We start from the raw sequence: 144,179 nt of genomic DNA, 5'->3' as shown, positions 1-144,179 counted from the left end.
TAAGAGGGGTGAGGAAGGAGTTAGCAAACAAAAGAGTGAAGGCTGAGATAGGAGGAGTAGAACAGCAGAGCGATAGGAAGTTGATGGGGAGGCCAAGGAGGAGGAGGTTGTGTCGAAGGGAGAGGTAAGTGTGGAAGTGAATGGAACCAGTTGAATATTGCAAAGCCTCTGTAATACACACTCCTATTTTTCCATTAGACCACTAATATCTGGTGAGAGTAAGGAAAGTTTGGAAATCCCTGAGGGAAATAAAGGGGCTGCTTTCATGGAAAATATCAATAGATTAAGACAGATATTAGAAAGCAGGTGTCAACAATCTCTCACACTAATGAAAGGCTACAGCGCCTGGGTTAGGGAACAGGTTTATGGGGAGGTAATATAAAGAGAAGTAGGTATAGACCAAAATACTATTTCAATACAAACTCTTGAACCGTCCCAAAGACTCAGTGTTTTCTGTGCACTCTGTGACACTTGTTAGTTAGGTACCTCAAGAGTAAACAGCTGTATCATAGCAGACCCTTTAATTAAGTGTGTTTGAGTCATGCATGAAGTAATGCACTGTTGTGATCATTGTCTTCTATACTAGCAAAGGAAGACACACAAACACTGCTCAGAGTATGTGTGTATAATCTCATCTGCCCATTATCCAATTTTATATAAGAGAGAGTCTTCAGTGGAGCATGATCCTCTTGAATAGATACATTGGCATAATTGTTAGCCTCTATTGTATAGCGTGTCATTCCTCTAGATGCCATATAGATTATTTGCCTCAAGTCATGCTCCAACTTGCGACATGCTACTCGTTCAGCTTCAGTTAAGAAATTACTTGAACAAAGAAGAGACTTTCCTCTCCACATGCAGAAGATGAGGCAGGCATATTGCCTACATTGATAGAAGTAGCTGGGTGCTATTACTGGTGAGCACATGGGGTTTGAATGATGATGGTTCGTACTCTGCAGTACTATTTTCACAGTGTGGTGAGTTGATGAAACTGAAGAATACAACAGTGTGATAGTAAAATGATTGTTCTCCTTCTCTGTCGCTCTTTTTTTCTGATAACAGGGGGCAGAATGGGAAGTGGGGCAGAATGAGAAGGGGTGCAAGGCTTTCTTATGATTGTTGGAAACATGTGTTTTAGTCTTATTTAAGTGGGCCCAGAATATTGTAAAACCTCCTCATACGTGTTGTAATAATGCATTTATAAAAAAGTCTGTTTTATGTATTCTGCAACATCATTTAAAAGTGGATTTCATTGTTTTATATTTAATTTCTCGCTGTGTGAACCACAGGAGACACACAGTCAGTTCTGGAAGAAGGACCCTTCAAAGGAATCCGTTGTTGCTCCATGTGTGGGTTGGTTCAGTGAGGGGGCGGAACCATCACTGCTGCCCAGTGATCTCCTACCGAAATACCTCGCCGCAGGACAGTAATGACGCCATCAAGTAATACTAATGAGCCCTTCAGATTTTTTACCCCTTACGATTTATATAGCCTCAAAGAGACTAATTTGCTGCTAGACTTAAGGCCTTAAGTCTACTTTCCTTTTCCATAGTATGTCTCTGCCCCCTGCCTAAGCGAAAGGCTACTTCACTACCTAACCCTGAGTGGGACAAAGTACGGAAAAAATAATATCCCTTTGGGCTCCGCCCTCAACCCTGTAAAATGCTCACTTGATGTTTTTCTTTAGGCCATTTCAGGGAAACTAGACGAAAACATTTGTGAAGCTCAAATGGCCTTACAAAGAGGCCATGCAATTCTATCAAATTCAATCAATTGCCTCATCTGATGATAAAGTCCCGAGTGGGACTTTTGCTACTACATTGTCCCAGCAGCCTGCCTCTTCTCATTTAGATTGCACTTTACGTACTATGAGACCCCCTTCCTCCTGGTATCCTGACTACAAATTAGAATCTTCCCTCTAATTATATCGGTAAAGGGACCCCGGCTTGAGTCCCAATCTGTTGCAAGAATCATCACAACCAAATGGGCAATTGATGGATCAGGGACGCAATATGGGCAACTGCATTCTCAATCATGATACCGGCATGCACGAGGTGTACCTATTAGAATTCTTGTTTGCAGGTTGGGCTGAAAATCAATGTGTGAGGACAGAGAAATGGTAGTCGGCTATAAAATGATGCAGGGTTTCCATGAAGGATCTGTTTGAGACTTTAATGAAATTTGTGAATGTTTTTAAGAAATCGGTGTAAAATTCACTTGTCATTATTGATGACATGGTATGAGCTCTACATATGAAAGTGAATCAGGATACAGTGAATAATTCACCCAAGACATCTTTACAACGGAATGGATGTTAGTGCACAAGGAATATCGAGACAGTGGTGGCTTAAACACACCAGGTCACTTTGTCATCCTCCCAAGTTTCACCCAATGTTAATTTGGTTACTTTAATCTCAACCCTGATAATAGCCAATGTCTCTACCTCAGGAAGCGATTCATCATGTCTGTGTTCTAGTGAATGTGTCATCTTTGCCTCTAAATACATTTGAATCCACTACATCGTTTTATAAGCGAAGTGTCTCACTGGACTAATATCACACTTGTGGGCCCAAAGTTTAATCCTAAAGAAATACTCATGGCGAGGAGAACAAGCTCGGTGGGCTACAGAACTAACATGTTTGTTGGGGATTGCATTGTTATTACTTTTTCCAATCCATGGACTCCTTCCTATGTTCTTTCCTTTTAATTTAGGACTGAATGTTTCTACAGGGCCCATGAAACTTGTATCTATGTCTTACCTTCATCTCATGTTCAATAAGAATCATGTCTCTAGTTTTTGGGACACGGGCCATGTGGGGATGGTAGCAAGGGAAAATATGATCCTCAAGCCTAAACTGAAGCTAGCTCCTAGTGGCCATAAAACTACAAAGACCTCCCCCAGATCCCTGCAAACATTTCTGACCCTGTGCCTAACCCATTGATCATAATGGACATATCTGCATCTGCTAACAGGATTCAGGTTTTATCATGTTGAGAGGGGATTGATTGACTACCTGTAGCATCAATTGAGAACCCTAATCGTGCTGGAAGGTCCTCCCAGGCATCAGACCAGTCCTATACCATTGATATTTTCTCATAGAATATCGCTGGGTGTAACTCTAAGTTCGGAAATCCTGAAATAGTGGTAGCCCTACTTCAGAATGTTATAACCTTGCTTCAAGAGACATGGGCCTGTAGTGAACACAGATTAGATGGTTTTGTAACCTTCCATGTTTCAGACACCAAAAAGATCTGGGTTCGATATTTTGGTGACCTTGCTATTCTGGTGAAGTCTACTCTAGTCTCATTTGCCGAAAATGTACCGGCTAAATCAGAGTGTGTCCAATTCATATCATTTGTGAGCAACAAGGGGCTGCTTCTGTTTATTTAGAAACATTTTATACTGCTTCATCTAAAATCAATCATAAACAACCGTTGAATCTCTTGAAAGAAATTATTGACATACTATCTGACCCGATTAATGAAAGCCCAGACTGGTTTATAATAGGGCAAAATTGGGCATGGCACAGAATCTTACCAGTTTGATGAGAATGAGGACCTACTCCTCAATATTCCACGTCCCGAGATGCTAGAGCACAGAATGTGTTCAATAGGCCAGAAAATGTATGCATGTTTACAGCATTGGTGTATGAGATCAGGAAATGGGTGACACGATAATGATAGACCCGGTACATTTACTTTCCAAAGCCATGTGGGAAAACCTGAAGCAACCACTTTGCCATCTTATTGAGAGTATATTGTTCCCTGTAGAGTCCTGACCGTATGATTCCACCTCATATCAACAATGTGTTGTTTGCAAACTCGAAGAGACGTTTTAGAATTCAGTAGGAAAAGGGGTTGGCTATACAAGAAGATATAATTAGATTGATTTTTTCAATTTTGATGGAGATTTCAGATCCTTCATCCATACCCAACTTGGTAATGGCCGTTTATTTGACTGTTATGTCCAAGCGTTCTGTTCTATTTTCTCAGTGTAAGAAAGGACACAGTGAGAAAAAAGTTCCTGGTTAGAAATTACTTGTCAAAAGGCAAACACTAAATTATTATCTTCATTAAAATCTCCCGGCAGCACCCTGGTTGTTATAGCAATGGCTTGTAAGGAATAAGAAAGAATTATAGTTGACAGGAAAGAATCCCTGTGTAGAATATGGGCTCCATTCCAAGTAAGGCACCAGTCTATTAATTATAATCGGTTGTTTAGAACATGAGTGGTTTCTAAGCACAGGATCAGGATTCGAACCTGTGCTGCTCTGCATTATTTTGCTTCCATGACAAATGCGTTGCCCCTGAGCTACCCTTCCTCCGCTCGGAGATGAACTGATAAGATAAGCCCTATTTGCAGATTTTCCCGTATTTATTTTTGTTCTATATTTAGTTTGTGTCAAACCTTTATACCTTAAAACAAAGCAAATCTTACATTTCATTACTACAATTTAACTCATACATTAAAACATACAGGACAATCTTACAAAACAATTTCATTCAGACTGAACAATGTCCAGCAATAATTCATTATTAATTTCCTAAAATACATTGTAAATACCAAATCGTTTTAAATGTTCTCTTAAAACAATCAAACGCGTTTTCATGATTAGTTTATCACTGATTTATCAAATTCATCATATTGCTAAAATTCGTATCAACATTAGTGATTCACAACTCGCATCACGTAGGAGTACACAAACAGTGGCCCAATTCATTGATCTGTCCCCAGCACCTCCAAGTCAGTGAACCTTTTCACCAAATAACTGCAATACACCCCAAATAAACTGCACTATTGCAATAGTGATATGATTTTTGTTCCCTATAAACAACATATCCGTAACGTTTCTGCCCAATCTACTGTTATGTGCGTTACCAAGTCCCTCAGCCACCTTTCTCTAAGTAGGGTCGCTTTTTCACCATACATGATAACGTGCCTCCAGGATCGGAATTGCACCCAAACAGTCGACACCCCCACTCATCTGGCGGAATCCCTCTCATTGGGCCCACTCATTGGGTCCACCAAAAACAACATTAGATATTGTAGATGTTTATTATATTCCAGTTTAGCCCGCCTAAAGTGCTCAAAGGCAATGCAGCCCAGTAAGCTGTCACACTGATTACATTAGTTCCATATTTGGATTTTCTTCATGAGCAGGTTAGGATTTTCTATCAAATCATCGGCGCACCCAACATTCCCCAAATCAGACAAACATTCTGGGTGGAACTCATTCAAAGAATGTGATGTACCCGCATGGCAGATTCTTCCAAGATATTCAGATAATGAGACTTTTAACTGGGCACAACATTTTGTAAAGTAACATAAGATTCTTGTAGATGATAATTGAGTCCCGTGATTAAAGGGCAAGCTCCACCCTTAAGAAAGCCATTGGGAATGATCCAGGAAGTGGTAACCTATGTTTCCATACAAAGCCTTCAATCTAGGGAATATGCCCTTAAAATATGAGGTACTTCCAATCCAAATAACATTGTTGGCACAATTTTACCCCTATAATACCCTAACAGTGGGCATAGGGTATCAGTGCAGTACTTAAAGTACATTTTACACATTTCCGCAGGCAGTTGAGTAAGCTTACCATGCAGCCTTTAAACATTTTTGCTTGGATTTTTGGTAACATACAATGGGAAACTCAAGTTCATAATGTCTGACAGTTTTTAATTGGAACCCCTGCAACCCAGATGTCAATTGTACTTAATGTTCTTTTTCCCTCTGCTGCAAACCGAGATAGTTGACTTCAGTGCATTGATGTTTAAACCGTTATTGGCTACATACGTGTCAAAGGCAGCGAGGGACCTTATTAATCCAGTTGGTGTCCTGTCGAACTGCATAATATCATTTTCCCCTATCAATCGCTTGTCTAATGTCTTTTAACCTATTGAGTAGCAAGGCTTTCATCTTCCCTTTGGAGTATTTATCTAATAACTCCGGTCTCTCATACCAGTGAAAGGCATCATTGACATAAAGGCATTTTTCACGTGGGATATCCACTGTATTTTACTGGTCCAAGATGTTGTAAAATATCAGGTATAATTTCTCTGGAAAGAGAGGCCTGAAGATTAACCCATGTTGATTCCCCAAATAATGGGACAGCCATTGTATAAAGATCCTCAATGTAGCCTACCCCAAGCTCGTTATGTACCACCAGCATTTGTGCACCTTGTGCTAAGGTCAGCAGCCTTCTAAAACAATTATTTTCAATTATTTGAAGTGTATAGGCTGACTCAAAAACCCATATTTCACAGCCATACCTGAATTGCTATAATCACATTTTAGCTTGTAAGTCATGTTCCCCGTTTTGGCTTTATCATTCAAATACAGGGCCCGTTTAATGTTTACTTTTATTTCCCTGACAACACTGCTGGGGTCTTTGGCAGTTGAAATATGCTTGCTGGCTTTTTTCGTTCTGCCAGCCAACTGTGTGCTTTCAATATTTCTGCATATTTGGGCCCAACATGGCCAGGGACAATTCATGTGGGTCTTGGGATGAATTTAAACCCCGCAAGTACTCTTTGCTCTTTTATCATACGCAGATCTCCATTGAAAGGGCAGGGGAGTGTGGGTGTACATTGGCTGGCTTCTGTGAAGGCATCATGAAGCAAGACACAGACAACAGATTAAAAATTCCTACAAACGATATTTATTAACTCAAATGTCAGGATGGTGTAAGGCCTAACTTGCCCTATACTAAGATGGGATTTCCCTACCTAAATAAACTAAGGATAGTCTGAGTCAGTAAGTTCCACCTTAAAGTCTGTCTGTTTAAGAAAACTATACTTGCACTTAGAACTAAAGCTAAATAATTTGTACGGATGTCAGCAACCAAAGAAACAGTGTTCAAACTAAAGTTCTGAGCTTCTTCCAGCTCCTAACAGGTGCTTGGCTAACTTCCCCAAGTTCAAGAAAGTCCCAACAAAAATGGTCTTGGGGTTCCCTTCCCAAAGTTCAACACCGTCCACAAAATGGTCTTGGGTTTCCCTTCCCCAAGTTCAACACAGTCCAACAAAATGGTCTTGGGGTTCCCTTCCCCAAGTATGCAACACTTCTGGTTTCAAAATCACAATCAAATCAACTTGCCTAGTTTGCCTTTTCTTCATGTCACTTGACAATCTTAGGCCTGTGGAAATGGCAGTTTCTATGTCCCGTTTAATTTGCAATGTAGTACATGCATTTAATTTCCCCACTGTATTCAATATATTGCACAACTTTATTTTCCAAAGTATTGGATGACTTTTATTTTTCCCAAATATATTTTCCTCTGTGTCCCCTGCACTGTGTGTGGGGGTTGTGGACCCAAGGCATGATCCCTCCAAGAACCAGTTCTACCTGTTGCTCAGCTGCAGTCTGGAACCCCTTTCAAGTCAATTTCTATATCCCCTTTATCTTGGCATGAAGCTTCTCTAAACCCTGCAAAACGAGTTACACTTGCTGTGTCCATCATAGGTGGGGGCTCTGGAATGCCACTTCTCCCACACCCTGTAATTATCCTGCCCTCTGCAAGTCACCAAACCAGCCCTTGACCCTTTGAATCCTTTCTAGGAACCTCCTCCATTCCCAAGTCCAGCAATTAATATCCCCTTGGGATCTGACTGCCCTGCACTCTATAATGAATTTCAACTCTCCTGACCTGGGAATCACACAGAATACCTGAGAATGTGTGAACAGCCCTGCACCCCATCTCTCCTAGCAACCAAACAAAAAGTGCCCTGGCAACAGGCAAACAAACAACTGCATGGGTGAGGCGAGCCTGGAGTGGGTGAGTACAACATCCTTATATAAGCCTGTGGAGAAAGGGGTCTGGGGCTCTCTCTCTCTTTCTTGGTTGCTGGCGGTGGTGTGCTGATGGGGGAGGGTGGCAGGAGAGCTCAGGAGACCCTTTCCACAGGAACCCATGTCTTAGTCTGAAAACGTCCTCTCCTTTCCTCCTCAATCTGCTCTATATTTTCACCAGTCGGGCTATTGGGCTGTCTGCCCCCCTGTCTGTCTCTCCCTCTTCATGTGTCTCTGTGTCTTTCTCCCTGTGCCTCTGTCTCTTCCTCTCACTGTGTCTCTGTCTGCCTGAGCCCCTGTCTCTCCCTCTCTCTGTGTGTCTCTGTGTCTGTCTTCCTGTGACCCCTGTCTCTCTCTTCCCCCTCGCCATCTCTACCAGCCCCCGCTCCAATTCCCTCTCCAACTCTTCCCTTTCTGCCTTGGTGTCCTTTCTCCCCCTTGCATCCAAGGGCACTTCCCAGGCCCCAGGTTCCATACCAGTGGATGTGCCTAGCTAGTCCAGTGAGTCTAATTTATCCTGCTGGCAATTAGTGTACTCCTCTTCCTGTAATAAAACTGTTCCTGGTTTCTACAAACACTTTGGTACCTTAATTGTGTTCCAACCTTTCAGTGCAGCCTGAATGTTATTACTAGAGGAGGAACCCAGTCTGTCTGCGTACGCAATGCACCTCCACCAGGTCTGTTCACTCCCTGGTACAAAACATTGGCTCTGACTGCGGTCTCCCACACAGGTTTCCTTTCTGCATCTATGTCATAATCCAAGAAGACTTCTGGTTCACTTTAATGGCTTCTTGCCATTACCAGTATGTGACTCTTGCACACTGTCCTTCATGGTATTTTCTTCTGATTACTACATTGCTTTCATACTAGCCAATAGTGTTTTGCTTTTCACTTGTGCACATGCCGTTACTTTAAATTCATATTGTTCTCAAAGGCATATCACTTTCTGCTTCATTTGTGCAATATTATTATATCGTTTCTTCAGCTCAGCATTCAAAACTCATTTCATGTTTAGAAACTGTCCCTTATTCAATAGTTCATATTTGGTCTCCAGACCCATTTGCAGCATTCAAAACTTGGTACCTGCTTGGCAACTTTGGTCTCCTGACAATTTCCATATATTCTTGCTTAACCGGCATCTGCTGTTACATACCATGCTCCTGGAGCACCCCGGTCTGAGTGATTCTTCCCCGTCACTCAACGGTGTGTGGTCGCTCCCCCGGGTTCTCTGGTTTCGCTCTCAGGTTCACGCCGGATCCTATCTTCTTCCAGGGGGGGCCTGATGAACAGAGCTTGCTTCCTCCTGATCTTCCTGTAGTGGTCGGCGGCATAGGGGAAGTCTCTGTGTTCCCCACTCCCACTGGGGAACACACAGCATTGGGCTCTGTGTGGCTTTAGACCCTCTCACGGCCCACTCTGGCCTCAACGTCTTCCTGGCTTCTCTGCAGTTGGAGTCCTTTTCACCAGCTAATACTCTACCTGTTCCACATTGGCTTGCTGCACTCTGCTGCCCAGCTTCTTCTTTTCTCTGCTGCTCCTTTCTCATTTTATACACCCGCAACCATTTAACAAGTTACAGGTGTGAGTATTTCCAAATGCCTGACCATAGTTATTGGGACATGCCTGACCCTCACAACAGTCCTCAAATCTCTTCCGTGTCAGTCTCGATCAGTGTCGATGTGAATGAAGCTTTCGAGCATTCACCCTGGCAGAGGGAAAAAGGGAGATTGCGCTCACAAGTACAAATTATACATTTGAGGATATGCTTCTAATGAAGACGCCACATGTTCTTCCAGGGGTGATGTGTTCCCTGTGCCCCTTGGTCCGTCCGTGTGAGATATTGCTCCCTAACACAGATGGGCTAAATGCAAGATTTGGCTTATTAACATAAATGAGTTAAGTGAAAGATTTGCTCACTAACACAGACGGCCAAGTGCAAGATATGGCTCACAAAGACAAATGGGTTAAAGGCGAGACATTCCTCACTAACACAGATGGGCCAAATGTGAGATACTGCTCACTAACACAGCTGGACCAAATGCGAAATACTGCTCACTAACACAGCTGGGCAAAATGCAAGCTATGGCTTACTAATACAGATGGGCTAAATGTGAGATGAGGCTTACTTACACAGATGGGCTAAGTACATGATATGACTCAATAATACAGATGGGCTATACCCATGGAGAAAACACCTAAATGTGTGATACCTGAGCAATGGGAGACAAATACCTACATTTGAGACACAGTAATATGCAGAAAATGCCTACATTTTGAGACACACCAGCACATGGAGAAACAGCTAACATTGACAGACAGGATTGAATGGAGAACCACCTAAAATTGGAACACAACAATAAATGGAGAGCTACCTAAAATTGGGGCACATCAGTAAATAGAAAACCACCTAATATTGGGATACAGCAGTAAATGGAGAAACACCTAAAATTCGGACACAGCAATGAATGGAGAACCACTTAAAATCGGGACAAAACAGTCAATGGAGAAACACCTAAATTTGAGACACATGAGCAGTGGGATGAGAAAGCCTAAATCTGAGACACAGCAGCTAATAGAAAACACCTACACTTGAGACTCAACAGTGATTGGAATATGACTTGCTAGCCGTGTAACATGGGTGTGTTGTGCTATGAAGCACAGAAAGGCTATTTGAAAAAATGTTTAGCCTATAAATGAGGCACAGTGGTCCGGCAGCATAACCGTAGCCCTTACCACGTCCAAAAACGAATAAAGATGGCAGAGGAACCAAGGCTGCAGGGCCTACACTCTCGCTGTAGTGAGGAGAAATTAGGTAGCCAATCAGGGCAGGGAGATGGATGGGAGGCTATTCAATGGGCTGATTCAGGAAGCGGGTCCAGTTTAGTGAAAACGAGTGCATGGAGCGCCAAAAAGCTAATGAAAACGTTTTTCGCCAACAAAATGAGCCACAGGGGTCGGGCCAGCAGAGCCCTAGTCCTTACCTTGTCCACATATGAATTAGAATGGCAAAGGCTGTGAGGTTGCAGGGCCTACACTTTCGCTGTAGCGAGGTGCAATAAGGCAGCCAATCAGGCCTGGGAGATGGATGGGAGGTGGGTCAATGGGCCGATTCAGGAAGCGGGTCCAATTCAGTGAAATCAAGCGCACGGAGTGCAGAAAAGCTATTTAAAAAATGTTTAGCCAACAAAATGAGGCATGGGCTTTGGGCAGCAGTACCCTAGTCCTTACCTTGTCCACATATGAATTAAGATGGCAAAGGCAGTGAGGTCGTATTGTCGAAATCGAAATAATATTATACCTCCTATCGCATTGTTTGAATGTATGTTGGCCTACGCCAAGTTGTCTAAAAACATTGTGTAAATAGATTCCGCGGCAAGGTCTTGACCTTAATGTATTGTGTAAATCGCCATCTTGGATTTAGCCGCCATTTTAGGTTCTCCTGTAGTGTGGAAGTCACCCTGAACAACAAAATGGAGGCCGAATGACATTTCGAGTGGGATTCTGGCCGTTGTGACCTCCGCACACATGAATAAGTAATATGCCTGCAGGCCACTTGTTGGGGTCGCGAACCGAGACCTTGTCCTATCCCTGACCTATGTGTAAATGAACAACTGTATCAGCGAAACTGATCGAAATGCATACATTATGGGATTGACCTGGCAACGAACTCTAGGCCTGGTCCTAAGAATGGTTAACCCACGAGGGGGTTGGCCAGAGCTGGATAAAAAGTATAAAAACCTGAGTATCCCAATGTACGGTCTCTCACACTAACACGGCGAACTACCGTTGATAGTTCGTTCTGTTACTCTGAGGGCCGAACAGCTATCCGTTTGTCAATTGACTTTTTGGTAATTGTTGTAGCTTTTGAATAAAGCACTTTGTATGTTCTTTGTAACCTGTGTTGGTGTGTTTCCTTTGGGCTTCCCGGCCTCATATCAATTTCTCTGTTTCCACAGTTGGCGCCCGAATAGGGACCCTCAAGATTGATGCCGGATCATTGAAGGTTGACGAAGACTATCGAACCGGGATCGGACGGTGTGATTCTGCGGGCCCGACCGTTACCTCGGCAGCGCTGCACGATCCGATCCTTGGACGATAGTCGTGTGGTCTGACACGGCATCTTGACGAGGATCCAATTTCGAGGCGGGCAGATTTGCCGAAACCACCAAACACAAGGTAAAATTTGATAGGTAAGTTCTTTCGTAAACCGTACGGTCCTCCTTAGGTTTGGTCAGGTGTAGTCGTGACCCGGCTCTTAATTTAACCCTGACAATTTGAATTTGGCGTATTGTATCTGCAGACACAATTATTGAACAAGGTAACACCAATTTTTTGTGAAATGCCTGGGAAATTGTCTAGCTGCTTTAGGGCTCTGTTCCGCAGTGATCGACAATCCTTGGAATTTAGCCGCCCGGCACCACAGGAGGGGTCGCCGGCGTGTACTATGTACTGTAAGTATGGCATTGGAAGTATAGTATTTAATGATATTTGGCACAGACAGACCAGACATGCCTCTGAATTTCAGTGGCCAATCAACGGTAGTTTTGAGATCCCCGTATTGAATACTTAGAATCGATCTTGTTAAAGAAAAAGGCCAGACCAGCAGCCTTTGATGTGTTACAGAATTGGAAGAAAGAAGCATTACAGCAGCTTAAAAGTAGGGATAAAAATGCACGTCGTCATAAAACAAACACCGAAAAAGCATTATTATATGATAAAGAAAAGCGGTCAGAATCAGTTAAAAATATGGATAGAGCCTTTTCACTCGGAATCCAAAAAATGTACCCCTCTAAAGATTTCCATGTTTCTGAGGAATTTATTGAGAAGTTATTAAATGAACGTAGGCCTGATGCCTCAGCGCCACCTCCGTATGCTCCTATTTTGGGCGCTCTGCCCATTCCTGTTGTCGCTCCTGTTGTTATTCCTGTTCCCCCTGTACAACCTATTGTTTCTAGTCCTTTGGTTGTTGTTCCTCCGCCTATCGCACCGCCCCTTCCCTCTGCACCGATAGTTGCACCTTTATTAAATTTACCTATACCTCCGCTCCCGAGTGGCCCCGTATTGACTGAAGTCGATCCAGGTGCAGGATCAAAGATTGTGACTCGTAGAACTGTTTCTGCAGATAAGAAACAGGAATTGTTTGCATGGGCTAAGCATTGCATGGAGAAAGGTGATCAAGTTAATGTTTTTTCCACATTATCTAATTTGAATAGTTTTCCCGAGAAAAATATTTTTATCGAAGGACTGGGGACTCATTTGTGTGTGATGTGGGGTAGATTACAAAATTCGGATCTTCCACAAGGGGTGAGAGATCTGAATGCTTTGGCACTTTCGAGGGACACGGAGCAGAAGGTTTATGGACATGTTGAAAAATTGTTTGAGTTTAGGAAAGATTTTGAAAAATCGCGAGATGAGGACGACGAAGATGATAGAATATATGTACAGACACGGTTCCTTCCGTGCCGTAGAGCGGCACCTGAGGAAGTACGAATTTGTACTAAAGATGCGGTTCGATGGATCTCGGATTCATCGATACCGCCAGACGAAGTGTATGACACGTATAGTCAGTATACAGTAAAAATGCAAAGAAAGGTAATTCAGGTGATGGTACAGCACCTGCAAGAGGAATGTGTAAGGAAGAGGGTTAGTTGCCTCATAGAATTATTGGGGATTTGTAAGAGGGCTTTTTCGCCCGACACTTCTACAGCTGCCTTAGCGCTCGACCTGGCTCTATTGCTTAGTAAGCGGCCGGAGGTACCTATATCTCAGTTGCCTATGAGAGAGGTTCCCCCGACCTTTGTCCCAAAAGTTGAGATCCCCGCCAACGCTGGGACTGGTGCCCCCGCTGTGGATATCCCTGCACATTATGTATCGCAATTTGTTCACGTCCCGTTTTCACGACAGGAAGTGAACACAATTAGACAATCAGTTCCCGATATTAGGAAAAACCCGACGGGGTTTTACAAAGAAATAGAGTCCGTTTTACAGTCCTCTGTGTTCACCATGAGTGACATTGACTTGTTATTCCCTGTACTCCTACCCGTAGATGTATGGAAACAGGTTCGGACAATAGACGATGTGCCGGGGTTGGGAGATACGTGGGCAAATATGATTAGAATTGATGGAGAAAGACCAGCTGGTGAGAAACCACCACAGGTAATACTTACTTTACCTGATAGGATTGTCGCTAAACTAAAAACTATAATTCCAGAGAAAAGGATTATTTGGGACAAGCTTACGGCCTGTGTCCAAGGGAAAACTGAAGGCGCCACTGAATTTTTTAATAGATTCGAACAGGTATTTTCTGACTTCAGTGGACAGGATTTAGGTACAGAGTCGGGGAAAAGGTTGTTCGTGGACAAATTTGTACGTGGATTGTTACCTGACATCCAGTCACAGATTATGTCCTCTGAGAGCGCTTGGCAGGCAAAATCTCAATCTGAGGTTTTGCACATGACTCAGTATTATGAGAACCGTGTTAATAATGAGAAGGAAAAAATTGAAAAAAGAAAAGGAGATTTGAAAACCAAAGTATTATTACAACAAATTGTTAGAAACCCCAGAGGAGGTACGACACAGACTAGAGGTCAGTACGTCCCAAAAGGAAATACTCCTTTGAGTCCTGTGAATATTAATCAATGTGCTTATTGCGCCAGGAAGGTCATTGGCGAGCACAGTGCCCTGTCCTTCTCCAGAGGTCAAACAGTGCGTTTGGGGGTATGGGTAGATGACCGAGGGGCTGCCCTGGAGCAGGGGGCCCTGACAGAGGTCAGCTTTTACAAGATTCTCAGCAACCTTTTTCACGGGAAAATCAGACCTCGAGTATGGACTCGAGAAACATATTTGATCACCCTTCTGCTGCCTACCTTTCTGAAGAGCTTCCTTCTGACGAGGCTCTGTTTTATTAGGATTGCCCGAAGCAGGGTTTGGAACCTTCGCCTATTCCCGTTAATCAGAAAGGCCCCTACGTTGAATTATTAGTAGGGAATAGGAAACACCAGTTTTTGATTGACACTGGAGCACAGAAGTGCTCCATTGATCATTCTCGGGTTCCAAACATCCCACTGTCAGGGCAAACAAATGTTTCCGTAGGGTTTTCTGGTATACCAACTGTCTGTCCGGTTTCTGCGCCGGTATCCGTTTCTTTGGGTCCCTTTACGGACCATTGTCCTTTTCTTCTCACTTCGAACTGTGGAGAGAATTTGCTGGGGTTGAATTTGTTAAAGAAATTGAACGCAGTAATTCATTGTTCTTCGGATGGAGTACGGCTAACGGTTTCACCACAGCAACTTCCTAATTCCCAGTTTTTGATTCGACCTTTACCACCCGAGTTTAGCATTGTCCCGGAATGTTTGTGGGTGGTGGACGACAATGATGTCGGAATGTTACAGATTGAGCCTGTTAAAATAGTCCTGAAACATGGGGTGAAACTGCCACGCATTCCACAGTATAAAATATCAGTCGAAGGCGAATGTGCTCTGAAATGCATTGTCTCCGATTTTGTACATCGTGGGGTGATCGAGGAGATTACAGGTAGTTTGTGTAACAGTCCGATCTTGCCCGTATATAAGAAAGGCGACAATGCAATTCCATACCGGTTTACAATTGATCTTCGTGCTATTAACCGAGTGGTCGCCCCTCAATTTCCTATTGTGCCTGATGTGTCGACGATATTGACAATGATCCCTGCTACAGCTACGCACTTCAGTGTTGTGGATTTAAAAAACGCTTTCTTTAGTATTCCTATACATAAAGAAAGCAGATATCTGTTTGCGTTCACCTTGGGGGGACGCTCATTTACATTTACAAGGGCACCTCAAGGGTATACTGAAAGTCCCAGTATTTATAGTAGAGCTTTGAAAGAGCAGCTCGACACCCTTGAATTGCCACCTACTTGCACGCTGCTTCAATATTTTGACGATTTGCTTTTGGCTGCAGATTCTGAGAATGCCTGTAAAGAAGGCACTATACTGTTGCTTGTTCATCTAGCTAAAAATGGTCACAAAGCTTCGCTTAAAAAATGTCAATATTGTTGTCAGGAGGTTGCCTATTTAGGCTACCTCCTGTCAAAGGAGGGGAGAAGATTGACACCTGAAAGAATAAAACACATTTCTGGCATGTCTGTTCCAAATACACAGAAGGAAGTCAGAGCCCTGATAGGTATGGCTTCTTACTGTAGGTTGTGGATCCCGAATTTCGCACTAGTGATAAAACCGATGTTGGCTTTGACGAAGAAGGGCCTTTCTCTGCCACTGCCATGGGAATCGGAACATCAACGATCATTTGAGCTTCTCAAAACCGCGCTATGTTCGGCACCGGTTCTGGGTACTCCAAATTATGACAAGGCCTTTGTGTTGTTTGTGCATGAATGTGATGGATGTGCTTTGGCTGTGTTAACACAGGAACACGGAGGGAAGAATAGGCCGTGCGGCTACTACTCCTCCGCCCTTGATCCTGTCGCATGCGCTTTGCCAAGATGTTTGCGCGCTGTCGCTGCTGCTGCCGCGTCTGTAAAACAGAGTGAGGGAATGGTCCTAGGCCATGATTTGATTTTGATGGTACCTCACTCTGTTGATATTCTATTGAACAAAACCCAAACACAACACCTCACCTCTGCGCGGTTAACAAGGTATGAACTAATTCTGTTTGCCCCTCATATTCAAATTAAGAGGTGTTGTGTTCTTAATCCGGCTGAACTCTTACCTTTCCCGCAAAACACTGTTTGCGGTGACGAAGAATTACATGACTGCCTGTATACCACTGAACAAGAAATGAAGGGCAGGATAGATCTCATAGATACTCCTTTGGATAATGCGGAAGGGGAGCTGTTTTGCGATGGCTCCTGCTTCAAACTTTCAAATGGTACATCTACAGCTGCTTATGCAGTTACTACATTGAGCAAAGTTGTCGAAACTAAGAGAATTTCGCATAACTCCGCGCAGGCCGCAGAGATTATAGCGTTGACCCGAGCTTGTGAACTTTCCCAAGGGCATAGAGTCAATATATATACTGATAGTCAGTACGCATTTGGGGTGGCTCACAACTTTGGAAAGCTTTGGTCGGAAAGAGGGTTCCTGACCTCACAACATGGGACCAAGATCCAGCATGGCCCCTTGATAGTGCAATTACTTTCGGCACTCTCACTCCCTAAACAGTTAGCGATCATGAAATGTGCAGCACATCGCAAGGTCATAGATGATGTGGGCAAAGGGAACGCTTTTGCGGACTTGATAGCCAGACAAACGGCCACAGACCTTAGCATGGACATGTATGCCTCGAGGGAAATGAGAGATGCTTGCATAATGGATGAAGGTATTGGGTCTGTGCGAGATATTCAAACTGATGCCACAATAGAAGAATCTAAAAGGTGGGCTGAAGGAATGGGGAAACTGGATGACGAAGGGTGTTGGGTGGATACATCCGAAGGGAAATAGTTGCTTCCTGATTCTTATGTTTTGGCAATGGTTACGATGGCACACGGTCCTACGCATGTGTGTGCCCAGCAGATTACGAAAATGTTAGGACAAGTTTGGGTGAATGACAAGATTCTGGACACTGCAAAGAGGCACGTCCAGAATTGTATGATCTGCTTGCAGCACAATGTGGGTAAGGGGACAGTGACTCCAAGGGGACGTTTTGGGCCCCCTTCTGTCCCCTTTGAAGTTATACACTTTGATTTTATTGAGATGGAGCGATGTAATAATCTAAAATATGTTCTTGTAATTATTTGTGCCTTCAGTAAATGGGTTGAGGCTTTCCCTGTCAAAGATGCTACCGCCATGACCACTGCAAAGATTATGGTAAAAGAATTCTTTCCTCGATTTGGGCTCCCGAGGATAATCTGGTCGGATAATGGTCCTCACTTTATCGCAGCAGTAATTTTGCAAATATGCACAGCCCTATGTATTGAGAAATGATTTCATTCAGCTAGACATCCTCAAAGCGCTGGGTTGGTGGAAAGACACAATGGTATTCTAAAGAATAAACTTGCAAAAACATGTGCTGATACCAAACTAAAATGGCCAGATGCCTTACCTATTGTGTTATTAGCTATGCGTACCACACCTCAGACTAGAACTGGGCTTTCTCCATTTGAAGTAGTGATGGGGAGACCTGCTAACATTTGGGGTCACCCGAAACCTAAAGCCCTGAGAGAGGTGGAAAATGTATTGCTTGTAGACTACTGTAACCAGTTAACTAAAAACCTGTATTTCATTTATCACCAGATTTACTCAGCTTTACCTGTACGGTTCACGGGCCCAGGACACGATATACAGCCCAGAAGTTGGGTCTTAGTAAAGGCCTACGAGAGGTCTTCCTGCCTCGCGCCTCGCTGGCGGGGACCACATCAGGTGTTATTGGTCACCAGGACAGCAGTGCGGGTGGCTGGAAAGAAGAACTGGATTCACACAACGCACGTCAAGAAACTTCCTCACCCGACGCCACACGCTACAGAAGAAGCAGAACCCCTCACTGATGCTACAGTCTCTGATCTTGGAGTAGCAAACAGCGCTGTGAGTGCGTCGGAGAAGTTCTCTGAGCCTGAGGAGCTTGGGGAACAGTTCATTTTGTCTCCGCACTCCCTTGAAAAATCACTTCCGGAAAACACTGTTTCGAGCTCTGCGACTTCCGTCGCCACCGACACGTCGCTTCCCTCAGGAAGTGACGATACTTTGCTTCCGGACCAGACAATTTTGGGTACCATCAGGTACAACCTTCGACCAAGGAAATAGAACTACGGCACGAGTTTCGTGCATCTGGAAAAAGGAAGTGATTGGAAATTGTCTTGTTATGAGAAAGTTTTGTTGAACAAAAGGGGATTCTGCTGGCTAGGGTTGGGAAGGACTAAGAAATCACGCGACCGTAGTGTCGCCAGCAACGAACATTGGGGCCGTCGATTGAGAAACTACGATGCCTGCCACCTTCACCGCTGCTCCCCGCACTGGACTTGTAAATAAGGGGGTGACCAAATCGAACAATGAACAATGTGCCTGGGCCCCGAAAATGTACTGTTGTGTTTTGATAATGATTATTGTTATTTTTGCAACTGCTGCTGTAGGACTTTGGTATTTTGAAGAAATCTATCCTTTGAAACCTTTATTACCGACCGAGATCGTACCAACTGTTTTGACTCCCTCTGTACACCTTCACACTCTGTCCCCAAGAGACTCCCAAAATAGACAAAAGTATCATAATAACACTCTGATGATAGTAATGAATGCTACTCATGCCATTTTTAATAAGAGTAATTGTTGGATTGGTACTCATTTACCGCAACATGGGAACAAGGGACTGGGATGGTATATACATCCTCTACCTTTAACGACTGCTTGCTATGCCTCTCTTAGAGCACTATTCTTTGGCCGATGGAATGATAGCATCTCAGGGAACTTTGATGGAACTAAGTTAAATGATTTCGAGAAACGTGAATTGACTCCCCTGGGATGCTCGCTTTTTGCAAATAGAAGTAAACCTAACGTCGCTTCTATTAGGCCGTCTGACAAACTATCCCTTCCTTTTCAAACTCTGATTTCCCTTACAATGGCTCCGATAGGCAATAAGGATGCTGTACCTCCTTCTTATTCTATAAATCATAGTGCTGACTCGGTTCCCTTCTGTGTACAGAGAAATGGCACTAGGCCAGTGGGAGATTTTGAAGCTTGTAAAAACATTGTAAATTTGACTGGGGAAAACAGGCCTCTGTATGTAGGGGGGCCTGTTTATTTTGTTTGTGGTAGTTTAGCATTTCCCTGGTTGCCTAAGGATTGGCAGGGAACCTGTTATTTAGGAATATTGTTACCCGGGGTATTTGTAGCAAGTACATTAGAGTTTTTTAAGGCTCGCCCGCGGCAAGACGACAACGGAGATACCCCTGGGCAAGTATTGGGGGACATAGCGAAATCAGTTGTGCCCTTTTGGGGACAAATAACAAACTCAGAGAACATTAGGGGATTAGCAAGGGTACTGGAGAGAACGATCAACCGGACCACAGACATACTCTACAATATGAACTTAGAGCAAAAAGCAATAAGATTGGTAGCACTTCAAAATCGGATGGCATTAGACGTCATTTTGGCAGAACGAGGTGGAGTATGCAAATTAGTGGGGTCCGCTTGTTGTGTTTTCGCACCAGACTCCTCACCAACAATTTTTAAAGCGATTCAGAACTTACATACTCTTAGTTCTGAAGTCCATATCCCTGTAGGAGACTGGAATCTTAGCACTTGGTTCTGGGATTCTTTACGATCTTGGGGTTGGAAGGTGCTTTCCGTTATTCTGGTTATTTTAGGGATCTTGCTATTCCTTTGTTGCTGTTTTCAATGCCTCCCAAGTATATGTGGAATGTTAGGGGGATGTTGTGCTCAAGCAGTGAGCACAATAGGGCATAAAATATATGCCCCAGATACAGCATTTAAAGAATTCATGTTACAAGAGGTTTTTATGAACGACCTTATGGCTATAGACATTACAGACAATGATGCGGAATCTATGGATGATAACACATGGAGTTATTTTCAAAAGTATTAGGAATGATGTTTAGCACTTGCCATAGGCCAAAAGGAGGGTCTGTCGAAATCGAAATAATATTATACCTCCTATCGCATTGTTTGAATGTATGTTGGCCTACGCCAAGTTGTCTAAAAACATTGTGTAAATAGATTCCGCGGCAAGGTCTTGACCTTAATGTATTGTGTAAATCGCCATCTTGGATTTAGCCGCCATTTTAGGTTCTCCTGTAGTGTGGAAGTCACCCTGAACAACAAAATGGAGGCCGAATGACATTTCGAGTGGGATTCTGGCCGTTGTGACCTCCGCACACATGAATAAGGAATATGCCTGCAGGCCACTTGTTGGGGTCGCGAACCGAGACCTTGTCCTATCCCTGACCTATGTGTAAATGAACAACTGTATCAGCGAAACTGATCGAAATGCATACATTATGGGATTGACCTGGCAACGAACTCTAGGCCTGGTCCTAAGAATGGTTAACCCGCGAGGGTGTTGGCCAGAGCTGGATAAAAAGTATAAAAACCTGAGTATCCCAATGTACGGTCTCTCACACTAACACGGCGAACTACCGTTGATAGTTCGCTCTGTTACTCTGAGGGCCGATTAGCTATCCGTTTGTCAATTGACTTTTTGGTAATTGTTGTAGCTTTTGAATAAAGCACTTTGTATGTTCTTTGTAATCTGTGTTGGTGTGTTTCCATTGGGCTTCCCGGCCTCATATCAATTTCTCTGTTTCCACAGCATGGACTACACTCTCGTTGTACCGTGGTGAAATTAGGCAGCCAATCAGGGCATGGAGATGGATGGGAGGTGGGTCAATGGGCCAATTCAGGAAGTGGGTCAAATTTAGTGAAATTGAGCACACAGAGCACATCAATTCTAATTATAAAAATGTTTTGCCAACAAAATGAGGCACAGGGATCGGGGCAGCAGAACCATAGTCCTTACCTTGTCCACATATGAATTAAGATAAGTATTAGACATTTGCTAGGTACTGTTATTGGATGCTCAGTTATTTGCACCATTTTGCAGTTTTCACCATCAACATCCAGTTAATGCCACTACGGCGGTGCCTGGCAAGTGCCTTTTTTCATGCCTACTCAAAAGCCCAAACTGTTGGCATTGTCAATACTTGTTACACTTCGACAGGAGCCTGGATCTGTCATTCTCCGTTTCTTACCTGTGCCCTAAGGGCTGCTGCATCAAAGGAGATGCATCATGTGCTGATCCTGGCATCGTAATGATTGCATGTGTCATGATGACGTCTGTGCTGCCTATGACGTGTGCCTTGATTGAGTGGTGGGCTATCTGATTGATGATAAAACTAAAGAGGTGATGTGTTGGAAGGTTTTAACCTCTGGCAATTGCTCTGGGCAACCCTCCAAGCCATTGTTTTTCAGCCTGCCAACCCATTCCAGAAAGGGCAAATGCCATATGCAAATCAGCCAAAAGGCCCAGTCCAGCCTGAAGTGCTCTGTTGCATCTTTTCTGCGGAGGCCATTAGCATCCACAGCAATGTTTCGGTCTCAGAATTTTATATTGACAATTTTATAAATGAAAAATACATGTTATAGTGATTCGAGCAAACAACCTTCTGAACACAGGAATGCAAACCGTGCTCTCTGCTCATTTAATGAGTTACAATAGTGACCCTAACAGAACATTGTCTGCAAATCACAAAACATAAATACTCATTTGGAGATGCTGTTCTATAGATGTGAGGCTTGAGCAGTTTCTGTGCAGAGTTCATAAAGCATTCCCTCTGTCCCTTCCACTTATTGCAAGTCTCCTGACGTGCTGTTTCTAGGTGACACAGGAGGTCCCAAGCTCTGAGGCAGACACTGGAGAATGCTGGGCTAGCTATCCCAGAGCGATTATGCTCCTGGAACAATGCGCAGGCAATAGAACTTTTGCCAGAACTCCGTCCTCTATGCCACCTGGTGTATTTTAATGGTTCCGTGCCTCTTCAGGTTGGGCACATCTGGGTGCTAGATTCATTACAGTATAATGAAATGAAATTATATTTTATTTATATCGCGCTCGTGCACAAGTGTTTCAGAGCGCGAAAGGCTCAGAGTTCAAATGCTAGTCGAGTTTTAATAATAATAATAATTTGGCATTTACATAGTGCTACAAACCCTCAGGTATCTGAGCGCTGCTTATTATTACCCACGGTGTGTGGTGCACATTTATCGACCTCGGAAGGATGAAAGGGTGAGTTTGGCCCCGCCGGGATTCGAACCTGCTCAAAGCGAGCGCTCTACTCGCTGTGCCACTTGACAGGTAGTTTATTTTTGATCATTTTTCAAATCTGCTTTGAGGAATATTATCTTTCTTTTTAGATTCCATGGATTTTTGATGGTAGTATTTGTGTAATGGTAATGCTAATGTTATTTGAAATTTGACAGTCATTTATCACCAGTTGTTTTTTCCATTGGTGGGTTTGTTACCACCAGCAATATCTCCTTATTGCCTTCTGATTTTGGTGGTAGTTCAGCAGAGAGTTATTTTTGGTTTAATTCTCAGAGGGAGTCATTTGAAAATAAATGTAAATTGAATGCAGGGGGCCATCAATATAAGCACTCAATTTTCAAAGTTAGCAAGGTGGAGTAGAAAACCGAAGAGTAAAACAAGGTGAAATTGTCTTTACTCTTAATTTTACTCTCCATCCTGTACAAATGTAAAAGCTGCCTGCAGATTACACTTTGAGACAGTGTTTACCAAAGGATTCCTATGAAATCTGCCTTTCCTATTGCAGGTGCTAAAATGGGGGCAAATTCCATAGCAATCCATTAGTTTTACACCTGCATGAAAATCTCATGTAGTCATAAAATGAAGGGCATTTCCGCCGGGATGTCATTTCACCAGATTGCCAGGGATACCAGAAGTGACACCAGATGACCCTTGATCTCTGTTGACAACACAGGAAGTGATGTAGTTTGACCCCACCCAGAAGTAAAATCACGGGAAGCAATGCAACACAACACTTCAACTCTTGACAAAACAGGAAGTGGCATCACATAGCATTGTTCCTAAGTACACTTTGAAAGAAATGGTTATATCACTGTACTGTGATATACATTGTATACAAGAATGGATCACCATATGTATCATTAATATTAGTGTGTGTATAGGCCCATATTACAAAATTACTGTGAATGCAAGCAAACATCCAAGGCCAAATGATAAGTTATTATGATTAAGCACTTTATATAGAACAAATATACATACAATATCAACAAGCCTGTGTTAGTACTCATTTATCGACCTCAGAAGGATGAAAGGCTGAGATGACTTTGCTGGGATTCGAACCTGCAACCTGCAGATCACTAACACATATCATAGCAGTGATCACTCAACCCACTGAGCTATGTTACCGCTATCTCTATCTCACCTGCTATAGTAAAATGAGCAATTGCATGTCTGAAGGTTCTCAAAATCAGAAAGCAAATTACACTCTGTAGTGGATAACATTAAACCGGTAACTGGGATTTAACAGCAGGCTCGTTCATCCGCGCAAAGGTGTCAAGCCTGCGTGGATCTACTTTTCAGGCTTCAAAGGTGTATTTATTTATTTGTTTATTTATATTGTGCACAGGCATCAGGGCGCATACATTTAGACCAAGACATACATATTGTGAACGAGACAACTATTGTTGTCAAAATACATACCATTGGGAGGGTTCATATCTGTGTATTAAAGAATTTAGAGTAGTGCAGCGAAAAACACTGCAACAGAAAATAGAGGTGCAAAAGCATTATGCTTGCATTTTGCACACCACACATGAGAACATGACTCTGATAGTGTTTTTGCCATTTGGAATAGCTATTATTCACCACCGGCAGTATTGGCATTAGCATCCTTACCGAGTGATGCTGTGCTGTAATTAATTTCACACAGCCTGCTAAATAGTGCGGATATAGAGCTTACATCCCACACTTCCATTGTCTGTGGACATTTTTGGACACTGGGACGCAGCACTCATTTTATTTCATTAAAATGTTCATTATTTTCCTTGCAAATTTAGATGGATTGCAAACAACGCCGACCAAGGAACATCGACAGAAAGGCAACTAAGCATTCACAGTTTACAGGTTTGTTGCCCCCTTAGTTTCTCCGACCATCAACATTTGAGGCCATCAATTCTACACATTTTACTGAAATGAGCACCCGCTGGCTGCACCCTACCTAGCCTGTCTGGTACGCACACGCACAGGCACACGAGAAGCAGCATACTCAGCCTGGAATTAGCACGTTCATTCCGTGCGCTTTACTTAAAGGAAGAAAACAATTAAGTGAAACTTCGGAGTAATCTCCTTTTTGCCGTTTTAGCCTCTTCATCCCTCAATATGTGGTTAGTAAGTGTTGCAATCAGGGCTAAGGCCTGCTATCATCCGCCCTTAATTAAAAAAGACACAAGCAGCGGAGCTGCGAATTAGAAACGTAACGGCGCACTACCCTGATTAATTCGAAACTCATGTTGGATTAATAACTCCCAACAAAGAACAAAAGGAAATTGTTATGCGAATTGCTGCGCTCCCAGGCCAGACAAAGGTCAAATCACATTATTTCAGTTTCATCCGGAGTCGCTTAATCAACTCCCGCGGATGGAAGGCCATATGCACCCGTGAAAGCTGCTCATTGTGGGGCCGTGGCTGGACCCGCGAGGCGCCGCAGCGCTAATCCCAGCAGTTCGCAATCTCTTTTTCCTTTCCTTTTTCTACCTCCCAAAACCTCATTACCGGTAATGACCAGAGAATAACAAGGGGAACTCCTTGTAGATGGTTTTAGCTTCTCTAAGGCAGAGCAATCAAACAGCGTTTTGCCAGAGACAGTGACGTCTTCATTAGAAGCCTTTCCTCAACTGTATCATTTGTACTTGTGGGCGAAATCTCCCTTTTGCCCTCTGCCAGGGTGAATGCTTAAAAGCGTCATTCACACCGATACCTTAAAAAAAGATCTGTTTAGGGGGGCGAGAAGTATGCTCTCCACTCTGCAAAAGGACAAGCCATTTAAGCTTCCACCAGAGACCACGGCTCCCCTGATGCCTGCTTGATTAAATACGTTCTGCTATTTAAGAGTGAGTCAGCCATGCAGTGGAGCAATGCGCGATATACTCACCATTCCATGCTACTGTATCTTCTCTCTACCTGTGCAGCGCAATATCCTATATGTTTACGGTTTTTGATGTAACTGATGCAATAACTGACCATTTCTGCTATTCTTTTCTTTATATGTAAATCTGAATGTATGTATGTGTATATGTTTGTTTGGCTATACAAATTCATACCGTTGAACCCAGGTCTACCAAATTTTGCATGAATTACTCTTTTGTCTTGGGCCAGATTTGTATTTGTATTTGTATTTATTTTATTTGTAACGCGCAAACCCACAGGCCCGGAGGCATCAGGGCGCAATTTGTACAGGTTACAGATATACATATGTACAGACATAATATTAAAAAAAAAATTACACAGAGACAGTAGGTGACTAAAGGAATCTATCTGCATATACTACAGTTGCACAAAGACAGTAGGTGACTAAAGGAATCTATCTACGTGTACTACAGTGATGCCGGTGCTGTTTGGTAATAACAGAGGACAGCAGGTCAGAGTGTGTAAGACAGAGGCGCTGAGCAGGGCTTAAAGCTGGTCAAAAAGCCAAGATCTAGTATTAGCTTTGAAAGTGTTAAATGAGTCTTCAGCTCTGATGGTAGCAGGGAGGGAGTTCCATAGCTTGGAGGCTAGGACAGGGAAGCTTGAACCCCCTGCTTTTTGCAGTTTAAATCTAGGGATCGCTAGACAGTGGGACTGGGCAGTTCTTAGTGGTCGGGAGGTCGAGTGGCGTGACAGTCGACTGCCGAGGTAGAAAGGGGCCTTGTTAGCCAGGCATTTGTGCGTAAGGGCGAGTGTTTTGAGTGAAATTCTCTGCTTGACAGGTAGCCACTTTAACTTGGTTCTAGTTTCTGTGATATGCTGGTTGCGGGGAATGTTTAGGGCGGCACGAATGGCATTGTTTTGGGTAGTTTGGAGTTTATTCAGGTTCTCTTGGCTGGTGCCTAGGTAAAGAGCACTACAGTAATCGATTTTAGCCATGATGAGGGTTCTCGCTAATGTGACACTGTTGGAGGTAGTAAGGAATGGTCTACAAGCTGCGATGAGTTTGCATGTGTATGCGGACGCAGATCTGACAGCATTCGTTTGTCGAGTTAATGATAGTGTAGCGTCAAGGTAGAAGCCTAATGTTTTAGTGTCTTTTGAGACTCGAATGTTATTACCGTCTATGGTGAATGACTGATAGGACGGTTCTAGTCTGCTCAGGCGTTGTGCAGTGCCTAAGATCAGAAGCTCCGTCTTGTCATCGTTTAGGCACAACTGGTGTTGGGCCATCCAAGCTTGGATGACCAGGTAGACGTCATTAAGGGACTTGGTGTCAGCTAGATAATCACCAGTGATGGGAATGAGTATCTGGGTGTCGTCCGCATAGTTAGTATAGGAGACACCCAGATAGTCAAGCACATCAAAGAGTGGTTTAGTGAAGATGTTATAAAGTGTGGGTGACACGCAAGATCCCTGAGGTACGCCACAGTGAATTGGGGAAGGGTCGGCAGCTGCGGATGGGGCAAAGACTCTCATGGATCTATTGCTCAAAAAGGATTTGATCCAGGCTGCAGCAGAGGATGAGAAGTTGGCAGCGGAGTGGAGGTGCTTGCATAGGATCTGGTGGTTGACCAGATCGAAAGCGGCTGAAAGGTCGAGAAGTAATAGCATTGCTAGTTTGCCCTGATCCTTTAAGACCTCGATTTGGGTTTTAAGGTCTATTAAAGCCGTCTCCGTCCCGTGTCTGGGGCGGAATCCGGATTGTCGTAGACCTAGCAAGTTATTAGATTCCAAATAGTTTTGTATCTGGAGGTATGCGGCACGGTCTAAAATATTCAGCAGAAATGGGACTGTGGTGATAGGTCGGAAGTTAGTAGGAATGCTTGGGTCAAGGGATGGTTTTTTGAGCAGTGGGATCACCCAAGCGTCCTTCAGGTTATCCGGGACAATACCGGATTTGAAGGAAGAGTTAATGAAGGCCGTAATGAATGGGGCCAGCTCATGCGCTGAGTCCTTAATAATAGGGGCAGGGCACGGGTCACCTTGGCAGTTGGATGGTTTAATTCTTAGAATTATGTATTCTACCTCGGCAACGGTGAGCGGTGAGAATGTAAATGGTGTAGTATTAGCAGTGTCTGGCATGGGAGAGAGCGCGGTTGTCTCGCTTCAGACTGTCCTGCTTATCTTTAATTTTCGCTTGTAGTGTGGAGATTTTATTTAGTAAGGCTGCTTGGATGTTGGCACACCATTTACTATCTTTCAAGCAAGTGCTAGGGGGGGGGCGACTGGAGTTTCAAGCTCTTTTAGGATTTTGAAGAGCTCCTTAGTGTTCGAGTCAGCTTGCATAATGCGGTTGTTAAGAGATTCCTTTTTTGCAGTGATGATAGCATCTTTATAAGAGAGTGAGGCAAGAAGGAAACCATCTTTGTGATCTTCAGAAGGGTGGCTTTTCCATCGATTTTCAGCACAGCATTTCGCTTTGCGGAGTAATCTTTACTGTGGGGTGAACCATGAGTTAAGATGAGTTTGTAATTTAGCCTTCCTAAGTTTGATAGGAGCTATAGAGTCAATGGCCGTTAGCATTGTTTGGTTGTAAGTGTCTGCTAAGGAGGTAGGATCAGAGCAGGTGTTGGTAGCTGCATTAAGGGTCGGGAGTAACAGTGGGAGGAGTTTCTCCTTAGTTATGTCTTTTTTGCTTCAGGTCAGGAGTGCTGGGGCTATTGGAGTCGGGGTACGTGGGGTTGCTTCAATGTTAAAGGTTGTGATGTGGTGGTCAGATCGTTTATGATGCAATCTTTGACTCAGGTGATGTCATGGCAAAGGGCATCAGAGGAAGTGACAACACAGGCACGTGCCACTGATTGAAACAATAGTCAGGATTTTCTTTTTTTTTAATAACAGTCTGCTTTCCTCCACAACTGACGTGTGATGAAAAGAAGATTTTAAATTAATGTAACATTAATCATAACTATTAGCATTGTTCTGGCCAAACTTACATAGCACACATTGGTGGCAGGATCAAGGCTAGTTTGCAACGGGATGGTTGCCTTATGTAATGGGGAAGACAGGCTAAAAATTATGACATGGGAGCTTGCCGAGAGCAATGAGGGTGCCCAGAATAATTCAAAGATTTCCATCCATCACTTTTTGCAGTGAAATAAGGCTGCCCAAATGTAAGAATTTGCACTATATAAAACACAGTTGTATCACATTGCATTGATTTTACGCTACGTTCCCCTCCGGAATTATGTGTCGCGTATATTAACCCTTATTTTTGACCTATCCTCATAAAGGAAAAAACCACATTTAAATTTAATGAGTAAGGTATCTCAGCTGGTAGACGCATCTGCTGCAGCAATCTGTGTGCAATCTGTGAGTGATCAGTGAGTAGCCTGGATGTGCGGGCAAATCATTTAATCCTGCTGAGGCTCATAGAATGAGTAATTTTGAGTTGGCTCGTACCCTCCTGTCTGGGAAGGGATGGGCAAGCAGCAAACGCAGCGGCCATTGGTCTTAAGCCCTGAGGGAGCTTTCCCTAGTGCCACCAGAGCCACAAAGGGCTGCAGCAAGCTGCTCCCAACATGTCCTGGATGGTAGGCGAGAGGGGAGGAAAATGTAAAGCAATATGTGCAAGTTATATATGCAGGGAAGCGATATGGGCCACATTTAGTCAAAACATCAGGGGCAGGAAAGGGTACTGCCACTAATCAACCCTACTAAAAATTCACACTTCTGCACACACCTTCTCAAACTCTGAACTAGACACAACCATACCTCTACAACACGTAAAACTGCTCGAAATTCACAACACCACAGCAATGAAACAGACCACACATAGGGGGTCATTACGACCCGGGCGCAAAGGGATACCGGGCATCAGTAATGACACCGGTGCTGGTAGTCCCTTTGCGCCCTATTCCGAGGTCCCTTTGCGGGTCCTTCCTTAACGCCTGGTTTTAGCAGGCATTAAGGATGGGACCCACAAACGGACTTCAGAGCTAATAACGGTAACATCATTTATGGTACCGTTATTAGCACCCTCTCCATTCCCATTGAGCCCTATGGGGGCTCAAATGGGAATGCGAATTGACATTTTCAATGGGGATTTACCGGTCCCTCAAAGGTCGGACTAGACCGGTAAGTCCCCATTGAACCAGGGCGGACACGGTACCGGTAATGGTGCTAGTCATGGTGCCAATAGAGCCATGACTAGCACCAACCTCGGAATGAGGCCCATAGTCTCGCCCAACAGCACATGGCGGCTACCAACTGAAAAACACGCCTACGCTCAGCGAACAATGTCAACCGAACTGAAGCTGCCAACAGCACATCACAGCTCTCTTGCTCTTTTCTCCCGCTCAGTCCTACTAACTTAAATTAATGCCCTCCCCCCTTCATTTACAGATCCGCCAGAGTGCCAAGAGACGACGCAGATGACAACAGTGCATGTTATAATAACTTTAATATGACATAACGTAACTTATACACAAGCCAAAACTGTAAGCTTTGCTAATGCTTCTTCTTAACAGGACTTCAGTGAAGGACACTCATAGTGCTTCTAAATTGAGTGGCTGAAGGCAGACCTTGGGCCTCACTACGAGGTCGGTGGTAAGGGGTTAACGGTGCTGGTAAGGATGCCGGTGCCGTTAACCCCTTACGGCCGCATTACAAGGTCCCTTAGCGGGTCCCGCTAAGGCCTGCTGGTAAAACCAGCTGGCATTAGCGGAAGCCGCTAAAGGACCAGGGAGCTAACAATGGGCCTGTTATAAACAGGCCCTTTGTTAGCTCCCTCCCCATTCCCATTGAGCCCTATGGGGCCTCAAATGGGAATGGGGATGGGTTTCCTGAATGGGGAAATACCGGGTCCTCCAAGGTTGTAATGACCCGGTAAATCCCCATTCAGGGAACCCGGACCCGGTATGCGGTATGGGGGTAGCCATGGCGCTAATAGCACCAGGGCTACCTCCATACTCGTAATGAGGCCCCTGTAAGACATTTTTATTACACCACTGGCATGTTTACACCTCCAATTAACCCATTAACTCTCAGAAGGCTGCTTTGAAGAAACACTGGCAGGCACTTTGAGTGCACATTTTGATGTTATGGCTCCATAAAAGTGTGCTCATAGAGTTCCCATGAGGGGGTGTTTTGATCATGAAGGAGCAGGACTGGGTGGGAATGGCCATAGTGATTAGCATGGCCATGGGAATCAATGGGTGAGCAAATAACCAAACAACACCTACAAGCTTTGTGTCCGGCCTCATATGCCATTTCTCCCTATCTGTACTGTAACACAATCGTTTTGGCTTATAGGTGGCGCAAGCACCGTCAAATTGCCCAAATTGAAAATGAATGTCATAAAAGAATTTCACTAATCCATGGATGATAACTATCAATTACAGGTGAAAGTGGATTTCCACTGTGCCCAAATCTTGTGATATGTTATGTTTGTAGCGTTCTATTGAGAGACCACCCTTAACCTGGGGAGTCCCACCCCAATCAAGGAGCCCTACAACAATTTGCTTAAGTTTTATTAGCACTGGCCCTATTGCTGACTCATAAAGAGTCACATAACCACCTGCCCCCTCCCTGCGCCAACAGTGAGCAAGAAGCAAGGACCAGTCTTGGGTATAGAAAGAGTATATATTTATTTAAATTATAAGCTCAATAAATAATATGGTTGTTTAATTGCACACACACTACCTTCTTTGTGGCACAAAACAAAGCTTCAATTACAAAACACACTTTTTTGTAGGATGTTACTTTTGAATGAATTTTTTCTGCATTTTATGTTTGTCTCACAAATATGGAACACAGGCTAAATAAACTAGTCAAAACTCTTTTCCCATGAACCCCTTTGTAGGTTGAATTTCAATAATAATAGTATGGCAGAATACTAGAACATAATCTTCAACCTTTCTTGCTGAAAGTTTTAGTGTTAAAACATAGGCACAATTTTCATTTTATGAAAACAAGTTCACATTCAAGGCTTGATACATGGAGTTCCCTGCGCACTCAACATGCTATCAGTTTGAAATTACACATTTGTAAAAATGCATGTGGCAGTTAGAACCATGTTTCCTTTTCACCCAAAGCAGTGCAAAATCCTTCTGCTAGCATGGTCACTTACTCACGGGAGAGAGTGTATATTCTTCACAGGAAATTACACCCCCCCAGCATCAAAAACCTGTGCAGCAGTGATATGAAACACCCCTCTGTTTAAAGTTTAAAGGCCAGGTTTAGGGAATGGGGACAGTTTAGGAGTTTCATTTGGGAACCAGGGCACCCCTCTTGTTTCATATAATTTCTAAGGAGTTGGGACAATTGGGAATTTTGTTTTAAGATTAAGTATGACTTTTATTTATAACACGTTTTTGGGAATGGATTGCAGTTGGGCATTTCGTTTTAGGGACAAGTATGTTTTGGTTTTAAAGGCAAGATTTGGGGGTGGTGACAATTATCAATTTTGTTTTGGTGGCACATATATCTTTTGTTTAAAAACAGGTTTTGGGAAGGTCTATCAGTTGGGCATTTCATTTTAGGGAAGGACACCCCTTTTCATTAGGGAAGTCAGGGGTGAACAGGAAAAATCAAGGTAGCCCAGTTACTTTAAATGACTATCTTGTATCTTCCCACTAGGAGAGATTGGAAAAGTTTCACATTCTTCCAAGCTCCTCCATTCGTCGATCTATTTGGGAGTTAAGTAAATTAATATACCATCAAATATGCTAAGGGTCTACACACTTTACGCCCCACCTTCTAATGGAAGAGAGCCCACTAATGAAAGGGAATGGGTTAATTAAATAGATCCACACGATGATATTTTGTTGGACTCCTTACTCCTTACTCCTTACTTATGAAAATCTCTGGGCTTGGCATTCATGAAGACTGAGCAGGGCTTCGCTTTTAGGGAAAACAGGATTATGGCCAGCACTTCAGTCAATCTGATCCCACAGCAATCCTCCCTCTATGGGTCCTGGGAAGCATCACATCCTCTGTTTTCTAGTCTTGTCAGCAATGGAAATCTCCAGCCCTCTTCCAATATATCGACCCAGAGGAAGTTTCATCAGATCTCCTTAGGTGATTTTTAGCAGCTGTACCCTCTTCCATAGTGCACAACCTTTTTACTCTCTAAGCCCCTCCAATGGAAAGTGAACATTAGGTGGTGCTAACTTATGATATGCAGCCAGGATTGGACATTAACATTTCTTTCCATTCCCAAGTCCAGCCCCTCTCTAATGATTGCTTTCCGGGATCTAAAACAGAAATATTACAACCCTTTCAGATTCACATTTTGTTTTCCATGTCTAATTTTACCAAAAAGTCCCTACATGGCAACATTTCGTAACCTACCAATAAATTCCATGATATATAGATATTAATATTCATCTCCTCATGCTGGAGCAGTGAAGCTCACTTTCATTTTGGCACCTTATTGTAAGGGCATATTATGATTATTTTCCCTTTTCACAAAAAGTATAATAGTTATGAACATGCAATTTAATCTCCAGATACCTGATTCTATAACCCATCAGTTTGCCAATTCTCAGATTCCGGACATTTTTGGGGCACCCAGAAAAACGTTTTAGCTTTCTATAGCAATTCCATTAGTCACATGTGGATAAATACTATTTCAACAAATGTGCCTTGAAATTATCTTCAAAAATGACATATGAATGAATGCAGTGCGACTTATCATTGCTGAGAAAGTCCCTGGTTATAATAGTCCATTTAAACTAATGGGAAATCTTCAACATGTATGCAAATCTTAACTCTAATTTCTCTGAACTGCTGCACCCTCTTGGGCTTAATGTTAGTTTAAGGCAGGGGTAAAAGCCATTAGCCTTTTGTTCTTTGAAATTTGATGGGCTGAGGAGATCCTTATCAGGCAGTAGACTGTTAAACTCTGCCCTGTGTTGCCATGAGGCCATGCTGACGTCTGGCATTTTGTCCTGTAATCTGAAGTTGACCACAATTCTGGTCTCAAGGTTTCTGTTTCTAAGCATTTTTCCCATCCAGGGCTGGGTCTGTGTTGATCTGGCCCTGTCGTAAATACTTTGGTGTTCATCAACTTCACAGAGATTTCTTTCCACATAAGGAGCCAGGCAGGCCTTGAAAATCTGCTCAACAACAGGAAACAGGGTCTGTCTCAGGTCGAAATGGGATTTACATGGGACAGATGGAAACAAAATAGCCTTTTTCAATTGTTGCTGGTATTTTTCATGTGAAGCATATTATACATTTTAATATCTTTTCACCACACACCACATCTTTACCCTGATACATTTATTTAAGCAGGAGACCATATTTTTCATGTCTTGATTTAAAAATGCAGAACACAAATGCAAGGCCATTTTAATTTGAGTATTTGAAAACCCTGCTTTTCGTGTACAATGGGCCTTTAATTTTCTCTTAATGTGAATTAAAGGCAGCTTTTTGAGTTTGACCTTTTCCTTTTTAATGAAAGATAGGCCTTTTGCTTTCCAGTCCTCGGCCATTCACACAGCATTTCCATTTTTTCACAACTCTTCCTTGTTTTTACGTGCAGAAACACACACATGTTATTTAAGGCTGGCAGGTCATTTTTCCAGTGGGCCTTTCAGTTATATTTGTTTGGGCTGTGATTAAACCCCACACAGTATTTGATTTTTGTATAGCACCTTACTGCTAGTTGTTATGGCTTTAAAGCACTGTGGGGTAAATGGTTTTTTCGGCAGATCTAGTCTGGACAGATATGATATCAATGAACATCACACTGCATGCAAATCGTATGTATAATTTCTAGCAACTGTTCAATTATTTACAGTGATGACTAATGTAGTGGCATTATTATAGCCGTAGCATGAATAGTCTTAAGGCAAGGCATGCATTGTTATGTCAGAAACTATGTGACAAATGTACTGAATTTTTTGTTATTTTTTGTTAGATTCATCTGTATTCTATTGAGTGCAGTGCTCAAAGTGTAGCGGGAGCTAGTATAAAAGAGTCTATCAACCCTAAGTGCAGCCTTCAACAGTTAATGGCTCTGCCATACGTAACAAGCAAAAGACATGCCCAACAAATATTATGCAATCCCATGCAACATGCATGCACATTTGTCAGATATATCACAAATACAATCAATGCATGTTCACTTGTCAGGCCGTATTTGAGAATGACCAGAGCTATATGGCTGGATAACTGGTACCAGCTATTCCTGCATAGTGTATTATATATCTTAATAAATATATATTTATGGCACCTCACCACCATTCCTGTGGTCTCAAAATAATTTGAACGCTTAGCCCCTTCACAGACCAAACACACATAAAACAGACAGACCACTTTCTTGTATGCGACTACATAATCAACAATTGTGGCGAAGGTCCATTCACCAGATGAGACAAATAGCACAATGGCATGATGTAGGAGCAATATGTATAGTGTATAGGCATATCATAAACCACAATTTCAGTGAGAATGCAATGGCATGTCCAGACCCCTTGGTGGCCTCAGCTGCACTTCATGGAGCACAGTAACAAAGGTGGAGAGGGGCCAAGCACAAATGAGTCCCCCAATCTCAAGGTCAACCATCCACACTAGATGGCTCCACTGCATCCACATAAATCCACAACAAAACCATACAGCTCCATGCATACCTGGCAGACATGTCAACAACATGATGCAAAGCATGTCCATCTGTGCAGCGATGCCCAGTACATTCGTTGTACGATGTGGGATGTTTTTACCCATGCATCCAAGCCCTACCATAAAACTGTGCATTACTGGCATTGAAAACATCATGATGGCCAGAACGCCCCAGAGAGTGCACAGGGAAAACATGAAGAATAGGCTGCCACCCATTTTTGCCTATGTTGTGAGCACAGGAGGGCACTGCCTAAAACCACCATTGGGCTACACACACAGTAGCCTGAAACCATTGGGAATGGCAATGCTGATTGCCAAAAGCAACCCAGAACTGTGGGGAATTCATTTTCTTAATGTCAAAATGGATGCAATACTGGTGCTCACCACTATCAGAAAGCCGGCGTTTTAAAACCACCAGACTTTTGTGTAAAACTGAACAAATGAACCCAAACCAGGCCAAGGAAAGACTTGCTAAGAGGTGGATACAATGTAAAGCTATATTCTGAAATGACTTGAAGGAAGGAATTATTTAATGTATATATAAAAAATAGCTGGGGATGTCAGCAGCTTAAGTGAATTTGGGTTTAAAGCCACTAAAATCGCAATGTTTAGAATAAATGAGTGACCTACTCCTGAGTGTCACATAGGTTGCAATTGTTTAAATGTCATAGTTTTGAACTTAGAATCAGCATTCTAGCTGCATGTGAAAAAAATGTAAGTTGGATTTGAATGTAGAAAACTGGGAACTAAAGGGACATTTAGCTGAAGCCTGGCTGAAGAGAGTGAATTCTGCCCGGCAACTACCCCCGAAAGGAGTGAAACCTGCTCAGCCACTCTTCCCAGGCCTGGCTGCATTCTGCTGCCCCTGCCAAAAGGAGATGACACCTCTCTGATTGAATTAGTGGAGTGGCACCTGGGGACTACAGGAAACTAAACAAAGCACTGTCACTGGCTCACGCAAATGTTATATTGGGGGGCCGTAAAGTGGCTTCCTCTTGGGAGAAACTGGGAGGGGCAGTGCCTGTGAGAGCAGGCTGAGCTTGGGGGAAGTGGATAAACCAGAAATTCCACCATGTGCTTTGGAAAACCACACCCCTTTGGGGCCAGAACATGATTTTAAAAAGATGGATAATTCACAGTGCGACTTGTCAAAATTATATAAACAACATCATCATTTTTGTGATTTTTCTGTGCACATTTTAAGAGGTGTTAGGACCCTGTGGTATGTTCTTGGGGATAGTAGCGGAAAAAAAGGTTGTTACTCCAAATGTATGCATGTTAAAAATCTGACACTTTATCATCTGAAACCCATATCCCTGGTTCACATTTGTGTAAAATCTGGAAAGATTTAGAGGTTGTTATCTGGATGAAAAGGGGAGAATTTTGTCATAAGTGGACACGACATCGTACAAAGACAGGGATCGGATGGTTTGGTGCTACAGAAAATATGTTAACTGGACCTATAATATTAGAAAAATGGTACATAGATAAATATGTATTTGGATCAGAAATAGATTTGTGTGCAATTTGACAAGGGGAGGTTCCTCTGACCATAAAACCTACAGCATCACTCCGACACTCCATTTCTTTCCCCCAATCAAGGGAGAGAGGAAAGCTTGGCCAATGATAAGTGAGAGGGGCAGGCTTAGCTAAGCCCAGGCACACACCCATTTTCAAAACACATAAAAGGAACATTGAAGCCCAGGTAGAGACATTCACTATCCACTTTCTTGCGGGACGCTTTGCCGGGAGACTTCAACCTTCACATCCAGAGATCCAGACTTCAAATCCATCAATCTCCAGAGACCAGAAATTAACTCCAGAATTTGTAGCAGAGAGGCCTGAATCCACAAGCTGAATCCTCTTCAGCAGGCCTCAAAACCAACCAAACTATTCAACAGCGGGTGAGCTGTTTGAATTCTTTTCCAAGAACTTTTGCAAGAACCTGTAGCAGTATTCAGAAAGCAGTGCTGTATCCGGAAGCAGAGAGAACCAGAGACCAGATCGCTGTGAAGAACTGCTAGCAGAAGTCCAGCCAATCCTGACCCGATCGGTGATGAAGTCGCATTCCTGTCCAAAATCCAGTGTGAGTACCCAGCTAGCCCTGTGCCAAAACCAATCTCTTAGTTTAAAATAATCTAATCCAAACTATTTTAGTCTATTTTAGCCTATTAGAACTGCCTCCTAAAATCGTGTCATTCTGTCATCTTTAAAACTGAAAACTGTCATCTGTCATTCTGAGCTTTAAAATTTCAAATCCGAAAAACTACCTTCACTAAATCGGCCATATCTCCGGAACCGTTTGGGCTAGGAGCAGCGAGATTTAACTGTCATCTTAAAGCTAAGATTCTAAGCTTTCCAACGAGCCTAGAACCGACTTCCTACTCCTTATACTGCCTCCGTAATTCAACACGACTAAATTTGCCGCGATTTGACATTTTGCTTAATTTCAGCCATGTGTAAAAATATTTGTCCTTGCTTTCCTTGCTGAAATTCGTGTGCAACCTGACAATCATTCATAGAGCATTGCTAAAGTGATCCTGAACTAATACCAAGTGGCTGTCACCCACCCTGAACCTCTATAGGGAATTAGAAGCCTTTTTAGCATATTGTTCACTTAATTGCAACCACATCAAAGTATCTTGCCTGTTTTTAAAACTCATACCTGTTTTCCTCTAAGCTTGCTAGGGGGGAACCGAATTATATTTGATTGCATTCCTGAGAACTGTGTGCTTTCCTTCCATCTCTTTACCTTGCATAAAGGGGGGGGGGGGTGAATTGTCAAAGAAAAGTGATTACATTGTCTTTTGTTGAAGTCATATCAAGTTTATTTTCTGTACTGCATTTTCATTCATCATTGCATTGTCCTTGAAGCCATAAAAGCAATCTCAGCTACTTCATCCTCTCTATATCACTTCTAAGCCATCAAAAAGAGTGTACCACTGTAACATTATCCATTGTTGATCACTATCATCCTCACAAGTGTGCTATCAAATATTAATTTACTATAAAAGTGTGATAGATATATATTGTTTAAATTTCAAATAAACCTTTTTTAAATTTGCAAAACAAACCTACTTCTTGGCTCAGCGGGGTCAGGGGGATTTTGAGAGAGGGGTGTTATATAAGGGTTGTCATCCAGAGTAAATGAACTGGACATACAAATACATCAATAAGGGCTTCCATCAGCATCCCAGACTAGGCATTGACTTAGCTGTAGTGTTGAATTGAAGTTGCTTACAACAAAAACCATAAATAAACCCAAGATGCAAGTAATACTTCCACAAGTGATAGAGATTGGAGGACAGATCCCAGGAAAGGAGATACCCTTGTGTTCAGAAAACACAAAAGAACGATCATGTTGAATAGAAAATTGTGTCAGGGGGTCCCAATATGCATTAGAGTACTAAGTAAACTGTATAATATGTTGCAACAAAATGCATTGTATTCTCTTGAAGGACCCATTTCACCTGTATGTTTCAGTACATTTACTGCAGAACCAAATTGCAGAGGATAAAGCTAAGGATACAGAGCCTAGATGGCAGCCCCAAGACAAAGGGGCTCATTACGAGTTTGGCTGTGCAGGGAAAAAGTGGAGGTAATACCGTTTACCTCAATTTTAACCACACCGCCAAACTACAAGTTTGCCAGTATAACAGGCACCAATATTACTGGATGGTAATACCATTGATATTTGGAGGTAAAGTGGAGGAGTTACCTGCAGCTTGAAACTGGTAGTACCGGAGGAAATGCCCAATTGAGTCCCATGGAGCTTATCAAAACGGGATTTACATCGGAAAAACACCAATTGTAATACCTCCAGTGGTAATATCACATAACCAAGTGGCAGTATCAGTAATAAAATTTGCCACCATCATCAGAGCGTAAATTGCAATAGTCTTATCTTGCTCTCTGTAGGTCTGCTTCACTCTCTTTGTTGTAATCAACAGCTGAGCTCTGTAAACCAGGGGAGAAGAGGAAGATTGGCAATATACATGAGAGCTTTGTATGCCCTATATTTATCTCCAAGCTGTTTTCAGGGACCAGAAAGCATAATAACAGAGATTTAGTCCCAGTAAATGCTATGCTGTTCAATGTAGAGGATCTAGTGCACCCGCATCTGATTTGTAAGAGATGTTCAAAAGAGTGAGCCTTTCAATCTATCAACCATGATTATGAGTGCATTTAAAACAAGATGGTAGATTATTGAAAAGCAAGTTCACTTAAGTGGATGATCTGAGGATGAATGGAACTTAGAGCTAGCAATGTGTGCATGTTTCCATGGACTTGTGCACCAGGTGAACAAATAATGCAGTGTTCCATGCACTTCCATGTTCATGTAGTCCTTGTGAACCACTTATCAAAATGAACAGTTGTAAGCCAAAGTCACATGATCTGAAGTTCAATGTTGTGTCACAGAGACATTACTCTCTTAGGTGTTGAATGGTTTGAACATCATCTACACTGGAGGATATTATTAGAGGTTTTCAAATTTTTAATAGTGGGATGAACCATCTTGCTGATTGATATTTCCTGATGCTTGAGGGGGATCTAAGGCATGCCAAGGTGTTGAAGGCTTCAGCAAGCCAATATCAAAATTAGAGATGGAAACCTGGTTGAGGGTAACAGAACGTAGGAAGGGATTCAAGTAGTAATTCTGACAGGTCAGGGTCCGCTTTGACATTGTTTAATTTGTGGGATTGTATTTTAGGATCAGGGAGCAGTTAGGCAATGGGGGGTACATGAGGAGAAGTCAAATAGTATGGCAGAGTGGTCTGGCCATATAAGAGGGCAGAGTTGGAAGATGTTGAGCTTTTCAGAGTAACTAAAGACAGTGGCCCTCATTACGACCCTGGCGGAAAGTGACTGACCGGACCGCCACAGCGTAAATAGCGTTTCCGCCATTGCACGAAGGAGCAAAGTGCGGCCCATTCCGACCCATCGGGCACGAGCACCACGGCATGGCGGAAGTGCAAAGTCCGCGATGGCGGAAATGACCCCAAAACGGCCCACACCGCCGCCGTACGGCGCCCTAGGTGCAATACCGCCACCCATCACAGCGGACACCGCAGTGTGCGCCTACCGGAAAGTACGGTGACCGTAAATATACGGAAACGGAAGTAAAAACATGGGCCCGGAACGGGAAACATCCCGCCGTACACCTATAAAACCACTAAAACCACACAACCACTAAAAACACTACCCTGAGACACACCCCAACCCGTCATCCACCCTAGCGAAACCAAGAAAAATGGGAAAAGTAGCGAAGAAAGCGTGCGACCGCAAGCGGCAGGTCCACTTCTCCCGTGAGGAACTCACCGTGCTAACAGAGACCCTCCAGGAGAATGCTGCCGTCGTCTTCTGCACACAAATGACCAGGACGGCACTTGCAAACAAGAAGGCCATATGGGCTCTGGTGGCACAGCGGGTAAGTGCGGTGAGGACCGCACCCCGCACCCCACAGCAATGCCGAAAGCGATGGGACGACCTGCGGATACGCGTCCGCAGCATACTCTCTGCCAACCGCAACATTGCCACAGCCACCGGGGGAGGTCCTGAATCACCCATCAAGTTGACCCCCTGGGAAGAAATCTGTGCCTCCACCATCGGAATGGAGAGCATAGAGGGAGTCGGAGGGATGGAGAAAGGAGTGCAGACATCCGAAGATTCAGGTAGGTGGGCCAAATAAAACAATGCTAAATCCACAATGTCCAATCATTTGAAGTACCATGTGTCCACATAGTGCAACAGAAACACATGTCCAGGAGAACGTCCACACACATCGGCCTGATAGCGCACTTTAAACCTCACAATAAATACATAAATAATTAAAAACCCCTAAAACACCCACTACACGTGCAGCAGGCACACCCTAACTGCAGGCTGCCAAACAACTGCACCCTCACTCCACACACAAATGAAAGCACCTCCAAGGCCCCGACCCAAATCACCCTCAGGTACCACCCCAATGCATGTGATACAATGCCATTCCAATACCCACAGACCCATTAATAACCCTCGCCCTCCTTTACTCCACCACAGGGTCCGATCCAAACGACGAGCATCAGGACACCCCTACCAGCACACCTGCAAAGAGGGCCAAGACCAACGGCCAAAGACCCTCCACCTCAGCTGCACGCATCAAGACACGGCAGCAGCACAAATCAGGTGGCAGCACAGAGGAGGGAACATCAACAGGCACCCCAGCAGCCAGCATGCCCACAACACCACCACCACAGGTCCCCCCAACGGATGCCACAGAAGGCACTGCCTCTGGTGGCAGCAGCACCATAGGTGACACCCCATTGATGGCAGCATGCTCCGACACAGAAGACGGGGATGTCGAAGTCAGATCCATCCATGACCTGTCCCAATCCCCCTGTCTGTCCCATCCCGTACAAAATGAGGAAACCACGCAGGGGCACCCACAAGACGACGACTGGCCATCCCCCACAAGCCCTGTGGCAAGTCAACATGAGGTCAACAGCCCCTCTGTGACACCCCCGCAAATGGCCATGGCCCAGCAGAGGCAACAGTCCCTCGACCAGTTAATCGTGCAACAGCAGCAACTGGCCACGCTCCTCAAGGACCATGCCGATGAATGTGGGGGCACTAAGGCAGACATAGAAACATCAACTGAGACACTTAGGGCAGAAATGGTGAGAAGTACAGAGACACTAAGGGCACAAATGGAGAGTAGCACCGAGAGCCTGAGAGTCCAAATGGAGACTAGCACCGAGAGCCTGAGAGTCCAAATGGAGAGTGGCACCGAGAGCCTGAGAGTCCAAATGGAGAGAAGCACCGAGAGCCTGAGGGGGGAACTGCATGCGACGTCCACAGACGTATGTGCCGAACTTGCCGCAGTGCGCCGTGTGCTCACTGAGCTCTCACAAACCCTTAGGGACATGCATGGACGTGAGCAGGCAGAGACATCATCCGTTGCAAGTTCCGTCCAGGGCAGCCCCCAACGTAGATCTGGGAGGAACCTGCGCTCCACAGGCAGGGGTGCCCCTGATACCCGCAGAGGGGGCTTGCAATAGCGACAGCCCACTGACAATGAGCATCTTTGGACACTGGTGTTCGGGGGGGAGGTAGGAGGGTGGAGGGGGTGTGTTGGGCTCACTTGGGTGGCGGGTCGATAGGGTGTTCAATATGATATCACATATGCCATAAACAGTGCACGATCAAACAATGTGATGTGTGGACAATGATCATTGTGTACTAGGCCATCATAGGCGTACAGTCCATATTGTGCATGTACCAGACACACACAGTGCCACGAGTACCGTGTCCATGTATCAGCCACCAGGCGTGAGTGCTAGAAGCATGCATCAATGAGATGCTGACGAATGTCACGGCCCTCCGGTGCCTCGCAGACTCCTTGAGGTGCTGCCACATCCCCACCCTCATCATGACCATCATCAGGTGCTTGCAGTTCTGCGTCAGGGGGCATGGGCACATTTCTACGTACGCACATGTTGTGGAGCATGACACATGCCATCACCATCTTTGCAACCTTCTCATGGCGGTACAGGAGTGCCCCGCCAGACCTGCTGAGGCAGCAGAAACGAGTCTTCAGTAGGCCGAATGCCTGTTCAATGACTACACGGGTACGTGAGTGGGCATGGTTGTAGTCCTCCTCATGCTGGTCCCGTGGGTTCCGGACTGGTGTGAGGAGCCATCTCTTCAGTGGATATCCAGCATCACCTGTATGTGGACGATAAACGGATTATGTGGAATGCCATTGCTACGTACGCACACCACCCCCCCCCCTTCCTGCCAGGTCATTGCCGAATCACATACCCCACATTATCATGCATGTAATGAGACTCACCGAGTAGCCAGGATCTGTTCCCTGCGTGTCGCTCCATGTAGCGTGGTATTGTAGAGTTCCTCAAGACCATAGAATCATGGGTTGATCCAGGGAATCGGGCACAACAATGTGTAATGATCCTGTTGGAGTCACACACCATTTGTACATTCAGGGAATGAAATTGTTTTCGGTTGCGGTACTGGGCCTCCATGGCATGTGGGACGACCAATTCAACATGGGTGCAGTCGATGGCACCAATGCAACCCGGTATGCCGCCAAGTGCATGGAATCCCACTTTCGTGTTTGTAATTTCCTGCTCCGAGCGTGGTAGGGAGATGTAGTCATCTGCGTGCTGCAGGAGGGCATCGAGCACTTGCAATAGTGTCCGTGAGAACAGTGGCTGAGAAATGCCATGCAACTGTCCGACTGTGTGCTGGTAGGTGCCTGTGGCCAGGAAGTGGAGTACAGACACCACCTTCAGTAGGGGTGGGATGGCGGTTGGGCTATCTATCATGCTGACAAGGTCAGCCTGTGTCATGTCCACAATGGCGGCTATGGTGTCCCGGTCCAAACGGTAGAGGGTGTGGATCTGCTCATCAGTGAGGTTGAACGGATGTGCTCGGAGGCGTGGGATTGCGGCCTGCCTGCGTGGTGGTAGTGGCTGTGCTGGCGGCCCTTGCTGGCCCTGCCTTGCCCTCCTCCTCCTCCTGCGTCTCCTCCGTGTGGCCGGTTGTAGTTGGTGTTCGTCTTCTTCTTGGAGTTGGAGTACTTGCAGTGCTATCAGGTCCCCCAGGGCCAACATCGCGAGTCCTGCCGGTAGCATTTCGGAGTGGGTGTGGTTGTGGGAGGAGACTGGGTGTGCAATTTATGTGTTTTCAGGCTGTATGGCCTCCACCTGTGGTGATTCATTCCACCTGTGCAAGCTGCTCTCCCCTTTGGCCGAGCACGTCCCGCACACAACGCTGCAATTCGGTAATGGCATCTTGCTATTGCAATCATGTATTTGTACCCGATGGCCGTGTAACATTTGTTGATATGTACATTCGGCTATGGTCCCATTGTTTCACATACAATCTTTGCCGTCGCGAACAGACTTGTGAAGGGTCAGTGGAACGTAGTACTCGAGTAACGGTGGGCCCTCATGCATCACTGTACCGAGTTGCACCGACGGGCGGGGCGTCCCATTTGTGGGTGAAGGCAGTTGCCATTTTCACACACAGCCGCACTAGATGGATCAATTTGTGATTTCAAACGGCCACAGATGCCTTTTCGACGTGATGTTGCAAATGAGGAATTCGAAGGGCGGCGCTTTCGGTTTTCAGCTCGCGGCGAGGAGATGCCCACAGGTCTGACTGCAAATATAACGTTCTATTGTTCAATGTCCTTGAGACAGGGGCCATGGCGAGGAAGCAATGATTGATATGAATAGTTTGGGATGCGCAATAGCGACGTGGGCGATGAGGCCGGACGTTCCCAAATACATGTTACTTCACAACACTGGAATTACGGGCTGGGGCACTGTGGATTTTGCAGGCTGCATAACGCACAGACTCAATGGATATTTCTAATGTTATGTGAGTAAATGTTCAGGGGTTTTTATACCGGGATGAGGGAATGATGAATGGATGCATGGGCAGATGATTTGATACAGAGTTTGCCATGTTCAGGGCTTCTTGGAATCTATCCGCCTCCCCTGCGCTATGTGATGCAGGGCTGCCATAGTGGGACCATCGTCTATCTGGCCTTGTTGAGCCCTCCCTTTCTCGACGCGCCTTCAGACACTTGTGTCCATGCACGTTAACAATCCCATCAGATGGATTCTGTTTTCACAGACGCATGCACAGGTACACTCGTTTGTGATGGTGTTTACACCTCGATATAGATGGTTATGAGTCGCAAGTGGTTTTGGGGTGGTGATGATCCTTTGGAGTGGGCTAGCATGCATATGGCTGTGGATTCAGTGTGATCATTGAAGTGAGTTGTTCGGATGTAGTTCTGATGGCCATTCTGTTCTTTTTCTTTTCTTTTGGTTGACAGGTATCTCCTCCCCTTTTGCCACTGCCATCTGTATGCCACTCCTGCAGATGGCTTTTACTCCTGACACCTGCTGCTTCGTGTTAATCAGTGGAGCAGCATTACGATCTTATGGGACGATCGCCAATGGGCCACATGCCCTTACGCAGTACTAGTGGCTCGGAGCAACATTTCGGCCTTTCAGCTGGACTAGTACCTCCCCATTGGGACGGCCCTGCGGTTCTGTGCGCTTCCATGTTGCCTTTTCGTACGTGAATGTGGCTCTGTGTACCATGATGGAACAGGGCGTCACACAAGTAGTGGCTGGTCATTTCTTGCGGATGCAGCCCACAATGTTGAAATGTGTTTTGGAGTTCATGGCCTGATGGCTGTATGGGCTTGGTGATTTTGTTGTGCATTAAATTTCTATTCTGATTTGGCCCGTGTAGCGTTCTTCTTTGCAAGTGATGTGGCATATTCCTATTTGGGGAGCGATGTATTGTGAGGAGATCTGCATTGGGTTCCAGCTTCGGAGTTTAGTTGCGTGGTACTGTACTGGGCGCGTTTGCCTACGAAGCCCGTGAGGTCAGGGATGGGGGCTGCCAATATGACTGTTTGAATGTTGTCATGCTCAGGGGCGGGGGATTGGGTTTTGTGTAACAGATGCCGGTCAGCCAGGTGGACTGGTGGAATGATGTGATTTTCGGAATATTGCTGGTCACAGGTGCCTGTGTTTGCGTGCGTTTCTTGGTGGGGGACTGTGGTCATGTCCATTGGGATGGCTTCTGTATTCGTGCCATCTGTGCCCTGCAGCTCCCATTGGCCCCTCTTGTGTTTCATTTGTTCGTTGGCATGCATGGGTGACTTGTACATTTCAATGGTTGCATTGTGACTTCATTGCACCTACGGGGAGTTGTACTTTGTGGGCAGGGAGCGGTGTACAGGCACTCAGTGGGGCCGTTTACGGTTGATTCGCGATGCCGTACTTCTCACCATGGCGGAATGGTACATTCCGCCATGCTTGATGGCGTTAGGTACATGTCCGCTAGGGTCGGAATTAGCGTACCCTTGCGCCATGGTGGTGTTTACGGTTTGGCATGGCGCGCGCGCGCGTGCTTGGTGCAGTTAGCGTTGGCGTTCACTACGGTGTCGCTAATGGCTTCGTACTTTGCGGTGACGGGTCATAGTCGCACTGAGCGCTATTCGATGGCGGTATTGCATTTCCGCCATCGTTTTCCGAATTCCGCCAGGTTCGTAATGAGGGCCAGTATGTCCAGCAGAGTGAGTGGGGAGGTGGGGGTGGGGGATAATAGCTGAAAAGTTGCATTGATTCAAGGTTAGCCTTTAGTGAATGGGTCATGAGCCAAACGGCATGCCAGAGCAGATGTTAAAGTCACTTAAGAATATAAAAATAAGGGTGGGAGACCAAAATGGAGGTAACAGAGTTGCTAAAAGATTCTGCAAAGGTTCCATTGTGTCTTAGAGCTCTGTAGATAATCAGAAAGGAACAGAAAGTGGTAGGCAAATTAATGAACTTCACCAGGAGGGATTCACAGCCCGGAATTTGGAGATAAATATCTTTGGGGGAAGTATCATTAGAGTCTTTTTGGAGTATAACAATACCACCAGCCTTCGTGGCACTATTCTGTATGATCTGTTTGTATCTGGGTGGGAGCACTTCATGTGCAATCTGCAGGAAGTGATGAGAAACCATGTTTCGGTAATGAAGAGGATGTCAGGGGCCTCCAAGCTGATTAGGTCATAGATATTATGTCGATTCTTAGATACCAACATCCCTTTTATCCCTCCAAATGTGTGGTCTAAGTCATCTGCATATAGCATAGCTACTAATTGGTAGATTTGATTTTGGGGGACAATATGCTTTATTTTCTAATCTAGTGGGCAGATCTGCTAGATATGGGTTAAACAATAAGGCCGCTAACAGGCAGCCTTTTTACACGCCTTTATATTTTTTTATAGGGCCTGACACTAGCCCTTGGTTGTCTAAGCGGATCTGGGCAGTGTTGTCTGTGTGCAGCGCTATAACAATCTCTAGCAGCCAGTTGGGGCATCCCAGCATTTTTAGTTTTGTTCCACGTAATTCGTCGATCGACACTGTAAAATGCTGCACAGAAGTCTACATATACTACATATAAAGATGGTTTATTCTGTGTTTTTGCTGGCATCTAATATCCTAATGTTATGAATAGTGCTAAATCCTGTTCTGAATCCCATTTGAAAGGGATGTAATAGGTTGTTTTGTTTTATCCAGGCTTGGAGGTGTTCTAGCACAATGGCAGCAAATACATTACCTGTGATGTCTAAGACGGACAGGAGTTGATAGTTTTCAGGGTTCAACCTGATGCCAGCTTTATGGACCGGTACTAGAATGCATATCTTCCATGACAGTGGGATCTTTCCCTCCTTGCACACATTATTAAACAGAATTAGGAGTATTTCAGCCCAGATATCTGGGTCTTCTTTCATTACTACTGCTGCCATCCCATTTGGGCCAGGGACTGCAAATTATTTAATTTAGTTATTATTCTCTTTATGCTCTTTCAAGGTAAATGTCAGTGGCCATTCCTTGTATTTAATCTTCCTGTGTGGCTCTAATATGGGATTGTACATTTTGGATTCAATGAACTTGACCCACAACTCTTCCCTGATGGGACTGATGATCTGTTGTGAGGTGTTTCCCCATGCTCTATTTAATAATTTCCAAATCAAGCTCATAATATTATCTTTTGAGGCCCCCATCATGTTTTCCTATTGAGGGCTCGATTCATAGAATCGAGGGCAGAAGTAGCGCAAGCGCCGCGCGCCAAGAAGGAGCATGCGCGACGCGTGCACCAGCCATGATGCAAACCAGCAATTGCGTGCCACACGTATTCATGGATTCACCGAACCATCAGTAGCCGTGGCGCAATGAACATAAAGCAGCACCAGTAAACACCAGTAATGCCCCCAACATGCCTCTGTGCACTGGAAAAAGCCAGTGTAATGTCTACTACGGTGCAAGGACCTGCACCATCAATGGGATAGCACAGAGCCCCCCCATCGTAATTGCATGAAAAATCATAGCGTACCCCGGCCGCTTTAGCCAAATCACGTGGGAAGGCCGGCACCTAACCCGTCCGCACCCCAGCAATATCGCGCACCCCGCTCGCACAAGCTAATTCGCGTGGAAAGGCCTGCGCGTGCCCCATCTGCACCCCTGCGTAATCGCATACCTCAGTCGCACCAGCCAAATCGCGTGGAAAGGCCTGTGCCTACCCCTTCCGCACCCCTGCGTAATCTCGTACCCCGCTCAAACCAGCCAAATTGCGTGGAAAGGGCTGCGTGTACCCTATCGCACCCCAGTGAAATCGTGTACCTCGCTCCCTCCAGCCAAATTGCGTGGAAAGGGCTGCGCGATACATGCACAACTCCCAATCACCCGTGACCATACCCCGCTGGCAGCCCACACCACATGCCCCCCATCACCCATGACCATACCCCACAGGCAAACCACACCCCATGGGACCCCCACCATCACCTGTGACCATACCCTGCAGGCAGGACACACCACATGGCCCCCACATTACCCGTGACCATACCCCACAGGCAGCCCACACCACATGGGCCCCCATCACCTGTGACCAAATCCACAGCTCACACCACATGGCCCCCCATCACCCGTGACCATAACCCACAGGCAGCCCACACCACATGGGACCCCCACCATCACCTGTGACCATACCCTGCAGGCAGCACACACCACAGGGTCCGCCCATCATCCGTGACCATACCTCGCAGGCAGCCAATGCCACGTGGCCCCCCAATCACCCGTTGACCATACCCCGCAGGCAACCCACATGACATGGGACCCCCACCATCACCTGTGACCATACCCCGCAGGCAGCACACACCACATGCCCCCCCATCACCGGTGACCATACCCCCAGGCAGCCCACATCCCATGGCCCCCCTTATCACCCATGACCATACCCCGCAGGCAGCGCACACCACATGCCCCCCATCACCCATGACCATACCTCACAGGCAGCCCACACCACATGGAACCCCCACCATCACCTGTGACCAGACGCTGCAGGCAGCACACACCACATGTTGCCACCACCCACCTGTGATGGCAACCTGCAGGCAGGCCCTGCCGCATGTTGCCACCACCCACCTGTGATGGCAACCTGCAGGCAGGCCCCTCTGCCTGTCGCCACCGCCCACCTGTGACGACAACCTGCAGGCAGGCCCCGCCGCATGTCCCCACCACCCACCTGTAACGGCAACCTGCAGGCAGGCCCCGCCTCATGTCCCCACCATCCACCTGTGACGGCAACCTGCAGGAAGGCCCTGCCGTATGTCACCGCCATCCACCTGTGACGTTAATCGGCAGGCAGGCCCCGCCGCATTTCCCACCACCCACCAGTGATGGCAACCTGCAGGCAGGCCCCGCTGCATGTACCCACCCTCCACCTGTGACGGCAACCTGCAGGCAGGCCCTGCCATATGTCACCGCCACCCACCTGTGACGGCAACCGGTAGGCAGGCCCCGCCGCATTTCCCACCACCCACCTGTGACAGCAACCTGCAGGCAGGCCCCGTCGCATGTCATCACCACCCACCTGTGATGGCAACCTGCAGGCAGGCCCTGCCGCATGTCACCACCACCCACCTGTGACGGCAACCTGCAGGCAGGCCCCGCCACATGTCCCCACCACCCATCTGTGACGGCAACCTGCAGGCAGGCCCTGCCACATGTCACCACCTCCCACCTGTGACGGCAACCTGCAGGCAGGCCCCGCCACATGTCCCCACCACTCACCCCCAACACACTGTAGACCGATAGACATGAATGCAGCAGATGTTACAGGAAATGCCACCACACGCTGCACACTCCAAGTGCACCTTAACACCCATCCATTGGTCCTGTACACAACATGCCAGATGCCAATGGAAGTGAAATATGACACGTGCATGCATGTGTGCAAACACATGTCCAACAATGGCCAGCATCATGGACATAGAACAGAATAAACAAGAGCAAAACTTGCCCAAAACCATCAACAACAGACACCACTTTGATTTCAAATAAAAAATAGGTATTAAAAACATTATTTAAGTCATACACATATAAAACAAATTAACCAATTGACCACCAAATGAGAAAATAAATAAAATATTGTTGAATAGAAAATCAATTGTAAGTCAAAAAATGAAGATGAAATCAAAGATGTGGTCCATGTCCATAAAGTTGAGAAAAAATGAAAACACTAATCCAAACAAAACCATTGCTCCATGGTGAAATGAAAAATATCTGCTAAAAAGAGAGCTATTTTCAAAAACCCAGGGTCTATTTTCCCTAACCATATCCAAAAAGAAGAACCAAAAGAATTTAACTACGTACAATACGTGGAGGAAAGTCCAAAAAGTCCAAAGGAAAAAAATAACCAAAGGAAACTTAAACCTAAATAACTATGTACAGTGGCAGCAGGCTGGTCCTGTAACTCACCATTTTCCCCCAAAGTCTCGGCCAGGGCATCATCGAACTCTGTGTCAATTTCCCCTAGGCAGGCCTGTGCTCTCCCCTCAAGGGCTTGCAGGGACTCCCACATGCTCCTCTCAAACTCCCTGCAAGTCTCCTTGAGGAATTCTGCCCTCCTCTCTTCCTGACGTAGGGTATTCCCCACCCAGGGCGATGGTGAGTCGTGGCCCCTGTGCCCGCTGGCGCTCTGCTCCAATCTTCTGCCCAACACATCCCCAACACGGAAGACATCCTTGTTGTGAGGTCCACATTTCCCTCCTGCCTGATACCTGCCCCAATTCCATTGGAAGTCCCGAGTCCTGTCACCTCCTACGCTGAGCCTACTGCTGCCGCAAAGTAATCCGGTGCCTGCACCTCAAGGACAGCCTCCGGGATGATGACAACTGCTGGGGTTGTCGTGCAAATGCCCTGCTGCTTGGTGCCTGCTCTTCCTCCACTGCCACATGTCATGTTGCAGGCTGGTTCTCCATGGTGACCACCTCTGCTGATCCTCCTTTGATTCCCGACTTTGGCAGGGATGTGATCTCCACCAGACTGGCTGCCAGAGTTGGGACAGGTACATAGGGGGCCCTGGTGGTATCTGGGCTGAAAGACGGCAGGGAGGACAACTGGCGCACAGAGGAGGAAGAGGAGGAGAGGGTTGCAGCAGTGGTCATCACACGTACCAAATTTGTGTCCAGGAACTGAGGTAGCCAGTTGATGAGGTGACAGACCTCAATGTGATGATGTGCAAGCCCCTGATTGGAAGTCTGCACATCATCACGAATAGTGCCTGTATACCTCGTGATACTGGCTAGCAACGGTTCCAGCCTGTCACAAATTGCTTCATCCGCAGGTAGTGGTATATCGGTTTGCGTGGATGCATCCGCCACCTGCGGATGGGTCCGGCCTGAAGCATGCCCGCAGGTGCGTACTGGTGCAGTCACAGTTCCATGGACAAGATCAGGCACAGGCCCCTGCACGGTGACCTGCAGGGTGACCTGCACCGCCTCCGGCCCCTGACCCTGGACTGAACCAGTCACACCTACTTCATCACCCCAGCCGGGCCCCACGTGCTGGGCTGATGCGGCTTCCTCCTTCTCCTCCACCTCCACCAACCTGGATGCCTCCCCTCTGTGTTCCACATCGGATTGTGACTGTGTGGGCTCACCTGTCCCTCCCAATGCCGAGGAACCCATGACCAACTTCACCCTCTTGGGCCTCCCCTCAGCAACCGTTGTTGCGGATGTGGCACCAGTGTCCTCGTTCCTGGAAGATGACTGTACCTGGGAGGATGACTGGGCCTGGCGTCTGTGCCTGGTGGAGGCATCCCTGCTGCCGTTCTCCACAGCGCCTTCTCCACCCTCTTCTTCCATCGTCGCTGTGGATAGGGAAACATAGAACACAAACATCAGGCTACTGAACATATGTGTGTATGTGTGTTTGTCACAATTCTAATGTACATCAGTGACATTTTCAGAGGTCACAAGCATTTTCACTGTCCACTACACACAAGGAAGTCCAATTCGCACACATGCACAATCATGTCTCTCATTCACAACAGACATTCACATCCTTGGACAAGGCACAGGCAGCACGTCAGAATTGTCCCTACAGCTCACACGCATCATGGGTCATACACTTCCCATCCACACACATTACCTGACAGTCATGAAGCAGGCCATGGTGACAGTGCACTCAAGGGAAAATTGGCAGCGTGAGGCAATCACAAATCAAGAACTCAATTAACATACATCCGGAGTGTTGGCCAGTCACACACTCACTACCCAGACACACGCACAGGTACACCATGCATGTCCATGATGTTGACATAAGCACCCATGTGTCACACCTCTCCCATGCCCCAGTCCAGACACAGGTATGCAAACATTTGCGCATCATTACATGCCGGTGAGCATCACGCATTCCAACACAGACACCATTGGTGTGGGGCACACTTGAATGGACTCACATGCAGCACTGTCAGGGATATGCACACAGACATCTGTACAGGAGGCATGCCAGACATAAGGCCAAGGTGCACACTCCAGCCACACGTCAACATGCACATGCACTATGGTGGAAAAGAACACATGAACACTTACCAGTTGACTCCAGACGGAGCACCAACTCCAAGACCTGGGCGTACAGCACTGGGTAGAAGCGCTCCAGGACCCTCATCTCATTGGTGGTCAAATGTCCCCGTGCCCCACTCGATCATTACTAGCCTTGAGGAGGTGCCGGCCCTTGTTGAGGGTCCTGGACTTGAAGTCTTCCTAGCGCTTGTGGACATGATGGTATTCGTGGGGTGCCACCCCCTCTGCATTGATGGTACCCACGACGTCCACCCAGATCGTCTTCCGTCCTTCATTGCCAACTTGTGATGGGCCGTGTAAGAGGGCATCATGATGCCCCAGGACTTGCTCCACCAGGATGCCAACTTCCCTGGGTGAGAAGCTGACAGCCCTCTGCTGGGGGGTTGCCACTTGCTTAACATGGGGTTGTGTCAGACATGGTAACCCACGAGGCAGGTGTGGGTGGGCAAGGTGGTCCTGGGGCTGGGCTGTGGAGCAGAGGTATGGCAGATGGGAGTCTTCAGGATCAGCAGAGATGGTCACAATGACAGGATAACTGGCAATGGCTTCAGAGCAGGCACCAAAATGCAGGGCACGTGGGCAGCAGGCACACCGAGTGTGCTGGCAGCAGCAGATTGCTCGTAGGAGGCAGCTCAGGGCAGTTGGAGGCAGGTAAATTGACTGGTAGGCAGGAGCGTAGGTCTTCGGTGTTACTCACGTGGCCAGCTGGAAACAGAGTGACTGTGAACAGCGCGTAAGCACAAAATCATAGGAAAGGCCCTAACGTGACACGCGCTGAAGGTACAGATAAAAAGGGATACGAATTAATGCTTTCCAGTACTCAATGGAAGATGGGGTGTACTGGACCTGTGGTAGATTGACTATGTAAAGTTAATGGTAACTTTACCCTTTTCTGGGGGATGGTAGTCGCCTCAGAAATGTCGAGGGAAGTCTTAAAGACAACCCTGTGCCATGGCACTGAAGGTGCTGTGTGACACTCAAAAAGAAGGGGGCTACTGAAGTGGTGTACTTCAGTGTCCACAATCACAAAAACAGGTAGAAACACATAGCAAAACACATGTAGGAGTGGTGGAAAGGCTCTCACTCTTACCAAGTGGAAAAAAATAAAATGCCGAAGTCCAGCAAAGCTGCTCAGGGACTCACTAGGTGAGGGAAATCAGCCATAGATGAGAATTCTCCCTAACACACAACAGGCTGCTTCACATGAGATGTTGGCTCAGGGCATTGATAGGGGGGCCAATTCCATGATACCCCCTGCAAAACAGGTGGAGCACCAGCAGCAGGCATTGTGGAGCTGATGCGCAGAACTGAGGGCTCTGCATGCATCCGTAGCTGCATAGGGTCAGGCCAACAGGGAAGCCCTGAGGTCAGAGTATAGGTCCCTCAGGACTACACTGGCTGCACTCGAGGCATCCAGCAGTAGATGGTCTGAACAGCAGATGCAACTGATGACTCATAGCATCACGGAGAAACTACGTGCATCCCGTGAGGTGTTGCATGGAGACCTCCGGGCCATAATGTTGCAGATGCAAGCATCTCACTCATGCATGACCACTGCCATGGAGGACCAGACCAAGGCTATGCATGGTTATCCTCCCTTTCCACTACCAGATTCTGATGTAACACCAGAGAATGGCGACAGCAGCGACAGGTCTCCCACTCCATCATAGCCGTGCGGCCCATTAACCCATAGAGGGTTCTTTTTTGACATCCACACATGGTTGTTGATGTTCACCCTGCACCTCGGCCCTCCTGGGTGTGCCCCTGGTCCCCTATGGGCACCTTTGCATTTTTTTATTCGTTTTTTGTCTATTGTGCATTTATGTGACAGTGTGTTGCTTTGTGTGGCAGCTGAGGGCATCCACTGTAGGTTCCAGCATGCTTTGTGACAGTAGTGTTATGTGTTGGCCATTTATTTCTCTGTTTTAACATTGCGTGCCATGGCATGGTGTGTCAAACAGGTGACATGAAGTGTGGGAGGGTTTAGGTAAAATACTAGCATTGAGATGTGTACTTTGTCATGCCGTTTCTGGCATACTCCATCTTCCATGTGTTCCTTTTCTGCACACCAGATTGAGATACTTTTAGTACTAAGGGATGCACACAATGTAGCACTTCTGAGGACACATTCTCATGGTGTTGAGGTTGGGACAGAAGATTGTCCCTTTGTCATCATCGATTGTGACCTGGAATGTGCCAGGCGTGTGTGCGCTCCACAGGGGTTGGATTTTAGGTAAAACATGGTGCCATAAACTGGGTACGGGCAGCCTCGCCCCATGCCCTTTCCCCTCCCATGTGCAGCCACCGTGCATGTGGTTGTGGATGTGGGGGCACCACCATGTCCACCGATACACCACACCATGTTGCAACGTTGTGCAGGACACATGCTGCCACAATGATCCTGCACACTACTGGTGGCGCATAGCACTCTGAATGTGCGCTCCACTATGGCACTAGTTGCAATGTGGGCTACGTTGTTCCTTACCTGGGGTGGGGTGGTGGGGTTTCGTATTGGCGGCATCATGTAGGTGCTCAGAGGGTTGGCACTGTCCCCTGTAGAGGTGAGATGGGTTGTCAGTGGTGTGGTTTTGTCTGTTTGAGACATGCATGCATTTGCACTCACGAATGAGCCATGTGTTGCCATGCCTCGCAGCTTCCAGGGCCCGCTGTAGGGGTGACATTCTGAATATGAAACTGTCATGGGTGGACCCGGGGTAGTTGGCATATACAGAGGTGATGATTACCTTGGCATCAAATACAACCTGCACGTTGATAGAATGCCAGTTCTTGCAATTGCAATAGATGTGTTCTGTATCCCTAGGTGGACATAGGGCCACATGGGTGCAATCAATGGCACCAAGCACTTTAGGCAAGTGTTCACCCCGTAAAAGTCCTGGACCATGGCCTGCCTTTCTGCGGGTGTTCTGGGCATGTATATGTGCCTGCAGACTGTGGGGCATGCAGTTATGATTGCAACACCTGGTGTAGGCAGCATGACTGCGTGACCTGTGAAATGCCCCCGATAATGGCAGTTGTCTGCTGAAATTACCCAGTGGCCAAAAAAAGCAGTACATTGTGCACCTTTTCCAAGGGGTTCAGTGCTTGGGAGCACAGGGTGGGTGATGTGAGGTCATCTTCCCACTCCGTGACCAGGTCTAATATGATGTGGGGTGGGAACCCATACCTGCGATAGACCTGGTCATCAGGCATCCCAAAAAGGCTGGTCCTGGGTAGACAAATGCGTGCCCTGGCTATCCTCCTCCTCCTCCTGCAGTGTCCCGCGATCACTACTGCGAAGAATGGGACATTCATCGAAGCTGCATGTGCGCGTTTGTGTTTGTGCGCTCTTTCTATGCATCGTTTTTGATGCGCAGTGGCACTTACGCCTGCTTTTCCTTGGCAGAGGTGTTTCCGGATTAGAGCGTCTTTTTCCACACGCAGGGGCGCCCTGTTCAATTCCATGAACATGTGTTGTTAGTGCGCGTATGGGCTTTGCAAGTATTTTACTGTGGTACTTCCCATGTAACAGTCACATTTACGCTTGGCCCCATTCCACGCGTTCCACCCCCTTTCTAGGTGACTGCACTGGACGGTATGACCTTCTCTGGGTGTCTCGCACAAACCATTAGTGGTGTTCCAGTGATGTGTTGGAGCAGCGTGGATTCAACGCAAGTCTCCGGTAAGCCACGAACTATGTGTTCCATGAATCAACAAACGGGCGCTTGCATGCGTTTTGCACGCTTGCACCCGTTTTTTCAGCACTATTTAATTCTATGAATCGGGCCCTTTTAGTTTCAATTTTTGCTTTCTTTTAATCCAATACAATTTCTGTATTGATTTGCTATCCTTTTACATTCTTTTTACGTGCAACTGAAACATGGTATGGTTATTTACCCAATACAATTTTTCAAATGTCATGTGATAATCACCTAATGAATCAATTTTTACTTTTGTTTAACAATCCAAACTACCATATTCTCATATGCTTTTATATGATGTTTCTAAATCACCTGTTAACCTTTGCATTTTTCATTTTCTGTTCTGTTCTTATTGGATACTGATACATTTACAGCCTTGACAATGAACCAGGGGGTCGAAACACGTGTCGGCTGATTTTTCTATTAGCACAATAAATGCCAAGACGTATTGCAGATACCAGACTTACTGTGGATTTATATTGGAACAACCTAGTCTATCCTAATATTCAAAACTTGGGCGTTGAATGTACCTTCATTCAGTTATATGTTTCTTTTTTCCCATGAACATCAAGGAGGCCCGGTTTTGCCACTGCAATATGTACAGATAATTTTTTTAAAGAGTAGTTCGATCTCAACCCTTTTTCTAGTCACCGCATATGGAGCGTCATCTAAGATTCGCTGTATTTCTTGGCATGCCTTTATAATATTTGTAGCTGACCATTGTATACGGTTTCCACTATTATTAGGTGTCAAGTTAACCGGACCCCTGTCATTCACTATACATATAGACATGTTAAAATGGATACAGATAACGGCATGGTCGCTAAAAAGTGAGGGAAGCACTTTGAATTTGCTTAAATGTTGTAGACGTGGGGCATTTCCACATAAATAGCACAATGTCATATTTCTCCTGCCTTTGGACCACTTGGGCCTACGAGGCATATCACCAAGGGTCCTTCCATTCAGGGTCCATAGGTCCCACTCAACCATTAACTCATTACTTTCCATACCCTTGGTATTAGCCTTAATACATGACGATATGTTTGTTGGATCAATTTTTTGGTAAATCCCTTCTAAGAAGGTTGCACCACATATAGCGTTTAGGTCACCTCCTAGCAATAACATTTTGTTGTTAGATAGCATACCCCACTTAGATATTATGACATCTATATGATCAAATATATTGCTTGTAAACATGTTGGGGTAGCTTGTACCAGGCTACTGGTCCTTGGACATTAAATGTTTTGCCACCAAATCTTTTAAGCCTAAATCTTGGCTGTGTGAGTTTTGTGGAATCAAATGAGCACAGAGGGTTAATCAACATAAGGGGAGTCAGCAGATCGCATAAGTATTGCGGAGAGTCCTTGTTACAGCATTTGTAGGTCCATGACAGGATCTTGTGCATGAACCGATGTTTAACCGGGATCCAATGTAGCTCTCGTATGCCCTCGGTTACTTGATCTTTTTTAAAGAGACCAAAAACTCTCTAACAGCGTGATTCTGAGCAACTTGGAGCAAATTAAGATTGGATTGGGAGGTTCCTGCTGAGAGGCTATTACCGTAATCAAGGTAGGAGTTAATCAATGCTTTGGCCAAAAGGGCCCTGTTTTTTATATAAATGCATGGACAAATGTAGTTAAGCAGTTTGGTGGTATATCCACAGGCTGCTCGTACTTGGGCCACATGTGGCTTCATGGACAATTTGCCATCGAATGTGACACCTAGAGTCTTAACGGACTTGAATACTTTGATTAGATTGCCGGCAAAGGTGAAACATTTCTGGTCAGAACCGAGTTTTTTAATCTTGTTGCCGGATCCTATAATTAGAAGTTCCATCCTATCAGTGTTTAATGCTAAGGAATTAGTCACCACCCACTCTTGTATGGCTTGATGTATGGAGTTGACAAGTAAGGTATCTCTAGTATATGTGAAGGGTTTTGACCCATGCTGAATCAATAGACTCGGTAGATGTGGGGATGAGCTGTCGCCGCCCATCATTCCATCCCAGAGTCCAGGAGAACCGCGCCGTTGTGCGCATACCAAAAGCGCCAGGGGTGAAAGGTGGTGTCAAAGGAAAAATAGCAGCACCTGTCAGAGCAAAAGCGCTTTTAAATCACCTCTGTTTCTTTGAGGGCAAGCTCCAAATGTCAAGTTCAAACATTGCAAGATAGCTAATACCGGAGACCTTTGTTCAAAAATCCGTTTTACTGATGTCAAAAGTTGCTGAAATCATGGGCACAAGACCACTCTAAAGATTCAACCTTCTTGTGGGGGGTTCTACATAACCACTCTAATGTCAGGATGCCTATCAGAACAATAGCAAAAATCTCCTGTCAAATTGAAGACAACTCCTAAATGGATGCAGTACTGACAAATTCCCCAAGGCGGCGCTAGGGGTCTAAACTCTGACAGGGAAACTGTATTTAGGAGTTGCAAGAGGGGCAGGGACTTCAAAGCTTGTTGGTTAATTGAAAATCTTAGCCACCTGCTGTTCCCAGAGGCCAAGAGGCTGAGAACTCTTAACACCCCAGAGACTCACAACAGGAGGCAGGATATCGCATGGCCCTTCTGAGTGAGAGGGAGGGGGTTTCCCCTTCAGCCTGGAGGAGAGAGACAAAAGCCCCTTTCAGTTGAATGGGGTATGTTAATTTGGAGTGTTTCCTGTCAACAGCCCTCTGCCAGCAAGGAGAGACATGTGATCACTGACCCACCCAGACTTCTGGAGGCGGACCCAAACACTTTGGGGAGTTGAATTGCAACAAATATATATTTTATAGAAACAGTGATAACTTATTGTAACCAAACGGCAGGCATGTACAACTTTGAGAGTCTGAGTATGAAAAATGCCCTCACGATTTGAGTCCAAACTCCAATTTGTACCATGTTCTGGGGCAAAACCCCGCTAATTATGAATATTGTAGACACTGTATTTAAGCTAGAGACATGGAAAGTTACTGGGATATATGTGGAAGGGAAATGTACCTTTGTATAATTTTTGATGAAAATCCAATATTGCAAAACCCACTAAAATCGAAAATAAGTTGCCATTTTGAATGCAAGCTCCTAGGAACGCCAGAGTCGGAACAGAGACTACCTTAAGCAGGGTGTAATATGTACATGTAATGTCAACCACTTGTGTACCTGAGAAATATGTATTTGAATCAGAAATAGATTTGTGTGCACATTGACCAGGGGAGTGTCATTTCTGTAGGTCATAAAAATGACATCACTCTGACACACTATCCCTTCCCAAATCAGGGACCAATGAATCTATTGACCTATCAAATCAATAGAGGGGCAGGCTCAGTTATGCCACGCACACACCCACTTCCAAAACACATAAAAAGAGACTGCTGGGACAGGTAGAGGATTCATTTTCCATTTCTGCGGAGCATTTTGACGGCCGACATCCCATCCAGACAGAGACCAGAACCAGGGACCCATAGACTACAGAACTTTGAACCTAGAAGGCCCACTGCAAGCAAAAGTATTCCCAGCAGGCCTTCAGAATCCAGCAAACCTAACCAAACTATTCAACAGCCGGGCGAGCTGTCTGAATTCTTTGCCAAGAACTTTTGCCAGTACCCAGAAAGCAGTGTTACATCCAGAATCCACTTGATCCGGACCGGAAAGCAGAGCAGTATCCAGAACCAGAGGCCGCTGTATCCAGAGAGGCTAGACCAGCAGAGCAGAGCTGACCCAGACGCTGTGAGCAGAACCGCCCGAAGTCCAGTTCAGTTGACCAGATCCGTGACGAGGCCCATTCATTTCAAAATTAGGAGTGAGTATCCGCCAGAACTGTGCAGAACCCAATCTCTTAGTTAAAATAATCTAATCCAAACTATTTTAACCTAATTAGAACAGCCTCCTAGAAATCGTGTCATCTGTCATTCTAAAGCTGCGAGCTGTCATCTGTCATTCTAAAGCTGCAAACGGTCACCTGTCATTTTGAGTTTTATTTTAAATCCGAAAATCTACCTTTATTAAATCATCCATATCTCCGGAACCGTTCGGGCTAGGAACCGACTTCCTACTCCTTATACTTTTACCGCAATTGCGATTTACGCACTCGCAAAATTTACCGCGATCATCTATAAAAAGATAGCCGCTTTTGCCTGACCTGCAAAAATTCGTTTGCAACCTAATAACCATCCTTGAACCATTGTTAGGGCTGACCTGAACTGATTTAAAGTGTCTACCACTCACCCTGAACCTCCTATAGGGAATTAAAAGCAATTTTAGCATTTTTCACTTCCTTGCCACCACATTACAAAGCACTCTTGCCCGTGTTTTAAAAAGCATACCTGTTGTCTAAGCTTGCTGGGGGGGAACTGAATTCCGTATTGTATTTGATTGTATTCCTGAAGACTGCGTGTGTTACTTCCATCTCCTTGCATTGCATATAGGGGGGCGGTGAATTGCCACCAGGGGAAAAGTGAACATATGATCTCTTGTGAAACCATATCAGTTTATTTTCTGTACTGCATTTATTCCACCTTGCATTTCCTTGAAACCATAAAAGTATTTTTGCTACCTTATCCATCCTATACTAACTCCTCATTGATTGTAAAGAAGTGTGCTAGTGCCAAATTACCCATTGTTGATCAACATTATATCCATAAGTGTGATATCAATAATTAATTTATTATAAAAGTGTGATATATATCTTGTTAATTTTTCAAATAAACCTTTTAATTTGCAAAACAAACCTACTTCTTGGCTCAGTGGGGTCAGGGGGATTCTAAGAGGGGGGTGTTATACAAGGTTGTCATCCAGAGTACTGAACTGGACATAAAAATACATCAATAAGGGTTTTCCTCAGCATACCAGACTAGGCATTGACTTAGCTGTAGTGTTGAAGTGAAGCCGCTTAACAAAGTGGGGACTCGGAGCCGGGATATTCTGGGTTAGATTTAGCACTTGTGCAGCTTAATACAGTGTGCTAACTGACGGGATACATACATCCGGTCGGATCACCACGCTGTGTTACGCTGTAAAGCACTGCTCAAAGGAACGCTCTAAGGAAACGGTCTGTTTTGCAAAAATAAAATACAAACTTCTGTAAGTCAGGAAGGAACTCAAATTCCAGAATGACGACATTGGTAGACATCAAAATAGCCAGAGAGCACTTCTTACATAAGATATTTGTGAGAGGTGAGTGGACTCATCAGGACCAAACGGTCTGGTTGCAGGCAATCGCGCAACAGGTCACTGAAACAGGGTCAGATATATGGAGAGATCAGGGTCCCCTACATGTGGCCCTGAGTGAACTATATATGGCCCCTAAAGCCAAAGATGAACATAATAAGATTGCCAGGATAGCGGCATATTTGTACCTACATATGGGAGCCATACAGAATAAATGTGCTGAAGGCCAAGATCTGGCAAATAGGCAACAGATGGCATTAGAGAAGGCCCAATCTGATCTGGACTCTTCTGAGCAGAGGCTGCTCAGGAGCCAGGAGTCAGAAAATGATAGCAGACAGTACATCACTAAAATAAAGGAGGATATGGATGTGCTCCAACAGGAAAAGGCTGACCAGGATACCAGATTTCTGGCCTTACAGAGGGAGTACCAAGAAGGTTTGGACTCCCTACTGCAGAGCCAGAAAAAGCTGGAGCAACAATTAGATTTCAATAGGGCATGTGCTGAGCAGGTAGTCACCCTGCAAAGCCACCTAGATAGGGAAAAAGAGGAAAGCAATAAACTGATTTTGAAGGACCTGGATACCCAGGCAGAGTTTGATCAGAAGCGCCAGAAAGCTGGTGCCTTCCAAAGGCAAAGGGATGACCTGGCGGCACAGATGCAGGCTCTTAGTCAGGAAAGGGATACCTTAGGCCAGGAAGTCTGCCACTTAAAAAGGAAAATGGAAGAAAATCACCTGGCCCTCCAGGGACTGGGTGACCTCCAAAAAGAACACCAGAACTTGTTAGAGCACACCAGGAGGGTGGAGGATGCTCTGGCAAGAAAGGAGCAGGCCAATAGGGACACAGCTCAGGAGGTAACCCTCCTGCAGCAAAGACTGGCCCAGTACTCCAGGACCAATCAGGAGGCACAGAGAGAGAATGAGGCTCTCTGCAGCACAATGATAGGCTCCAGCAACAGGTAGCGATGCAGGAGAGACTGATAGAGTCTAGTAAGGCCTTAACAGAGGAACTGAAAGCGCAGGCTCTTGCATTGCAACAGGGAGGAGGGGCGGATAGAGATGAGGTTCGCTGGGAAAGAGAAACTCCTGAGCATAACCTCAGGAGCCCTAGTACCAAAGGCCTTCATCTCTCCCAGTCCCTGGACTCTGCCACCCCCATGTCCCCTCGCGCACATGAGCCCAGGGCCACGGGGATGGCAGATTACTATCCAGCTAGAAGTATGGGGCTCATAGGCCAGTACCTTCCAGGAATGGATGGGTGGGGATCCGGGTATGGGCACCCAAGCACAGTGCAATTTAGTGAGGAACCCCAGGAGAGTAGGCCCACTAAGGGCATCCTGAAAACCTCTGTCCAGTTAGGTCAGTGGGGGGGGGGGTACCCATCAAATCCTGGCAGCAAGGAGGGATCTGAAGACTCCTCTGAGCGTTACAGGACGCAGGAGACCAGGTCCCCACATTCTGCCAGCCATTCCCAGGCTCGCAGAATCCGGGCAAACCTGGAAGATCAGACGGGCACCTCTGGGACCAGTGCTTCGGAGTCAGAGGATGAATGGACCAGGGTGACCCGAACCAAAAAGGCCAATAAGGCAAAAAGGGCCTTGCTTAAGTTCCCATTGAAACAAATAAAGGCAATAAGGAGTGTCATCACGCCTTATCATAAGAACGCCAAGTAGTCTGTTTGGGAACACTTGGAGCTCTATGAGCAAATGATGGAGACTGTCCATTTGAAGGACAGCAGTAGCTGCATCCAGTACGTCAAATGGACATTCTCCCCATAATACTCCAGTTTCTTTACAGGGCTGGAGGACCAAAACCATTCAAGATGGTCCGCATATAGGGCGGCCATCTTGAAACATTTTTCTGTGCACAGAAATCCTCAAGAGGCTCGCAAGGCAGCCTACAATTTGCAATGTGGGGAGGATCAGGCCCCACAAGAGTTTGTGCAAGAATTAAAGCGTGCTTTTGCGCAGACCACCAGAAGGGTGCGCACGGATAGCAGAGAATTTATCAATACGTTTTTCCATGCCTTACCCAAATACATAATGACCCAGCTCGTGAGAGATTTTCATGAGAAAAGATCTTTAGACTGGGTCATTGAACAGGCTACCCGGATCTATGAGGTGCAGAAGCCTATCGAAAATAAAAATCATGCGCAGAAAAACCCCAAAACCAACAGCACCCCTGCTGCTGCCAAGGTGCCAGAGGTAAAGGTCACCCCCATTTTGGATTTGGAGATGGGGGGGCCTAAAAACCTACCTGCACCTAATAATGCCAATCCCAGAAGGCCCTCGGGCCAGTCACAGACAGGGAGCCAAGGAGGTAGTCCCACAAATGGGGTCACTCACTCCCCTGATTATGTCAGTCCCCGCTACAAGGGAAACCGACCCATCCTGGGTTATGTGTGGACTCCTCCAGCCCAAGGGGGGGATCCAGCCAAGCACCTAACCCAGGGAACTTCCCTCCCAACTTCCCACAGGAGGGCAGAAATTCTCCAAATCCTGGGCAGAACTTTTTCCCCAGGTATCCGCCCAATTTCCAGCCCCAAAATCATCCATCCTTCTTTCCCCAATTCCCTGAGCCCAGACAACCTAATCTGGGAGAGGGGAGGCCAAGGGTGGAGGGGTACCCAAATCTTCCCGATCCGGGGTATTACCAGAGAAGGGATAGCTACCCTTCCCGGGATCAGCCCAGGGGAGAAAATCGAGCCCCGTATCAGCCTGAGCGGGTTTCACAACTTGAGCGCCAAGTCCAAAATATGGCACAGGATCTGGGTCACATACTGAGGGCTCAACAGAAGCCTCAGATGAGCATGCCACCGCAGAATGCCCCAAACTCTGGACCTGGTGCTCCAGAACAATGATGGGGGCAGCACCCCGATAACCCACCGGTTTCCAGGGAGGAGGCACAAGGGGAAGGGGGGTGTAAAGCCTTGGAGGAAGCTTCCTTCCCAACTTGTAAACAGCCCCTGGAAAACCAGGAACCGGAAACAAAATCTTTTGCCCCCGACAGCCTGCCTCCTAAGGAGCAAGTGGGGGTAGGAGAAACAAAGGACCCAAACAGACCCAGGTACAGATCTTCCAATTTGAGGGAGAGGGATCCTCAGAAGATCCTGGGAAAAGGATCTTCTCCTTTAGAGATGGGGAACTCCTCCCAAAGAAAAATGGGTCCCAAGGGATTCCAATCCAGACTGGGGAGATATGGAGACTGAGCTACCGCCGCCCATCATCTCATCCCAGAACCCACAATACCGAAATCCCCTGGTTCAAACCCATCCTGGTGACTGCCTCCAAAAAGGGGGGGGGCGGCCCAGAACCAGGGGAACCCACAATGGCTCTGATCTCCAGTTGCCAACTTTTTCTTTCAGATTCCACAAGCTCTTCACAGAATTCTGCCCAAATCTCTTCGCTAGCAATGTCCAAAACCAGAAAGTTAGCCCACCAGTTGTCCAAAAATGTGCATTAGCTGTGCCCCCTTGAGGAGAAGGAGGGAAGATATTATGCCCCGGTACAAGTACAGGGGCAGGGTACAATTTTGGCACTGGTGGACACTGGATCCCAAGCTACCCTTCTGTCCAAAAGGGCCTTTGATTAACTAAATGCAGGAAGGGGGGAGAATTACCATATTCCTCTCACCTCTCTTCCTGGACAACTGCAGAACTTTGACGGGAAGGAAATTCTCGTCGAAGGGACTGCAGACTTGGACATTAAAATTGGGTGACACAAGGTGAAACACCCGGTCATAGTAGTGACTCCAGAGGGCACCCCTTGTTTACTACGGAACGACCTCCTGAGAAGGTTGTCACCCCTAATAGATTGTGTAAACAAGGTCCTCTGGACCCAGACTAGCCGACCAATAAAATTAAAACAGAGTGTCAACCATGTTAGTTTAAATGGCACCTGCCACATGGTTGAACAAAAATCTGACCAAGTAGAATTTCACTTCCAGAACAACCAGATTCCAGACGTGACAGTAATAGCAGTAGGACAACAGACTGGTGATGGGGGTCCTCTCTATTTCTGAAAATTAACCTTCCTTCCAGTTTGAGGTGGTATTCCACACTGGAAGGAAATACTCTGAAATTCTTTACCAATCCACAACCAGACATTCCCACCCCAATAGTTCAGAAAGATGTGAAATCAGCTCAGAGCCTGGCTGATATCCAGCAAATTGGAGATCAGTTGTTCATCCCTATTCAGTTAAATGAGGGGAAGGACTCTGTTCTCGCCCGAGTGTGTGTGAACAACGGTAAGAGCTTCATCAGCGAAGCCATGTTTCGCCAACTCCCAAAAGATCCAGCCATTCCCACATTCAAACTGATAGACAAATGGGAAATGGACCTGGAAGCACCCAATTCAAAACATCTCCTGCCAAGCAGGTGTATGCTCAAAATCTCCATTGGCAACAAGAGCATAGTCCATAATTGTTGGGTCGTGCGAGATGTCACTGCCGCCTTTTACTTAGGCAGTGACATTCTCAATCGCTTTGCCATTAGTTTGGACCTAATAAACTTCAAAGCTTGGTCCCGATTAGCGGATAATCCCATGGGCTTTGATGATTCAGAAAAAGCATTTAGGTCAGCTCAATTGCTACCTTATGCAGTTGAAATTCAGATTAAAGAGGAAGTCACCATCCCAGAAAGGACCCGACAATTCTCCCTGGAAGTGAAAGTTAAAAGAGGACAAAAATTGAAAAACCCTGATGCTTACATTCATCTAAATGCTTCTCTCCAACAGCAAGGGTTGGGGGTAAACCCAACGCCATTAGTCAAAATAGAACATGACACCATTCCAATAGAGGTGGATAACAGTGACTTAAAGAGTATTACTCTAGCGGCAGGCACCATCATTGGAATGGCGGTTGATGACCGACATTTCTCCATTGATTTAGGAAATGAACTGTTAGGACAAATCCCCAAGGACTGTTTTGACAGTGACAGTGAGGACAATACAACACCAGACAGGATTTTCACCCGACCGGGGGGGAACTTCCTGGTGTACACTTCTTGCCCTTATGGTAAGGAAGACGTGACTTGTGACTTCAGAAGGGATGAGGTGATTTTCCAGGTCCATGAGGGCTGCCTTTCCCACCTGAAGCCTCCAGTCCAAATCAGCACTCTGACCAGGGACTTCTCCACCCAGCTGGAGGAGGCCGCTGAGATAGCAAAACCAGAAGTGTTTCCAGGCTTCAGGCAGATGGTGGAAGAGAGAGTCAACCTAGCTGATGCCTGTGTGACTCTGGAACAGAAGCAAAAGTTGAAACAAGTTTTCTTGGATTTCCAAGATCTCTTTGCGGTAGACTCATATGACTGTGGTTGCACCGACATCCACACCACAACAATTCCCACGGACCCTGGAATGACTCCAGTGTTTGTGAAGCAATATCGTTTGCCTCTCGCATCCATGTCCAGTCCCTTACTGAAATAATTAAGAACCTTGAGTCCCGGGGAATAATCTGTCCAGTACACAGCACCTTCAATAATCCGGTGCTGGGAATATTGAAGCCAAACGGCCAGTGAAGGCTCTGCGCCAACCTTAGGCAGCTCAACAAACGGGTCCATACTTCCCGATGGCCTCTGCCCTACATTGACCAAGGGCTGGCCCAGATCCAGGGGTCACAGGTATTCACTGCAATAGACCTGACCAATGGATACTGGACCGTGCCTGTCAGTAGGGAGGACCAATACAAACTGGCTTTTACCTTTGGGGGCCAGCAGTACACATGGACCCGGACTCCCTTCGGATACCTCAACTCCGGCAATTAATTCAACATTTTCCTACACAAGGCCATGCCCGACCTGGGTGCGAGGGGTAACCTGGCTTATGTAGATGATGTCCTCATCAAAAGTTCATCTGTGGAGGAACACATAGTGGAGATCCGTTATGTTCTGACACAGTTGAGGACCGCCAGAGCAAAACTTTCCTTTCAGAAAGCACAGTGGTGTAGAACCTGTGTTGATTTCTTGGGGCATTAGATTACTCCTCAGGGTCTCTGACCCAAGAAAAGAAAGTGGAAGCACTCCAGAAACTGAAGGATCCCACAACTCTGCTGGAACTAAGGAGCCTCCTTGGACTGACTAATCACAGCAGAAAGTTAATTGAGGGCTACGCAGAGATCACCAGACCCCTGATTCATCTCTTGAAGGGGGGGTCAAGTGGGAATGGGGTCCAGAACAATCCGAGGCAGTAAGACAACTCAAGAGAAGCCTCTCACAAGCGCCTTGCCTAGCTTACCCTGTCAGAAACAAGGAGTTCTTCCTGGAGACAGGGTTCTCTAATACGTGCTTGACAGCAGTATTATACCAAAAACATCACAAGGTCAATAAAGTAATCTCCTATGCGAGCAAAACTTTATCCTCGGTGGAGGAAAAATTCAACGATTGTGAGAAGGCACTCCTGGTAATGATGTGGGCATTGAAGAATTACCGCCCGTTCATCCAGGGGGAACACATCATAGTGGAGACTCCACACCAGCCTCTGCAATATCTCCAAAGTGACAGAATCCGGCCCGGAAATGTGAGTAATTCCCGAATTACTTCCTGGATTCTGTCAATGCAAGGCTTACCTATGAAGGTCAGATATGGCCAAAACAAGAAGAGTCCCCTCGCGCAAGGTCTGGCTGACTTGCATGATTGTGCCAGAGAAAACTGTCTCGAGGACGAAAGTCTAAAAATCAAGGACAACATGGAGGCATACCTCAATTCCCCACAAAAAGTCTTTGAAGAAGACAAGTGTGAGGGAAAGCCCACTGTCTATGTGGATGGATGCTCTTACCATGTTGACAACAACGGGGAGAAAGAACTGGTGGCCGGCGTAGGGAATGCATGGGTGAAGGAGTTTCCAGAACCCTCCCTGGATACAAAATTGGTCCCCGAAGTAGTCAGGTGGCAGAATTGATGGCTGTGCATCAGGCCATCCTCACTGCTGTCCAACATCAACTCCACAAACTGGTCATAATCACAGATTCGGATTATGTACGGAACAGGTTCGTGGAGCACCTGGTTAACTGGAAAACCAGAGGCATGTTACGTGCTAATAACAAACCCCTGAAACATGGGAAGTTAATCCAAAATATTGATGATCTGGTCACATCGAATGGGATGACCATCTACTGGAAAAAGATCAAGGGTCATTCCAAAGTAGAGGTACCAGACAAAACTTGAAATGACTTAGCTGATCAGCTGGCCAAAACTGGGGCCATCCAAGGGGATCTAATCGAAATAGAGTCCCTGTTGGGGGAAATCCAGGTCACTGCTATCACTAGGTCCCAGACAAATGCTCAAAATGATCTTTCAACTGCACAATGGAGTAAGAAGACCCCTGATGCTGATTTGATCACAGCTCAGAAGGGGGATCCAATAATTGGTAAGTTTTACCAACACATTGAGGACCCTGAGAACTTTCCCCTGACGGATACCGATTACATTGGGAAGGAGGACCTAAGAGTGTTGATGAAATGTCCAAAAAGGTTCCGAATCCAAGACGGTTTGTTGGTAAGGAAATCCCAAGCTGGCCATGATCAGTGGGTGGTCCCTACCTCATTCCGAAGCCTGATGTTAAGTCACGCCTATGATGCGGCCACCGCCGGTCATGGGGGGTTTCACACAACACTGTAAATTTTAAGAGAGGTTGCATACTGGCCACACATGGGGCAGGACCTCGACCAATACTTGAAGGGGTGTCTTGTGTGTGCACAGTTTCAGCCATCATCCCTCACACACCGTGTGCCTCTCCAAAAGAGGGGGATGACACTGCCATGGTCAGATTTGCAAATCGACTTTGTAGGCCCTGTAATTCGCTCGTCTAGAGGAAACAAGTACATGTTGACCATTACATGCTTGTTTACCAAGTGGGTGGAATGTCTCCCAGCCCCAAACTGCAAGGCAGAAACAGCAGCTGCCCTGATGATTAACCACATCTTTTCCCATTTTGGTCTACCTCAAAGGATTGAGTCAGACAGAGGTATCCACTTCACCAGTGAAGTAATGACAAAGATGTGGGAGATACTGGGGTTAAAAGGAAGCTACGCATTGCTTACAGGCCAGCTTCTTCTGGAGCAGTGGAGAGATACAACCGAACCATTGTGAGCATATTAAAAAAGTTTGTGGCAGATTCTGGGCCAAGTTAGGATATCCGATTACTTCTGGTCCTAATGGCCATCATATCTACCCATCATCTGCAACTAAAATGTCACCATTTGAGTTGATGACCGGACTCAAGATGGTGCTTCCCCAGCATCTGCTCTACAGGACACAAGAGCAGACACTGATAAATGCCTCCACAACTCATGAGAATGTGGAGAATTTAAGGAAACACCTTCAGCATGCTTTTGCCTATGCTCAGCGGAATCTAGAAAGATCAGCTGATAGCATGAAAACCCACTACGACCTGAAGACCACCAGGAAGGAATATACTGTGGGGGACCGGGTCTATCTATACAATTTCCAAAGGAACCAGGCCAAACAGCGAAAATGTTTGCCTACATGGAAGGGACCGTTTGAAATTATAGACAAGATCTCCCCTGTTGCCTACAAGATCCGCATCCCCAAAGGTAGTCTGGCGGAAGGGGAAGACAAGTGGGTACATATAAATCAGCTAAAGTGTTGCCATCCCAGGCACACGCTGCAGCAACTGGAGGAGTCCTCTGCAATACCAGAGGGGACCGCTCCAGATTAATTCAGTTCCAACCCTAAAATATCCCACATATAGTCTCTAAAATATTATGACGCTTGTAAGCCACTGTCTCTGAATTATATCTTGTTTTAAAAAATTGGAATGCTATGTTTATTAAAGTATAAAATGTATACGTCGCCCCACTATATCAATAGTGGGGGAGAAATGTCTATGAATAGGTATTGCCGCTTTCCTTTGTCGTCCTAGGAGAAAGAAAACCTGGAGACTGGCCAAGGAGGACGCCCAGGGACCGGGAGCAAAGATCCGAGGGGCCTGGGGAACCGCCCAATATTCCCATCAGGACCGGCGAGGAGGACCGATCGATCCAAGTGGGTGGAGGAAAAGATGCTGAACTGTGCCATCTACTGAATTGGAAGAAGATAATGCGGACATACCAACGCAAGGGCTCAAAACCTCCTTTGCACCCGACTTCCCCTCGACTTGAATCAAAGCGTAGTCGGGTGGGGGATTTGTGAAGGGTTTTGACCCATGCTGAATCAATAGACTGGGTAGATGTGGGGATGAGCTGTCGCCGCCCATCATTCAATCCCAGAGTCCAGGAGAACCGCGGAGTTGTGCGCATACCAAAAGCACCAAGGGTGAAAGGTGGTGTCAAAGGAAAAATAGCAGCACCTGTCAGAGCAAAAGTGCTTTTAAATCACCTCTGTTTCTTTGTGGGCAAGCTCCAAATGTCAAGTTCAAACATTGCAAGATAGCTAATACCGGAGACCTTTGCTCAAAAATCCGTTTTACTGATGTCAAAAAGTTGCTGAAATCATGGGTACAAGACCACTCTAAAGATTCAACCTTCTTGTGGGGGGTTCCACATAACCACTCTAATGTCAGGATGCCTATCAGAACAATAGCAAAAATCTCCTGTCAAATTCAAGACAACTCCTAAATGGATGCAGTACCGACAAATTCCCCAAGGCGGCGCTAGCGGTCTAAACTCTGACAGGGAAACTGTATTTAGGAATTGCAAGAGGGGCAGGGACGTCAAAGCTTGTTGGTTAATTGAAAATCTTAGCCACCTGCTGTTCCCAGAGGCCAAGAGGCTGAGAACTCTTAACACCCCAGAGACTCACAACAGCAGGCAGGATATCACATGGCCCTTCTGAGTGAGAGGGAGGGGGTTTCCCCTTCAGCCTGGAGGAGAGAGACAATAGCCCCTTTCAGTTGAATGGGGTATGTTAATTTTGAGTGTTTCCTGTCAACAGCCCTCTGCCAGCAAGGAGAGACATGTGATCACTGAGCCACCCAGACTTCTGGAGGCGGACCCAAACACTTTGGGGAGTTGAATTGCAACAAATATATATTTTATAGAAACAGTGATAACTTATTGTAACCAAATGACAGGAATGTACAACTTTGAGAGTCTGAGTATGAAAAATGCCCTCACGATTTGAGTCCAAACTCCAATTTGTACCATGTTCTGGGGCAAAACCCCGCCAATTATGAATATTGTAGACACTGTATTTAAGCTAGAGACATGGAAAGTTACTGGGATATATGTGGAAGGGAAATGTACCTTTGTATAATTTTTGATGAAAATCCCATATTGCAAAACCCACTAAAATCGAAAATAGGTTGCCATTTTGAATGCAAGCTCCTAGGAACGCCAGAGTCGGAACAGAGACTACCTTAAGCAATGTGTAATATGTACATGTAATGTCAACCACTTGTGTACCTGGGAAATATGTATTTGGATCAAAAATAGATTTGTGTGCACATTGACCAGGGGAGTGTCATTTCTGTAGGTCATAAAAATGACATCACTCTGACACACTATCCCTTCCCAAATCAGGGACCAAAGAATCTATTGACCTATCAAATCAAAAGAGGGGCAGGCTCAGTTATGCCACGCATACACCCACTTCCAAAACACATAAAAAGAGACTGCTGGGACAGGTAGAGGATTCATTTTCCATTTCTGCGGAGCATTTTGACGGCCGACATCCCATCCAGACAGAGACTAGAACCAGGGACCCATAGACTACAGAACTTTGAACCTAGAAGGCCCACTGCAAGCAAAAGTATTCTCAGCAGGCCTTCAGAATCCAGGAAACCTAACCAAACTATTCAACAGCCGGGCGAACTGTCTGAATTCTTTGCCAAGAACTTTTGCCAGTACCCAGAAAGCAGTGTTACATCCAGAATCCACTTGATCCGGACCGGAAAGCAGAGCAGTATCCAGAACCAGAGGCCGCTGTATCCAGAGAGGCTAGACCAGCAGAGCAGAGCTGACCCAGACGCTGTGAGCAGAACCGCCTGAAGTCCAGTTCAGTTGACCAGATCCGTGACGAGGCCCATTCATTTCAAAATTAGGAGTGAGTATCCGCCAGAACTGTGCAGAACCCAATCTCTTAGTTAAAATAATCTAATCCAAACTATTTTAACCTAATTAGAACAGCCTCCTAGAAATCGTGTCATCTGTCATTCTAAAGCTGCGAGCTGTCATCTGTCATTCTAAAGCTGCAAACTGTCACCTGTCATTTTGAGTTTTACTTTAAATGCGAAAATCTACCTTTATTAAATCGTCCGTATCTCTGGAACCGTTAGGGCTAGGAACGAAATTTAACTTTCATTTTCTAAGCTTTCCAACAAGCCTAGAACCGACTTCCTACTCCTTATACTTTTACTGCAATCGCGATTTATGCACTCGCAAAATTTACTGCGATTTGCGATTTGGCCTGATTTCGTCATCTGTAAAAAGATAGCCGCTTTTGCCTGAACTGCTAAAATTCATTTTCAACCTAATAACCATCCTTGAGCCATTGTAAGGGCTGACCTGAACTGATTTAAAGTGTCTACCACTCACCCTGAACCTCCTAAAGGGAATTAAAATCAATTTTAGCATTTTTCACTTCCTTGCCACCACATTACATAGCACTCTTGCCCGTGTTTTAAAAAGCATACCTGTTGTCTAAGCTTGCTGGGGGGGGGACTGAATTCCGTATTGTATTTGTTGGTATTCCTGAAGACTGTGTCTGTTACTTCCATCTCCTTGCATTGCATATAGGGCGGGGGTGAATTGCCACCAGGGGAAAAGTGAACATATTCTCTCTTGTGAAACCATATCAGTTTATTTTCTGTACTGCATTTATTCCACCTTGCATTTCCTTGAAACCATAAAAGTATTTTTGCTACCTTATCCATCCTATACTAACTCCTCATTGATTGTAAAGAAATGTGCTAGTGCCAGATTACCCATTGTTGATCAACATTATATCCATAAGTGTGATATCAATTATGTTAATTTTTCAAAGAAACCTTTTAATTTGCAAAACAAACCTACTTCTTGGCTCAGTGGGGTCAGGGGGATTCTAAGAGTGGGGTGTTATACAAGGCTTGTCATCCAGAGTACTGAACTGGACATAATAATACATCAATAAGGGTTTTCCTCAGCATCCCAGACTAGGCATTGACTTAGCTGTAGTGTTGAAGTGAAGCCGCTTAACATATAACAGCCAGACAACTCGATCATGACCTTAGTGTCATCGGCATACTTGGTGTACCGGACACTGAGGTCATCAAGGAGTGCAAGGAGGAGCATGATGTAAATGTTGAATAATGTGAAATACATGACACCTGAGGTACTCCACATGTAACCAGTGTGGGATCGGAACTCGCATTGTTTACGGACACTCTTGCATTTCTAGGCCATAAAAAGTGGAAACCCAGGCGGATGCAGCAGGAGAGCCATGAACCCCTACTACCAATCTGGTGACAAGCCGCGAATGATCAACCAGGTTGAACGCAGCAGATAAATCAAGCAACAGCAATAGTGCTGGACTGCCGCAATGTACAGTACTGGCAATGTTAGATTTCAGATCCAAAAGTGCGTTCTCCGTTCCCTGTTTGGACCTGAAGCCAGACAGTTTGGGGTTCAAAAGATTATTTCTTTTGAGAAAACTTGCAGTTGGCCATATGCAATACGGTCCATGATCTTCAGCAGAAACAGTACATTAGTGATTGGACGATAATGTTTGGCTATATTGGGATCCAATTTGCTCCTAAGAGGGGGTAATCCCTGCCTCTTTCAGGACCAAAGGTACACTTGCTTTGGTGAAGGATACATTAACAAGGTGTGTTACCCATGGCACCAGGGGAGTTGCTAGGTCTGGAAAAGACCCGGGGCTAAGCTGATGTCAGAACTGTTGGGACTGGGGGCTAGCTAGTCTTTTGGCTGTAGCTCCTGAGATTCTATCCGTGGCTACAACCAAAAGATCAGGGGCTATAGCCCCCTTAGCCCCCCCCTAGCAAACCCCCTGCATGGCACCATCATATTCATTCATTCTTTAATAACACTGCATGGGCAACTATCCCTTAAACAGGACGTTGGTTTCATACTGGCTACTATTTTAAGGATGTGTTCCTCGGAACATGGTTGGAATTGAAATGAAACTTGCTCATGTTCCTTATTAAGGACATGGTCTGAACTGTTAAGAGCATCGGCCAGAATTGGGACTGGAAACTGATCATGGTCTTGTTGTGCTACTATGGATTGTAAATGTCCTGAGATGTTCTGCTGAAATTCGTTGTGTATTGTTTGACACCATGCTGAGTCTCTTATTAATGTAATTACATCTGGGGCTTTTCCTTTGAATTCATTAAGGATTACAAATAATTCATGTGAATTCGATTTCACAATAGAGATCCTGTTATTAAAGCTTTGAGATTTGGCATCAATTATTGCATTCTTCAAAATAAGAATGGCTTGTTTATATAGGGAGCGAGAAGAGAGGAGTTCTTTCGCCACTCTCTTTCTGTTTTTCTCTTTAAACGTTGTAAACCAACAATAGAATCATTGAACCAGGTACTTTTACATTAGCCCGTAGATTGAAGTTACCCAAGACGATCACTGGTATGTTTACTTTAGTGATGGACGTAAGCAGATTAATGAGTTGTTCCTCAAAGGATAACTTATTTAAGGGTGGCGATATATAATAATAATCACCAAAGAATTATTCAAATTTAGCTTAATTTTAAATAGGAGGCTATCACAACCATCTAAGGGGGTGTGAGAGCTTTCATGCAAAGACAAGTGATTGCTTTTAATGGCCGCCACTCCACCACCTCTGTGGTTAGCACGCTCGACTCTATGGATTGTAAAATCGGTGGGGATGGCTAGTAAGGCAGAGGATAGTGTATCAGGAGTGAGCCATGATTCCGTAATGGCCATAAGATGGCAGTCTGTCTTGGTGATTGTCACAACTCAGAAGGTGGTTCCAGCGCCCCATGCCCGGATTATCAACCTTAGAATACACATACCCATTAGGGTTGATAAACACAGGTTTATCCATCCGTTCGACAAGGAATACGGCGCTTCTCTGGCCCATTCCTCCAGCATTAGAGGTTGCAGTGGAAACACACTGTGACAGCCTGCTGTTACCAAGGAGACTTTTCCATAGCTTCCCCACCCATGTTTATCACATGACCCAAGCTGCTAATGGGCACCCAGTGCCTCGTTCTCGGCAAGAACTTAAGCATCATTGACCTGCCAAACGCTGCTTCTGTTTGAAGTTAACTCATGGCTATCTTCCATATTCTGTGTATCCCTGACCTCTGCTTTTTGGATCCTTCTATGTACCGACTCCTGCGTCGCTTACACTCACTGCCTTTGCCTCACGTCTTGCTTCTAAGTGAACTTTTGTGTACTGACTCCTGCCCGCTTACACGGATTGCCTTTGCCTCGCGTCTTGTTTCTAATTGAACTTCCGTGTACCGACTCCTGTCTGTACATCCCTGGATTGCCACTGTTTAACGTCTTCATTCTCTTGGAACGCTTGTGTACTGACCTCTGCCTGCATTTAAACAGATTGCATCTGTCATGCGTCTGGTTTCCTGGAACAATTGGCATCAACTTCAAGTGCACTCCGGGATGCTTTGCAGCCAGTGCACCGTCCCGACTCTAGTGCATCCCTTGTGCCGCCTGGGTCAAGTCTTCCTGTACTAACCTACCTCTTTATTATTTTATCCTTTCGTTGTGTACTGCATCACACGTCGTCACCACGCACTCCTTACTTCTGACCTTTCCAAAGAACGGTAAGAATCCTCTGTTTGTTTACAGTCATACTGAAGTTCTCCTATCCATAGATTAATCCTTGTTATTAGCAATATCCCTTGTTTTGTTCTTGTAGGGATAAGATCCAGTGGCCCACGTGAATCCACTCGAATAATGTCTTCTCTAGGATGGAGGGGAAACAAGTGTTTATACCTCACCACTTGCCCTTGGTTTGCCATTGAATCTGTAACAGCCATTGACCTGTCAACTTTTCCCTTACTGCTGGTTTTGTGGCTGCGTATTCCCCCACTCTTTTAGGTGATCAGTCCCTTTGTCTGCTTTGTTCATTCAGCAAAGGGGAAAATCGCAGAAAAAAGTTTTCCCTCAAGAGAGGAAGCCTGGGTTCTTACAAACACAGGCTCTTCAATCAAGTTGGAAGATCAGGATTCCGAAACCTTGCCGCACCACGTCAACTAATCACCGGATCAGTGAGTAACAATGATGTGGTTGCAAACCTCAATGCCATGTTTTGAGGAGAGACCGTGTATTTAAGAAGGAAAGGTGCATGGTCGTGTGCAAATGATTGGTTTTAGGTATAAAGATGTCTTGTCGAGAGGTCAGCGATGAGACTGTCACGCAGGACACTGTGGGTTCAACGAGTGTGATACAAGTGTTTCCGTCGTGACACTCTTGTTTGCTATATTTCTGGTTGTGCCACATAGGCGATAGCATAAATTGATTAGTGAATTCTTATCTATCTCTCCAAGGGTGGTGCAAGACATTATACTAATGCCATTTTCTACGGGTACCAAGGCTTTGGTCGGTTTATTCATCAGTTGGTCTTGCCCCACCTTTGTTTTCCCCAGTAATGTAGCCAGCTGGCTGGATTTCTTGGGGAATCTCTTTAGGTGCTGGGTTCGGAGGTTCCTGATGCACGTCTGAGCTTTATTTACAGTTCTGCTATCGTCATTCTCCGCCCTTCTATATCCATTTGATTTCCCATAAGTTATAATGTTTACTTTTGCAAGGGACTTTGCCAGGCATGATGGTAGTTCAGAGGGGCTTACCTTTTTGCTTTCCTGCTCTTCCTAGGGAATGCTGCAGACCAATTTCCAGACCTTTCCACACCGCTTCACACGCACAGTGCTACATGCGTGATGGAGTCTTGTATGCGATTCTCTACTCCACTGATCAACTGCTAGAGTCCGCCTCCTTCCAACAGGCAAAGTAGACAGGCTTGCTTTTCGCGACAGAGACTCCCGCTGCAGACCGCTTTCCACATTGCTTCACACACGCGGTGCTAGGAGCCTGCTCAAGTCTTTTATGTGATTCTCTTCTGCACTGCTCCTCTGCTAGAGTCTGCCTCTCTTCCAACAGGCACAGTAGACAGACTCGCTTTTTGTTTCTGAGCGACAGACTCCCGCTGCAGACCGTATTGCACACTCCTTCACACACGAGGTGCTACACATGTGATTCTCTTCTACACTGCTCCTCTGCTAATGTCCCACTCTCTTCCAACAGGCACAGTAGACAGAATCGCTTTTCATGACTGAGCGACAATGACGTTCAACGCCGCTTCACACACTCCATTCTTAGGACCGATTTGGCACTGATGAGTATGCAAACATCATCATACTTTATTTTATTTATTTACTTGTTTATTTTGGACAATCTTCCACAAAACAACATATATATTCAAATACAACAACATATCAATAGCACTGTACAGAATAAATAAATACAAACAATAGGATACAAATCAATCATTCAAATATGATGTGCAATAAGATAAAAATCATAGATTGCTATTCGATCAGGCAAAATCAAGATCATAAAATCTAAAGTGCGTAGTGCCCAATTGAACTAACTAGAAATCAACTTGTCTTGGGAGGATAGCTCAGCGGCAACGTGCACGTCTGAGAAGCAAGACGCCATAGAGCAGCATAGGTTCGATCCCCGGGTCTGCGCTCTGGTTATCAAGCATGTTATAAATAACATATCATAACTTACATGCTATGTTCTTTAAAGTGTTTCCAAGAAAATTATACATCAGAAATGGACATAGTTTTACTTTCTAGTACCCCAGCAATTTTATTTTATTTATTTACATTTTTAAAGCGCTCACACATCCCACGGGCATCGAGGCGCTGTTACGGGAATTGTTTGTATTTTAGTTACATAATCGTTTTTCTTTTTTGTCTTAGTTGCGTATTTATAACGCGATCAATCCTGTGTTGCGTCATGTCGTCTTGCTTCCAAGGCGCGCACGTTGCCGCTGAGCTATCCTCCCGGGATCATTTCCACTGCATATAAAATTAATTTATTTCAACATTCATGAAATGGAATAAATACATACCATTCATAACAATTCATAGCACGTTACGTTGTCAAAATAGAAAATAAAATGAATAAAATATTGTCCTTCCTAACTATGCTGTTAAATATATTTAATCATCAATACATCACATAAACCATGATGTCACTGATTGAGTTCACGGTTTAGAAAATCGGGTAGTTCACATATGCTTTTCCCAAAATATATTCTGCCACGTTCCTATATATTGTTTCATGAATTATTGATTTACATAATAGCAAAGCTTCATTCAGAGTTCGTAATCCATAACTGACAACAATAGGTTTTACATATACCATTATCAATTGTTGATATTATGGGCACAAAACATAAAATGCTGAACAGTTTCTACGGTTTCATGACAATATATAAATAGTATGGATTCCAACAGTTTTTTAATGATCCAACTGCCAAGATGCCCACCCTAAATCTGATGCATAATGATTTGGCATATCGGGGTTGAAGAATATCTAAGTGTGCCTCAAAGACAATCTCAGGTTATGTTGCCCATTAGGTTTGCACAATCTCAGAATCCTGATACTGCATTGTCATCTGGTTGTAAATATCGTTTTTACAAGCATTTTTCACCACGTTTTACACACATTATTCATACACATAGGATCTTCCCACAAGAGACCCAGATCCAAGCGTAAGAGGGTCGATTTAACATATACACACCATTGGAGTGACCTTCGAACCTTTTGGGAGAAAATATCAATTAGTGCCTCTCTCAGTTTCTCAAGCACTGGTGTCGACCATACTCGTAGCCAATACAAAATTAGTCTGAGAGCTACATCATATTGTATACTTTGGCAGTTAATGTCCAGTGAAAAAGGCACATTAGGCATTCCCTTTGGCAAACACAGATTTTTTTCTGAAAAAAAGCATTTTCAATTATCCCTAAATTGTTAGTTCTCCCAAATTGCCAAATCTTCGAACCATAAATTGCGACTGACTGAGCCTTAAAGTTATAAGCCTCTAGGGAGGGCCTAACAGCTTACAGCTCTGTTGCTGTGTGCCTGTGCATAGTGCGTAGTGAAACCTAGCTTTACTAACGCTCTAGCGTTTGTTCAGTTTTGGCCCCTTATGAAGACCACCCGCACTTACTTTCAAACCTAGCACTTTGATAGTCATACACATTCACCTGCTCAAGAGTGACGTCATCCACTAACACTGTACTTTTGTAACCTTTGGTTCTCGGGGAATGAAAAACTATCGCTTTCTTTTTGTTCTTATACATTTCTGAGCTATTTTCAACACAATACTCATGAAACAATGCAGACTGCTTTCGGAGACCCATGGGTATCTTTGAAATTAAGATTTCATCACCAGCAAAGAGGAGTAACGGGATTGTATTGTTTCTCAGAATCAATAATGTTAATGTTAAAGGATATTTGTACCGTGCACTATCACCATCGGAGTGGTACCCAGGCGCTCTGGAAGATCTGAAAAGGAAACAGGGTGGGGTGAGTTAGTATGACCAAGCGTGACAAGTGCAAGAGAGCAGTGATGTGCTGTTGGCAGCTTCAATTCAGTTTGCACTGTTCGCTGTGCTTAGGTGTGCTTTTTGGTTGGTAGCCATTGTGTTCTGTTGTACAGAGCGATGTGTGATTTGTGATTTTCTTTTTTTTGTTTTTGCGGTGTAGTGAAGTTTGTGCAGTTAGCTGTGCTTTAGGGATGTGTTTGTGTTTGGTTAGAGTTTAAGAGGTGTATGCAGAAGGGTGAGATTGTTAGTGGGTTGGTTAGTGGCCTCGCTATCTAGAAGTGGAATATGCTAAATTCCAAATTCTTTCTAGATGTGGCGCGTATAAATGCGACACTGGCTAATATTCACAATTATATCTAAATGTTGCACTGCTTAATATTGAAAGTCCTATCTAGATGTGATGTAAACTAATGTTCAGAATTATATCTAAATGTGGCATTAGCTAATATTCACAGTCTTGTCTAGAAATGATGCAAGCTACTACTCACATTTATAGCTAAATGTGTTAATATTCACAATCCTGTCTAGATGTGACTCAAGCTAATATTCAACAATTATATCTAAATGTGGCACTGGCTAACATTCACAATCCTTTCTAGAAGTGGTGCAAGCTAATATTCACAACTATATCTAAATGTGGCAAAGGCTAACATTCACAATCCTGTCTGGAAGTGATGCAAACTAATCTCATTTTGCTGGTGGGTTAGCTTATAATGTGGAATTGGTTGGACGATGGTTGTCTTGTGAGCATGAGGTAGAAGTTGGATAGTGTGAATGCTTGATTGCGCTGGGTTGGGTTTGCCCATGGTTCATGTAGTCATTCTATCAGGGGGGATGCTTGGTAGTAAGTAAGGCTGGTAGTTGTGCCTGTTTGTGTCAACCCTGTTAGCTGTTGTTCTGTCCTACTTGGGTTGTTGCTGGTGGTCAGTTCTGCTGTGTATTGTGTTTCCTGTTCTTTTGGCCGTTCCCCTCTCTGTCGGGTCTAGGTGTTAGCTGTGGCATCATGGGTTCTGTGAACTGGTTCTCTTCGAATTTATGGTTTTTATTATTTCAGTTGTTTCCATCTGGTTCCGAGGTGTTGAAGAGCCAGGTATTTAGTAGTTTTTTGAATTTTAGGAGGCCTTTGGTGTTTCTTATTTCTTTCGGGAGGTTGTCCCAGGTTTTAGCCACCAGGTGCGAGAAACAGGAGCCCCCAAGTATTTTCCTGGCGTATGGCTTTTGTTCCAGACATATTTCATTGCTTGATCTAAGGAGTCTTGTCGGCTTGTAGATGCTTATTTTCTTTTACAGGAATTGTGTTCCGTGGCCACTGAGTGCCCTGTGTGTTGTGCACATGGTTTTGAACATGATACGTTGTTTGATTGAAAGCCAATGTAGCACTTTTAGCGCTGGTGTGATGTGATCTCTTCTGGATAGTTTAAGGAGGAGTCTGGCCGCAGCGTTTTGGATGCGTTGTAGTTTTTTCAGTAGGTGTTCCGGCATTCCGAGGTAGACGCTTTTGGCGTAGTCTATTCTTGACATGATGAGGGCGACGATTGTCTGTGTTTTGTGGGTGAAGGACAGGAATGTTAGGATTCTTTTTGTTGAGTGAAGGAGGAAGAAGCATGTTTTTATTAGTGCGTATACTTGTGGTTCCAATGTAAGTACGATGTCCATTTGAACTCTTAGGTTTTTGACTATGTTTGATGGTGTGGGCGCGGTTCCCAATTCTATCGGGCACAGTATTTAGCTGTTGTTCTCTTGATTTTTGGATATAATGATGATTTCTATCTTTCCTGGGTTGTTTTTTAAGTTGTTGGCATTCATCCAGTCATAGATTTCTTTGAGGCATTCTCTAGAGTTGAGTGTTCTTCTTGTGCATCTTCGATTTTGTAGATAATTTGAGTGTTGTCTGCGTAGTTGTGTAGTAGCAAAGAATGAGTTAATAAACAAACAGAAGAAGGTTGGGTCTAGAGTACAGCCCTGTCTCACCCCCTTCTGCACTGGGAAATATGAGGTCAGAATACCTGCTAGGCTCCATCTTACACAAGCTTTATTTCCACTATATAAGGCCGTAACACGTTATAATAGAGAACAAGCCAGCCCTATCAATAATAATTTCTCTCATATTTTAAATCTGGGGACGCCGTCTAATGCAAACTTTAAATCAACAAATAACATATAATTTAATTGTTTTCAATGTTATGTTGTGTTATGTTAAAGGTTCTTGTACACTCTTACCACCTGCATGATCTTTTGGCGCTCTGGTGGATCTGTAAGGCAAGGAGTGTGGAGGGGTGTGTTAGTAGGACTGAGCAGCAAAAGAGCTAGACAACTGTGATGTGCTTTTGGCAGCTTCAGTTTGGAGAAACCGGTCACTGAGCGTAGGTATGTTTTTCGGTTGGTAGGCATCATGTGGTGTTGTGTGAGATTGTATATGGTTTGTGTCATTGCCGGGGTGTTGTGAAGTGTGTGCGCTCTGTGGTACTAGAGAGGTATGGTTGTGATTAGTTCATGGTTTAGAAGGCGTATGCAGAAGGGTGAATTTTCAGTACCGTTAGTTAGTGGCAATACATTTCCTACCCCGGAGGTTCTGATTAAAGGCGACATGTATCCCTCCCCCTGTCGTTCATTCTAGTGCATAGCAATTACAACCCTACACGCTCCTACATGTGACATATTTGTTAAAAAGAAGAGTCGAAAACACTGGTCAATAGTGGACATTTAATAACAATGGAAATTAACATCATCACCCATTGCAAACCAAAGCTTATCTTCCGCGCATCCTTCCACACTAATTTCTTTATGGGACTTCAATACCCTCAAGATATACTTCTTGGCCACCAACAGGGCTCCCAGCAGCCACTTATGTTATCAAACTTTCCCCCTTGCGCCCCATTAATTGCAGAATTGCCATCAACGATACATGCAAACTCTGTTCCCACTAAACCAAATGCACTCTGTCTAGGTTGTTTTTACCAAAATCGCTCTACCCTGGGTCAACTAAGCAAAAAAAGATAAAACGAGCCTCCATCACGGTAAAACATTCGGCGGGTATCTGAGTTAGCGAGACCACACAAGTGATCACAACTTGACAGACATGCAATATAAGTGTGAAGCTATAATGCTCCATGCTCAGTATGGATATACGTGCCAGAGAGTGGAAGCGGAAAGGTACATTTATTGCTAAACCTCTTAAGGAGAAGAATGGGTATATGGATGCTTGCTCTATATATACCATGTTTGACTTAAAGAGACTTGTGCCTGGTTATTGTTTGTAACAAATCGATTTGCGAGTCAAACTTATGGCTGGCGTAAATTGTGTGTGTCACATATACCATTCTTCACAAATTTGCGTGTGTTCTTAGACACAAATTGTGCCTATCGAACTTAGCACTTTTAAATAGACTTCTTTCACCTTAATATTTAAATTGAATACTTAATAATGAAAATAAACACAATTCCTATACGCTGTTGTATTGCAGTTTACTTCTCTGTATGACACTCCTTTGCCAATTAAGAGCAAGTAGAAAAAGCAAGTTATAAACACGTTTTTGTAAATGGTAAATGGTAATGTTTATGTGTATAGCACCTATACACAGGCAAGTGTTTCAAAGCGCTCAAGGAGGGAAGGAACATAGGGAAAATCAACAGTCGCTCAGAGCCCTTGAAATTCTGAGATGATAACAGTCTACACAGGCAGACTAAGTGGGTATTGTACATTTAAGAGTTTAGATACAGCAAATAGGCCTGCCAGCAGTTCTGCAGTTTTTCAAGTGCACATTGAGCGGTGAAGACAAGGGAGTACAGACAGAACGATCTTGAGGCAGGACTGTATACAGATCGTGCAAGTGCGGGAGGGCAAAGGAGGGGCAGGGGACCAAGTGCGCCCAGTCAGTAGAGACTGGTGAAGTGCAGAGAGAGAGCTCTCAAGTTTTCATTACAAGAGCAGTGGAGTATAGGGCCTTGCGGAAAGTGCAGAAGGACTGGCAGGGGTGCCTGGGACATGTGGGACTCTGAGGTACACCAGGCGGCCAGTCAATAAACTGTATGGAAGGAGGGAGAGAAGGGAGAGCCGAGAGCTAGGTTAGCAGGGTAGGGTGAGAGAGAAGGAAGAGGAGAAGAGGAAGGTCTTGAGGAGTTTCTGGAACTAGAGAATTTCAGGCTCAAGAAGGAGGGTTGCAGGGAGGCTGTTCCAAAGGGAGGCACCTGCTGAGGAAAGGGATCTGCCTCCAAATCACTGTTTGGAGAACCGGCTCACTCACAGAAGGTTGGAGGTAGAAGAGTGGAGGATTCAAGGGGTCAGTATTTAGGAAGACAACATTGAAGGTAAGTAGGTCCCAGGCCCCAGAAAGCCTTGTGGACAATGCAGAGGTTCTTGAATTTGATCATTGCAGCCACGGGGGAAGTGAAGGGATTTCAGCGCCAGAGAGATGTTGGCCCTGGGCTTGAGGCCAAGGATAAGATTTGAGGTTCTGTTCTGGATGAATTGAAGAGGGCGCAGGGAGTTTGAGGAAGAGGATGTTGCAGTAATCCATCCTGGAGATAACTAGGGCTCTGGAGACAGTGAGCCGCTGAGGGAAAGTGAGAAACAGTAGAGTGCCTCTAAGGAGATGAAGTTGATAGACTTTTTTGAAATGTCAGAAATGTGAGAGCAGAAGGAGAGAGTGGAGTCGAAGATGACCCCAAGGTATTTGGCCTCACAGTTGGGGGTAGGCACAGGGCCAAGGGAGGCCGGCCAGAGTGAGAGGGGAAAAGCGGGAACAGGTGTTCCAATGCGAACAATCCCAGTTTTACTGGCATTGAGACAAAGGTAATTTGCAGCACACCATGACTGAATAGCAGACAGACAGTCGGGTATGAGTGAGGAGGAGGAGGCAGCTGAGGGTAGCCTGAAGGATAGCTGCATGTCATTCACATAACACTGGAAATTAGAGGTGAAAGTGGGAATCACTCATGCCAATGCAGCTATGCAGACGTTGAAGAACCAGGGGATAGGTTAGAACCCTGGGGAACGCCGCAGGTTGAGAGGATGATAGTTGAGAGAAAGGCACCAAGTTTAACCTGGGATGGGCGTCAGTGAGAAACGAGGTTAACCAAGCCAGAGCCTGACCTGTGATTCCCAAGGTGTCACAAAGCTGTGAGATCAGAATATTGTGGTTAACCATGTCAAACGCAGAGGAGAGTTCGAGGAGAAAGAGGACAGAGGAAGTGTTAGTGTCAAGATTTGAGAGAAGGTCTTCACGGGTGTTCAGAAGAGCAGTTTCTGTACCTCTGGATGCTCTAAAGCCAGGCTGATGGTTGTGGAAACAACTGATTAATTCAGTGTGGGGGTTTAGTAGAGAGATAGCCAGCTTCTCCAGGACTTTGCCCAGGAAAGGAGTGATAGAGATCGTGCAGTTGTTTGACGGAATGGAAGGGTCAGCAGAGGGTTTCTTGAGAGGAGGGTGTTTGAGAGCATTTGGGAAAACTCCAGTGGAAAAGGAGAGGTTGCAAAGCTATGCCAAGGCTGGTGCGAGGGAGTCAATGTTGCCCTTGATGGTTTTGGAAGGGCAGGGGTCAACCTGCTTGGATGAGGCCTTCATAGATCAGACTTGTCTGGTGACCTCATCAGGTGTTATGGGAGAGAGAGAGGAGAGTTGAGGTGTGGCCAAGGGAGGCACAGGTGGTGGTGTGTAATGTGGTGTGGGGGGAAGGGAGGAGAGGATATCATGGGTTTTTCTGGTGAAGTGTGCTGCCATGGTCGAGCAAAGGTACTGGGGGGGTGACAGAGGAGGAGGCTGTTGAAGGATTGGCCAGTTCTTTGCAGACTTTGAAAAGTTCGGCCGTGTAAAGTACTTTACTAGAAACCTGAACTTGTATTGTTTTAATGTAATCTTACAAATGCATATTTCAGTCCATCTTGCATAATTTTGGCATTGCACAAAAAATGGTGCCACAAAAATACATCTTTTATTTGAAAAGTAAATATAAACCCATACGATCTAATGAGATTAAGGGAATATTTCACAATATACTTCAATAAAACTGGGGCTCTGATCCATGTGCAATTGAAGTTCTTTATTTTTATGTTGCTTATTTTGAAATAATATGAGAAACCATGTTCATTTGAAAACCGAATACCAGGTGTTACAATCCAATTTGAATAAATACACATTGCAGGTATTCTATCTGAAGTCACATGCTAATACACATCAACACATAATAGTCATTAACAGCATCCAAACAAAAGGAGCACAGGCAACAGCGTGTATAAAATGTTTGCTAAAGCGGTAACTTGGGCTAATATTTTCATGATAAAGGACAACCATTGCTGGTAAACCTCCATTTGCCTATAATCTTATGCCATTGGCGAGCTAAACATTAGACAATGTGTACTCATTGCTAGGAATCATTTCAATCCTACGGAGATCTGGATCCAAATATTCCAAAATGATCCGAAATATAAAATTCTATTACTGGGAACATTCACAATTGTGATTCATACTCAATATTTACATATACATACATGCATCTTGCCACACACATTTGTGTGCAAAACTGAAGCACATTATTGTGCATAAAGATAATAGATGCATGGAGCTAAATACTCAGTTGAGATGATTTCTGATTTTAAGCTAAACCTGATAATATAATGTGTTGATTTACAAAGCGCTTCCTACCAGATCCTTTTAGGTTTCTAAGTACTATAATGATTAGTGTCACCATCATTACCCGCTCGTGGTACTCAATTGCTTCATCTCAGGAGGATGGAGTGCTAATCTGGCCCATCGGGTTTTTCAAGCACATACCACATCGTGCTGTCTTGTCTCTAGGCAAGTGTTTTGCATTTGAGTTCTCCGCCCACTCATGAATGGTACACTTATGTTATTTTATTGTGCATTTGTATGGCACCTTATATACGATTGGTATGATCTCGAAAGTGCTGTGGGTTGAAAGCCCTTTGGGACCATGGTCCAGATAGGTGGAGAGAGTAGGGTAGTATGTTTAATACTAAGGGCTTTGGCTAGTAAGGAATCTGGAGACCAATTAATGGTTTTATAGCCAGCTAATACCTAATGCCACGATTAAAACATTCTAAAACATTGGACCTCAACAGAAGTCGGCGTTAAGTGGGTGTTAATTCCGCAGAGTTGAATTAGAGTTACCGCGCATCGGCCCCATGCAGTAACACTAATTGCGCCCAGGGGAAATAGTGTGTTTAAACAGGCTACCACAGAAAAATGCAGCGCTAATAGCGCCAGGGGGCATTGGCGGCGCAGTCAGCACCGGCGCTATTAGTGCTATTGGGAAATGCATCACCACCGCAATGGGAAGCAATGCGGCAGCCATTTTGAAAATCACAAACCATCAAATATCAGAGATTCCTACAGCCATCCACACTAGCAAACCAGATAGAATGTCTCATGAGAGGGTCAGGGGCAAGGCAGCCCAAAATCTCATCAAAACGCCAACATTCACTGAGGGTGAGCTGGTAGTGATTGCTGATGAGGTGGTGGCACAACACAGCAAGCTATACGGGTCAAGGCAGTGAAAAACCTCCACACAGCGCCACACAGCCATCTGGCACATTGTGAGCCACAAGGTCACAGCAGTGGCCAGAGTCCCCCGGGATGACAAAGACTGCAGGAAACACCGAAACGACATGCAGGCAGGAGAGCATGGCCACTGATGAAGGGACTGTGCCGCCACTCACACTAACGGCTTGGGAGGACAAGTGCAGTTCTGTGTTAGACATGGAGGGCATCAAGGGTTTTGGAGTTGCGGAGGTGGATGCCGGCAGCCAGGGGGCAGAAGGTCAGTCAACCCCCTTCAACCCATGTGCATGCAACAATGACAGCCTAGCACAGTAAGCACCAGTGGACAGACCCAGGATTTGGGCATTTCAACAAGGTACGGTGAGTGGGTACCACATCAGCCACCTACCGCAGCATACATTTGCCAGTGCACCAAGGCCACCCATGTGAGTCAGAGCAGTTTTGAGGGCAGCCAAGGTACCTATCCATGTGCCATGCACCACACACCCATGGTTGGAGCACAGCAGTGCCTCATATGGACCAGCCAATGCCATGTACCCCGGCACCCCCCAACCAAATAACACCCGCAGAGGCAAAGTGGGTGCATGGGGAACTGAAGCATGCAAGCCAGATAACAGATGCTCTGGCACCAACATCTTGCCATCCCCACACTGGCCAAATGCAAAACCCCTATGTGCCCACCCCCCACATATCTGCACCCATCTCAATCATTGTGAATCCACTTCTGCTCACGCCCCTGACCAGGCATGCCCATCAGCTCAATAGCTTGGTGCCCCACTCATCACCATGGATTCAATGCCTTGCATGGCAAAACATGTGTTGGAATGAGACCTAATGCCATCACCTATGTCCCCTTCAGTCCCATAAGCAATGCCAGAGGCGTCGAAGAATGAAGAGGCATCTGTCCCACCTGTGAGTGTGCTGTCCCACCACACAGACACCACCACCCCCCAGAACGGGGCAGCCATGGCACACATAGGCAGAAGACACAGCAAGGCACTCTGACTCGGTGTCCAGTTCTCCAGGAGCAGCACAATTCCTTGTGACAACACCTCTTCTGCAGTGCACTCCACCATGGAGGACACGCCAACAGGTCCCGTGACATTGGAGCCACAGGGTGACAGCAGGAGTATGGGTTAGGAAAATGACAGAGGGTGTTTGAGCTCTTGCAGAGGCCATCCATCAGAGCAATAAACTCCAATGACTACAGGTCCAGGTGGCAGGCTCAATCCCTTCCTGTTACAGTACACCTACAGAGCATTTCCCACAAAGCACTCCTAAGTTCCAGCCCTGTGCCAGCTGTGTGTCATATCACTGGCTGCTGGGAGTCGGGGAAAGAGGCCACTGCCATAGTGATTGGCATGACCACTGTTGGCCCAAGTGCTCATGCCATGGACTCTTTGGAGGGTGGTTGGGAGGGGGATTGAGTGCTGGGGTGTTGGCGGTGGGCACTAGGAGGGGGTTTGTGTGCTGGGCTGTTGGTGGTGGGTGAGGGTAGCAGGGATTGTGTGCTCATGTGTTGGATGGTGGGTGGGGGATAGTTGGTGCAAAATGTTACATAAAAGTTTGTTGAACATCAATAATGTGTGGACCTTCCTGATTGTATTCATTTGCGATTTATTCACAGTGCTGGCAGTGGACTGAGGCTGGGTAATGTAATAGAACAAATTGTCTGTTAGTGCCTGCCAGGCCAGTCTCCCTTCCTTCACATCACACCTGGAAGTGGCTACTCTGGCACCTGCCTCATGCTGTTCATCTGGGTTTTCCTCTGGTTGTGGCCTGTCTTTGTTGGGGGGTAGTGCACATTCCTCCTCAAGCTAATGTTATGTAGGATTGCACACACCAGAACAATTTTCCCAACTTTGTCAGGGACACACATTAGGGCTCCATCAGTGCGATCTAGGTAATGGAATCAAACCTTGAGGAGCACAAAGGTGCACTCAATGCATATAAGAGTTCAGCTGTGGGCATGGTTGTAGGTGGTCTTGTGCGGTGTACGTAGGTCACACAGAGGGGTTAACAACAACGTCAGCTGCAGATATCCGGAGTCACCGGCATGGGGTGGCATACGGACATCAGTCAGTTGTCTCATACATGGGTCTGCTATCACAACGTATTGTGGCATTGGTAGCCGTGTGCATGTATGTGTGCATCCCCTTCATGCAATGTGTATGTGTGATGTCTGTGCAGCCTTTGTAAATGGTGACATGCATAACTTTGCCTGTATATGCAACCTGTGGCACTGTGGCAGGTGTTCTGTGTCATGTCCCAGGTGACAGCACATCGGCACATGGCTGTGGCATGGGTGGACATGCTTGTTGGGTGCTGTTGTGTGGATCTGCAAAGTGCCACATTCCTGATGCATTGTGGTACATGTGGTCCAATGTGTAGTCGTGATGGCAGCAGTGTGTGTACATTAGCGTTTGTGTCCAAGTGTATCTGATGTGTGCATGCTCCCTTGAATGCCCCTGTCATTGGTGCAGGTGCTGCCTGGTTGCTGCCAGTGCCTCCACTTATCATGCAATTCTTTGTTTCAGTGTTGCCCCCCACTTTTTGGTCTGGTGCTTCACTGTGCATATGTGGAAGGGATTGTACTCACCCAGTATCCAGATCCGTTGTCCTCTGTGCCTCTCCATATGTCCTGGAAGTATGTGTTGCATAGGACCATGGAGTTGTGGGTGGATCCTGGGTAGAGGGCACAGCAGTGGGTCATGATGAGGCCAGGCCCGCAAGTAACCTGCACATTGAGGGAGTAGTAGCACTACCGGTTCCTGTATACAACCTCATGGGCCTTTGGCACCACCAACGCAACATGGGTGCAGTCAATGGCTGCTATGACATTAGGCATTTGTGTGGTGGCATAGAACCTTGCTTTCATGTCATTAACCTGGGCCTCGGTGGTGGGCAGTGCAATATAGTGGTTGACATGGCACAGGAGGGCATCCAACATCTGGCCCAGGACTGCACAGAATGTGGGCTGTGCCATGCCGTGCATCTTGGCCACAGAGTGCTGGAAGGTGGCTGTCCCCAGGAACTGCAGGACTGCCACCAGCTTCACCAGGGTCGGCACAGCTGTACAAATATTTATCCTTCTCCATATGTGTTCCTGGATTGTGGCCAGCAGCTCGATGATGGTCTCCCTGTTGAAGCGGTACTCAGCAAAAACTGGGTGTCGCTGAGGGGCCCGGGTGATGGCCTGCCCCTGGATGGGCATTCACCTTGCTATGAACAGTCTCCTCCTCCTTCTCCTCCTCATCCCCCACCTTTACTCCCTCTGCCCTGGCCTGGTTGGTCTGCATCTCATGGTCCAGGGGCAGCATGAGCTGCTGCCGACCCAGCTTGCAGTGAATAATGGCAGCATGGTGTTGGAAACAGTGTTTGGGGCCTGGTGTTTTTTATGTAGCCTTCTGGTGTGCATTGTGTGCACCGGTGGCTGCATTTCTGGCACCTGGGTTCATTTACCTCCAGCTATATAGGCTGTAGGTATTTCTCTGCCGTACATGGACTTGTGATGTGGCTTTATTTGCGCTTTGTGTTGTTGGCGCTATTAGCGCCGGCTATAATAGCGCCGGCTGTAGTAGTGCCAGTAAGTTTGTGTGTAAGGCAGTATTTGCGCTGACACTTCACCTGGCCGAGTGGTATTTGGGGGTGCTAATTTCATTGCCACTGAGTTTAAGGCCTACTGCACAACTCGTGATGAGGCCCAGTCTGGAGTATCTTTTGTTTTTTACTGTATAGTTTTTTTTAAAACATATCAGTTTACAACAGTATTGTTCAAAAGCCCCAATGGGATATATGAATATCATGGAAAGGGTGGTGTATATAAACAACCAAGCATAATACATTTGTGTTCATTTCAAGTTTCAAGGTAATACAGTTTACCTCCATTTTTCCTGCACCACCAAACTACAAGTTTGCCGTTATTACTGGCACTGGAGGTGACTCCCCCACTTTACCTCTGAAAATCGCTGGTATTACCATCCAAACTCCATTAAATTGGGATTTACACCGGCAAACCGACACTCCAGAATCTCTATTTCTGTGGACCCCAAATAGAGTAGTTAGGGTATCCTAGGAGGTATTACATAACTAGGAAGGTAGTTTTGAAGATGTTTAATTTCAGGGCTATCTTGAACCAGTTGCAGTGGAATTCCAGTATAAGTGATTTGGGTAAGATATTTGGGTAAATTATTCCATAATTTAGGGATAGCAATTGGAAAGATTCTGTCCTCATAATGTTTCCTTTTGAATTTCGGGATACTCAGGTGATTATCACCAGATGGTCTGAGTTTCCACTCTGGAGTACAAGGCTAACTAAGGCCGGGGGGTATTCAGGGACCCTATTGTAAACACAAGGGTGGGTGAAACAAAGAACTTTGAACTGCATTCTGGGGTCCAAAGGAATTCAGCGCAGGGCCCAGAGGGCTTGGGAGATTGGGTTGCATATGTTGAGGCCCATGATCTGTCTGCTAGCACCGTTGTGGATAAGATTCAATCGACTGATATGCTGTTTGGGGAGTCCTAAGTACATGGAGTTAAAAAACTCGAGGTTAGTGGGTGCCAGGGCATACATTTGAAGTGGGATATATACATTTCAGCTTCCAGGGAATGCTTAGGGCTTTCAATTCTTTGGTAGGTGCTGGCCGAGTGCCTAGTGCAACTGGCCATATGAAAGTGTGTTTGCATGGGCACGAACCATAAGAGTTTCAGTTTTAGACAAGATGAGATGGAGATTAATCAAAGAAAGCAAATTATGTTGTCAAATGTTGTAACATATGCATTGTTAATTAAAAAAACATGCTGACAAGTGTGAACTTTAAAACCTTCACATGTAGAATATATATTATATTGGAAAAAAATAACTTTGGCCCATATTCTGAACTTGGCGCAGTGAAGGTGCTAAACAGCACGATTCACTGTGCTAAAAAAGGACGCCCAGGCTCCACTAGTATTCTCAAGTGGGCCTGGGCGTCCTTGTAGAGCACGAAAGTGCACTGTGTGGATTGCGCCTGTTTTTAGTTGTAACGGGCGCAATCCAATCTCAGCAGCATTTTTGTAAAATAACGACATATTCGTTATTTTACAAAAATGCTGCTGAGAACACGGTTCTTATAGACCAAATTGAGCAGCTTCAACATTGTCGGATGTTGAAGCTGCTTACTTTGGTGTATAGGAAAGTTTTCCTATACACCTATATGGTGTGTAGGAACACTTTCATTTAAAGCGAGCAACTCAACGTTGAAGCTGCTCGGTTTGGTGTAAATTAAAGTGTTCATATACACTCGTGTGTTGTATATGAACACTTTCATGTACAACAAAGTAAGCAGCTTCAAAGTTGCAGCAACGTTGAAGCTGCTTGCTTTGGTGTACATGAAAGTGTTCATATACAACACACGACACGAACAGGTGTATATGAACACTTTCATTTACACCAAACAAGCCTTCTTATGGCACTTTAACGACACCAAAAGGTTACCGTATATGTGCGCTAGTTTAGCGCACATATTAAACTGGCAGAGTGCCACAAGAATAGCCTTCCAAAAAGCCAGTTTACGAATGTGGCGGTTGCTAGGTTGGTTTCCAACCCACTCCTAGCATCCGCCATATGTATTCCGAAAGTGGCGCATTCCTTCCGACTTCGGAAGAATGCGCCACCTTCAGAATAGGTCTTAAGTACCGAAAAAGTTATTAACCCTTTTAACCTCCTTTTCACTACTTAACACCTTGATGAGAATATAATAATACATTTGTTTTTATCTGCTTTCAAACAATGTATGTTTAACACCCGCCTTCAAGTATTCCTCAACTTTTACACAACTGGATAATCCAATTTTGCAGCCCATGTCCGAGTACTCAGGGTGGAAAAGTACTCCCCAATGGGTATTAGTATGGAGTGGAGACATGTATTTATTTATTTATTTATTTATTTATCTATTTATTTATTTATTTATGGTATTTTATAACACAACAGACAGAATCATTCCATTCAGAGGAAGCAGAGAAAAAAAGGGATGGTTGAGGGAATGGGAGGTGGAAGGTAGGCTAGGAGAGGGGTTGAGGAATAGGTGGGGAAAGGAGAGATCCGAAAGGAGACTATGTTTGGGGCCTTCCTGTAGCATATAACATTAGACTTTGATTTTGACCATTTACATTTAGATATGGACATGAAGTCCAGCATCATATTTATCGGTAGTCCTTTCTTATGATAGGGGGTGGCAGCAAGACACCAACATGTGTGTGGTAGATCATGCTAGATGGCGATATCCTGGCAGTAAAAGTGGGATGCTAGGCAATATAGCTGTGAAGATGCACATTTTAGGTGTGAATTTGCAAAGTGAGATGTTGGTCTGGAGAGCAATATGTCTTTTTATGGTGCAATTAAGGTATGAGGGAATTCTGTGGGTCGATATTAGCACTGGATCCCAGGACAACTCTCTTCTTGTTGTGCAGCCAAATCCCCAACTCAGAGACCAGTGTTCCTCTCCCGTCTAGCCTGGGCTACTCCATGTATCTAGTGTTATACTGAAACTATTCCAGTGGCTCCTGGTGGGACGGATCAACATCTGAGTTGTCTGCCTTAGGATCAAGGGCCTCACTCCATGAAAGCATGCCTACCTTCCAAGACAATCTACACTTCCAAACCGAGAACTATATTGTGCACAAAGTCCCTGAAATAGCCCCAAAAGCAAGAGATCACCCCATCTAATTTACAGAGATTTTGCACACTGGCGAAACTACAACTACTGCAGAACAAAGCATTACAGATTTACAAACTGTGTACTTATCAAATGTGCAGCGAAAGTTCCATAATGAATCTAAAGTGTGCAAAACTCACAGGCATTTTTTTGCCCATTTTTGATATTTGATTTCCACAGCACCAATGAGCCTTAGGAACATCATATTGAGGATTCCAATCGGGCATCACAAACTGGACCAGGACACTTGGTCTTAGCGTGGGATGTGGTGCTCAATAGGAATACTTTTTCTTTAATTTCAGTGAATTCAAATTGAGCCAGTACCCAAACCGTCTCACACCCCCTTTTACAAATACCCCGGGTCACAATGGACCATGAACCAGGCCGGTTGGTGAAACTACAATATTTATTTATTTTCAAAATTCACAAAAATCACACACATTTTAATATTGGGCAGCAATCACCAATGGGGTGATAATTACAATAGAAATAGAAGCAATGCACTTGGTTAATATTCTAGTAGAATATATCCAAAGCACAAGTGAATGGGAGCACTTTTTGAATTAGGATAGATAGCAGCCAAGTTAAGGTTTCCCCCTGCAATGTTCCCTAAACCCACAGATAATTGAATTGAATAGAATCAAGCAGCAGGTGGTCAGGGATAAGAGGCAGCAAACAGAATCAGAAACTGACATTCCGTCACAAAATAAGAGGCAGAACCAGATTTTAAATCCTTTGCAAAGGCCTAAAATGACCTTCGGATTTTGAAAAATAATTAAATAAATTAAATATATGTGTGTTAAATAATGATATACGTATGTTTTATCACAGTATTAGGGATATTATCTCAATATCAACCATCAGGCAAGGTATCACAAAAGCATACCGTTCACAAAACAGATTGAAATTGAAAACCCAGTGCAGCTGAATTCACACATGGAAAAGTTGCATTTTTTCAGGTTTGCAGTTTTAAATGCAAAAACGTTTTTTTTTTAAAAACGGGTGAAAAACACTGAATCGGAAAGCGTTTTTTGCACAGTTAGAGATGCATAGCACATGGCCAATATAGAAGTGAATGGAGGGCTATAGTGGCGAATTGAAAGAGATTTGGAAGATAGAAGGAGGTTCGTTTTTAGGAAAATAGAGCAGTTAAAAGAGAAAATCAGTTTTCAAAATGAAAGACAAATTTTACTTAAACTACATTTTTTAGACTATATTGTTAAAGAAAGCCACAGTGCATTCAAAGATTGATATGCAAAGTCAACCTTTTCCCGCCGGGTTCTGATCTATGTGGGAATTAATTTAAATTACTCCAAATATTACTAATGAGTTCCAAGATAAGGTGAAGAAAAGAATGGCGCTAACACTACAAAACAAGAACAGGGTGCACAGAGAATTAGAACAGTCTATACAAGTTATCAGGGTATGGATAGAGTTGATTAGAGAGTGGAACAAAGGCAAACGTCAAGATGGGGTAGACTATGGGTTATGGGATTTAGGATACTCACAGTCTGATCTTAAATTTGGGATTAGGAACAGTCAACCGGGTTATGGACTCCAGGGCTCGGGTCACCAGGTAGCGACGGACTCACCTAGAAGAACAAAAGCTGGGCCTGTCTGGTCACCGGATTATCAGGACAGCTGGATGGCAGGGTTGCAGCGGGCCTGCAGTTATTGGGCAAAAATCCGGGCAGGTTTCAGGATGCGTCCCAAAAAAAATATACCACAGCTTTTCCCTTTAGTTATTGGGATTTTTTTAGTGGAATTTCAGGATTGAGGCCTTGCTGTGATGGTCAGCAATGCTTTGGCCTTGCAGCGGAATCTGGAATCAGCTAGTCTTTGCCTTTGCAATGGAATCTGGAATCAGCTATGCTTTGGCTTTGCAGTGGGATCTGGAATCTGGAAAGATGGATGTAGAGGTTCAGGAATGCAGGCACAGGAAATTCTGGAACAGTGTCTGTCCAGAGTCCTGTCAGGGACCCTTTTTATAGAGCATAGTGACATCATAGAATTATACAGTAGGGCAGGCTTAGCTAAGCACGCCTCTAAACCACTGGATTGGTCAGGGGTGATAGTGATTGCCTTCCTATCAGCTAATTGGGTTTCAAGAGCATGATTTCAGATTTATGATGTGAGTTTTACAATGTCCAGAACCTCCCCAGTTACTTTAGCTAAAATCCAGTTTTGCCCTAAATGGCACATTTGTACAGTTGGGGCCTTTTAACAAATTGTGTAAGCAGGTTACATGTTTTATGCAGAACATACCAGTCAAACTCGCCAGTTTGTGAGACATTGTTTTGCCCTTCTAATGATTTTTGATAATTTTAGTGTGAAATATTTGGCCTAGAATTCTATAACTTTACACGTGTGTATGGATTATCATCAGGCATGTCAATATTGAATTTTACATTGGCATCATGTACGCTTTCGTCAGAATACCCAATTCTCTGCCATTTCTGTTCCCAAGGTGGCAGTGAAGGCTACAATGTCTTAAATTAAAACCCACAAAATTACATTAAAACTGTTAACAATTTACATTCCTGCAAAGTCCTGTTACAAAGATAAAAGTCTGAAAAGTTTCTTAATAAAATAGCTGTTTAAACCAAATGGTCAGCACTGTCATCCAAATATGGTCATGTCTTTCCAGGCTACCCCCATTAGCCCAGAGTTGTCATGGAGTTTTTCTTTGAAGTTTCTTGTAGAAGTCACGGGAGGTGTGATTTTCTTTTTCACATACTCGTGTCCCAGAATTTCTTTGGCAAGAGGCCTTAGCCCAGACGAAAGTCTGATGAGTATGTGAACTTTCTTTGTCTTGGTCAGTCACAATTTTCCAACCTAGTAATTATCAGCCAAGTGTCCTGGAAGTTTATGGTGGTTCCCTTTTGGGGGAAACCTTAGATTTGCCAAATGGAAAAGCCTGTTCTGGAGCTTGCAAAATCCATCCAATGCAGTTTAATTCCTTTATATTATTTTATTTTGTCCTGAATCAAAAACAAACATGTTGAATAAAACATTGCATATATATTTCCCAGCAACAAACCCCTTCACATTGCTAAATAAGGGCAGGGCCTTGTCCAACATATACTTTTAAACAAGTATTTTTCTTTCTTTGCAAAAGATCATTTTAAACATGTGGTGACTGCTGGCATTGTCCTTGCAAATTCGATTTTTCTCTTCCCTCTGGCTTCCCGCATTATTTTGAAGCCAGAGTTAGTTTCTTGTATGCAGCACTTGGTTTAAATATAGATGCACTGAAATTGACATAGGCCCAGAGAGCCAGAGCCCGTTTGATGCATTGATCCTTGACATTTTGTAGCCAAAAAGTAAAGTGGTTCCTGTGTAGCTGAACGAAAGCTTCTTTTGATTTCTTCAGATCTGAACAACCGCCTGTCATTCAGGGACACTGCTATTGTCTGCTGGAGAACAATATGAATGTGGATAAGCATGGCATGGTCTTATTAATAAAAGTATTGTGATGAGGAACAGAAGAAAAAGAGTATCAGAGCGGCATCATTTTTAAATGTAAATATTTCCCTTTTTCAAATGGGAACTTTGGGCTTGGAGCAACACAGCACTGCTTTTTCACCCCCTTCTTTTGTACATGTAAGAACATACTAGCAGGCTTTCTCAGTGTGCCCCCTTGTTCCACCGTGCCCTAAATGTGCTTGGCAAGATGGTGCAGCCATGTTTTTGTAGTTGCAAAATGCAGTTTTGCCGTGAGGCAATGGTGTTCACAGGAGCTAGCACAGCCATTTTGCTGCTTCTGCTGAAGTGCAGCTTTGTTATGGAAGGGAGTACAGCTGAGTGGGTAAATATATCCCACAATCCACCAGTCTTTGAAGCGACACCCCCTGAAAGAGGGCATTTTCCACCAGGAGAACCCTGTCATAAAATTAGCAATTAAATGCATCTATATTAGCTCCCACAATTAGACATGGATGTCACAAAGTTCACAGTTTTGTGTTGCAATATTGATTTTTCTTTCTTTACATTTTTGCAAATTGATGGCATCAGCCTAAGACCCTGGGATGGGGAGTGGTGGCAGGCTTTACAATTTTCTTTAAGGGAGGGAGAAGATTCTGGCTAGAAGATCCTATGTTCCAGAAATCCACACCACCACTAATCTGACTCTGAAAAACAACTTCTCTTTGTAAAAATCTTTAAAGAACTCACCTTCTCAACTAATTTAATAATTAATTTATTTGTGGCATTTATGTAACACCCAAAACCCATTCATTACAATTAGCAAAAGAAACAAAGGGTAGTACATACAGAGGGAAAGGAAAAAATAGTGCAGTATTATTCATATTTGTCGAAGAGCCGAGTTCTGACTAGTTTTTTTAATGCAGTATATGACTGTTCATTTCTTAGGGATACAGGCAGATTGTTCCAGAAATGAGGGCAGTAACCACAAAGCTGGAGCCTCCAGCCCTTTTGCTCTTGCAGTGGGGGATATCCAGTGAGATGCTGCAGTTGGATCTGAGGGTGCGTCTTGGTGTTCTCTGGGTAATGCAGTCATTGAGATATGATGGTTCTTCTTTGTAAATGCACTTGTGGGCTAGGGTTAGTGCTTTAATGTAAATCTGCAATTTGATAGGCCGGCAGTGGGCATCTTGTCTGGTTGCTGAGATGTGGTCACTACATTTACGACCAAGAGCGGCCGTAACGCTTTGTTCTGCAGTAGTTGTAGTTTGGCCAGCTTGGTAACTGAAGTGCTCAGGGGGAGCACATTGCAATAATCCAGTTTGGAGAGGATCGGAGCTCAAGCTAGTGTGAGGCAGTTTTTCAGTGATAGGAATTGTCTGCTCAGTGAAATCAGTTTCACAGTGTATGCTGTGGAGGAGGGTAGGGCATTAATGTGCCGAGACATTGAGAGCTCAGATTCTAAGTAGACTCCCAGTGTCTTCACCTGTTTGAGAACTTAGTTAACTGTTCCATCAATGCAGTTTGCAGTCCTATGTGTGTCACTTTGGAATAAACTTCACCTCCACCTAAAAACTGGACCTGTGCTCATACGATTTAACAAATCACTTCAAACCTGACTCTTCAAATAGATTATGTATGCTTACAGGTATCTCTCCTCTGCTCAGCCTGTAAACCCCCACTGCTCAGCCCAGTTGAACCCAAACTTACACTTACCCCTCCCTGCAGTACTAACGTTTTATCCAGCACTTTACTCCTGCATGAGCCCAGATGATCTCGGTCAATTTTGAATCACCCCTGCAGGCTATTTTATAGGTTACATAACTTGGATCCTTGTTCTCTTATCTCATGTATGTATGAGACAACTCCTGTTACCAAACCTTGGTCAGTTTCCAATACATTTAGCTGATTAGTTTGTTACATTGCGTACTGCCTGTGACACATGATGTTCTGAAATCTGTGCACTCCTTCCTGCTGAAGGCCTCCCATATAGCATTCAGGCATGTGTTAACATCACTGACTACTGTATATATAGCTACCACATTATCTCATTTGGAAGCAGCAATCTCAGCCAACCACAGGGTCTCGATTCTTACGCTATTACGTTCTCTTAGTCTCTCTATATCTGTTTGGCACTCTACAAGACCTACAAGTAACATAAAAAAATAAACAATGATCTGTTCGCCTGGATGCTTGTCAATATTCCTCGGTACACCAGCTGGTCTGTAAATTGCATACTTGTTTGACATTTGTAGCATTGGCTATACTTTGATCCTTGATAATAGATACAACTATTAATGATACTCAAAAACTCTATGAAGAAAGAACAACCAAATCAATAAAATAGAAAAGGTACATACTCAATAAATCTACTACATTTCCAATACACTGATCACAAATAATGCGCAGTATAGAAAAGGGAGGCATTCGATAGTTACATTACACATCGAAAGACATGGGACGTGAGTCTCGTTTTGTTTATCTAGGACTTGTGGTTGTGCATTTTTGTGCCTGATTGTGTTCACTTGGACTCAATATCACAGGTGCTAACTGACAGTGCTTCAGTGCTTTGGGCCTCATGAGGAGTTTGGCGGGGCTGTAAAAAAGTGGCATTCATTCCGTGAATGCCACTTTTTGGGGAGGTAAAGGAATTACCACCACTTTTACCAACCCGCTGTCTTCCAAACTTGGAGGTAAAGTGGAGAGAAATGCTGGAGGTAAACCCTCCACTTTTCTTCCCAATATCAGCAGATGTGCAGCACGGTATTACTGCTTATGACAAACCTACCAAAATCCATGCAGAGTCCCACGGACTCCAAAAATAGGGACTTACACCGCCCTACTACCACTCCTAATCCTGTGGTAAGCCCATGGGAATGAGTGGCGGTAACAGTAAAAAAGTGGCAGTCATTCGATGTATTTACTGCCAAACTGATTAGCCACCAAACCCGTAATGAGGCCCTTTGTTCGGCAGTGGATTAAAACACTTTTTTTTTCGTAACTTCAATTATTCCTTATACCTCGCGTGGCCCACAAAGGGTTAATAATGTGAACGGGTTTTGGGTGGAATGAAGTAAGATCAACCTAAGAATTCAGAGGCCCAGTGTGCTGCTGTCATGATGCCGCATATTATCAAATTACTAGATATTCATTGTACTGAAGTATCAAAGAACAAGACTAACCAAGGAACAGTACTGTAGAGTTTACACAAACTAAACATTTACATGGAACCGCAATAGTCTAGAAATAATACATTTGCATGCACCAGAAATAAAGGGTTTGCAAGTAAACCCCACGAGACTGCAAACGACTGTCATGGGACTCTTTCGTGGGAGGTCACGTTCTCGTCGAGAATGTTCTGCAGGATGTTTGCACCCATTGTTCCTCTGCGGAAATTGCATTTAGTTCTTAAGACTTCAATGAGAGGCTGCTTCACGCCATTAATGTTCTGTTAATTGTTCATTTAAGAACAGCATCGTGAATGCACTGTGGAACTAACCGGCTTTTGTGTCCCATGGTTTGATGAAAAAACCTAATAGGGAGTTTTGGGAAATTTGGAATTTGCACAGTGACTGGAAACAGACACCACTCTTGTTTAAAAACTCCCATGTGTGATTGAGGTTTTAGATCAGTGTTGACAAAGCGTATATGCAGCGTGCGATATCAGGAAAGAGTGCATCTTTTGGGGGGTGCAGAGGTGGGATAATTTTAAGAGATCCTGGAAAGGAGTTTAAATGGTATCCATTCAATGGGCCTCATTACGAGGTAGGAGGTAAGGGATTAACGGCACCGGTAAGGGTGCCGGTGCGGTAATCCCTTACCTCCATATTCCAAGGTCCCTTAGCGGGTCCCTTCCTTAACGCCTGGTCTGACCAGGTGTTAAGGACGGGGCCCACTAAGGGACTTCAGAGTTAATAACGGTACCGCAAATTGCGGTACCATTATTAGCTACTTCCCCATTCCTATTGAGCCCTATGGGGGCTCAAATGGGAATGGGGAATGGTTCTCAGAATGGGGACTTACCGGGTCCTCCAAGGTTGGAATGACCCGTTAAGTACCCATTCTGACAACCCGGACCCGGTATGCGGTAAGGGGGTAGCCATGGTGCTAATAGCACCATGGCTACCTCCTACCTCGTAATGAGGTCCAATATATCTAAAACATTACAGAGTGGTACATTTCAGAGTGGACAATAATACCGAAAAACACAGCAAACATCAATTAAATAAGTAAAGGGTAGTGGGGTAAAGGGGATAAAATGGGTGGGATGGAGTTGGGGTGACGTTATAAGGGTGAAAAAAAAGGGGAAGCCCCCATATAAAATAAAAAAATCAGTGTTCTTTTCGGTATTTTGTCCACAATGAAATGTACCACTCTGTAATTGTGGTGGGTAAGATCACGCATAACCGTTTAAATGTATGTAGGCCACTTTTTCACTAAACATTAATGGAGCGATTCTAGAAGGTCTAATTAGTCATGCACGAGTTAGTACTTCAAACCAGAATTGTGTTGCTTTTTCTATCAATAGTCTGCCTGTGGTTCCTGGAGCAATGTAGAAACACTAAGAGGTCACTTTTCAGAAGAAAATGTTGCAAATAAATGTGACTCCTGGCCGTGGCTCTGTGATGGAGGCATAACCCCATACAATCTCACACGTAAGAGGCCTGGCCCTGTGGTAATCCGGAAAACAGGGCTATCTTCAGGAAATTGATGTAATTGCAGCATCTGAGAGAAGAACCCTGTAGAGCGGAGGACCTTGTCCGTGGGGGGCTCTGGGTGTGAAGAGGTGACTTTGCTCGCCCACCAGCAGAATGTTTTACAGGAAAGAGATCATCTAGCAGGACCCCAAAAAGAGGTACTGGTGGTGTCTGGATTCTTGAGACAACGCTAAGACCTAGTACTGGACAGTAAGGCCAGAGATCAGTATGCAAGAAAATATCAAGATGGGACCAGAAAGCTAATACAGAATGATGGTTCTCTCGTTTCCCTCTCTCTATATTAAGAGGCCACAATGAAGCACCTCAATACTGCTGCACTTCTGCAGGCAGCTTAGCATGGCCTGATAATTCACATTTGCTGCAATGGTGGAAAGTTACTGTAGGGTCCGATTGAGTTCAGAGGTTCTGTTCTTGTACCTACCATGACAAATTCATGTCTCCTTCCTCTGCAGGTCTCCTCATACACCCCAATGAGCAGACATGATCCCCATGAATAAAAACAGACATGTTCTCAAGTACAGAGGAATATATTCCAAGGGTTCTCCTCATCTCAAATCCAACTACTCACCCTCCCAGGCATGGGGGTGTCCTTTCCTTAGCATGTTTGAATGAAAAGGTTGGACCCAGAGCCATTCAACTTGAAGACTTTAAAATGACTGAGGAGACTCATTATTCCAGAATATAGTTCATCCATTGACTTTATTGTTGTAGGCTGGCGGAAGAGTAATCTGCCTGAGTACCAGTGGATGAGCAATGAGTTAAGAAAGAAAGACTCATCTCTTAGGATAATTTTGGTCAGTTCCACTTCCAGAATAGTAGGGCAGCATTTATGACTACTGTATGCCCCAAAACCCCTTCATCTGACCTTTATGTATCTCTGAAATGAAATATCATTTTATTAATCATTACTTGATTTTATATCATTGGATTATGCGTGATTGTATACATTTCTCTTTTTCTGGCAGCAAAGGCACCAGAAGATTGTTAATAACACTAACACTTTGAACTTTGGACTGTCACGCACAGAGGAGGGTATACACAAGAGGAGCAATATGGGGTCACTTAGAGAAAGGTGAACACAGCATGGGGCATGAAGAGGTGAAGGAGAACCTGGGGGGATGGGAAGATGAGGAGGTGCAGGTTGAAGGGTGGGTGAGAGTGAGAACTATACACAAAGACACACACACCCCCGCTGCAGCACAACCCATTTCCATGCACCATCTACACACAGCACATTAGGCACAGGCCAGGCCACATCCAGCTAGATTGGCATATATTTTACAGTGGGCTGCTAGTACAAGCATGAAAGGTTCTATGTGATATTTTCGAATATTAAAGGCAGTCCAAAAAAAAGAACAATTTTTTTTGTCCGAATGCGGTCAGCCTTCAATATTCTTTTTCCAATTTTTTTATTTTGTTTTACATTTTATGGGCCTCAGTACGAGGTGGGCAGAATGGGTTCAACAGCACCGGTAATGGTGCCGGTGCCGGTAAACCCATTCGACCTCCAGGTTGGAATGACCCGGTAATTCCTCATTCAAGGAACCCGGACCCGGACACGATTTTGGAGGCAGCCATGGCACGAATAGCACCATGGCTACCTCCAAACTCGTAATGAGGCCCTATATCACACCACATGCCCATGGGCCTCAGAGCGCACATAAAAAACACAAATTCAGCGTTCGTCAGTTGAGGGTCGGGAGAAGAAGGAGCGATCACTTAGTCTGCTGAATTAAAGAGGCGGGTTTTAATGGCTTTCGTGAAGTCAGCCAGTGATGGGGATGTTATTATGGGAAGGAGAAGAGCATTGCATTCCCATGGTGCATGTATTTTCTAAACTTGTTCCGCCAATTCCAACACACACACACACACGCACGCACACACGCACGCACGCACGCACGCACGCACGCGCACACACACACACACACACACACTCTCTCTCTCTCTCTCTCTTACCCTCCCTCCCATCCTCTCCCTTCCATACAACCAACATTCCTGCTCGATCCACACAAACTATCTTTCTCCTGAGCCCCCTTCTCTCCACACTACAAACATTCCTCTCTACAGACAGACACAGACGCAGGGCTCTGGGTTCACAGAGTATGCTACATGGAGGCTTCAGACTCACTGAGGAAGTGTAGACCAAGGCTGAGGTTCTGCAGAGTGAGATGGAAGATGCGCACAGTCTAGCTGAGGAAGTGTGAAGTATTATGAGGATGATCAAACGGTGCCGATTTTGAATTAGTGCATCTGTAACTTACATAGGGATATTCAAAGCATTTATGGTTTAAGGAGTACAGAGTGCAGGGAACATTTTTCAAAGTAGGAGAGAGGGTGTGCAATATGAAACAGAAGCAATCTAGGTTGATGTGTACGACTGAGGATCATTATGCGCACAGAACATTGTCGAGGGTGTGCAAAGCATGGCTGAGAGCATTGGAAGGATGGTTGATGCTCCCTAGCACATAACTCATGACACGCAGAATGCATCTAAGAATGTGCAAAGTAGGAATACAAGTATGATAAATGTGGTTGGTGTCATTCAGAGTATGGCTAAAGATACTGAGAATATTACAAACGGTGTGTAGAGCAGGAGTGATGATGTGAATATTACACATGTGGGTGTACAGTGTGTGGTAGAGGCCTTAGCATTAAAATCATATACAGATTATAGATAATAGTGACCACATTATGAATTAGGGTGATCAGTATGCATTGTCAGTGTTCAAAGCATGTCCCGAAAGGCATGACCCCGGGTGTTCAGAGTGTAATTTGGTTTGCACAGTGTGGATGAGTACATGTAGAGCAAGAGTGAAATTGGGCTGTGCATGGGTAAATGATCTCCACAGTGGAGGTGGGAGGGTGAGCAGGCTGCAGACATTTTCTCATTACAGAAGATGCCATCAATCATATGGCCAGACGTGTTGGTAAGACCCTTCAGTACACTTTGAGATGTATTCCTGTGGGATTTGCTTTGAGGGATTTTATGGTGGTCTTCTCAGGCCAGAGATTGAAATCACTAAATACTGTCAGAAACGTACTGTCCACAGATACATTGATGGCTACATCCAGACGTTTGCAATGAATGTTTGGATATAGGAGAGTGGTCTGTAATTCAGGAGGCGGCTTAGAGAGAATGTCTGAGATCATACAGATGAGTGTGAGAGAATCTCAATCTGAGATGCTGGCAACGGATGGCACTGAGATTTAGATAGAAACTCTATGGAGTAACACTATTCCCCCACCTCTCTTCTTGGAGTGATTTGCGTATTTAATATAGTATACTGTTGAAATGCTTTTGTGAATTACTGGCAAATGATCATCACAGAGCCAGGTTTCAATGTGGTCCTGTGATATGTTGAAAATGTCAGAGGTGTGTTTGGCGATTGACCTTGCATTGATCAAAAGACATCTCATGCCACCCATATCATGACTTGATAAGTAAGTAATTGGATATTTATAACGCTCTACCAGGGATTGAACCTGCGTTGCTCCGCATCGTTGTGCTTCCAAGGCAAACGCGTTGCCCCTGAGCTATCCTCCCAGCCCTGTGGTACAAGGAGTGTCAATGGTAGGCTCATTGATATTTAAGGGGATTCCCAGGAGTTGTGAAAGGGGCTTTCAGAGTGGGAAAAGCTGACTAAACTCTTATTGGGGTCAGAGTCCTCATCCCACATGTTGCATGTCACCCCTGTAGGGGGACATGGTATCTTCCAAGTGCGTTGTTGTGGTCACGTGGGGAACCACGTGACCAAGTTATAAAGTGAACGAGCCGTTTCCTTCTCGTCAGTCAAGACTGGCACTGGCTCCGGTGTTGTTCATTTGTCAGCACCATGCTGGTGCTGCACCGTTGTAGCTGGGCCCAAGGACGGGGCCCAGATCGAGGACGGTGCCCCTGCCGGGCAACGCTGTCCGGACGGTGCCCCTGCCGGGCAACGCTGTCCCTGTGGGTCCCCCTAGCCATGTGAGTCGGGCTGGGGAGGCGACCCCGGCCTGGGTGCCCCCAGAGCAGGGGCCACGGTAAGCCGGTTGCCACCCGGCCATGTGCGGAGCCCCGGTGATCCAGAGCGGGTGAGGTGACCCCCACCCTTGTGTTTGCAGCATGAGCGCTGCACCTGCGTACCCCGTTGGGTGTCCCCCGACATGAGCATGGGGCTGCCCGGTGACCCGGAGCAGCCCCCAACACCACAGTTCCTGTGAGTTGGTTGTGTCTGTCTGAGATTGTCCTGTGGTGAAAGGTGTGTTAAGATGGGTAACTAGAAGTTGTGGTTTAATATGTGGTTGGTGGCTTAACTGGTTCAGTGGTAGAAGGGGGTGTAGGGTTGTAGTTGTGTCTATTTTTACATCCATTCGCTCGTGTCAGTTGAGCAGGGCATTTCTCTTGGATAGTGTGTTCAAGTGGATGCTTTAGGAGGCATCCAACAGGAAGTCATTATGGGTATGCAAAGGTGTGCAATTGGAAGTCCGCTGTGGGTTTTTGCCATTGCTGATATACTGGCTTCTGCTATTTTTCTTGCTCTTTCTTCTTTCCAGATTCTACAGACTTTGCAATTTCTTGGCATGTTTGTTACATGTACTACCTGTAGGTTCAGAGCTTGCTTGAGGGGTGGTAAGAATGAAGAAGTACTTAGTTGATACATATTGTGGAGTTTCGTAGTGTGCCTGTTTAGTTTGTGTGCCATTCTAACAACAAGGGTGAACTGCCTAGGGATTTGGTAGTGTGAGAGAAGATGCAATGTGACGGAGAGCATGTCTCCATGTGGCTATTGCTACAGACTCAAACAAGCATTGCAAAATAGGCGTGGTTGAGCTATGGGTTCACATGTACCACAGAGAATTAGATTAAATTAAAATAATTGTATAACAGTCCTATCAGTGTGGCTATATCATGGGTGAACCAACAGCACAAAATAGATTGAGCTAAGCTATGGATTCAGTAGGTAGCAGAGGCGTAGACAGGGTAGGGCCTGACCAGGGAAGACACACCCAAAATCTGTAAATACCCGATCGGCTGCACTGTATGGGCACTTACAGAGGTTAATGTCATTGTGCTGTTCCCAACTACATCAGCTTGAGGCCCCACCTGTTAGAGAATCCTGGCTATGCCTCTGGCATGTAGCCCAAAGGAACAGATACAAAGAAGACCAAATTCTAAACTGTACAGTTGCTGAAACTTTATTAGAGGTTTAGCAAGAAACAGCAGAGGAAGATTCAATGGAAAAGCAGTTGTATAACATCTGGAAGCACAAGTAGTAGGTACGAGGAATCAAATATTTTCATGATTCAATGGATGTATGCATGCTGCAGGTTGAAGACGGATAGTGCAGAAATAGGTGTAGGTTCAGTGAATGTGCAAAGAAGCCGATGCAGTTATCAACAATTACCATCATAGCGCAACTGATATAGCTATTCTATGCATTCAGCAGGTGACAAAAAGGAGCAGGTGCTATGGGGGACATTTTCAGTCACAGCAGATTATGCATGTATCAGTGCAAAGAAGTCAATTTCTATTGCAGAGCAGTTCCTGTGGCCATGTATGGGCTCCAGCAGGCAGCACACAAGTGTTGTGCCCAGTAGCATTAAGATGCAGATACAATGAAGAACAAATTTCCTTCACAGTCCAAATTATGCACATACGTTATGGGTTAAGCGGGAAACATGAAGAGGCAGATGTAAAGCGAACCCGTTTCTGACAGCAAATAACAAAAATAGATGCACAGGGAGACAATTTCTATCACAGCGCAATTGATGTAGCTAAGGTAGGCGTTCAACAGGTAACACAATGAAGCAGATGCAAAGAAGAACAATTTCTATCACAGTTCAGTTGAAATAACTGTTATGAGGTGAGTAGCTAGCAAACATTCAGATCCAAAGGGCACCAGCAAAGAACAAATTATTTCTCGGTGCAATTGATGTAGCTATTCTAGGCGTTGAACAGGTAACATAAAGAAGCAGATGCAAAGAACAATTTATATCACAGTGCAGTTGAAATGACTGTACTGCCGGGTCAGCAGCTGGTACAAATAGCAGATCCAATGGGAGACAATGGAGAACAATTTCTATCACAGCACAATTGATGTAGGGGTCCAGCAGTTAAACAAATGGGCAAATGCATCAAGAAGAGTTTCCTTTTTTTGGATAATATTCTTTATTAGGATTTTGCATGAGAACAAAAAGGCATCTGAACAATTGCATTTAGCTCATAGAGACATAAGTTTTGGATACACAGAATAATGATGTGAACATGAGAAATTAACATTTAGTGATATCTAACCTTTATGGGAGGAAAAGGGCGATTAACCATTAGACTCACAAGGGGACAAACAAGAAGACAAACAGAACACAATAGGAGAGGAGAAGTAGGGAAGGAGGGAACCTTTGAGAAATGTATTCATAGAGCAACACGTTTTATACATTAATGATATTGATGTAGTTGATGCAAAGGGAATGCATTCTATGTGCCATTAGCAGGCATATTATGATAATCTAAGTAGTTAGTAAAAAGAGCCCATTAATTGTTGTACCATTACATCGAGGTAGGTAGTCATCCAATGTTCAATTCTATGTATATAGCAAATGTTGTTTCACCAACCTTTAATAGAATTTTTTTGAAAATGGTTCCAATTGACACTAATAAGCCTGATAGCAATGGTTATAAAAGGTCATATAAGATAGGGGAAGAATGAAAGACAGCCGCTCTGATAGCAATATTACCTAGAAAAACATTAGCAAAAGAGAGAGGGATATCAACTTTAAAGATTGCTTTAAGAAATTTACAAACCCCCTGCCACAACTTTTATACATAAAGGGCAATCATAAAACATATGCTTATAGGATCCAGGGCTATCCCCACAGGTCCAACAATTCCGGTCTGATCCATACCTGGATTTCATCAATTTCAGAGGGGTGATGAAGGCTATGTGCATGAAAAAAAGAAGATGCTGTGATATGTTGACGGAGGTGGAGACACACTTGATACGAGTCCAACATTGAATCTGCGTTCTATCATCAAAGACAAGACCACAATAATTGTCCCATTGGGATTGAATATGACACTACATGGTAGGAGAATCAACAGCTATTTTTGTAAGTCCCCATTTGAAATGCCATTCCCCATTCCCATTTGAGCCCCCATAGGGCTCAATGGGAAGGGGGAAGGCGGCAATAACGGTACCGTAAATTGCGGTACCGTTATTGACCCCGGTATCCCTTTGCGCGTCCCATCCTTAACACCTGCTAAAACCAGGCGTTAAGGAAGGACCTGCAAAGGGACCTCGGAATAAGGTGCAAAGGGATTACCGGCACCAGTGTCATTATCGGTGCCTGGTATCCCTTTGCACCCGGGTTGTAACGACCCCCAATATGTCGCAGTTAAAAAGCAGACATTGAATTACAGAAGCAGAGCTCAGAAAGGCGAGGTTGGATGAGCCCCAAGAACCCACGGTTTTATCGAACTGGAGTAAACTGACTTTGGATACAAAATCATGTGAAAGAACAAACCTCCTGTCCAAAAGGAATTAACATAACAAGGAAGACGTCAGAGGTCTATTGGAATAGAATATTAAATACATGAAAAGGCTCGATTTTATGGTCTCTAGTCACATGGAAGCATGAAGTTGGATGAACGAGATGGTCACACCTACGCTTGAAGGCAGACTGTGCTTCCCACTCCCTAATTTTCTCTGAGCTAAGAACACTCTCAAGTACGAAGTTCAAAGGCCTAATTGACAGAAGACCACTGAGGTGATGACGGATTGATATGCTTATTGTGGGAAGCTAAAGTTAAGGCACCTCACCAGCATCTGGACAGCCAGCCTGCAGGCTGCTAACGTAGGTGGAAAAGTATGGAAAATGGATAGAGTGCCATCCAGTTGTAGAGGACCTTCGTAATTCAGGGGTCCTATAGTGTGTAAAGCAATGGGATGTTGTGTATTTAGTGATGTTCATAGTGGTCGTTTTTAAAGGAGGGCTTACTTGCCCACCTGATGTTAAGTAACCAATCACATAGCTACACTCTTTTAGACTGGTATGGATCATATACTTAGACCTTCACTCAGAACCAATAGCCCATGCACATACGTTTTTGTAGTTTGCCACGTAGGATGATGTTGGTGGTGATGCAGGTCAACGTCATTGATGACACATTTTGCTTATAAAAGTGCTGTTTTTTCTTAAAGTACTTTGAGTATGAAGATTGAGCATTTGCGTTGATGTTAGTTATGCTCCTTGTTTTCGATAATTGATATTAAAACAGTCTTCCTTTTGTCAGCTTCCTGAGTCAGCTCTATTATTGATGTATGAGTAAGGACTGTATCCCCATCTATCTCGATGGCAATTGCTGCTAATCAAAGGAGCTGGACTATCCAGTTCACTTGGTAGCAGAGGACGGTTTAAGAGCCAATAGATCTGAGTAAACTTTAGAGTGTCGGTAATATCAAACAAACTTTGCTATTCGACTGAAAAGACGTGAAGCACCCCGTAAATAGTGGTTAGTTTAAAACCTAAAAAGTGTCTTGCAAGACCAAGTGTGACGGGTCCCTTAGTCTGTATAGAATCCCCTCCCACGTCTGTGCGAAGCGGATCGATCGGAAGGTTGAAGAGGCCATAAAAAAGGCAGACAATCCAGAGAGTCAGAAGAGGAAAAGATGATACTGGTGAGTAAAAAATGAGTGAGTAGACAAAAGCATGAATGATGAGTGAAGAAAAAAGAGAGTAATGGAGGGAGGCGGGATAAAATATAATGTGAGAGTAAGTCTATTATACATGTGGGGAATGAGATATTGACTCGAGTGTAGCCGAGCAATAATATAAATCGTGAGAGAGGCCATGATAAGATAATATGCACTGGCCTGTGTTTTTTATGACATAACAGAAGAAGTTTGAACCCATAGTTCCATAGCGGAATACTAGCAGATGGTTCTGATTATAGACAGTTCCAAAGGGGTAACTTACACTCCAGTCAGAGTATTATTAGAGGGCAAAATGAGTATTAAGAAGAGGATTACAGGAAATATATGTAACAGGTTGAGTTTGTCTGTTTGTTTTATGTGGATTTTGTGCATGATGATGTCATAAGTGCAAAATATTATTTGATTGATTAGAACTGAACCTTATGGTTATTTTTAGTAAGATTAAAGTAAACAATTGTGGTTAGCGGGATTAGAGCTTGTGACGATTGGTGTTCGCTCACACTATATTATTTTTATGAAATGTACCTTTTAAATCTGTGATTGAAAATAAATGAGTGTTACACTAAGTTAAGTATAGATGAGTATCATTTCGGAATGTTGGCCAAGGTGACAGCAGCTTGAACCTGCAGCTTCTGTTCCCCTCCCTGAAGCTATTTCAAGATTGATAATGAATTCAAAAAAGAAAATTCAAGAACCAGAAAATCCTACTTCCAAGAAACAGAAACAACTGATGGAAATGGAAGAGGATAATCCTAGCAGTCAGGACATCTGTAAGCTTTTGAAACAGGTGTCCCTGGAGATGGTAGAAGTGAAAACTACCTTGGCAGATCTGAACTCTAAGGTGTGTCATCTGGATGGCAGAGTGGAAGAGTTGGACAGAAAATCAAATTCAATGACATCAGAGATGGCAGGAAGTTACAGGGCCTATAACAATTTCAAAAAGTATCTCCTTGATGAGAAAGACCGGAGACTGGAAATGGACTTCAAGCTGCGGGAAAGAAATGTCAGGCTGGTTGGAGTGGAGGAAGACCCTGGAGCTGAGAAGCTGCTTTCAACACTTATTGGGATTTTCAAGGATTGCTTTGGTCTAATGTCAATGAAGGAGGAGGATATTGACCATCTTTACAGGATTGGTAAACAGCCTGGCTCTAGACCCAGACACATCATGGTGGTCTTTGTTTTGGCCAGGAAGAAGGAAGGTCTGCTACTTGCTGCTAGATCTAAGGGATCTACCTCTTACAAGGGAAAACCTATATTTGTGTTTCCAGATTACCCTAAAGAGGTCGTGATGGCTAGGAAGAGCTTTAAGGGTGTGAAAGACTTGGCAAAATCCCTGAGGGTGAAGTCCTTTCTGAACAAATATAACTCATTGACCCTGATGTTGCCAGAGGGAGAGAGGATAACTTCTGACCCGAAAGATGCTTTATCTTGGCTTGAGGCGCTTCGGGATACATCCAGCACAATTGCTGATTGATTTGACATTGATACCTCTTATTTGCCTTCCCCTTTTTATTTTATTTTTTATTTTTTATTGTGTGTTTTTTATTTACATTTAACGTGAAAATGGCGCCGGACGGTGGTTTCAGTTGCAGATTTGAATTTGTCTGCATTCGAAGCTGTAATACAGCTTGTTGATTCTTTTGCGGCGACACTCCGATGGGAGGAAGTAAAGGACCTTGATTAACCGACGTGCTGACGTGTGCCGTTGCATTTCTCTGCGCAACACGTCACGTGTCAGTAATATGGCCGGTGAGGGGTGGAGCTGCGTGTGAAACGAACATACGCATCACGGGTTGCGGCTCTCCCTCCTCCTGCGAGTGGCTGTATTGCGGCTGTCATGATGCCTACCTCCAAGGAGCCAGACCAGGCCCAGCTACCCCAGAGGCAGACATAATGTCCCCGAGGGAAGTCTCAGCAGCCCCAAGTAGGAGCCCTGTGGACTCAGTCCTGGCGCCTTTGGCGCCAGGCTCATATTGGACAACAGTCCTGGCGCCATAGGCGCCAGGCTCATAAAAGATGACTTTGTGTTTAAAGGTGCTTGGTTTAAACTTACCTGATGCAGACCATGCTGCAACATCCGGGCCATCTAGAGGCCTGAATGGGACTACTTTCTCTTTGGGGACTACTTAACCACACGGGTGTGGTCGGAGGAAGAATACATACCTGAGAGGAAGGATACATACCTGGAACTACTTTGAAGGCTATTTAAGCCACGCCCAAGCAGCAACTCACGCTTCACGTTGTTCTGCATCTAGCAGCTGGACGCTCACCGTGTCTGCTCCTGCATCCTGACTTCTGCCACGCCCGCCAGCATCCTGGAACACCTGCAAAGGGAGAAGAGAAGAGAATAGGAGAAAGAAGAGTCCTTACCTGCTAAATCCGCATTCCGGAGACATTTCGCCGACGATCCTGAAAAGGAAGACATTCATTTTAAAAGCACATCGCATCGATCGCTGCAGCGCCGCATTCCACTCACCTTTACTAGGCGCCTCCATGTTCATCAGCGACCATCTGGATCCGCAACCACATTTCAGCGCCTAGGGAGAAAAAGACAAGAACAAAGGTGAGCTAGGGAAGAGAATAAGAAAACCTTAATTTGCCATCATAAGACTTACCTGTTGGGTCATTCCCACTTCATTTCGGGTCAGTGCCTCATCCTGGCATTTCCGGAGCCCGGCCCCTAAGGGGAAAAAGAGACTCCAGCGTTAGTGAGCGAATGCTAAGACATTATCTGAACGCTCATTAAAGACTTACCTGATATCTACTGGAACTGCACCTTTCACTTCGGGTCGGTGCCATATCTCTGGCATTTCCGAACCCCGGCCCCTATGGGGAAAAAAGACACAAGCATTAGTGCATTAATGCAAGGACACTAAAGGAACCTCTCATCAAACAACTCACCTGAGTTTCCTTCGTCGGTTCCATTGCTCATCTCGGAATCTTTGTTCTGCACCTGAAATAGAGACAACGGACAATTATTATTTCGGGCTCATACTTATAAACAGAATTCTCACAGTACTTTACCGGGAAGGTCAAGCAAACTTGAACTCTCTACAATCCATGATCCAGTGAAGTAACTGGATTACAACGCGCCCCTGCATCAGAAGCAGGATGGAGAGCTCGTCCTTTCAGACCCTAAGGTGAGACTTCACGGGGAATCGCAGAAGGGTTTCGTGGAGGGTGAGAAGGGAGTGGGAGGCTTACACATTATCCCGCAGATTGTTAATACTCCCTTTTCACACACAGAAGGATATTTCTGCGAGTCAGACAAGCCAGATTTGAAGGTCCGGTCCTGTCCATCTTCCGAGTCCTGCGCGTCACCATAGAAGAGGCAACAGCACCCCAAACCAGGCCTGCGCCTCCGTGGGAGTCAGGTGAGCATAACAGAACGCGAAGCCTACCTACAATTTCCCACCCGGGCACTATGGAAACTTCCGAGACAGACCAGCTGGCCCAGCTTTTGGGGGAATTACGGGCAGAAGTACACTCCGCCCGCCAGGAGACTAACGCTCTCAAAAGAGAACTGATCCTATCTAAGGAAAGAACTGATGACCTGGCCAAACGGTTGTTGCAGGGTCAGGCAGGACAAACTCCTTTACCTAGTTCCGGGGGTAATCCCACTTCTATGATTTCGAATAACCCGATACAAATCAATCTACCTGGAAACATGCCTATTGCCCCGCCTGAACGTTTTGCTGGGGACCCCAAGAAATATGCCGTTTTTATGAACCAATGTCGCTTACACTTCCTATGCAGACCTGGGGCCTTCCCTAATGACCAGACCAAGGTAGCTTTTGTATTATCTTATCTCAGCGGCAGTGCTGCCGATTGGTCAGTTCCTTTGGTAAATCAAGATGACCCAATTCTCCAGGATTTTCAAGGCTTCCAGGCAAGCATGGAAAGATTATTTGCTCGACACTCTCAGGGACAGGCCCTAGACAACGAACTGCTATCCTTACGACAAGGTAACCAGGATCTCTTATCTTACATCGCCACCTTTAATAGGTTGGTTGTGGAAACTGGGTGGCCAGAGAATAAAAGGATCACATTATTTCATCGAGGTCTGCGCGGAGAACTTAAAGACGTGCTAGCCCAAATAGTAAATCCACCCCAAGTCTGCGCGGAGTACATAGACCTTGTGGTCCAACTTGATCACAGACTTCAGAATAGAAAAGCAGATCGATCCAAGTTTGAAACCAGAGTGTTGATCAAAACTCACACTAACCCCAAGAGTATGAACGTTTCAGAACCTATGCAAATCGGTGAAGTTAAAGGACCGATAACGCAGAAGGAACGGGAGAGAAGGCGGCAAAAGCAATTATGTCTCTATTGCAGAGCTTCTGGTCACTTTCTACGAGATTGTCCGGTAAAACCACCTAAGAAGGTGGTTGGAGCCACTGACAACAATTTAACAGAACCTGATTCGGGAAACGACCAAGCCCGACAAGCGTAGAGGTCCGCTTGCCGAGCTTGAAAACAAACTCTTTGACCTCGCATTTCATCATGCCAATGGTCCTCGTGGATCCGAAACAGCCTCGGCGGTTGCATGCTATAAAGGTATACATCGACAGTGGAGCTATTGGAAACTATGTAGATCGTGAATTGGCCTCCAGGATTAATCTCCCTCTCCGTCCGAAAACTAACAAGGATGTCATTACTACAGTTGATGGAACCGAAATAGCCTCAGGGCCGGTGACTCATTCCACTACAGAAGTGACACTAGTGGGTCAGGATGGACATCGGGAAGCTATTGTGTTTGACGTAATCAAGGCCCCACAGAGTCAAGTAATTCTAGGAATTCCTTGGTTAGAAACACATAATCCTCGAATAGACTGGCGAGCAAAGAGAATAACCTTTCCTGATTGTGAACAAACTTGTTATCCAAGAAATCCAAATATGGGCCTGGCCTCAGTAACTTCCGCCACTATACAACTACCGGCTGAGTACCAAGAATTCCAAGACGTTTTCCAAAAAGAACAGGCCAACACGTTACCTCCCCACCGGTCGTACGATTGTCAAATCGATCTGGTACCCAATGCTCAACCGCCTCGCAGTAGGATTTATGCTCTTACTGAACCTGAGAACCTTCATTTGCGTCAGTATTTAGATCAGTACCTTGCCAATGGTTTTATTCGCCCGTCAAAGTCTCCTGTTTCCTCAGCTCTGTTCTTCGTGCCGAAAAAAGAAGGCGACCTTAGAAAATGTATTGACTACCGCGCCCTAAATCAAATAACGATTAAGAATCGTTATCCTCTGCCTCTGATCCCTGAACTTCTCGACCAGGTAAAATATGCTTGTATGTACACCAAGTTAGATCTCCGGGGAGCTTATCACCTGGTGCGTATAAAAGAAGGCGACGAATGGAAGACTGCATTCCGCACCAAATATGGGCTCTTTGAATATCAGGTGATGCCCTTCGGATTGTGCAACGCACCTGCCGCCTTTCAATACTTTATGAATGATGTTCTTCGGGAACTTATCGATGTTTGTGTCATCGTATATATCGACGACATCCTGGTGTTCTCCTCTTCGGAATCCGATCACAGAAAACATGTCAGGGCAGTTCTTGAAAAATTGCGCCAGCACAAACTGTTTGCAAAACTCGAAAAATGCGTTTTTCATACCACAGAAGTCGAGTTTCTCGGATTCATCCTGACACCTAAAGGAGTCCGAATGGACTCGCGAAAGGTGGACGCCATCCTCAAATGGCCATCTCCTAGCTCTGTGAAGGGGGTTCAGAGCATGCTTGGTTTTGCCAATTTTTATCGAAGATTCATCCTGGAATTTTCTCGAGTGGTCCAACCCATCACAGCTCTCTTACGGAAGAATAAACACTTCGAATGGACTCATGAGGCAGAACAGGCCTTTCAAGACCTAAAGACTAAATTCACCTCCGCACCTGTGTTGAAGCATACACGCCCAGATCTCCCTTACATTGTTGAAACCGACGCATCCAGCTTAGCCATGGGAGCTGTCCTGTCTCAAAGGGATCCAATAACTAACCAACTACACCCTGTAGCCTTTTGGTCCATAAATTTCTCGGCTCCTGAAATTAATTACGCAATCACTGACAAGGAGTTACTAGCTATTAAATCCGCCTTCAAAGCTTGGCGTCATTACCTCCTCGGCGCAAGACACACCATCACGGTGATTACAGATCACAGAAATTTGCAATATTTAAAGACGCCAAAGCCCAATCATCACATCAACTCCGATGGGCTTTATTCTTTGCGGAATTTGATTTTGTAATCACATATCGCCCTGGTTGCAAGAATGGCAAAGCGGACGCTTTATCCCGGATTGGGATGGAAGAAACAAATTCGAGCTTAGAACCTGTACCGATTATACCTGAACAGAGAATTTGGGGTTTGACCTCTTTACAAACTATTGAGGTCGTTCAAACTCGAGTTAAACAACTATTAGACTCCACAGCCTTACAAGAATGGAGCCAAAAGGGGTCACACTTTTCCGTTAATAACGACTTACCGTATTTCCAGGGGCGATTATTTCTGCCTAACAAAGAACTGCAAGAACTCGTTATTGCCCATTATCATGATACATTAATGGAAGGACATCCTGGTATCGCTAAAACTGAGGAAAAGATCAAACGACAATTCTGTTGGCCATCCTGGAGAAAAGACATAAAATCTTTTGTGATGTCTTGCGGAGTTTGCGCCCAAAATAAAGGTCAAAAGAAAAGACCAGCCGGTCTTCTACAACCTTTGGATATTCCACCGGCACCTTGGCACACCTTGTCGATGGACTTTTTACCGACCTGCCTCCTTGCTATGGATACAACACTATCTTGGTGATTGTGGATCTCTTCTCCAAAATGGCCCATTTTATCCCTTTAAAAGGGTTACCCTCAGCCTCCATCTTGGCCAAGGAATTTCTGGAGAACATAGTGTGTATGCATGGTTTTCCACCCATATTAGTCTCAGATCGAGGAAGCCAGTTTATTTCCCATTTTTGGAGGAAATGTTGTCAACTGGCGCAAATTGATGTACGACTATCCACCAGTCACCATCCCCAAACCGAGAGAACTAACCAAACCCTTGAACAATATCTTCGGTGTATGTTGCACCAATCTGAATGCAATTGGAAAGACATTCTTTGGATCGCAGAATATGCATATAACAATTCTGTACATTCTGGAACAGGACAAACCCCTTTTTACACCTTGTATGGTCATCATCCTCGAACCTCAGACCTGGACCCCTGGACCCTCCTCAAAACCTGGAAATGCCTGCGGTAGATCATTTGCATTCCACGATAACCCGAGCTTTCAAAGAAGCTACGACTCATCTTCAGCAAGCCAAGAGAAAGTACAAAGAAAATGCTGATTTACATCGAAGTGAAGCACCTCCGTACCAAATAGGGGACCAGGTGTGGCTAGCAACTAGACATTTACCTCTCAAAGGACCGCAGACTTTCAACCCCAGATACATAGGACCCTATCCCATCAAAGCTATAATCAACCCGGTGGCCTTTAAACTCGATCTACCAGCGAACATGCAAATTCATCCCGTGTTTCACGCCTCACTGTTGAAATCGGTGCAACCAGGAACCAGACTGATAAAACCACCAGAACCAATTCAGATTGATGGGGAATTAGAATTTGAAGTTAAAGAAACATTGGATTCCAAGGTGTTAAAGTCAAAACTCTTCTATCTAGTTGATTGGAAGGGGTATGGACCTCAGGAGAGATCTTGGGAACCAAGCGACCATGTACACGTGCCGCGATTAATACGAAAATTCCACCGAAAATTCCCAAACAAGCCAAAACCCCCGGAGAGAACAACCTTGGGAGGGGCCTTGGGAGGGGGTACTGTCATGATGCCTACCTCCAAGGAGCCAGATCAGGCCCAGCTACCCCAGAGGCAGACATCATGTCCCAGAGGGAAGTCTCAGCAGCCCCAAGTAGGGGCCCTTTGGACTCAGTCCTGGCGCCTTTGGCGCCAGGCTCATATTGGACAACAGTCCTGGCGCCATAGGCGCCAGGCTCATAAAAGATGACTTTGTGTTTAAAGGTGCTTGGTGTAAACTTACCTGATGCAGACCATGCTGCAACATCCGGGCCATCTAGAGGCCTGAATGGGACTACTTTCTCTTTGGGGACTACTTAACCACACGGGTGTGGCCGGAGGAAGAATACATACCTGAGAGGAAGGATACATACCTGGAACTACTTTGAAGGCTATTTAAGCCACGCCCAAGCAGCAACTCACGCTTCGCGTTGTTCTGCATCTAGCAGCTGGACGCTCACTGTGTCTGCTCCTGCATCCTGACTTCTGCCACGCCCGCCAGCATCCTGGAACACCTGCAAAGGGAGAAGAGAAGAGAATAGGAGAAAGAAGAGTCCTTACCTGCTAAATCCGCATTCCGGAGACATTTCGCCGACGATCCTGAAAAGGAAGACATTCATTTTAAAAGCACATCGCATCGATCGCTGCAGCGCCGCATTCCACTCACCTTTAGTAGGCGCCTCCATGTTCATCAGCGACCATCTGGATCCGCAACCACATTTCAGCGCCTAGGGAGAAAAAGACAAGAACAAAGGTGAGCTAGGGAAGAGAATAAGAAAAACTTAATTTGCCATCATAAGACTTACCTGTTGGGTCATTCCCACTTCATTTCGGTTCGGTGCCGCATCCTGGCATTTCCGGACCCCGGCCCCTAAGGGGAAAAAGAGACTCCAGCGTTAGTGAGCGAATGCTAAGACATTACCTGAACGCTCATTAAAGACTTACCTGATATCTCCTGGAACTGCACCTTTCCCTTCGGGTCGGTGCCATATCTCTGGCATTTCCGAACCCCGGCCCCTATGGGGAAAAAAGACACAAGCATTAGTGCATTAATGCAAGGACACTAAAGGAACCTCTCATCAAACAACTCACCTGAGTTTCCTTCGTCGGTTCCATTGCTCATCTCGGAATCTTTGTTCTGCACCTGAAATAGAGACAACGGACAATTATTATTTCGGGCTCATACTTATAAACAGAATTCTCACAGTACTTTACCGGGAAGGTCAAGCAAACTTGAACTCTCTACAATCCATGATCCAGTGAAGTAACTGGATTACAACGCGCCCCTGCATCAGAAGCAGGATGGAGAGCTCGTCCTTTCAGACTTCACGGGGAATCGCAGAAGGGTTTTGTGGAGGGTGAGAAGGGAGTGGGAGGCTTACACATTATCCCGCAGATTGTTAATACTCCCTTTTCACACACAGAAGGATATTTCTGCGAGTCAGACAAGCCAGATTTGAAGGTCCGGTCCTGTCCATCTTCCGAGTCCTGCGCTTCACCATAGAAGAGGCAACAGCACTCCAAACCAGGCCTGCGCCTCTGTGGGAGTCAGGTGAGCGTAACAGCGGCACGGCACACCGGTAATGGGGATTTGAGTCTGCTGACCTTGGTTTGCTGGATTTATGTGGAAGGATTTCGAGGTACGTAGGAAGTAGCGGTCTTGATGTGCTGCGGGGGCCTAGACTTCACGAACTGCGGATGGATACCGGCTGCCCATACTGTATCAGTCTGAGGGAGATGCAATGGGCAGAACATTACCACATGTGCATTAAGGGGGGCCGTGTGCAGCACGGTGCACGGGGCTGCAGCAGATGTGCCCCCGCTCCTTCTCACGACACTCTCTCTATTTACACAATCAGCTGCAGACAGTATGGGGAGGTGGCTCCTTGGGGTTCTATGGCTATGCAGGGGAGTGTCCCCTTTTCACCAGTTTGTGCCCCTTACCCTTGTCACGTCCATCTGGACTGGCCAGTGCTGGTGAATGCGTGCACAACATGCCTTGGTGGTTATTGAATATGACATATAAACGGCCTGCTTGTGTTACGGACTGAAGTTCATACATAGCTGCAGGCACCAGTACCCTCCCGCACACAGTCACACGTATTCTGGCTATGTGGGCGCCCTTGTAACCTTCGTTCTGCCCTGCGCCCATGTGCCCCCTTGACCTGGTAGAACACGTCGGGCATGCATTCCCAGATTATGCGTGTTTTATTTACACGGCACATGTACGATGGCCCCTTGCGAAAAGAAATCCTTCTGCTGGCTGCCCCGTCTGGGTGAGTGCGGTGGTTGGCGAATGGGCTGCTGATGGCTGAATTTTTGCCATCATATTTGTATAGCCATGTGACATATCGGCAGCCATAAGGCATGAGACGGCAACTTAGCAATTGCATTGATGGGATGTAAAGTCCTCATGATTTCATGCAGGGTTTTTGGTTCTGTGGCACAGCCTTGTAGTGCAATCAAACTGATGCTGGCATTGGTCAATCCAAGGCAGTCAAAAGGAGTAGAATCATTTTGCAGGCTGACATGCTGCATCTAATGCATTATTCGGGTACTGTGACTGTTGGTACACAATGCACGCTGGAGCGGCGGGATGACTTTTTAATGTGCTACAATTTTGAGATCGCCTATGTTTGGATTTTGAATGGTTCCGGACACTGGCAAGTGGTGGAGTCGAGATTGGCGCACAGCTGCTGGGGTCCTGTTTCACTCTTTACATCGGCTCCATGTGACACTGCTTTCCTGGAATGTCCCGGAGTTGTGGAGTGGTCATCTTTGCTGCTCCTGTACCTGCTTCTGAGTCCAAATGTCAAATGCATGTGACTAAGTCATGTTGATGGGTGGCACTCTATTTCTTCTCCTGAGTAGATTGCGGAGTTGAAGGAGATAGTGGGGGTGGCGGCTATTCCATACGAGGTGCTTTGGTCCGTATATGCTTTTATGACGGTTCTACTTGTGATGTCACAGCTGGACTTAGACAGGAATGGAGATTTATACCATGATTGTCAGATATATGTGTTGATGCACTGTTTTTTGCTTTAATATTTTACTATGTTGCTGTTTTCACATATTTTTTCCTCTTCTTTGTCTTTCTTTTTGTTTTAGAGGGGGTAGGCATTTCTCTTTTCACGGGTCAGTGATAATTAGATATATGCTCTGACGGGTGTATTTATTCAGTTTTAGATATATTTACTGTTTGCGATCCTTTTCACCTTGAGTGATTGGGATGCTTTTAATTGTGATTTAGGTTGTGTTTTGCTGAAGGGCTCCTTGTAGTCTACATGGGCTCTTTTTATCTTTGGTGTTTTCTGGTTTGGGATGTCTATATATGATTGGGAGGGGTATCGGGGGTGGCTTAGGGTTTGGTAGTTCTTGTTGATGTTGGATTCATACTTCTGCAGGTGGGGGTGGGGGAGGGTTTTTGATATTTTTAAGTACATTATTTTTGGTTTGGTTTTTTGTTGTTTTTTCCTTTCCCTTGCAATGCCGTCTGGGAGGGGTGACCAGTTGTCTGTTTCCTTGTGGAATATAAATGGTCTAAACAATCCACTCAAAAGACAAATGATTTTTAATTCTTTGAAGGATATGCGCAGTGATGTTTATTTTCTTCAAGAAACCCATTTATTGCTGGATGAAGTTAATATGTTACGCAAGGGATGGATTGGGGAATTTTTTGTCTTGTGCTATTCATCCAGGAGTAGAGGAGTCGCTATTCTGATTCGGAAGAATTCCCCGATTAAGGTCTTAAACTCTTGCTCTGATAAGGAGGGTAGGGTCATTGCACTCTTGGTGGAAGTTCAGGGAGTTCAAACTATTCTTTGCAATGTTTACGCTCACTCAGTGGATGATGGTTCATTCTTTGGAAAAGTTGCTCAAATGTTGCAGGATTTTGCTTGCCGAAATGTTATTATGGGGGGAGATTTTAATTTGGTTATTGATAATGTCAAAGATAGAAGTGGATCCAGTGCTGTTTGCAGGAGGGATCCGACATTTTGTTCTTTTAGCTCACTTATTTCTAAATTTGCCTCAGAAGACTGTTGGAGATTGCTTCATGCTGATTTGAGAGAATACACGTTTTATTCTAGCTCTCATGGTTCACATTCTCGTATAGATATGTTTCTCACGGCTGGATCGGCAACCTTGAATCTGGCAAGCTGTGAGATTGGCTGTGTTGCTGTCACTGACCATGCACCTGTGTTTATGAATATGGGCTTGCAGTTTGATACTTCCAGGTCATTTTGTTGGAGAATGAACACCTCAATTCTTCAGGATGAGAAGATTGTGGAAAAAATCAGATCTGAGGCTGATCATTTTGTTGTGGAAAATAGGACTGATGGAATTGGTGTTGGGACAGTCTGGGAGGCATTTAAATGTACAATGCGGGGCTTGATGGAAGAAAAGTTTGGATTTGGAACAACGTATTAAGCAGCTTTCAAAGGATTTGATCAATGACTGTGTAAACCTGGAGAAAAGGAGAACACTTAGGGAGCTGCAGAGGGAGTTGAATGAGACTTTGAAAACAAGGTCTGAAAAGGATTTGTTCAAATTGAAATGTTCTTATTTTGAATATGGTGAAAAATGCGATCACTGGCTTGCCTCTAGATTAAGACAGCAGCAATCAGAAAGATCTATCACTTCTATAAAAAGAGAGAATGGTCAGGTGACTTGTGATCCAAAACTGATTAATGTGACATTTAAGGAATATTATACGGAGCTGCATCAGAATGAGTTGGGTGTCAATGGATTAGATGGTTCATTTTTGGAAGGGTTGGAGCTACCTAGAGTGAATGATTTGGAGAAAGCCATGCTGGGAGAGGCTATGACTGTGGATGAAATGAGATCTGCGATTGGGAAATTGAACTCGGGCAAGTCCCCTGGTCCGGATGGCCTGCCTGCTGAATTTTATAAAATCTTGCCTGATTCAGCGGTGGAACTTCTGCGAGATGTGTTCGTGGAGTCCAGGGTGGGGGGTTTGCTTCCTGCTCTACTAGTCATGCCATTATATCGGTTTTTCTTAAGAAGGATAAGGATGGTTGCTTGACTTCGAACTATCGTCCGATCAGTTTGATTAATACAGATAATAAGATTCTAGCAAAATTATTGGCCCTGCGTTTGCAGACTCTTCTTGTGAAGTTGGTGCACACTGATCAGTCAGGCTTCGTTCACGGCCGGAGAACATCTAGTAATATTAGGAATTTATTGTTGTTGATGACACACGCACAGGATATGGAGGATGATGTGGCAGTGTTTTCTTTGGACGCGGAGAAAGCGTTTGATCGCATTGATTGGAACTATCTTTTTTCAGTATTGCGTGCTATGAATTTGGGAGAGGATTTTATTTTGTGTATTACATTGCTTTATGCTTGTCCGACTGCCGCTGTCAGAACTAATGGGCAATTGTCAGACTCTTTTGTACTACAGAGGGGTACAAGGCAGGGATGTCCTTTGTCCCCCCTGATATTTGTTTTGGCCATGGAACCATTGGCGATTGCCTTGAGGTGTGACGTGGGAATACAGGGCCTACGTTTTCATGGTGCCGATCAAAAGTTGTGGTTTTATGCGGATGATCTGGTACTATTATTACGGAATTTAACTATGTCCCTTCCGGCCTTGCTGGATGTTTTAGATAGATTTCATGCGGTGGCAGGATTTAAGGTCAACTGGTCTAAATCTGAGGTGTTGCCGATTTCAGGATACTGTGATAAGAATTTGATTACTGGACTTGGGTTTCAGTGGTGTGAAAGGAAACTAAAATACCTGGGTATATGGCTGACCGCGCTGGTGGATGAGTTGGTTGTGGTGAACATGAGTGAGGTATGTAGTGATTTGAAAATGAGCATTTTGAGGTGGTCTTTGCTTCATTTGTCCCTATGGGGCAAGGTGAACGCTCTAAAAATGAATGCAGCTCCAAAAATTAATTACATTCTAAGTATGCTTCCGGTGAAAATTGGCCAACATTATTGGAAGAAAATTGATGGTTTGTTGCAGTCCTTTCCATGGGATAATAAGCCGCCACGGCTAAAATTATGGAAACTTCAGTTACCAGTGGACAAAGGGGGCCTGGGGGTACCGAACTTCAGGGCATATCATTTAGCTTTCTCAAGTCATTTTATTGTACCCTTTTTGAGGGATCTGCCTGATAAATGGGTAATTGCTGAGGCAAGTATGTTGGGCCCGCTCCCTCCAAGGGCAATTCTCACGGCAACAAACAAGTTATGTAAGAAATCGCATTTGACAGTCTTTTTGAGAGAAACGTGGAGACAGGTACATGAATTGATGGGGTCGGTTGCTTCAAAGACCATTAATTCTTCCATTTGTTTGAATCCGTTGATTTCTGTTGGGGGTGTCTTTATTCTGGCCGGATTGGTTTCTAGGTGGAGTTCTCTGGATTGATGATGTTCTGGTGGATGGTGAGTGGATTGGAGAGTATGAGTTGCAAGCAAAATTTCACATTGATAATTTCAGATCTGATGACTTCAGAAAATTGAAAAGATGTATAGGTGATGTGATGGAGCAAGGAAGTTCAATGGTAAATCTCTTTCTTCAAGAAAGGGAGCCAGGTGGTTGTTCGATTGCTAGCAGGATATACAATTGTATTGTGTCTGCTTATAAGGAAAATTCTGATTTGAGAGATGAATGGGGAAGGAGATTGGGGTGTGAGGTTTCGCCCGAGATGTGGTTGGATATGTGTGCGAATATTAAACTATGTTCTATTGATCTGGTGGAACGATCAAGACAGATAAAGATCCTCAATAGGGTGTTTTGGAGTCAGGAACGAATGTTTAAGAGGGGGTTCATGGACTCGGATGATTGCTGGTGTTGTGGGAATGGACAGGGAAGTTTGGAACATCTACTGTGGTAATGTGTGCGTGTACGGGGATTTTGGCATGATGTTTGTTGTGCCTGTCTGCGTGTTTTGAATCTGGATGTAGAATTGGATTTTATGACAATGATTTTGGGAGGGGGAGAGTTGCTGGAGGATCTCTCTGTGTCACAGAAAAAGTTTCTGCTCTGTGGTGCTAGTCTGGGCAAAAAGTTGGTTTTGAGGGGCTGGAAATCACGGAATGCAACAGTTCTCGAAAATTGGATTGAGGGGATGTCTGCCCTTGCGTCATTGGAAAAGGTGGTTTTTAGGAGGCAAGGGAAGTTGAGGTTGCATGGAAAGGTTTGGGATTACTTTCTGAATATTTACTAATTTATTGCTGGTTATGAATATATATTGTTTTGCTGTTCTGTGTATATTTTACTATGCTGTATTAATTGTTCTGATTGATTAATCGTTTACCTATATGTGAAACTTTATAAATAAATAAATATATAAAAAAGTATAGATGAGTCAAGAAGGGAAGATATTATTCCTCTTGTGCATCTGTGTAAGAAGTTACTGAAGCATGCACCTAAGCTTAAACAGTATAGTGCAGAATGGGTTAAAGGAACTGCAGATAAAATGTTTATGCCATGGCCCCAAGGAGGTTTGCTATCGAACGGCAGTTCTGCAGAATATAATGACATATCTGCATGCAGCATACACAGGAAAGAAGCTAAAGAAGCAATTAGCTAGTTTAGTGCTTTGGCAAATGTATCAACAAGAAAAGGATGAAGAGCCTCTCATAGATTGGATACTTAATATATGTAGAGAGGGGGGCTAGGAGCCTTCTGCTCCTCCTACCCCAGCTGAAATAGGAAACAAGAACAAGAAAGATGAAGGAGCTTAAAGCAGCAACAGGATATAGTAACTCGGCATATGAGTCACCTGTGCAAAGCAGTGATGAAAGCACAGAGAAGAATACTGAGAAAGATGTAATCTCTAAGGTCCGAAGGGACAAGGAGAGAAGCGATAAGGAAAGAAGTGATCGAACAAGTACATCTCTAGATATAGGAAGAGAGTTAAAACGATGTAAAGGAGAAAGAGATAAGTCTGATGAGATAGCGCTTTTACAGAACGAATGGATGGATGGCCAGATTTTATTAAAACTCGATGGTAAGAACATTGAGGAAGTACGACAACGGGAAGATCAAGACAAACAAGACAGAAATGATAAGGAAAGAGAGGACTGATTGAAAGATGAAGGAGCGAAAAGAAAGGATAGGCAGAGATGAGAGCAGTTGCACCAAGGAGAGCAGTCAAGAAAAGAATAGAGAGCAGAAGAGCAAAGAAAATGCGATAATAGACAAAAAGCGATCGATGAGCAGGAAAGGTTAGAACAAAAAGAATAGAAGCAGAGGAACAGAAAATAAGGGATAAAAGAATACAAAGACGAAAGGATGAGGAGATATGCAGGGCAAATGAGAGAAGCGATATAAATAAAAAAGAAGAAGACAGATTAAGAGAGGAAGCAAGGAAACAAAGAGAATTTGATGATGATATGGAATGTAAAAGAAGGCAGAGAGCTCGCAATCTCGATCGCCTGGAGAAGGAGATAAGAGATCCTGAGCCAAAAGTAGCATGGGATGACATAGAGGAATTTTTTCCAGAGTACAAGCCATTACTAGGCCCATCTAGAGTGAATCTAGAAGACGAGTTTTACTCTAGGAGTTTTGGTGAAGCGATTGATAAGGTATATCATGAAAAGAAATCCCAGAAAGAGTTAAATGGGAAGGGAAAAAGTGATCGACTCGAGAGTACTCAGTTGTATGACACAGAGGGAGCCTCATGTAGTACGAAGCCAAAGGACTTGCCTCTAGATAGAAAGACTCTGAGCAGAGATGATGATGAGAGAAGTTGCACAAGTTGGGCACAGGAAATGTCAGATGAAGACAGAGACACCTTCCATGGGGAAGGAAGAAGGGACGTATGTGGCCCTGTGAGATGTTTTTCAATGGAGAAAGAAGTCAGATGGGCAGATTTAAACACACCTGTAACCAGGGCACCAGAGCCAATGACACAGTCAGATCGACCCAAGGGACAATTCCACAGTGAAAGGGGAGAATCACTGGCTTATGTGGGCAGATTAATATCGCTACCTGGTAGAAGGCGATGTGGTAATATCGTCCCTGCGTTGGACAGACAAATGATGAGAGATGAGAATGAGTTTGGGGTGTCACAGTTCCCCTTGTTAGAAAAAGGAGGGGTTAGACCGCAGTATATACTCTGGCCCAAATGGACAAGGATAACTTAAGATGTAAACTCCAGAGTTTAACTTTGGGTGCTGGGAAATGGATACATGAATTAGAGAAAATGACAGGAGGAAACACGTTGGCCATAGTGGACATTAAGGGTCTCCTCATCGCCATTCTTGGTGAGAGAGCTGACGACTTGTGGATAAGGGCAGGGTACCCTGGTGTGACAATAGTTAACATTGCTCCTGATGGAGCACCATTCAATAACTGTAGGGTGGCGGTCTGGAAAGCGCTCAGAGTATTGTATCCAGACACGTCCGATATTCGAGCTATAATGATGAAAAAGATGAAGGATGGAGATGATCCATTGATTTATATTCAACATTTTCAGGAATCTTGGGCTTTGGAAACTTGCGAGTCTTGGTCAAAATCTATACCAGTATTCTATCATATATTATGCCAGGGTCTACCACAACCTGTACAGAAGCAGCTCAAGAAATTAGTGGGTATTGAAGCCAAACCATGGTCAGAGAATCAGCAGACCATTGCACACTATTGCAGGCTCTTGCAGGAAAAGTGTCACAAAAAAGATGATGCCCGGAAGGGCGAGGAGGCAAAATGAGTACAGAAAAAACTCTCTAAATATGCTCTTGAAGGGGCAATGTTGATGAGTGTAGATGGACCAAATCCACAGCAGAATGCAAGTATGCCACAGGTGAATAACCAAAGGCAGTTTGACCAAAGTAATAATGGGTTTACTCCACGTGGAAGGGGTGGATTTCGAGAAAGAGGTTTTCAGAATAATCAAGGAAACTGGCAAAATGATCAGGGAGGTTTTCAGAACAACCAAGGTGGGTTTCAAAATATGCAGAATGATGGTCAGAGAATACAGGTTGGGCAGATTAGGAGGCCACCTATATGTTGGACATGTGGGATGACAGGGCATTTTGCACGCATGTGTAGAAGTCAAGGGTTCATGAAAAACTGCCAATTTTCAAGAGGGGGGGTTTCAAACCCGCCTGCGTATTCGCAGCAGTATAATGATTGGTTTGCTCAGAATCAAACGATGCAATAGCAGCAAGCGCTGAGAGTACAGCAAGGCTTGCAGACACAGCAGGTAGCAGTGGCTCCACCACAAGGGCAGTCGCAGCATGTGCCCATGCAGATTCAGCAGATTACAAGTACAGGGCAGTTAACGACACCTAGGATAGGGAGTGTCACAGTTAGTGGAGGGAATCTGTTTTCAGGTAACAGAATGAGTCTGTACCCGTAATAAGACAGCTCACTGCGAGACTTGATGTGTTCAGTCCTGTCCGTGACGCCGAATCCTCGTGAGGAACCAAGGGTAGACTTCACTTTAGGGGGCAAGAATGTTTTGTTTTTAGTAGACACGGGTGCAACGCATTCATGTATACATGATGGAAGGTTTTTGATGTCTGGCACTGCCATGAATACTCAAGGCTTTTCAGGAGCTACAAGTCGAGTTCCGTTCACTGAAGAGTGAAATTACTATTCGGCTGAATACTGAATAGTTGGTCCAGCTATTCGGCCAGCACTGAATAGTGAGCCGAATAATTGTTTTTTTAAACAAGTATGTTCTAGAACATAACAAACAACATTTCATTAAATAAAATCAGGAGGCAATCTATTGCATGTGTATTCATGTTTATTAAATGGGCATATAGATCTCACTAAGTTTATTAAAAGCTTGTTAAAAGATAAAAAGAAATAAAAAAAAAAACAGATTTGCCCCCATCGGTTGGATGGAAACTAACCCTTCAAATGTTGGGAGAGGCGCTAGCTTCAGAGATTGTGACCATAACATTTGTTAAAAATAATTCTTAGATGAAAATCAGGCTTCCTGTTTATGCAGAGTAGAACTGTGTGATTACCCTTAACCCACTTTATAATTTTAATAAAAGTTTATAACCTCAAACATGAGTCCTCTGTATCCGTGTCTTATTCCTGGTTTCTCACAGCAGTCTTCTGAGAGTTAATGACTTAGTTGGAATTGTAAGCACGCTGTTGGTGTAATAACAATGTCTTAACTAGGTCTGCATTCACCCACTCATTTATAAATACTATGCGTATCTTTCACTGAAGTCCTGTTAAAAACATGCATTGCCAAAGAAGCAGTTTTGGCTTGTGTATGCGTATTAGCCATTTGCCAGCCAAATTAAATGCCCAAGTACTCGCACCATTTTGTACCTGAGATCATCAATTGTACCACTATCACAGTACCTGGCACTAACAGAGTGCCTTTCGCATTCCCACACAAAATCCGAAACTGTTGGCATTGCCAGTATATGTTTACATCATGTTTCTAGAAACAAAATGTAGGAAAGGTCTGTTTTTACATTGTTGTGTTTTATTTATTGATACAATGCCCAAAACGAGAGCACAGCACAACTCTTCCATGAAAGCCCAGACTGGTGTGATGAAATGCTGTAATTTTGGGAGATATAGGGGGCAGCCATGTTGGTATCTGAAAAGAAGGGTTATCTGGGGTCAGCATGAGGGAGTGATGGAAAAACTTGCATTCCACAGGCTGATGCTTGGAACTAAAGGTGCTTTCATGTTTTCGTTTCAGAGCATTCTCCCGTGTGGCATGTGTGGCATCTTAAGCTATATATGTGAATGTAGCATGTTGGAGAATTCTGCACTTTGAAATGCATTTCCCTCTATGAAAAATGAAGTCTTAAAGTTGGCAGTTTGAAAACGAAAAGCTTTGGGAACCAACTGCACCTTTAGCTGTACGCCCGAGCATTAATATATGAAACATGCCTCTTGCCTCTATAGATAGATCAAAGCATGGTGCAGTTGTCTTTGAGCGGTCAAAGTGTCTAAAATGAAGCATGCTTTGCATGAGGTATTGGCCCTGTAACACATGCTTTATAATCTTCAGACAATCCATTATTGCTGCCGATTTTTCAAAGAGAAACAGCCCTTTAAAATGCCAAGCTTAAGATCTTTTGATCAATTTCTGCAAGGGTAGCCATTGCATTTTATTCATTTGTGGGTATTTCCCCGAGAAATTATGTGCACTGGAGGCATGGAGAAGGTATTTGGTGATGACATAAACCATGATAAAGTTTTGCAGAGGATAAAAGAAAAAAAGGTGGAACCAAACAGAGCTTTGACGCCATAAACTTTTATAGGAGGCGCTATAAAGATGCAAGACGAAGAGACTGGGATTGGCACCGCTGCTTGTTGCTGTTGCTGTGGATGGATGGCAGAGGAGTGGCTGCTGGGGCAGGACAAGCACACAGAATTGTTTCTTAAGGCAGGTTCAGAAGGCAGGGAGGGAGGGAGATGTCAAGGAATCAAGTGTTCCAGTTGAAGGGGGCAAAGTGCATGAATCGAAGAAAAACACAACAAAGCATTTGGCGTTGGACTCAGTATTGGCTGAGAGTGGAGGGGCTACTGGGGTGCATAGGGGGTGGTTTTGCTTACATACATGGCCTATAGGCGGTTGGCAAACAGCTTGAGGATTTTTGCAAAGCATCTTTTATACTAAGGAACAGCCTGGTGTGTGAAGGGGTAACTGAGTAGGGTTCTAAACTGACGTGCCCCCCCCAGATAAGCAGTAGTGTTGTGGGGGGCGGTTTCAGCAGACTGAGGTGTTGGGTAGCTGGAGTAGGGCCACTGAGACTGTAAGGGTGATGTAGGTATATAGACGTGCGTGATGGTCCCACATAGTGCAGCTCAGTGTGCTATCACTGGACAGATCAGAGTGAAGAGACATTATCAGGTGGGCATAGGGCAGCGCCGAGCACTCATTGCGGGGCACGGGAGAGGCAGATGGGCACTTGTGTGATATGTGTGAGGAGGCAGGGGCAGAATAGAGTCACGTTGGCATCTCTTAATAGATGGCAGTGCCAGTGGTGGAGATGGAGTCATGGTGTGTGGAGGGCAATGACCACTGTCATGGAAAGAAAGGGGTGGTGCAGAGCAAGACCAGCGCCCTGGTAAAGAGTGGCAGTGTCCCAAAATCAGGAAAACCCCTTTCAAATAAGATCAAGAGTAGCCCAGACCCAAACCATCCCAAGAGTGAACATGGCTGGTAAGAGGGCGTTGAAAAATTCCTTTCCTTCCCCATGCTGCACACCATGGACACTTGCTCTTTCCCCTCTCTACCGCCCGGGACCCTTAGATTGAAACAACTGCATTTACCGTTCATTACACACTCTGCTCCCTTCAGCCCTCGCAGGCTCCGACAGCTTGTGCTCCTGCCTAACTAGCGAGCAAATCAGCCAACAGCACTGTCTCCTGAAAGGAGCCCTTGGAGTGGCACGGAGAAGCAGAGCCCCCCGCATGCACACATTGTCATGCAGTTTGGGAAAGGATTTCAATCTGTGACAGGCCCCAGAGGAGGGAGTGCCGTGTTTGCATACCTTCGAATACCTTTGTAATGAGAAATTGCAGTGAAACGCCTGATTGATTACAGGCATACAGACAAAGGGGAACCTATTCGGCTTCGAGTGCTAATTAAGTATTCGTCCAAATGCCGAATAGCTAATTCCAGCCGGAATTCGGCCGAATGCTTACTCGAAGCAGAATTTCGGTACACTCCTAGTCTCTATAGGAGAATGCGACATGAAGGTACCTATGCTATATTCTAGGAAGACACCTGGAAGACACCTGTCAATATATTGGGTCGAGATTTGATGATGAAGGGCAATATGATGATCTCGTTTACCGATGAAGGCATAGTGTGCTCAACTCCAGGAATGCATTACTTAAACATGTGTGAAATCATTAGAGCATTTGCAGGACAAATAGCCATGAGAGCAATACCTTTAGAGCCAGAAGTTTTTCATTATGGAGTATGTGTTCTATTGGCATATCTGCCAGGCCTAGCAGGCAAATCAATGAGAATACCTGATGGATTTCTGTTTAGACCAAAGATACCTATGCGTGAAGAAGAAGGACAAGTGTTTCCCTTACAAATGCAAGCAGCCATAGTTCGAGGTGAAATGGCTTTGCTTGATGGGAACGATGACAAAGGCAGAAAATGGTGTGCAGTGATTGCCATCCGAGAAGGTTATTAATTAACTGACGTCACCGATGAGGATACATTTGGCGATCATCTATCTGATGACAAAGTGGTATTTGAGATGAGTATTACTTATAGGGTAAAAGCAATCAAACAAGAGGCACCTCAGAAAATTATGATAGCACAGCAACACCCCAGTATTTTGAGGAAGACATGGCAAAAGTGCCAGCTTCATTATGGACCACAGGCCCCTATGACGTAGGCCTATTGAACAGGGTTGGAGAAGTGAAGATTAAACTGAAACCAGGAGCAATTTTACCTCGAGCACGACAGTATCCCATGTCTTGAGAGGCAGATGAAGGTATTTTCAAAACAATTTCCGCCATGATGGAGCAGGGTATCTTAATGACATTAGAGTCACTGTGTAACACCACAATTTATCTGGTGAAAAAAGGAAGGGGGGGGGTCTCGGAGACTAATTCAAGATTTAAGGCTGATAAACCAAATTGTAGAAGCCGAGTTCCCTCTAGTCCCTAACCCATCTACAATTCTATGTAATATACCTGTTGGAGCACGATATTTCACTGTGATTGATTTGAAAAATGCGTTTTTCTGAATCTCATTGACTCACAGGATCTGACGTCATTTACGTTAAGAAAAATGCGACTGAAAAGCATTCGGCTGCCGCAGGGGTATTGCGAGTCTCCATCGATATTCAATAAAGTCCTGCAGATGGACTTGAGCAATATTGATCTGGAAAGTGTTGTTCTGCAATACGTGGATGACATTTTAGTTTGCAGCATTACAGAGGAAGAGTGCAGACGCGATTCTGTCCAGCTGATGATAATACTTGCTGACAAAAGATATAAGGTTGACAAAGAGAAGTTACAGTATTGTCAACAAGAAGTGTTTTATATTGGCCAATTGATTTCACATGAGGGAAAGAAGGTTACTCCTGAGAGAGCTGAGGCTATTTTGAAAACCGCAAAAAACTACACACGATAAAACACATGGAGAGGTTTTTGGGATTATGTAATTTACGTCAGAGCATGGGCCTTTGATTACAGTTCATATATAAGGCCTTTAATGCACGCTTTAAAGAAAGCACAGGTAACACAGGAAAACATTGTGTGGACTGAGAAAATGTAGGAAGCATTTGAAGAGCTGAAAAAAACAATTTGCACAGCTCCAGTTGTGGGGTTTCCCAATTATGCTGAGGAATTCTTTTGATTCTCATGCACAGATGGTACTGTTATGACAACAGTCCTCACACAGAGAACCACATTGGTGTACAAGCCCCTTGCATATTTTAGACCCAGTGGTGAGAGGTCACTTTACATGCAAACAGTCTCTGGCTGCCGCCATGTTCGCCATAGAGAAAGCTGCAAGAATAATGATGGGATGCTCCATGACATTATTTGTAGAGCATGCACTATTTGCTATTCTAGAGAAACCTATGGACACGTTGACTTCTCAAAGGGCTTCTGACTACAAAGTAGTTATATCAAATCCAGCGATCAAAATAGTTTGATGCAGAGTAGTGAATCCTGCCATGTTTGTAGCCAAACCACTGTCAGAGGATGAGCATGTGCATGATTGTTCTAATAATGAAGAGTTCTATGACGAAATCCCAACAGTAAGAGAAAATGCCTTGCAAGGTGGAGAAATTGTTTTTATTAACGGTTCTTCAAGAATCAATCAAAATGATGGACAGAGATATATGGGTGCCGCTGTGGTAAAATACACAGCCAATGGGGAGTTTCAGACATTGGTAAGTGCATGACTCTGTATTCAGCACAAGCTGCAGAATTAGTGGTGCTGATGGTCACGCTCGAGAATCATGCACACCAGGAAGTAACAGTGTACAGTGACTCTGCCTATGTGACGTAAATGGTGCATGCAGGGTTAGCACATTGGAAAAGGAGGGGCTACCTCCAAGCGGATGGCATGCCAGTGCAGCACGCCGCCTTATTGGGCAGGCTTATTAAGGCACTACAACTCCCAGTGGCCATCGTGGTCGTTATATGCGCAGCTCATACTAAAAGGGCAGACTTTATCTCACTCGGAAACCAAGCAGCAGACAATGAAGCGAAAATCGCTGCATGTTCAGAGAATATAATGTCCTTTGAAACACTTGATGTGAAAGAGAAAATTGTTGTATTGATGAATGTGGTTGAAAAATACAGTGATTTGTCAAAAACGCAGCTTATGGAGGTTCAGGAGGAAGCACCTCAAGATGCGAAAGATTTGCGGACACAAAGAGGGTTTTCCTTAAAGCCCTATGAAGCATTGTGGATGCCTGTAGCTTTAGTGAGGGTGGTGCTGGAAAAGCTACACTACCCTAACCACACATCTAAGGAGAACCTTGCTGCAACGATTGCTGAACATTGGTTTGTACTAAATCTGTTAGAACACGTTGCTTTATGACAAATTGTATAGTTTGTCAAAAAATCATGGCTGGGCATACACTGCGCAGAGTTAGGGGGGTTATTCCAAGACCCATTGGCCCCTTTCAGCATTTGAATATCGACTACGTCGATATTATTCAAGTATGTAATGGATATAGATACATGATTATTGTGGCATGTCCCTTCTCAAGGTGGATTGAGGCGGGTTCACAATCAGATTCCATTTGTGCATCTAAATATTCGGTGCAGGGAGTATTTCCTCGATGGGGAGTATGTGAGGTAATAAGGTTAGACAATAGCCTGCATTTTGTGAACCAGACATTTGAGCAGATCAGCTTGTTCCTTTGTATAAAGCACACGTTTTCCTTGGCTTATCATCTGCAAGGAAATGGGATCTGTGAGAGGCTCAATGGCTTGCTTAAGGAAAGGATAGCCAAGTTGAAGCTTACTCTGAAGAAAGGGTGGTTGCATTGCCTACCACTGGCATTATATGCTTTGAGGAACCACCCGGGTTCTGACCACCATCTCACGCCTCACAGAATTGTGACTGGGAGGCGAATGAGAACACCCCTAATGCCTCCATCAGTCAACTGCAGGTTTGTTTGGAATGGAAATGCATGATTATTTGAACTGCATGACTTCCAGTATTTCTGTTATTTCAGGGCAGCTGCAGTGACAAGGGTGCAGGGCAGTACAGAACACAGAAGGAGATGCTTCAACAAATAAACAACAAGAATTTCATCTTCCCCAATTATTCGTGGGAGATGAGGTCTTAATTCAGAACCATACGAGAAAAGGGTGGGACGAAACCCGTTTCAACGGCCCGTTCATAGTGGAAGACGTCACGCCGTCTGCTGTCAAAGTGCAGGGCAGGCGTGCTTGGATATTTATCGGCGTTGTTAACATTTTCTGCTGGAGAAACCTCGCTGCCCTCCGCACCCTACCGGGAAGCAAGTACAAACATCGGGGAAGAACCACAGCACGTGCAGACGAGATCTATGACGAGGATGGAGGATGCAGAAGCTGACAAATAAGAAAGGTAAAAAATTGTTGGACTGTGGCTTGGTCCGGGACACTCCTTTTAACTGTCTCTCAAAGAGTTAAGGGAAGCAAATTCAAACACTCTGTGCAAATCTGTTGCAGGGTTATGGGAGGATTTATCTTCTTAAAGCCACAGTAGCTTATTGACTTTGGTCTGAGGCATATTTAAGTCTTGATAAGAAGAGGAATATGCCAGACTCTGATCGTGGCTTTGATAACTGGAAGAGAGTGCAGTATCCTGATTCGTTCTTGTTCGGATTTGCCCATGGTGTTATCCATTGACAACGTTTCGAGGATTATATTTGCGGTTTTTCTCTATGTGCTGCGCTCATATCCAGCAATTGTGGGGAGAACTTCTAACATATGTACTTTTTCGCAAGATTCAAAAAATGGTCCGATTGTGAGGAGCCTACTTGCAGCAATCATCGAGCAAGTGTTACAGTTACCTCAGTATAGTGGACATAGTACAAATACCCCTGTCACCTGAGGCTGCACACAGCCTTGTCAATGTGGTGTTCTTCCGTCTGATTAAAGAATACCCACATCTTGTTAGCAGACGCACAGACCTGCTCACATTCCTAAGAGATCCTAGTAATACTGAAAATCTGACTGTGATCTTGGAGGGAATTATAATTCAAGTTAACCTATACTCTGAGAGAACCCACAGGACAGTGGTGTGAAACTTTCCTTCGATGGACAGACCGAGAAGGTTGCTGGCAAAAGACAGACATTTTGTTTCATGATGAAAGAAGTTTGTCTTGTTGTCTGGCTTAAAGCAGATTTGAGGAGTGGGTGGGAGCTGGTATCTGTTGTTGAACTGATCTAGACATATTGAGAGCAGCTTTCTTCTTGCAGGATACATTTATATTTTGCATGGTTAAAAACTGGTTTCAGAAAATAGAGATTGAGAGTTTGTTCCTATCATTCAGCAAGCAGACAGTGGATAAGGACGAAAGTGCCGTGGCAGGACAGCAATTTCTAGGAGGAGTGCGTAATACTGATCTCTTAAAGATTGCTTTTTCCTTCTTTAGGCAATAAAAATGGGTAGTACTAGTAGCAACTTCGTGATCCCGGATGTAGAAAGACATTCACGTTGTCCACGGAATAGGTGTTGTACGTCAACAAACCTTTGTCTTATTTATTGGTGCATTTTGTTTATAATCATACTGCTCTCACTCACAGTCCACACATCCTACTACCTTGATATAAATGGAGCTAAGACTCCAGAGAATCTTCCTGAGCAAAAGGAAGCAGCAATTGTGGCAACTACTAGACACCCAAGGCCCTATGTAGTTATTCCTGTTCCAAAGAAAGATGACAATTTACCTGAGTCTGAGATAAGTACCATTAGCAATCATTCACATGTAAGAAAGGGTGTAGAAATTCTGTTTGGACATAAAAAGCAGGCCTGGCAAGATGGGCAAGATGAGAGGCTGCCAGACAATGCTCCTATACAGACAATTCATGGAAAAACACCTGATCCTATGGTGAATAACCCAAAGATAATCCCTAGAAGACAGATGCACATGGAGATTTTGCAAGACATTTTTAAGCCTAAATGATATGGTGAGAGGAGGAAACTCTCTGAACTTTCTCCTACCCATGGAACACATGTAGGCATACCCTGTCCACTGACAGATGTGCCTATGATTTATCCAGAAAGAAGGCATTATGCTGGTACACTTCATGATATTATTATTGAAGATCACATGAGGAGAATGAGAACTAAAAGAACCACTCAAGAAGATGATTTCGAGCTAAATGATTACCTGGACAGAACAGCACATTTGGGAAATAACATTTGGTACCAGCATATGAAAGAAGTAGGAAGAAGGACCTCGAATGAGGAATGCTTTGCGTGTGCACTCTTGCCATACAGTATGGGAAAGTCTAAAATCTTCATATCCATCAAAATAGACATCCAGACAGCTCATTGCCTTTCATACATAGCACTTTGCAAAACCAGAGTTCAGTTCATGGGTCGAGATGCCTACCTCAAATGGGTTACTCAATGAACAGATCCAGATGAAGATGACTATGTGCAAGATACCAAAACAAGAAACAGAGCCCACATCAATAATCATGTGATCAGATATGATAAGCCTGGAGTAAAAGGAGCTGGAATCAGATGGCAAGTGAAAAAGAAATTGGCAGTTGCAGTAAAATCTGCAGAGGAGGCTTGAAGATGGAAGAATAGAGGTCAAATGCAGATCTGGGGATCTGTGTTATCACCCGATGGATGGGAAGAAGAAGTGGTTGCCAGCAGAGCCTGGGTGATCATTGGATGCTACAAACCAGTCGTTGACATTGTGCTGAATGGCTGAAAGCCATTATGGCCACAACTTGCTAAATTACTAACGTGGGTCGAAGACAGAGGAGGACCTCTGCAGATAGTGCCATTGGAAAGTTCAAAGCTGTGCTTCAGAAATAATGGCACAAAAAACTTGCAGAAAATAAGAATTGTGGTTGAATCTTTGATGTTCCAAGAATGGTACATGGTACAGAAGTGATCATGGATCATTATTGTGCTTGTGCAGCCAGAGCCTATATCAGATTGCCTGCAGATTGGGGAGGAATATGCAGACTGGTGAATGTCCATGTTCCAGCTTTAGTGATTCCAAAGGGTGATTTGCACATTGACAATTTCCCAAAAGCAGATGCTCACCTGAGGAAGAAGAGATCTGTGGAGCTGATAAAGAGGATGAAGAGAGAGAATTATTTCTCAGCTAAGTCAATAGAAGCTTTTGATGCCATACCATGTGAGCACAGGCTGTTTAGACAGACCTCATCTGTGTTCATGTTGATCTTCATGCCAGCTGTTCAGGTTGGAGCAAACACTAAGTGGCTACAAATCAACAGATGGGAATTTCGGCAGACAATTAACACTACAACAAAAGCATTCAATGCGATCAGAGAAGAGATGAGAGCCATACGAGTGATGACTCTTCAGAACAGATACATCCTGGACATGATTACAGCAATGGATGGAGGTGTTTGAGCAAAAATTGGAGAATCATGTTGCACATTTATACCTTCTCATGATAACGAGAATGGAACATTGACAGAGGCCATAGACATGCTGTCGAAGCTCCATGGCCAGATGATAGTGGAAGTAGAAGACATTGCTGATGACAGCTGGTTTGGATCACTCTTCTCTTGGGTTCCACAATGGATGGCAGACATTTTCAAGTTCTGTGGAGCCCCGATAGTGATGATATTGCTTGGATTTTGTGTGATCAAGATAATAATCTCACAATGCTAGAAGACAGCAAATAAAGCCATAGGGATGAAGATCATGATCAATGTTGAATCAGCATGGAAACCCAAAGACTTGACAGATGAAGAGATCAGAGACTTTGTGAAGGCCATTATCCATGCATCTGAGGGGAAAAAGTTCCTGTATCCGAGGAATCATAAGAAATATGTGGGAAGATGGATCTACTGCAGTCCAAGTGGACAGTGCCAGTTTATGACATGGAATAAGGATGAGCATGGGAAAACAGCAGGATGCCTAAAGGGAGTCATAAAGATATGGGTCCCAAAGAAGTTGTTCTTCAGGCTAAGCTGCCTGGATGTGAAGGATGATGTGGGAGTGGTTGATGAATAGCCCAAAGGGGGTAGTGTAGAGAAGGAGCCAAGTACCCCCACCTCAATTGACCCGCCCCTTTTACCTGTGTGCTGGAAACCAGAGTGTGTGACGTATACAGAACAGCTGAATCGACAAAGAGCAGAATATGGACTCAGTCCAGTGCCAGTGAAAGGGCCAGTACCTAGGAGAATCTGGGAGCCAAGGTACCCATTGAGAAAACCTTATCTGAATACAAAGAAATACGATGGACATCTGAATGAAATCCCTGAAGAAGCAGAACCAATGAAGGGTAAGGATGAATGGTAATATCACTAGCCATTGCCAAGTATATGTTACATGAAGCTGAAGATGAAGCACAGAAAAAGATGCAGTGACCAGAGAATGTGGATATTCTATAAGGCATCAAGAAAGCAATAAGGATAAGTGACATCTTTGGCTCAAGGTGAAGAAACTTATGCCACAGAAACAGGTGAAGATATGAAATCATTTTACACGTATACAGATGCAGAAGAAATGCAAGTAGCAAAGTAATCATGAAGCTAGTGCTACGCTTATAGTAAATAGATTGCAGCAAGCGCCAACGTATACATAAATAGAAATGAGAGAATTATGGATGTTTCCACTAAACACATGAAAGCAGGTTGGACATTAGCAAAAAGGCCTCAGTTCAGTATGTCGCAGTTGAAAAGCAGACATTGAATTACAGAAGTTCAAAAGAAATAAACATTACAAGGAAGATGTCAGAGGTTGATTGGAATAGAATATTAAATACACAAAAAGGCTTGATTTTATGTCTCTAGTCACATGGAAGCATGAAGTTGGATGAACGAGATGGTCACACCTGCGCATGAAGGCAGACTGTGCTTCCCACTCCCTAATTTACTCAGAGCTAAGAACACGCCCAAGGACGAAGTTGAAAGGCCTAATTGAGACAAGACCACTGAGGTGATGATGGATTGATATGCTAATTGGTGGGAAGCTAAAGTTAAGGCAACCTCACCAGCATCTGGACGGCCACCTTGCAGGCTGCTAATGTAGGTGGAAAAGTACTCAAGATGGAGTGACAACCAATTGTAGAGTACCTGTGTATTCAGCAGTCCTATAGTGTGTAAATGAATGGGACTTTGTGTATTTAGTGACGTTCATAGTGGTAATTTCTAAAGGAGGGCTAAGTTGCCCACCTGATGTTAAGTAACCAAACACATAGCTACATTATTTTAGACTAGTATGGATCATATACCTAGACATTCACTCAGAACCAATAGCCCATGCACATACGTTTTTGTAGTTTGCCACGTAGGATGACGTTGGTAGTGACGCAAGTCAATATCATTGATGACTCATTTTGCTTATAAAAGTGCAGATTTTCTTAAAGTATTTTGAGTATGAAGATCGAGCGTTTGCATTGATGTTCGTTATGCTCCCTGTTTTAGATAATTGATATTAAAACAGTCTTCCTTTTGTCAACTTCCTGAGTCGGCTCTATTATTGATGTATGAGTAAGGTCTGGATCCCCATCCATCTTGAAGGTAATGGCTGTTCATCAAAGGGGCTGGACTATCCAGTTCACCAGCAACTGGTCTGTTTGAGTAGAAAGGCGTTAAGATACATTTTAAAGTCAGGAAAGAGGACACCACCTTTTTGAACTGAGCCTTGAGCTTATTAAATGCAATTCTCTTACTTTTACCATTGCCCCATAGGAAGTTGAGCACAATTGAGTTGATGGACTTATAAATTGTGATTGGAAGAGATACTAGAAGCATTTTTAGGTAGTAGAGAACAACGAGGGAAAATATCCTTTTAATTGTATCAGGGTGACCCAACCAGGACAGATAAAGAGGGGACCACATAGAAGATCATTCCCTACATCTGTTAAGTAAGATATCCATATTTAATTTGATAGTGCTGCTTGCGGGGGAAGCAAACCTTAAGCCTAAGTATTTAAAATAGTTATCAGACCATTTAAAACCAAAGACTTCTACTTCATGTTTGAGGCAGAATAAGTTAAGTGGTAATAGTTCCGATTTTTCATTATCAAGCTTATACGTAGACAAAGATGAAAAAACCTGTAGCCTGGCCAACAGATAAGGTAGATGTTGTTTGGGATTTTTTCACAGAATAAGGATATCATCTGTGTAAGTTGCTATCTTGGTCTATTGATTACCACAAGAAATCTCTAGAATGTTCCCATCAGATCTTATGAGTTCCAATAGTGGTTCTAGGGATAAAACATATAGAATAGGGGACACCCCTGCCTGGTACCACTCTGTAAAGAGAAAAAAGATAAGGACTGGCCATTCATACATATAGAGGATTTGGGACCTCAGCATAGAAGTTTGACTAAGGATATAAAGCTTTCTCCGCACCCACGGCTTGGAAGATGAATTCCCAGTTGACCCGGTCAAAGGCTTTTTCGGTGTCAAGGGCAATATCGGCATAACCTGATTTGTAATTTTTGTCATTTGAGATAATATGCATGGCATCACATAGGTGCCTCACATTGGCCGAGATGTTCCTACCTTTGACATAGCCAAATTGATTGGGCTTGACCAGCCTGGGAAGGTATGACTCAATTCTGTTGGTGAGTAATTTAGCAAATATTTTGCTATCTACATTTATGAGGGGGTTTGATTCATAGTTTTTAGGGAATTCCACATCTTTTTCTGCTTTTGGGAAAAGTATAAGGAGCGCTTCGGAGAAGGTTCCGAATGAAACACTTTTAGAGATAAAAGAGGAGTATAGAATCTTACATCTAGAGGTTAAGGAGCCAGCAAACTGGTGAACAAACTCTGTAGATAATCCATCTGGGCCAGGAGTGTTGCCCCTTCCCAAACCTTAATGGCATTGTTGATATCCTGCATAGTGATGTCCCCTTCTAGGCGACTGAGGTCTAGGTATGGGTAAGAACGTCTACTGAAGTTAAAAAGATTTAAGATTGGCTGCTGGGACCACTGTCTCTGGGGAATATAAATCACTATAGAATTTCTTAAAGACTTCTACGATTTCAGATGGATTAGTAATGATAGCAAGAACAGTTTCTATAGAGACAGATGCAAAGGGAGACACCATCTTACACTTTGCTTTTGATGTAGCTATGGTAGGGGTTCAGCATGTAAAAGAAAGAATCAGATGCAATGAAGAACTTGTTCGATCATATTGCATTTGAAAAAACTATACAGATAACAAACACAACTAGGTTATGGAGATATGCCAGCTAGATGTGACTGTAACACAAACTACTATTTTAGATATTAGGGTGGCACAGAGAGTCTAATTAGGAATGTTAAAGAGGGTGCTCAGGAGCCTGTTGGAGCTGAAATACCAGGGCAATTTTGCCAATGTTGCCAGTGCTGTCAGATACCTGGAAGCCATTCAGGGTGGGAGTTCTATAGTACTCCTCCTTGTCCATGGCCCAGGAGACTTAGAATTGAACTCAGAAGACTCCATTTGTAATAACATGGTGTAAGCGATATTCAATCAACACTACAGCCAAGTCAATGCCTAGTCTGGGATGCTGAGGAAAACCCTTATTAATGTATTTTTATGTCTAGTTCAGTACTCTGGATGACCACCCTTGTATGACACCCCCTCTTAGAATCCCCATGACCCCACTGAGCCAAGAAGTAGGTTTGTTTTGCAAATTAAAAGGTTTATTTGAGAATTTAAACAATATATATATATCACACCTTATAATAAATGAATATCTGATAGTACACTTAGACATATGATGTTGATCAACAATGGGTAATCTGGCACTAGCACACTTCTTTACAATCAAATGAGGAGTTAGTATAGGATGGATAAAGTAGCAAAAATACTTTTATGATTTCAAGGAAAAAGCAATGAGGAATAAAATGCAGTACAGAAAGACTTGATGTGATTTTAGCAAAAGATAAGATAATCACTTTTTCTCTGGCAATTCACCCCCCTCCCCTATGCAATGTAAGAAATGGAAGGATATGGAAAGAAGATCACACAGTTCTCAGGAATGCAATCAAATACAATATGAAATTCAGTTCCCCCCCCAGCAAGCTTAGAGGAAACAGGTAGGAGTTTGAAACACAGGCCCAAAATGCTTTTTAAATGTGATGGCAATGGATGGGAAAATGTGCCAATGATTTTAATTCCCTCTAGAGATTCAGGGTGAGTGGGAGATGCGTGTTGGTATTAGTTCAGGCTCACTTTAGCAATGCTCTATGAGTTATTACCAGGTTGCAAATGGATTTTAACAAAGGAAAGAATGGAGCTGCTATTTTGACAAGTGGAGAAATTGAGCCAAAATCGCAAATTGCGGTAAATTCGCGAGTGCGTGAATCGTGATTGCGGCAAAAGTATAAGGAGTAGCAAGTCAGTTCTAGGCTTGCAGCTGCAGAATTGACAGGTGACAGTTGTGCAGCTTTAA

This window comes from Ambystoma mexicanum, chromosome 12, assembly GCF_040938575.1.
Source record: "Ambystoma mexicanum isolate Mex_15411 chromosome 12, UKY_AmexF1_1, whole genome shotgun sequence".
Taxonomy (NCBI): Eukaryota; Metazoa; Chordata; class Amphibia; order Caudata; family Ambystomatidae; genus Ambystoma; species Ambystoma mexicanum.
Note: the sequence above shows the minus strand (reverse complement) of the source record.